We start from the raw sequence: 108,860 nt of genomic DNA on the forward strand, positions 1-108,860 counted from the left end.
TGTTTAGGACTAACCGTGTTACTTTAAAGTGGACGTCGCCCACAACCGGTGTACTAAAACAAAGACTTAGACTTTGTTAAGTTAACTTATACATTTAAACATGCAATTAACATCCATTAAATGTAAAACATAACAACATTATGAAAAAAAAATCTGTTTTATTCCTTGAAAAATAAAATAAGAGTTTTACAGTATTCAATCACTCGAAACGTGATTTCTAGTATACAAACTCTAAGAGTCTCCCACTTATACTCAAAGCACTTTCGAGCATACAAAAAAATGTGCTAACTTCTAATTCTTCCACTTATACTTAAAGCGGATTAAGGTCTTGTATTAGTCGAACTCCTATTCCTTCAACATGGCTCTCAAGCGGCTTGACCGCTAATGCCTTCGTGAAAGGATCTGCCAGGTTGTTTTCTGACTCAATCTTGACCACTTGTATGTCTCTTCTCTGCACTATATCTCTAATGATATGATACTTCCTCTCTATGTGTTTGCTCGCTTTATGAGCCCGTGGTTCCCTCGAATCTGCCACAACACCAGAATTGTCACAATAAATGGTAATGCTCTTGGGCATATCCGTAACCACACCTAAGTCCAGAAGGAAGTTCTTAAGCCATACAACCTCCTTTGCAGCCTCTGAAGCGGCCACATATTCGGCTTCCATGGTAGAGTCCGCAATGCATTTATACTTTACACTCTTCCAAATTACATCTCCATCTCCTAAGGTAAACACATATCCGGAAGTAGATTTTCTCGAATCTACATCAGCTTGAAAGTCATAATTCGTATGTCCTAAAGGACAGAGCTCGGCTGCATCGTAAACTAGAATATAGTCCTTAGTCCGATTAAGGTACTTGAGTATATTCTTTACGGCAGTCCAATATCCTTGGCCCGAATTTGATTGATATCTTGCTACCATGCCAACAACAAAGCAAATATCAGGTCTAGTACAAAGCATAGCATACATGAGACTATCAACAGCCGAGGCATACGGTATCCTTCTCATCTCTGATATCTCAGATGCTGTCTTTGGACACATCTCTTGAGATAAATGGATGCCATGTCTAAAAGGTAAGAAACCTTTCTTGGCATCTTGCATGCTAAAGCGTCTAAGTACTGTATCGATGTAAGATTCTTGGGATAAGCATAACGTTCTCTTTGCTCGGTCACGAAGGACCTTGATACCGAGAATATGTCCCGCATCATCCATATCTTTCATCTCGAACTGGCTTGACAACCAAGTTCGTACTGATGACAACATCTTTTTATTGTTTCCAATTAGAAGAATGTCATCTACATATAAAACTAAGAACACAACATTTCCTTTTTCAACCTTCGAATCCAAACTTTTAAACAGTTTGATCAAAACACTGGTTCCATGATCTAGATGCTTGCTTGAGGCCATAAATGGCCTTCTTAAGCTTCCAAACCATGTGTTCCTTGCCCTTTACTACATAGCCTTCAGGTTGTTTCATGTAGATGGTCCCCTCAAGACTCCTGTTTAAAAACGAAGTCTTAACGTCCATCTGTCATACTTCCCAATCCATGTAAGCTGCTATAGACAAAAGGATACGGATCGATTTGAGCATGGCTACTGGGGAAAAGGTCTCATCGTAATCAATGCCTTCCCGTTGGGTATAACCATTAGCCAATAGTCTTGCCTTGAAAACTTTAACTCGTCCATCGGGTCCATGTTTACGTTTGTATATCCACTTGCTCCCAATGGCAGTACACAGCCTTCGGGTAGGATAGACAAATCATAGACGTGCTTGTCTACCATTGATTATAATTCCAAATCCATTGCTTTCACCCATTCGCAATTATTGACATCTGTCTGCGCCTCTGCAAGATTCCAAGGATCAAGTACATTGCTGTCCGAGGAGTGATCCATGCACTCTCCCAAACCAATGTATCTTTCGGGCTCATGTGAGACCCTCCCACCGCGACGCGGTACTACAACATTCGGAGTAGTAGTTGAAATCTCTAGAATTGTTGGTACACTAGGTACTTGTTCTTGGTTAATGGAACTTGTGACCGAAGTTAGCTCATCAAGAGCTATCTCACTGCTGGACTTATGATTCATTATAAAGTCTTCCTCTAAGAATGTGGCATGAGTGCTCACAATGACTTTCTTATCTCGGAGACTATAGAATTCATAAGCTTTCGATCCTCTAGGGTAACCTATAAACAAACATACCTCCGTCCTAGATTCCAGCTTAGTTGGATCATTTTCCAATACATGAGCTGGACACCCCCCCACTCTGAGATGTTCCAGATTGGGCTTACGCCCAGTCCACAACTCATATGGGGTAGTAGGAACTGATTTAGAAGGTAAATTGTCTAATATATGGCTTGCAGATAGCAAGACATATCCCCAAAATGAAATTGGTAACCGTGCATAACTCATCATCGATCGGACCATGTTTAACAAGGTCATATTCCTTCTTTCAGCTACGTCATTCTGCTGGGTGTGCCCAGCGCAGTCAGTTGGGATTGAATTCCCGACGCTAATAAGTAGTCCAAAAACTCGACACTTAGGTATTCGCCTCCGTGATCAGATCGCAGGCATTTGATACTCTTGCCATGATACGTCTCTACATAAGCCTTAAACTCCTTGAACTTATCAAAAGTTTCAGACTTGTAGCGCATCAAATAGACGTATCCAATTTTCGAGAAGTCATCAATGAAGGTGATGAAGTATCAAAAACCACCCCTTGCCTCGGTTGACATTGGTCCACACACATCAGTATGAATGAGCTCAAGTACTTCCTTGGCCCTATTGCCCTTTGACCTAAAAGGTCTCTTAGTCATCTTGTCTTCTAAACAGGATTCACATTTTGAAAACAGCTGTTTCTCAAGACCTTTAATAAGATCTTGAAAGTGGGTGGCAAAGTAGAAATCTGGGGACTGCCCAGCCGCCGGCGGACCGCTGCCACCACCGCAGCGGGCCGCCACTGAAGCACCAAATGGAGTCTGCTCAGCCGCCGGCGGACCGCCGCACACCCCGCGGCGGGCCGCCACTGAGAAGGCAGAACCACCCACTCAGCAGGGACTCGTGCGGCACAATGTGATTGTGCTACCTTTCCAACCAAAGAAGAAATTTAAGCTCGAAGAGCAGTTCAAACATTTTTGGAACATGTTTTGTAAAGTTCATACTAACATTCCTCTAGTTGAATCGTTGCAGGAGATTCCTAAATATGCGAAGCTACTAAGGGAGGCAATGATGAGAAAGAAAAAGCCGACAAAAGCCGACCTTAAGCTACCGCATCATTGCAGTGAGATCATCCAAAAGGAAAAGGCAGTGAAGCAGAGAGATCCGGGCCAATTCATTATCAGATGCCGGATTGGAGAGGGAAAGGTTGACAAGGCCCTATGCGATCTAGGATCTTCCATCAATCTCATGCCACTGAAGTATTACGAAAAGCCAACATTGGGCCGCTCAAAACTTCAGACGTGACACTAAGGTTGACCAATAACTCGTCCATCAAAACTGTAGGTATGATTGAGGATGTCTTAGTTAAAGTCGAAGATTTTATTTTTTCCCCGTCGACTTTGTTGTGCTTGACATGAAAGTAGACAAGAACGTCCCTATAATCTTAGGGAGAGATTTTCTTGCCACTTGCAAAGCTTTGATTGATGTAGGTCATGGCGAGATCACAATTAGCGATAACTATAGCCACTCCACCTATAAGATCGAGAGCGAGATGCTCAAGTTTTAGGAGGCAAAGCGGGTGAAGATGAAGCGGCAGTGCAAGACAATTATGGTCACGGATTTGACAAAACCTCAAGACCCATTTGAAGTGGAAAATCCTTTGACCTCCACTATCTACATTGTCAATGAGGTAAGACGTTCTCCCAAAAAGAACGATACTAACTCCTCTACCTCTATTCTGTAGAAGAAGAAGCAAAAGAAGAAGAAAGCACCCAAGGAGGACCCCGAAATATATGTTATCAAAACCAATAAGGGGAAATACAAGTGGTGGAAGAAGCTAGGAACCAAGTTGCTCCCTATGTCAATTTTCAACACTCGGTTCACTGATCCGCCCAATTAGTGGGCCACCTTAAGTCGAGCTAACGACTAAAAACAAAAGCGCTTGTTGGGAGGCAACCCAACTTCTTTAGTTTTGTTCTTTTCGTTATTTTCATTTTTCTATTTTAAAAAAAAATAAATTTGACTAGTGGCGGTTGCCACACTTAACACGGCGGTCGCCACACGTTTGATCACATGTGCAGGTTAGGTTGGGCCTAGGCCAGGCTTAGGGCGGGCCAAGGAAACCGCTGGACGGGCCGCAACGGCCCGCCAGGATGCGCAGTTTATGAAGGCCCATGCGGCGGCCCACCACGCAGCATGCGGCGACCGCCGCGTGCAGTCCAGGAACGAGAAGGCCTTATTTAAGGTATGTTTTCCATTCCTTTTCCCATTCCTTCTCAAATTCCTTCCTTGCACACAACCCTCACCATTATAAATCACCAAAATCACACACCCACACTCCCATTCTCTCAATTCTCTCAAAGTTTAGAGTTCTTCTTCTACAATTCTCATCAACGCAAGGTATGAGTCCTAACTCAATTTCTGAGCATTGTTTCAATTCTTTCATGGATTTTGGTTTATTTTGGATGAATTGTTCGGTAGAAACTCTTATTATGTGATGGGGGATGATTGTGTGTGCTTATTTTCAAATTTCCATGGTCAATTTGTGTTTTGGTGGTGACTTGAAGCTTGGTGAATAGTGAATCCCTCTTGTTTGCACTAGTTAATATGTTGTAATCATGTTCACAGCATTGTGAGGTTATTATTACTTCCATGAATTGCAATACTTGAGAATTTTATAGAGATTGTTGATATGTATTGATTTATAGTTGATACGTCTCAGTATAGGAGATGAATTCACGTTGGGGGATGGATTTTTATTTCCTAGTTTGGATGATTATGCTCTACATGTTTCTATGCTACCATCTAGGATGCCATGAACCACTAACTTGCAACTATATGTTGATTCGTTGTTATTGCTTATAAGAGTGCAAGTTTGGGGGAACCTTTGATTACCCATTGTTTGGTATACTTTTTAAGTATTGTTTTCTTCTTTTGTAGGAAATGGGATCAAAGGGAAAGCCCGAAAATGCAAAGAACTATGGCATTAGCCTTGCCTCGGATGAGCAAAAGGCTATGTGGAAGAAGTTGTCGGTGCGAGAGACGGCGCCCTCGAGGTACCCCCACGATTTCCCTCTCCAAACTTTGGGGATCGCGGAGAACTTTTGGGCGTTGTGTGACGTGGGTGATGGGAACGGCCTTCGATACATGTTCAAGAGGAAGTGGCCGTCTTTCAGGAAGTACACTCTTGAGTTCCTAAGCTCGTTGAAGGTCACCAAGGACTGCCGGCTAAACATCCCGCTTAGCATCGATTTCCGCCTAGGCAACCGATGACACTCGCTCACCATGGAGGACCTTTGTGGAGTGTTCCATTGCTTCGACCCCAACCCCGAGGCCGACAATGACTACGACTTTGATGAGGTTTGGGGTTCGATGATGAATGAGCACGAGCACGCCACGGGCTATGACAAGTCTTTTTCGATTCGCAACCCGGTTTTGAGATACCCCCACCGCGCGATGACCCAACTATTGTTTGCTAGGGTCGATGGGGGAAGTGTCTCCCAAACAGAGTTGAATGTGATGTGGTGTCTTCTCAATAAGAAGGGATTCGACTATGGAACCCTCTTCTCTATCTATGTGGACCGGATCACGAAGAAGGATGGAGGCGTTATTTGTTGTGGGGGCTTGATCATGGCGATTGCCGAGCACTTCTCCGTTCCAATCCCGCAGTTGACCAAGGTCGATGTTTGGGCAAATCAAGTCAATTGAAATCTCAACACCCCGGCGCACCGAAGAGCCATTGAGGCCAACCCCATCAATGGGGAGTTTAGGAAGAGAAATATTCCTACTCGTATCCCCATCTTTGAGGCCGAGGACGACTCCGCTTATGATGCCATTGACCACTACAATGAGGAAGGGGAGCACTCGCATGCCCAAGAGAGTGAAGTGCCGCAGCCACCGCCACCCCAACATCGCCAAGAGGAAGAAGAAGAAGAAGAAGAAGAAGAAGAAGAAGAAGAAGAAGTGGAGGGCCATCGCCGCCGGACTAGAGCAAACCACCGACGCGGAAGGACAAATCCCAATGATGAGTTCCAAGCAAACACCTCCGCCCAACTAGGAGATATCTACTCCTACATGCAAAACGTGTCCAACACTTGGGATACCCGTTGGGCGGAACAACAAAGGGAGAACGCCTACAACCGCCAAGGATGGAAGGCTCAAGGCGATTGGTGCACGACGGAGCAACAATTTTGGGAGCAGCAACGATTGGGAGACGTGCATCGCCGTCAACAAATTGAAGAGCTCCAACGCATGGCCGCCAAGGCTCGACAAGAGCGCCAAACAATGAGTGGCGACATCGTCTATCTTATTGGTGCATTCAACGACCTCAACGCCCGTTTCCCTCCTCTTCCTCAAGATTGAAGAAGTCAAGCTCAATGACTTTAAATGAGCATTTTTACCATATTTTGGGATGTTTTAAGACAATTTCTTTTTATGTTTTTGACAATTTTTGCTTTAATTTTAAGTATTTTTAGTTTTAGTTTAATTTTTGTGCGTTGAAAATTTTTCGCAGGCTCTGACCTCTTCGTGGCGATCGCCGCATGCGCTGCGGCGGTCCGCCACCTGCCCGCTGGAACAATCTGTTGCTGCGCGGCGGACCGCCACCTGGGCACAATTTACAGCGCGATTTTTCAAAATTTTTGAATTTTTGCAACCGTCAAGCCTCGACGTGAAATTTTTCAAGGTACGTTTTTTTTCAGTAGTTTACTCACGTCCCTACCGACTCTACAAACTTATCTTACACTTTTTTGTAAATAAGTTTGGGGGGATGAAGTGGTGGACCGTGAGCTTAGGCTTTTGTTTTAGGGTTTTCTTTTTGCTTTAAGTTTTTGTTTTTTTTTTTCAAAACCCCGTAGGAGAATTTTAGTTGTCTAAAAATGTTTTCTTGAATCCATGTCGTGAACTTAACATGAAGAACTTAGAAACACGCATGCTTAGGGACACACTTTAGATCGAGTTGCCGATGATATTACATTCCATCTATGTTTAAGTGTGGCTTAACGTTTTGATTTGATGGTTTGGTGAAAAGGTGCATAATTAGTGAATTGCTTGTTCACCTTGATTCATGCTTTTACCTTGTGAGGATTTGAGTCTATATTTCATTCTTGTGTGATTTATCTGTATGCATGTATATGTTTCTAGAACTTGCTCCTAGTCTTGGCTAAGTTTACATAGTGTTTAAGTTGATTTAGGAGGATGATAGACCATCTTTTCTAGCCTACTTTTATCCAAATTTTCGACCCTCTCAAATTTTCAAAATTTTTTCCTTTGGAGCCAATTTTGAGCCTTTAAGCCTATTTTTTTGGAAGCCAACATACAATTCCTTGGGTTAGTTAGTTTTTGCTATCTTCTTTTGTAAAGGAATTGGAGACATAAAGAGAAAGTAGAAAAAGTACTCCCTCCGTCCCGCTGAAGATGACACATTTTCCTTTTTAGTTTGTCCCAATTAAGATGACACATTTCCTTTTTTGGTAATTTCCTCTCTCTAATTAATACACTCAACCACTTTTTCTCACTCCTATTAAAATATCCATTTTTCTTTATCTCTCTACTTTAATACTTACACCCACCTTCTCTCTCTCCAATTAAACACTTTAATCAATAACTCCTAAAATCCCGTGCCGGCTAAGCAATGTGTCATCTTAACCGGGACGGAGGGAGTAGTATGCTTAATGTAAAGAAAAGTACAAGTTGTGAAATTGAGAAAAATTACAAATATGTGCTTGATCTTAGAAAAGAAAAGAAAGGACGTGTAAGAAACAAAAAGAAAAAGAAAAAGAAAAAAAAATTGTGAAAGGCTGTGAAAAGAAAAGAAAATCAAAGGATTGGAAAGTGAGTTGGAGGAGAAAAATAAATAAAGTGTTAAAAGTGTCTTGGGTTTAGAAAAGTGGAGTTATCTTTACTCTACTTGGGATATTTTTGTTTTTAGTCACTTTTTAGCCAAATATTCCTCACCTACCAAAGAGCCTACATTACAACCAAAGATAAAGACCTTTCGGACTTTTGATGCTTAATCACATCTAGTAGAGGAGGGAGTAGACTTTGAGCAAGCCTATGGTAAACTTTATATGATGCATGATTTGAGTGATTATATACACATTACCCCTATACACTTTGAGAGTGGGAGAACACTTCCCATATGATGCATGTGAGTGCTTGATTTTAAGGTGTTCCACAAGTTAGTAATGAAAGTGCACTAATAAGCGTTGCTTGATTTGATTGCGTTAATACATGCTTAATCTACTCTTTCATCTTTTGAGACAATTATGACGTCTAGTCCTTGTGCATTCCGTGCGTCTATCCTTGTGTCTTTATTGTTTTGTTCGAGAACAAAAAAAAATGTAAGTTTGGGGGAGTTGATACGCTCGGATTTTGCACTATTTTAAGGCCATTATTTGGTCCGTTTTTTTATGTCAAAGTCACTCTACACGTCCATTATTTGCACATTTTGTCTATTTTGGTATTTTGACGTGTTTTGTGAGAAATGTGCATAATTGAGCCGAAAAAGGGAGCCAAAATGCAAAGTCTGGAAATCTGGAGTCAGACGGCGACCGGCGACCGCCGCGGAGTTATACGGCGACCGTCGGCGCCCGGCGGGCAGTGCAGTGCAGCGGTCCGCCTCGGAAAAATACACTTGGAAGAGAAGTCTCGCCCGACGATCGCCGGAAGTCATGCGGCGGTCTGCCGCCGGAGAAACAGACTCTCTGGACTCCAACGCGGCGACCGCCGGCCAAGGTACGGTGGCCCGCCAGAGAAAGGCGGCGAATCCGAGATGCCCTAGATTTGCTCCAAGATTTACCATATTTTGAAGATCTTTTCCTTTTACAACAAGGAATGGTTTTCCCCTATAAATAAGACCTCAAGCTTCATAAAAAAGAGAGAGCTTATACTTGCAAAATAATTCATAGAGATCAAAAGCTAGAGTACTATACTTGTGCAAGGAGTTGGAGAAGGATTTCAAGAACATCAAGAACGACAAGGATTCAACCTATGGGTTTTATTTGCTTTAGTTTTATGTTCCAATTGTTTTCCCTTCAATCTATGTGTTTAGCTTATTTCATTATATGTAACTAAACTCATAGGATTCTAGGGATGTGTTAGTAACGACTTTGGTTATACAATTTCTTTTTCTATTTAATATCCGTTTTATTTTTACTTTGTTTCTTCCCTAAGTAGTTTTGATGCTGCATGATTGAGTGACACAATCTTGTATGATTTAATATAGCTTGCTTCATAACTGTGAGAGAGTTCTAGTGAGTTAAATCCACTTAGTAGACACTACAGTGAGCTTCCCTTAAAACGGCACTGTTAATTGAGAGTGAGGACTTTTCAAGGGTCTTAAGAGCTTTATGGAGTTACATGTTAGGATTGACAACCCTAATCTTGTAATCAACGTTTGCATCGCATGAGCATAAGCTAGGCGACTCGTCCTATCAAAGTAATAACTGTGCAAGGGTATTGTAGTATGGAATTTGTATAACCATAACTGTGAACGCACATCCCTGGGATTCTCTTATCTCTATCGTTTATCTCCGTGTTTTATTTGCATTTAGTTGTTAATTGCTTTTTATTGTTTTCTGTTTTCAAAAAGTTTTCCAAAACCTTCTGTTCTTCCAGATAGTAATTGAGTCTTAGTAGGAGATAGACACTTTGTGTTTGCCTTCCCCGTGTTCGATATCTCGGTACTGAGCTTTAGTTATACTATATATACTCTGTACACTTGCAGATTTAGTTAGTGCTAATAAAAAGTGCATCAATGTCCATGGCAGACTTTTGCTGATTTGTGCATCTTGAATTTTATGTACCACATCATTATTGGCCTACATGTTATTCTGCATATGTTTTTATGATGTTGAGAGCTGACTAGGTCATGTACCATGTCATCTAGATTCCTCTGAGACCTATAATTGGGATGATTAAAACTTGACCATTGGTTATGATTTGGTCCACTCCCCTGGTTTTGGCGATAGTTCTCTTGACCTCCCTGATTGTTGCTGAACTGATTTCCTGACCCTTGATTTCCTTGGTAGTTATGCTGGAAATTCTGATTGTTCCCAGTGGCATTCCTCTGATGTGGTGGCACATAATAATTCCCTTGGTTACTCTGGTTTTTATTGCCCCAATTGGACTGATCTCCTTGATTACGGTAGCCCCAATTGTTTGGCCCTTCTTGGTTCTTCCCTGACCAGTTAGAATTGTGTTGCGGCCCTTCTTGATTCCGGTTAGGCCAAGTCTGCTGGGTTTCGGTTGGACCTGGGTATTGCAGTTGAAGCTATTGGTTCCCGTCAGCCCATATGAAACAGGGGTTATATCTCTATGGGGACTCTTTAATCTTCCACTGGTTCCAGCTTGTATTATGGTTCTTCTGATTCTAATTCCCCACAGCGTTCACCTGGGCTTGGAATTCTCCATCGGGTGGTGGACCATAATAGAGTTGGAGTTGATTGTCCTCTTGACCTGGCGACTTCTCTTTTTCCTGTGAGACAGGGGAATTCTTCTTTTCAATTGCGCTTAAAAGTGCCTTCTCCAATCGATCTATCATGTCCCCAACTCCTTCTCCTTTTTGCTCTTTCATTACATTCGCTGAGCTTCTCCTCATGATCGTACGTGGGTTATCATACGCTTTCGTTGCATCGATCAACCTTCCCAGGATCTCTCATGCTTCACTTGCCTTGTTCTTAGTGAAATTCCCCCCGCTCGAGGAATTCATCAAATCCTTAGACTCAAGATTAGCTCCCTCGTAGAATAGGAAAAACATCTCAGCCTCCATCATTCTATGATTAGGACAAGCATCGAGTAATCCCTTAAACCGAGACCAATACTAGCTCAGGGACTCATCGTAGTCTTGCTTACATTCCTGAATCTCCTTCTTAAAGGCATTGGTTTTGTTTGACGGGAAGAAGTAGTCCAGAAATTCCAACTTAAAATCCTTCCAGGTATGAATTGAGTCCGGTGGCAGCCTCAACAACCATGTATTTGCCTCTCCTTTCAAAGCGAACGGGACTGCGCGCAGGCGATAGTCCTCCTCCGTTGCATCATTCGGCCTCTTATGGATTCTGCACGGCTTGCTGAACTCATTTAGGAACTCATATGGACACTCATTCCTCCGTCCTGAAAAGGTGGGTAGAACGCCTAGCACGTTCGTTTTGATGTCGATGGACCTTTGACGCTGATTCGAGATGTCACACCTCAACCCTTATGACGTATGCACTTACTATAAATAAATTCAGAAATTTTAAATAAATAATCCACACGCCAAGTAAATGAAATGCGCATTTTATATAATTTCAAAAACCAATATTTAACAAGTACATGTTTCAAAACATTCTAAACCGTAGTGGTACCCTCTTACCACTCTATATACTACACATTTATTTATATGCAAAAATGATGAGGAGGAGAAAAGGTTGCCAAAATGCGTCAGCCACTGACCCTGATAACATGTGGGGTTCGTATGACTCACGTCAACCCAAAACGTTCACTGATACATATAAACCTTACCCTTAATTCCACATCCCAGATATCAATATATTCTTTAACCAATATGTATAACAATAACCAACAAATATTAGAAACAATTTCATGTAATATGCCACTTTGTCCTTTTCATTATTCTGTGACAGATCAAGCCTGGTATCTGCCCGGGATTTCCATTGTATACGACCCGAAGGTCCCTTTTCATTGTTTGACCTTTCCACGAAGGCCCCTCTTTGCTTTTTGACCTTTCCACGAAGGCCCCTCTTTGCATATTGACCTTTCCACGAAAGCCCCTCTTTGATTTGACCTTTCCACAAAGGTCCCTCTTTGCATATATTCTTTGACCCGTAGGTCCATTATCATTGAATATGACCCGTAAGTCTATTTTCATTACCATTGATATCAGACACATGGCAAGATTGTCACATATCCTCTTTAATTCCATGATTCAAATAATTTTAATGACATATAAAAATATATCAACTACACCACTTAAATATCCATTGCACCCATCATATATCCATATCATATTCCACTAAATAATTCCAACACAATATATATAATATATCCATACTAATTTCACACCGTATAATTCAATTACTCATTTAAATTCAACATATGGTAATCAACCACATAACACATATAAAATTAAAAATATGATTTATACCTACGTTAAGATAAGTAATTTAACTAAAGTCCCAAATCAGCTTTGGGATCTATGACTCTTATTTCTTCTTCTAATTTTTGCTCTCGTCTTCCTCTGCTAACTACTATCATTCTATTTTCCTCCCCCCAAGCTACTATCATCTCTTATTTTTATATATATGTGTGTCGACTTAAATTTGCTGACTCCCTTATCTACTTTTTAAAAGAAAAACACGTAAAAATGAAATACTATAAACGTGTCATTCCATAAAATTATTGTACTTCATATATAAAAGAATAATACTCATTTGATTAGCAACTGAAACACTTCTCACTTTTAACATATTACATGAAATATATTATACATATATATGCCTTACGTAAATTATTTTATGCACATATAGATATACTCCACTTGAGGTGTGATCAAATACAAACTCCCTATTTATAATACAAACTACAAACTTTAATCATACACCATCATTGTAACTAATCTACGGTTGTTAGGAGGTTACAAAGTCAATGTCACCGGGTAGTACAATTTATGTCAGCGGGGGTGTATATGGAAATCCTTTTTTTTTTCAGTTACATACATCCTCATTTCACTCCAATCTGGTATAATCATTTCCAGAATTGTTTGTAACCGATTTTAGGCGTGATTAGTCAATAATGAGGCCCTAATTTATCTCCACTCTCCAGTTGACGTAAATATCATTTTTTGGAAAGAGTTTACATTACTCATTCAGCCATAAAAAATAACACATCTTAATTATTCAACATTGCGATATCAAGTTCAATCTCCTGTTGAAATTCATATCCCAAATCTTATCCGGCGTTCTTCTCCGGCGTAAGGTCAACGTACACATTTGTGTTGAAATGGAAATGGATTACGAAGCTCAAGGTTTTTTTCTTACTAATTAGAATAATAGGTGTAACATAATGTTGAAACCAATGACGATTATGTTCGATGTTTTTATGTGTGTTGATGGATGAGGTTGAGTAGTAGGTTATATTTCGAAATGGTTGATGTCACTGTGATAAGTTTGCTGCTGTCGTTTTTTTGGTGAAAAAATTGTTGAATATCTAGTGTAGAAGTTGATGTGCTTGACCGGAGAAGACATAGTAGGTAGAGTTGAAAACATGAACATTAGGTTATATTTCAAAATGGTTGATGAATCTGTGTTCGAAATGTAGATTTTGTTCAATAATATCTAATTTATTATGCTTGTTCTGAAGCTCTGTACTGCCAGCAATGTGTTTTATCTGATATAGTTTGCGATGATATTCTGCCAATTCGGCAGCTGAAATTCCGTCATGACATTCTTCGATGACATTCCGTCTTTTGGAGTAGGTAGAGTTGAAGACATGAGCATAAGGTTATATTTCGAAATGGTAGATGAATCTGTTTTCGAAATGTAGAATTTGTTCAATAATATCTTGTTTTTTATGCTTGTTCTGATGCTCTGTAATTAATCTGCCAGAAATGTTGTTTATGATGATATTCTCATTTCGGCCGCTGACATTCCGTGATGACATTTTTCGATGACATTATGTGTTTCAGTATAGGTAGAGTAGAAGACATGAGCATTAGGTTATATTTCGAAATGTTATCTGTAATTAATCTGCCAGCAATGTTGTTTATGATGATATTCTCATTTCGGCCGTTGACATTCCGTGATGACATTCTTCGATGACATTCTGTGTTTCAGTATAGGTAGAGTAGAAGACATGAGCATTAGGTTATATTTCAAAATGTTTGATGAATCTGTTTTATAAATGTAGATTTTGTTCAGTATTATCTAATTTTTTATGCTTGTTTTGATGCTCTGTACATAATCTGCCAGCAATGTGCTTTATCTGTTATAGTTTGCGATGATATTCTGAACATTCGGCAGCTGACATTTGGTGATGACATGCTTCGATGACGATTCTCTGTTGTGTGTACAGCTGCAGTTATTCCAGATTGCAGACCCGAGCTGAAACCGTACGTTGGTCAGGTGTTTGAAACATTAGACGAAGGAATTTCCTTTTATGAAGCATATGCCAACGACTGCCGTTTTGATACTCGAAGATTTGGACACAAATACGCAAATGGTATCAAAACCTGGCAGACCATCGTGTGCAGCAGGCAAGGTGAAAAGTGGGATGTCGACGAAGAGGGTAGTTCTACCAAACGTAGACGCCGTTCTAGCAGATGTCATTGTAATGCCAAACTTACATTGAAGTATATAACCGATTCCGGCAGTGCCCGATATGCTGTAAGCAACTTTGTAGACCAACACAATCATGATATGGTCGATACAAAGCATGTCCGATACATGAAATCCAACCGTAACCTTGGGGATATCCATTATAAATTCCTGCAGGACTGCACAAAGGCCAACATTGGACCTACAAAGACTTTCAATTTATTGAAGGAGTTCTTGGGTGGTTATGATGCTGTGGGTTGTACCGTTACTGATCTACGGAAGCGCGACATATTGCAAGAGATGAACGGCGCTGATGTCCAAATGATTTTAAATCAAATGGAGGAGAAGAAGAACACTAGTGACGGTTTTCATTACAAATTCCAGCAAAGTAGTGATGGAAAGTTACTTAGTCTTTTTTGGTGTGACGCTGTGTCGCGAAAGAACTACAAGATGTTCGGTGACATTGTATCCTTTGATACTACGTACTCAACAAACAGGTAATCTCACGTGTAGATAGTGTCTGACATTTTTTATATTTTTTTATTATGCTCACAATTCAGGTGTTGTGTTGAGCTCTTGTTGACATTTTCCGCGCGCTCATTGCTTGCTATGCTCGTTGAATAGGTATTGCATGGTGTTTGGGCCATTCACTGGAAAAGACAACCACGGATGCCCTGTTACGTTTGGTGCCGGTTTCTTGTCAAATGAGGGAGCTGACTCATTCTCTTGGTTGCTCAGTGAGTTTGTAGAATGTATGGGTTTCGCGCCTAAGTTGATAATAACTGACCAGGATTGGGGGATGAAACTTGCCATAGAACGTGTGCTAACTAGTACTAGGCATCGTTGGTGCATGTGGCACATTATGATGAAGCTTCCTGAAAAGGTTCCCAAAAGTGTACTTGCCAACGAAGAGTTGAACAAGGATTTAGACTCTTGTATATGGTCTGAATTGTTGGAGCCAGAGGAATTTGAAGAAACTTGGCTGACCATTATGGACCAATATGGTTTACAAAACGAATCTTGGTTCACAACTATGTTCACACAACGAGAGTATTGGATTCCAGCATATTTTAGGGATTTCCCAATGGGGTCGTTGTTAAAGACAACATCATTCTCTGAGTCCGAGAACAGTTTTTTCAAAAGGTACACAAAACCACACTTTAATCTTGCTGACTTTGTGATGCACTACAACAGCGCGTTGGATGCTCAACGTAACATATCAGAAAGACTCGATTTCTCTGATGCTACAAAAGTCCTCATCATGTCAACGGAACTCTTATTTGAGAAACACGCAGCGGCTATGTATACAGATCGCATCTTTCAGCAAGTTCAAGATGAGATCGTCGAGGCGCATCGACGTTGCAGAATGACTCACTTTGAGATGGAGGACAATACTGAGATATACACAATAACGGACAGCCATCGAAACAAAGGTGTTGTCCGTCACGAAGTTGGCACTGAATCGTACCATTGTGATTGCAAGTTGTTTGTGCGGCGTGGAATATTATGTTGCCACATTTTTTGGTTGTTCAAGAACCATGACGTGAAGGAATTACCAGAACCATATATTGGTACAAGGTGGTTGAAGACGCCTTTGTTGAAATCAGTCCACTTTTACTGACATTGCCCGTATGTAGTTTCACAAATGGATCATAAACGGGTTGTAGCAACCAAGCTACATTCGTTATACTTCCGTTTATTCCAACGAGCACAGAGCAATGAAGATGACATTGTTGCGTTATTCGACGGAATGGAAGAACTAAGTGAAAAACTCTTCGGGGATACTGTACCTTTAGTGTCTTCGATGAATAAAGCACAGAGGATTGAGAATCTGTATGGGTCAGCTCGACCGAGTGTTGTTAGCGTGCACCCTCCCAATGTAGTCAGTACAAAGGGTTCCGGCAGCCGTTCTGGAAGAAGAATCAAATCAGCATTAGAGAAGGCTATCATACTACAGAACAAACCTAAGAGGCGATGTGCAAAGTGTGGAGAAGTGGGTCATCACGATGCAAGGACTTGTGGTAGGGAGAAAGGAAAGTCCAAGATGTAGGATTTTTACTTTTAGTTTCCATACTGTTTTAAAGAACAGCTGAAAGTGAAAGATTTATTTGATGCTGTGTCGATTTTTTCAAAAATTTTGTAAGCAACCAATGTCAATATATTATTTAATTATGTTGTTTATATGAATTTTACTGAACAAGGATTTTTCTCTATAACTAATGTAAGCAATGTCAACAACATTAGCAAATGTCAACAAGGTTAAGCAATGTCAACAACAGCAGCAAATGTCAACAAGGTTACTCAATGTCAACAAGGTTAAGCAATGTCAACAACAGCAGCAAATGTCAACAAGGTTACTCAATGTCAACAAGGTTAAGCAATGTCAACAACAGCAGCAAAAACACGACACCAACAGCAAATTTCAGCAAACTTAGACCAGGTTAATCAATGCCACCAAGAGCAGCAAATGTCAACAACGTTACTGACTGTCAACAAGGTTACTCGATATGTAGATTATTCATTGATACCAAACAACAGGTCTCAAATGTCAACAGGGTTTAATTATGTTGTTTCACCGAAGTTTTTCCATCAAGGTTTTTTTTTTCCATAACACACAATCACCAAAGAATGGACATGCATATCAACACTGTGATAATTGAACAAATCAACACCATGTCATAATGAAACATGTTCAAAATGAAGTCCATTCAATGAATCACAATGGAGAGAATACCAATACCAAGTTTCATAACTTGAAACAAATTCCTAATGTTGATAATTCATTTAACAAAACGACAGGTAATCAAGCTAAAAGTTCCCAATATCAATATCCAAAAACTACCATTAACGGCAAACAAACAGATCACATCAACTCATTTCAACTTGCTTCTCTTCCGAGCAGGCTGATTGTGTTGCTCGTTGCTGGGAGCCTTGTTCAAAATGCTATTCACTTGTCGCACATAATCTGTTCTGAAGTTAGGAGTCACGTTGATGTAATTACTCATGAGGGACATGAACCTTTCTTTGGCAATGTTGAACGGTGCAAGGAGCATGTTCTTGCAATACCTACCTCTCAAAATCTGCAGAATCCTCACACTAGCTCCTTGAAGACCAATAGCCATTAAATTGTCAGGGTTACCCTTGTAGGTCTCCATGTGTCTCATCAGGAATACTGCCGAGTCATTAGTGGTCTGGGTTGTCTTCCAGGGCAAGTCTAGCAAGCGCGTTCTTTGCTCATTGATTATTACTTCAGACATTGCGTGCAGTCCCTTCGACTTGAGATAAATACCCAGAAAATTCCTCTGCAAAATAAGGTCAGGGGTAATGTAAGGTCTTTTATGTCAGCCTTGATCCATTGGAAAGTTGGGATGTCAGTGTAAAATGTCAGCATCATTCTCACACAAAATGTCAAAATGTCAATGTAAACAACATGTTCAAACACATCCAACATTCAATATAGTGTCAATAGTGTACTTACAAGTAGACCCAAGTCTCTCCCATATTTGGTCAGATCTGGAATACCGTTCTCAGACACAACAATGTCTAGCACGTCCGCAAGCCCAGTCTTAAAAGAAAAGCACACCAAATAGTACTGCCTATTTGCAAAGACTGGGAAAAAAATCTGCACATATAATACACTTGCTTCAATATTCATTTTCGAGGATGTCACTTTTAGTTAAACAAGAGAACAATTACCAAATCATATTCTGTGAAGTCAAAGTTTCCATCGCTGGTGAATTGACCATCCATCTCCTCACAGAATGAATCTGCAGCTTCAGAATCTACCCAACTAGTTCTCCTTTCAACCACGTTGAATGTCTGCAATAGTTACACAATGTCAGTAGACATAAACTAAATCAAATTATATCATATTAATAGTACGCTTACCGTGGGAGATGTTGTGGCAAACAATCTCCTGGGATTCTGTACTGATTTTTGCTCTTCCATGCGATTCAGATACCCAGCCCAAGCATCAACAACTATAACATCAACAGCTTCATGTGGCTTCAACGTGCTGAATTTTTTTTTATTAAGTTCCACCATATCATCATTGTAGACAACATAATCCCTAGATTTCAACCATAAGTTATATTCAAGTCACCAACTTTTGTTAAAATAACCCAATAATAATACAATTTTTTGCTTACGTCCACATGTAGGGAGTTCCAATTAGGAATTGATAACAATCCCTCTCTTCTCTAGTCCATAAAGGGCTGATGCGCGTTGACATCGATCCCCCTCTTCTACCTTTAGGCAATCTGAGTTTCTTTGCTGGAGCAGGTTGTATGTCCGCAAACGTGCTCTCTTCATGATGAATCTCTACATATCCACGTACAGGTAATTTACCCTTGTCAACGCCCCCCGTAACAATTTGTGTCTCGAAAGCAGCATCACCTAGCTCATATATTGCTTCCACGGCAGAACAAAGGGCTACATCTGCTTCGTCGTGCTGCATTAAAAAAAGAATACAATGTCAACAACTTATGCCAAATGTCAACAACCCTACCCAGAATCAACATCTGGTTGCAAATGTCAACAATAAAACCCAAAATCAACTTATACCAAATGTCACCAACTAATACCTCCGACTCAACATCACGCGCTATCGCCATAGCCACGTCGAGTGCATTCTCCTCATTCACAACTGTCCCTACTTTCGCAGCAGACATTGGCTCTCTCTCAATGTCAATACCAGTGACAAAATCCAGACCGTCTCCTCCCAATTCAGCAGCAGACTCTCTTTCCCCTTCTTGGGACACAACTTCATCCCCACTTAAAAATAGGTCGGCTGGCTCCCTAAGCTCGTACTCTGAAACATCATCCTTCACGAAAAGTAAGATAGGATGATTGAGTAAGCAATCAATTTAAACCAAAAAAAAAGTGCGCCATCAAACCTCTTCAGCATTGGCTGGATTGTCCTCCTGTCGACGTTCTGAATCACGGTGACAAGCGTCACCATCCTACAATATACAAAAAAAGTCACACTTCCATTAAGTATATTAACATATTTTTAACCTGGGAAGTGTTATTCCAACAACAAAAGTTGTACAATATATACTTAACCTGGCTGGAATCAAAGCCAAGGCTGAAGCTTGGGTATTCGTCCTTATTTTCGAGTATATCCATTTCATCAGCCGCGTCCAATAAAGATTTCAAGGCTGACCAGTCTTCCGCTGAACTACATTGGGCAGATTGCGTCTGCGTCATTGACTCAACAGGGTCTACGTCTTTGTCGTCCAGCCTAAATGCTCTCCTAAGGGTGTCACATGTTATTCTAAAGCTGTCCATTTTCCTTATTTCTGTAGGCGCTTGGTTCAATTCCTTTGCCAGCAGCTTGAAACCATCACCAATGTGTTTGACTGCCCCCCAAACACCCCTCATATACACAGATTCTTCCGAACCATCTCTATCTTCAACATCATCTTCAGTAACCGTTGGATGCTCCATTCCTGTTGACATTTTTGCACTACCAAGTTCATTCTCATCATATTGTGATGCCACTCGTCCAAGTCCGAAATCATCTTCTTTCATTTCCTCTTCCTCTCTCTCTTTTAACAGTTCAGCCGTCCAGCTCTTTATCCTAGGAATGACACGTTGCACACTTCTCCTACGGTGCACAACTCGATCAACGTAGAAGGCCTGCAGTAAATAAAAATATATATATATATAAAAAAATGTCAACAACAAACCCCATATAAATAAAAAAACAGTGTTCTAAGCTCAAGGTAAAGACACGAAAAAAACAGATTCATATTCACACACAAGACCATGTCAATTAAACATCAAATAGTAGACAAAATTACTGCGATAATAGAAGGACATACCACTAGAAAGACTATTGGCCCGCTGAAAACTTTCGACCTGTTATTCTTCCACAGCTCGCGTGTCCTCAACATATTGTTGAGCAAGTACCCGCACCAATCATGCTTCTTTACCTTCTGCAAATCACCGAGAATGTCAACAATCCGAGGTCTGACATAGCCACAAGGTGAGGTCTCAATGAGTGCAGTTTCCATCAGCAGTAAGAATATCTTCTTAAACAGTGCACCCCCCCCCCCCCCCCGGTTTCTTGTAGCAACTTAGTTTCTAGCACCTTCGTCTGTATCGCATTAATATCAACCTCCTCTTCGAGTGGAATAGTTTCCAGGTATTTGATGCCGGTGTTTATGTCACATCGATCAATTTTAAGCCCCCCATTTGGGAAACCAAAAACAAGCTCAACGTCTTTCGTGTCAACCACTAACTGAACATCATTAGGCAGCATAAGACTGCAACGTAGGTGGTCAAAATGCTCCAATAGCCAATATGCTAAGGTTCCTGGAACAGATGCCACGTCAAAATCGAGAAGTCCACCGAATCCGAGCTGCCTTACAGCAGTTTTCTGCCTTTCGTTCATTGACTTCAGGATGCGCAAGAAAAAACGAGTTGTTCTCTTGATTCTTAATTGAGGTCTCTTTGCTTGTGCAAGGACGCCAACCACAGATTTCCGCTTCCCACTTGCCTCGCCATCGTCTGCAGCTTTCCCTTTTGCTAGACGACTCACTGATAAAGTAGCAACCATAAATACGTTTGGTCAATGACCAACAAACAAAAAAAATGTCAACAACAAATTCAACCGCTCACAACCAGGATGTCACTACCAACATATACAATGTCACTGCATCCAACCATTTCAACAACATCTTATTTCCTCGCAAATCACATAGTATTTAAATGTCAACACCATCTTATTTCCTAACAAACTGAGCAGCATCTAAACACCCATAGGCAAAATATCACTTGCAATCCAAACAGGTTCTTAATTCCACACTCATCCAAAAAATTCAATATCTTTGTGAATGTCAACATTAATATCAACCAAGTCTTATTACTACCTCAAAAACAAACTAAGCAATATCAATGTCACCATAACAAACCAAGCAAACGTTATTCAACAGCACACCATCCATTACCATATTACTATAGATCAGGATTTCTTACCAGCTGCTCTAGATCGTTTCCCTCCCTCACCATTTGCTATTGCTTTGCCCTTGGATTGACGTATTGCTGATACAGGTAAAACACCAAAAGTTGCAATAGATCAATAAGCAATGTCAATAAAACGAACAAAACAAGCATTTCCAGAACTTACAAAACAATGTCAGTAAGTAATGTCAATAAGCACTGTCAACAATCAATGTCGATACGTAATGTCAAAAAGAAATGTCAACAACCAATTTCGATAAGTAATGATACTAAGCAATGTCAATAATACGAATAAAACAAAGATTTTCAGAATGGTGTGGATATCTCAAACAAACAGTGTGGATTTCTCAATAAGCAATGTCACTAAGCCATGTCATAAGCCATGTCGATACGCCATGTCAATAAGCCATGTCAGTAAGTAATGTCAGTAAGCACTGTCAACAATCAATGTCGATACGTAATGTCAAAAATAAATGTCAACAACCAATTTCGATAAGTAATGTCACTAAGCAATGTCAATAATACGAACAAAACAAAGATTTCCAGAACGGTGTGGATATCTCAAACAAACGGTGTGGATTTCTCAATAAGCAATGTCACTAAGCCATGTCAATAAGCCATGTCAATAATCAATTTCAATAATACGAACAAAACAAAAATTTCCAGAACGGTGTGGATTTCTCAATAAGCAATGTCACTAGGCCAAGTCAGTAAGCAATGTCCATAAAACGAATTATGCACTCTCAGTAGGAATGTATCATTAACACTTAAATTGAAACCAATACCAAAGGTGTCGCTACCAACTAAATAAGGTCGTGTGCTATACTAATTCACAAACATAAGGGAAAAAAAAAACAATTCATAACAGGGTTCCTTGCTTGGTAATGTCAGTAGAAGCTCATACACAATTCATAATGTCAGCAGCAAAAGAAATCAACCTTTACTACCCAAAATGTCAGCAATTCATAGTGTCAGCAACATAAAATAAACCATTAATATCAAAATGTCAGCAACAAAATCTCACCTTCAATTGACGGCGCCGAAACTTGCCCTCGTTGTCGGTGAGAACTCATGATGCAGCCGCAGATGATAAGCTTCACGGCGACGAGGAGAGACAAAAAGTTGAATTGGGAGGAAAAGAAGAGAGAGGGAGACGTGATAAATGAATAGACGAACTTATCGGGATTCCTAAATCTAAACGGATTTAGTGATTTCAGCTTATATTTTTTATCTCTAAATTAACCTTTGTTGACCAATTTTACATAACACGTTGACATTTATATGGACCATATATTAAAATCGTTGATTAATTATATTTAGTGGATGAGATTAAAGTTTGTATAGTTTGTATGATAGGGGGTTTGTATATTATCATGACCCTACTCCACTTATACTTTTATATAATCCCAACTAGATATATTTATACAAATATAGGCAGGCAAACGTTTTTCTTATGTACCTATATATTCACTTATGTACTTAGTTTATACTTAATTATTATCTAACTAACTATATTAACTAAGCACAACTATTAAATAATACTCATTTATAATATCTACAACATATATTTACGTAACATATATAAATATCACATATATAATATTTATTATACAACTAATAATATGCAAAGATAAATAAAAATATATCAATATGCAAAATGATGCATGTTTCAGGTTAGGGATGTCACACGAGACAATAGCATGGGCTGGCTTGCCATCTAGATGTGCGGTGAGCGAACCGATCTCGGGATCAGGGTCCACTAGGTTTGCCATGTCAACCACTGCTTCCTCCTCTGTTTCTAAATGTTCTGTTTCTGATGGTGACTTCAGGTCTTCTTTGCCTGACGAATTCCACTCTTCGTCACTTTCTGAGCCAAACGAAAATGGATCTCCGGTCGTTAACCCCGATCTAGTGGTGACTATAGATGTTGACTCCTTGACCTGCCACCTGAATTGAGCGTTCCTTGACCCAGATGAGTCACTCCAGTTTCCAAACCGTGAGCCTCTGCTCAAAAACTGAAAAGAAAAACAAATAAAAGGAAATTAAAACTATATACGCCAAATCTCTAAACACGCAAACAAAATACGCCATCCATCCCCGGCAACGGCGCCATTTGAAAGAAGCTGTGGAAAGTTAATGTGTGTATGCAATATAGTCAGAACTAGTATAAGGAAGTAGGGATCGAATCCCACAGAGATGGAGGTGTAAGTAAACATGCAAGAGAATTTGGAAACTGTTTTTGGCTGCTGTCACGCATTTTTGGGGTTGAGATTTAACTACAAGACTAGGGAGATGAAATGCTCTATTCTAACAGCTAGACCTAGGCAAAAATAACAGAAACATGCATGAAAAAAAACAAGATGTACTCAAGATCACTCTCCAGCGAAAACAGTTATCATCAAACCTAATGAAAAACTTTTCCTAAAATGCCTAAACAGAGGAAAGAAAGATCGTGGGGACCATTTCCCAAATTAGCAAAGTACGGATGAAAAGCTGCAAAATAACTAACTAAAGGCTCAATCAACAAATAACTTCATCTTCTCTCCCGATCCTTGATAACGAAATGCAGAGGAAAACAGAGCAAGCTATGAAACGAAATAGATCAAGCTAAATTAAACCATTAGACAACAATTAACTACTGAAATTAAGCAGATCTACTATCACTAGATGAGGTAAATAAGATAACAGAAACTAAACATCAAAAGCATGCATGAAATGAACAGATCTAACCACTGGACGCTTCATCCGCTCCGGATCCAAGCCATCCACAACAAACCACTGTAATTCCCATCTCCGATCACACAAATTCAACTAGATTCAAACGATCAACCACGATCACCACACAATTCAACTCAAAACTCCGATCAAACGCTAAACGCATCCAAAGTAAACAGAAAAACAACAATAACATGAAACGAAACCATAGCAGTGAATTCCATAGCAAACAAACGCAGATTCAACAGATGTCTAACAAAATACGACTCAGCTTCGAACAGCGAAGACTCGGGAAATTCTGAAACGTAAACTTAAAATAGAAAAGAGATTGTATCTTCACCTCTCGTAGAAACGGTGTTACACAACTTCCGATGAAATTGCGAACCCCCAAACTAGATCCCCTAAGTGTGAAGAGTGTGTGTGAAAGATGAGCTAAGAGCTAAAAATGATGGATGATTCTTATGTGTGTCGCGTGCTCTTATTTATAGGTGTGGAGTTGAGCTTCTAGATCCTTCTTTGAATTCTCCATTCTGCCCCTCGTCTAGAACTCTCCTCCGTCTAGTGATTCTTCTCTCCTTTTGTTCACTTTCTCTGCCAGCCTTCTTCTCCTGACAATATTTCTTCTTCTTCCTGGATCTGGCATTTTCCTCTACACATCTGGCTTAAAATTTGTGTTATACCCGGAAAATTACAGAATTTAACCCCATAACCAATGCATGAAATTAGCATTATCACCTCCTCAGGCTTTGCTCTGTTTTCTTTTACTTCCTTAATCATCTTGGCCAACAGAGCTACTTGTTTGATCATGCTGTCCATGTAGGACTGTTGTTCCTCATAGGTGTACTGCATCTCCATAATCATCTCAACTCCTGATTTCGTGCAACTCCGCACGTTCTGTTGGAATGCAGTCACCTCCTCAGTCTCCCCTGCTGCAGAGTTTGCATGGTAGTTTTCATCAGATGTTGGTTCACAACTCTGCTATGGGTGAGGTTGGCATTGACGTTGATCTGGACAAGTTTGGTCTGGGTAGAATTTTGTGTATGAAGGATGATGGTTGGAGTTGTCAGGTTGGTATGTAGGTGGTAGGATTCATAACTTTGATTTCCAGAGTACGATGTATAGCTTGGATATTCCATTGGCCAGGTGGGGGTTTGGATGGAGATTGGGTAGGATTCTGTATAGGCTTGGAAACTCTGGTACTCCTCTGCCTCGTTCCATTCTCCACCGTATGAATGTTCTTGTTGATACACCCACGCTTGGCCTTCAGGGCTCCAGCTTCCATTTGTATTCCAGAACTCTCATGTACTCTGGTGGTGATTCACCTGTTCAGACTGAAAGTGGATTTGAATAGGGATGGCTAAGCATTGTCTAGACTGGATCAATGATTGGAGGACTTCTTCCAACTTGTCAATTCGGCTCTCCAATAGATTGTCCCTGTTGTCTGTGGGATTTCACTTCCTCCTGCAATGAGGACTCTTATGTATTCTCGTACTCCCACTTGGCAGTTAACAGCTTCTCTAGGACAATCTTGGCCTTGCTTAGCCTCAGCTTATAAAAGCTTCCTCCACTTGATGAGTTCACCAAGTCCTTGCTCCTTGTATCTATTCCATCATAAAATTTGGAGTATATCTCCACTTCCTTCAGGTTGTGATTTGGACACGCCTCCAGAAGGCTTTGATATATGTCCCAATATTTTTCCAAGCTCTCACCATACTTTTGGGTAGCCTCCCTGATTTTCCTTCGTCGTGCAGTTGTGATTGATGCTGGGATATAGTGGTTTAGGAACTCCAATTTGAATTCCGCCCAGGTGTTGATGTTGTTGGGCTCCAAACCTCTAAACCATGCATCTGCTTCATTCTTCAGAGAGAGGGGAATGACTCTTAGCTTGAGATCCTCCTCACTTAACCCCTCTGGCCTCTTCTGCACTCTGCACACATTGTCAAACTCACGAAGGAATTTAATCGGGTTCTCGGCATCAGTCTCCAAAAATTTAGGTAAGATGGTAAGCACTTCTGGGTCCATGTACACAGTTCTCTGCCACTCTGTCATAGATATGGCAGATAATGGTTCAGCCACCGATTGAGCATAGATCGAACCTATCTCCGGATCTCTCTTCTTTTCACCCTCCATAGTGATTTCTTCTTGTGTCTCCTCTTGGTCTAGGGTAGCTATTACTTCCAGTGAGTTCACCAAGGTGGTGTCCTCACTCTCTTCACAGAAGGCCCCTGAGTTAGTCAGTGGTGAAGTGGGAAGTGATTCATCTTGATCATTTTTTGGCTCCACTCCTTCTTCTACTTCTTGTCTTGTTGACTCGGTGCCTTCAAGCTGGGGGTAGACAAAAAACAACAAAAAGTTTATTTATAAAATTTAAACTAATATTTCTAACTAAAACCTGAGATGCCCTGCCCATCTAAGTCTCCTTTGTCATTGGTAGTCCTTGGGCTAGCACCTGAATAAAATTTGATCAGTCCTCATAGACAAGGTTGCTGATTTTCCTCTGCTGCCTGAGCTATCTCGAAAACTGCAAAGAAAATAGAAAACAAGGAAAACATGCAAATATTTACACACAAGGTATCTCACAACAAGTTAATCCTTGCGCCATCACCTCCGGTAACAGCGCCATTTTGACATTCGCCCTTTCCGCGCGCTCTCCTTCTCTTCTCTTTAAAGCTGTGTGTGTCGTCACGAACTGTTCAAGTTAGGTCTTTGACCTGATCAGGTCAGCTTGTTTCTGCCTGTTTCACCTGCAATAATGTGGGTGAGTGGATCCGGTAAAAGCTCAGGCTGATCAAGCTGAGTGACTTCGACTCGAGTGAGGAGAAATGAGAAACTGAATGGGATGCGACATCAAAAACCTTAACCCACTAATACTATTAACTACTCCCTCCGTCCCAATTAATATGAAACATTTGGTTTCCGGCACAGGATTTTATACAGTGTTGTTTTGTGAGTTTATGAAGAGAGAGTAAAGTAAGAGAGAGGAGAAAGTAGAGAAAGTGATGTTTCCATAAATGGAAACGTTTCATTTTTAGTGGGACAACCCAAAAACGAAAACGTTGCATTTCTAATGGGACAGAGGGAGTACTATAGGGAAGTAAAGATCGATCCCACAAAGATGAGGCATTGTGAATTGTTTGTGTGATACGGCTTGGGGCATGGCTGCTACCACGCTTTACTTTGAGGGTGGGTTAAGTTTAACTACGGGTTGGAAAATAATAAACTAACTAAGCTGAACAACTAAACTACCTAACTGATCAACTCAAAAAACATTACTATAAAAAGAGAAACAGAATAAGCGGGGTTGTCAGGCCCCTTCAAAAAGGTACGAAAAACAAAACAACTTTAACAGAATCATCTTTCTCAACAGATCAGCGTAAAGAAACAGAGCGGAAATAGATCTGAAAAGCTGAAGAAGACAAAACAAACGAAAACACATAAAACTTAAAATTACTCCTACGATCTAAGCTACGACGACGCACGAATAAGAACTACGACTACTACATGCAGAAACGAAAAGAAAACACGTAGATCTAAACAGAAAACAAAGACTCAAGCGGAAAACATCAAATCTAAGCTAAGACTTACATAAAACACGGAAGATAAAACAGATCTAAAGCATCAAAACATAAAACAAGCACGGAGCTAAGAAAACGAAAACGGAAACTTGAATTAAACTAGAACAGAACAGGAAATAGAGTCGATGGCATGAAAATGAACAGAAACTACACTAGGACAGCAGGAAATTGTTTCATCACCCCTTCTCGGAGTGGAATTACAGAACAGAAACTGAAATGTGCGAGAAACAGCAAGGGAAACAGCTAACTACAAGTTATCTAGACGGAACCAAGTGTGTGTAGGAGATTTAAAAGCAATTAATTGAGAAGAACTTTGATTTCAGCTCTAGAAGAGAGCTAGAAACCGTACCTAATCTAAAGAGAACCCCCCCTAAACTACTAAGCAAGAAATGAAAATGGGGGACCTCCCTTTTCTTAGTGTGCAAGGCTCCTTTATACAGGGAGGCGTAGGGCTCTGATCCCTAGGGTACCATCCCCCTAATATGAAGTTTCTGCCCTTCGCACTTTAGAGTGGAGTTCATAGTCTTCTCTCCAGCGCAGAGGTTGGCTGGCTTAGTTTGATACATGACTTGATCAGCTCAAATGCCGCATCTTTTCTCCTCTTTTCCCAACTTTTGCTTTCGCCCTCTGGAATGATGTAATCTTCAATTTCCGGCGAAATCTACACGCACCTGGGTCAAAAAGGGTTGTTAGTTTGCTGATTTCAGTGAGGTTTTGCTATAAAACACATGCATGAAACGGGCCTCATCATACCTCTACTATTTTCATTGTCGACAAGGTACCGAAGTCTCCTAAAAAGGACGAGCCTAATCTTTCTAATCCTATTTTGCAAAAAAGGCCAAGAGAAAAAGAAAGAAGAAGATTCCACCTCAAGATGACCCCGAAATTTATGTGATCAAAACCGCCATGGGGAAGTACAGGTGGTGGAAGAAGTTGGGGACCAAGTTAATTCCATTAGCAGTGTTTAGCACGAAAGTCATTGATCCGCCCACTTAGTGGGTCACTTCAAATCGAGCCAACGACTTAAAACAAAGGCGCTTGTTGGGAGGCTGATGTACTTTTTATTAGCACTAAAAATACCTGCAAGTATACAGGGTAGATCTAGTATAGCTAAAGGTCAGTACCGGGATATCGAACACGGGGATATAATTGCAACTGGCTATCATGTACTAAGCGTCAAATACTATTTAGAGAAACAAAAGTTTTGGGTTTTAAACTAAACAAAATTAAATAAAGTAAAACAATAAGGGCAAAGAAGATAGAATTAGGAAAATAGAGGAATTTCAAGGATAATGATTTCACTAACTCTTTAGTTATTCTAATTAGTTCTACGTTCATCCGACTCAAGTTTTACCACAATCTCTCCCTATCATGCATCAATACTCATGTCACAATCATTGTATGAATATATAAGATAAACCAATCAAAGCTATCTCTGATCAAAGATTGACAATAATCAAAGTAACGGCCAATTAGTCGACCAAAAGTTCAAGAAAAATCAAGTGGAAACGAGTTCTGAACATTAAACATAAAAAGAACTACATAAAAGTCAATTACTATCAAACCCTAAAATTCTATTGTTTAGCAATCCATAGACAGATGAACTAAAACAATAATTAAAGTACGAGACTTGAAATAAACAAACAAAACCCAAGGATGAATCTTGAAGTCTCCATGCTCCTCTTGCCTTGCTTCAATCTCCAAGAATGATGGAAGAATTAGGTTATGGAGTAGAGAATGAGGATGGAGGGGGAGCCATGAAGGCTCCCCTTTTGTGGGCTATGGAAGGGTTAAATTCTATGAATTAGGTTATGGGGTATATATAGGCTTGAGAATGATTTAAATTTGGTAATAAGTTTCCTCCAAGCATTAGGAAAGATGTAAATTTCGTTCCCCATAGTAGAAGGAAAAGATTTGGTTTCACAAGTTAATATCTTCTTTCCTTCTTCAAATTTCCGCCTTGTTTGCAGCTGGCAGCTTTGCGCGACTTTGGTAGAACGGTCATAATTCTCTGCACACAACTTCGATTGAGGTGATTCTTGTACCATCTTGAAGCTCTTTTCAAGACGAAGAGAATGGTGTGTAGAAAGCCCTAATCTGACATCAGGATCACCAGAAAATTGAGTTTGAAGACAGCTTTCGCGCGCCACATTTTTGTGGCGGGCCGCCGCACCTTGGCCGGCGGTCGCCGCGCGTAGTCCAGAAGCTTCTGACTCCTTGTGGCGGTCACCACGCACTTCTTGGCGGTCTCCGGGCGTGTCTTTGTCTTCGCTAATCGCCGGCGGTCGCCGGAAGTATTGCGGTGGTCGCCGGAGAAGCTTCAGATTTCCTACTTCGCGTTTTTACTCCCTTTTTAGGCTCAAATATGCACATTTCTCACAAACCATGTCAAAATACCAAAATAGATAAAATATACAAATAATGGACATGTAATACAACTTTGACATTAAAAACGGACCAAATAATGGTCTTAAAACAGTGCAAAATCCGAGCGTATCAGAGGCAACCCAATTTGTTTTTGTACTTTAATTTTCATCGGTTTTGTTTTTCTGTTTTTACCTTTAATTTTCGTGCATTTTGTGCACAAAAAAAATTTAATAAGTGGCGACCGCCGGACAATCCTCGACGGTCGCTACCGGTTGTTCAATGTGCAGGAACAGGCCGGGCCCTAGGGCGGCCTGGAGAAATCGCTGCGCGGACCGCAGCGGCCCGCCAGGAATGTCGCCGCACGTCTCGTGCGGTCGCCACGGAAGAGGCAAACGCGAATTCTTGCCTATTTAAGGTATATTCCTTTCTCATTCCTTCTCCAATTTATTCCTTGCACACGACCCCCACCATTATATATCACCTAATTCACACACCTACACTCTTATTCTCTCATTCATCAATTCACTCCAAAACAAGGTGTGAATCCTACATTTTTTGCTTGAATTTTTCTATGGATTTTGTTCTTTCCTTTATGAATTATTCGGTTGAAAAGCATGTTCTAGTATGGGGGATGAGTTTGTGATGATTGTTCTTGTTCTTCATGGTTAGATTTTGCCTAGGATGGTGAATTGTTGATTTTCTTTTGGTGAACTCCTTCTTGTTCTTGAATGTTTATACATTGCAATCATGTTCATAGCATTGTGAGGTTATTATTGCTTCCATGAATTGCAATACTTGAGAATTTATAGAGACTATTGATTTGTTTTGATTTTGTCGTTGATACGACTCTGCATGGGGGATGAATTCACGTTGGGGGATGGATTAATTGTGTTCTAGATTGTTGATTTTGCTTTACATGATTGCATGCTACAATTTAGGATGCCTTTATGCTACAAACTTGCACATCTTTGTTGGTTATTGAAGTATGCTTGGTTGAGTGCTAGTTTGGGGGAACCCTTGTTTGTCTATTGTTTAGTGCTCTTTTTAGAGTTTGTTTTCTTTTGTAGGATAATGACAAAAAGAGGAAAGCCCGAGAATTCCAAGAATTATGGAATTATCCTTGCGGCGGATGATCAAAAGACTATGCAGAAGAATGTGTCAACGAGGGACACGGCTCCCTCGAGATACCCCATCGATCTTCCCCTACAAACTTTGGAGATTTTGGATGAATTTTGGCGGCTATGCAACATGGGCGAGGGGAATGGCCTCATCCACATGTTTTAAGGAAGGTGGCCATCGTATCGGAGACTCACTCTAGAGTTTCTAAGCTCGCTCAAGGTGAACAAGGACCGCACTCCTGCATCCCTAAGAGCATCGATTTCCGCTTGAGCAACTGCAACCACTCACTCACGATGGAAGAACATTGTGTGGTGTTCCATTGCTTCAACCCCAACCCCGATGAAGAGGTTGAGTATGAGTACTCCGCGGTTTGGGGCGCGATGACCACGGAAAAGGAGCACGAGCCGGGCTACGCCAAGTCCTCATCCATCCGCAACCCCGTCTTGAGGTACATCCACCGGGCCATGACCCAACTTATGTTTGCTAGGATTGATGGTGGGAGTGTTTCCCAAACCGAGCTCAACGTCATGTGGTGTCTTTTCACCAAAAGAGGGTTCAATTATGGAATTTTCTTCACTCTCTACGTTGATCGGATCACTAAGACGGACGGGGGAGTTATTTGTTGTAGAGGATTGACAACCCTAATGTTAGTAATCTACGTTTGCATCGTATGAGCATAATCTAGGTGACTTGTTCTATCAAAGTATTAACTGTGTTAGGGTATTATAGTTGGAACTTGTATAACCATAACTGTGAACGCACATCTCTGGAATTCCCTTATCTCTATACTTTTATCTCGTGATTTATTTGCATCTAGCTGTTTATTGCTTTCAATTATTTTATGTTTTCAAAAATTCTCAAAATCTTTCGGTTTTCCAAATAGTAATTGACTTTTAGTAGAGGGTACTCAGTCTGTGATTGTTTTTCCCGTGATCAATATCTGGTACTGGCCTTTAGCTATACCATTTCTACTCTGTATACTTGCAGGTATTTATAATGCTAATAAAAATTGCATCAGCTTACTGCACTGTTAAGGACACAAGTCAAATTCCAAATATTTGGCAATTTTGATAAAAACACATATACTCTGATTTAGATGCTTGCCTAAGACTACGAAGGTCTTTATAAGCTTCCAATCATGCGTTTCTTACCCTTAATTACATATCCATTAGGATGTTCTAGTAGATGATTTCCTAAAGACTTCTATTTATCGAAGGCTGTCTTGACAATCATAATACATACATTCTAATTTATTTAAGTTCTAATAGACAATAGGATCGAATAAATCCTGGTGCAACGATAGCGAAAACATAATTCTCTTTGGGCATAACCCATTGTCATTGTCTAGCCATTTGAGATCCACATCTACACTTGCAAAGATACTTGCTCCCATTGACTGACACGGCCTGTAGGTAGTATTGCAAGTCTTGTAAAACATGTTGTCTATCTTAGATCGTAATATGGAATCTATCACCTTTTCAAAGATGATTATCCAAATTAACCAATGTTACATTGTAGTTAAAGGGATTATGTTCAAGTTAATCTAAGACTGAGTCTTACGACACCCTTAGACCCATGAAGGTGTTGTGTTCGACAGGAACGCTCCCACTGTGACATGGTAATTACATCTTAGGTACTGAAGTTGATTTTATTGTGAGTTTCTAATGGTATGACTTCTTGGTAATTTAGAAAATCCAATATCTCTCTCTTTATCTTGAGAGTTATCACGTTGTTGGGCTTGTAGTTACTCGCTTGATCTTCACACAAAAATTCTATCTTTGAATATTACAGAACTTATAACCTTACGTCATTTGGGATGACCTTAAAACATGCCTCAGTACTCAACTCCAATTTCTTGAACAACTTTCCATCACGTGTTGGAACAACATTACACCTTGAGATGTGCTAGACTAGAGACACTCTATTCCACAACATTAGAAGAATGCTTGGATTCGTCAATGGAGATAGACTCCCACTACTGATCATAACCCTTTGCTTGTCTCCTTATGGTGTAAACCATTGAGACTTGCTAGTATTTCTATGTTGCATTTCTATAAGTATTCTAAATCTCATGAAAAATCAAATGATTCTAACTCATAGTGCATCAAACAGATTTTAACAAAATGTTAAAATCTTGATAGTCTTGATCAGTTCGAATAATTGCTAAGTATTTTGTTGGCCTTAAGACTAAGAGCCATAAATACTTCATTATTCATTGTTTAAGAAGTTGATGTGTTGTTTTAATACTCAATCTTGTTGCACTAATATCGTTTTAATACTATGATGCCTAAAACATCAACCATAAAACAATAGTTGGGCATTAATAGTCCCACTGCAACAAAAGTCTAACTGGATCAAGATCTCTTACTTAGAAGTTGCATTGTCATGTAAGTCATTGTCCTTCTCTAAAAGAGGTCAATCCAGCTTATAAAGCATCTTCACTTCGCTTTTAAACAAACATTGATGACAATTCAAGCTCCCCGATTTCCATACCTAGTCTTTCGTTCAAATGAACTAGGACTTAGGAAAAATGCAGCCTTTATGAATTCATCATCTATCATGTTCCTATCCTCTAACAGTAATACAACGACTATCATTCTGAAAATTTTCTACTTTTCAGTTAAATCTTCTTGTAGTCATTTCTTATTACTTTAGGCGATGATTGGTGTCAGAAACTATTTGAGTGATTAAAAGATCCTCAATGATGAGTGATCAAAAGATCCTCAAAATATTATGTCACTCTAGGATATTCCAATCGAATCATCAGCAAACTCCGCCATCTCTCTTGCTCTATTCTTATTAGACCCATGTCTCTCATCCTCCGAAAAAAAGATATTAAAATCTCCCCCTACTAGCCAAGGTAAACCCTCCATACAGACTGCAAGTTCACGGAGTTTATCCCATAAGGGTTGTCTGCTTGCTCTGGTACATTTCCCATATACCACCGAAAGATAATAAGGGGAGCTCAATTCACCTGTATAAAAGCGTGCGTGCAGCACTTGCTCTTAAACGTCCCACTCATCTACCTCAATACCATGCTCCGTGAAGAACCAGATTTGACCATTTTCATTTATACCTTTATATATCAGCCCAAACTTTCTACTAAAGAACTCTGGCTTCGCCTTCGTCATTGGCTCTATAATCGCCAAAACAGAAATTTTATGTGTTCTTATCAATTGTTTGATGGTGCTCTGAGTGCTTGCATTAGCCACACCCATAGCATTCCAAATCATGATGTTGTAAGTCATGTCAACATAATTGCAAAACACCCCCCTCCCCCCCCCCCCCCACAAGGACTCAAACCTCCCCTTCTTAATCTTTTCATCCTCTATCATCTCTGGAAAGACTTCCTCACAGGCTACCCTTTTCTCCATAAGGCTCCTCGTATCCATTCTCTCTTCATCATCCTGCTCCTCATCCGGATCCCATTCTTTCTCATCCTCATATTGTTCGCATCAAAATCCTCGTTTGGGAGCACCTTAAAGAATTTGGGATTAGATTCAAACAGCATACCCACCTTAACATTAATTTCATCCCGAAATTTGCCAGCTCTAATAGAACAACTCCGGGTATTTCTCTTTCATCACATCCTCAAGATCCCACGTGGCTTCCTCATAACCTTGAGGTCGCCATAATACTTTCACAGAATCGGTGGACTTCCTCTCTCGCGCGTATTGCACTCCAGCTCATTCACAACCTGAGCCATGCCCCGTTACCTCTACAGCTCTACTTCCTGTTCGCGCTCCTCGCGTGGGCTCGTATCAGCTTTACGTACTTTCTTGTTTTACGTGGGTAATTGTTTATTTAATCCCAACATAATATTGTTTGATTAGTAATGTAGTGGAAAGAGAGAATTCCCGCCACCTCGAAATCAATATAAATTACGTGAGATTTGCATATCAGTGTTTGTATAACTGTCTCGTCTTCTTCTTTCAACAAGAATACTAGCGAATAAAACTCTCCCTTCCCCTTCCCCTTCCATCATAATCGAGATTATCTATACCTTTTTCTAGGTTTTCATCATTAGCCTTTCAGTTGCAGCTGTTACATCAGAACCTTCACAACAAGATTCAGTACACTGTTTCTAGCTATCATTTTCCTATTCAGTGTGCCGTTTCTTGATCATTTTGAAATTCAGCGGTGTTCTTGCGTTCGTCTTCAGATTCACCACACGCTTTCTTGTGTTCATTGTGCCAAAGAGACTCTTACGCCATGGCGGATGAAAATAATCAAAATGGGTATTGATTTTTTTAGGGTTTCTGAATTGAAAGAATGTTTTGCATCTCAGTTCCAGTTACTTTTTGTCTCTGTCTTTTACTTTATCCTTTTTTAAGATGCGACCACTTTAAATTAGATTTTAATTGATTTTGGGGATTGTGGCGGATCAAACAATCAAAACTGGTATTATTTTTTGAGGGTTTCTGAATTGAAAGAATGTTGCGCGTCAATATTTCCAGTTACTTTTTGCCTCATCTTTTACTTTCATCCTTTTTTACGATGCAACCCACTTTAAATAGATTTTAATTGATTTTGGGGAATGTTCTACTTTATTTATTTTTAGATTCTATATGTTTGTTCTAATTTTAGTAGAAATGAGGACGCATTTTGAGTTCCATTTTATTTTATATTAGGGATGTAGAGCTTAATGGAGAGTTGGATCATGATGATAACGACGTTGGACAAAATGTGTTGATGGCGCAAGAAAATGTGTTAAATGGTCAGTTTCAGGAACAAGAACTAGTGCACAATAATTTGAATGGTGAGCTGCAGCAAGATCACGAGCTTGAGCAGATAGTCTTGAATGGCCAATTGGAGCATAATCAAGAGCTTGAGGGTCAGTTGGCGGAGGTAGTAGAGCATAATCAAGAGCTTGAGGGTCAGTTGAGCAGAATGTGGAACAGAACAATATAATGATTGGTGATATTCAAATTAATGAATATGGATCTAACATCGCCTTCATGGAAAACATTCTTCAGGATCAATACCTGGATTATGATCAAATTTTAGGAAATCAGGTTTATTATTTTATTTATTGTTTATTTTCTGTGAATATTTTAATAAAATATACTTGTTATTTTTATTCAGGGAGAGGGACTGAATAATGATGATTTGGATGCAAATTTAGGAAACCAGGTTTATTATTTTATTTATTGTTTATTTTCTGTGAATATTTTAATAAAATATACGTACTTGTTATTTTTATTCAGGGAGAGGGACTGAATGATGATTTGGATGCTGGTGGTGCACAAAATGCTGATAACTAGGAGTTTCTAGCTAGTAATTATTAGAGAGTGCTTTATCATTGAAGTGACAGCATTGTTTTCAAGAGTTAAATGGTTAGGTTTTAATTTGAGACCTTATAAATTGTTTTGATAGTCGAAAATCAGGGATCATCTAAAACTTCTCGTAATTGATCACCTAATACACAAATAAAAAAAGAAAATAGCCATGGGGGTACTATTTATAAACATAAATAAAAGAATAAAATTCCATCTTTCGTACTACATCACTACACTATTATAAAATAGATAAAGAAAATATCAAAATCTGTATATATAAAGAAGAAACTACTATTAATGGGCTAGATTATGATAATGAATGGTTGTTACATGACTCAACTTTGTAAAATTATCAAATTCCTAAGTTATAGTATTTTTATTTTCAGTGCATGATTTATTTATTAAGCAACATTGATAGTTGTTTAAGACTACTAGTATTAGGTTTACAACAAGGGCTTTCAAAATAGTAGGAGTATTAGGTTTACAACGGCCCGACGGAGGAGCTGACCGCCTGGAGCGGTGGCGGACAGCGTCGATTGGTCTCACGGGCAGTGGCGGCAGTTAGTGAACGGAGAAAGTAGACGGTGAGAGAGAGATGAGGTTGTGCTCTGATTTGGAATCTGTAGTTTCTGTTGTGAGACTGTAATTTGGGAGATGAAAGTCGAAGATTGAAGTTGTGCTAATTGTGAGAGCTTTAGAGAGAGGACGGAGAGAGAGATAGTGATACGGTGCTAGGAGTATATTTTAAATAAAGTAGTTGACGGCAAAGAGTATAGGTGTGGTGTTGAGGGATTATATACGTGCAGTGAGTGGGAGTATATTTGTTCCTGAATCTTTTTATTTTGTCTTTAGGGCACTTTAGTTCTAGTTGAGCCAACTTGTTTAATTTTGTCTTTAGGGCACTTTAGTTCTTTTAGTTTTTGGGCCTATTTTAGTTTGATAATAGTGTGTTGGGCTTATTTAATTTTAGTTGGGCTTAATTAATTAATGTTGTGAAGTTTTCTTGGCAACGTTTTAGATCCGAAAAATACGAGGACTTTATATAGTATGTGTTTTCTCTATGAAAGAACGAAGGATAATTTGAGCATACGCACGTAGGATGCATGCATTGTTGTTAAATTAATTTATTATGTCCAGTCTAATTTTTGCATATCATGTTATTTTGAAAATGGTGAAACTTTTGCACGTCGTTTGAGGTTGGAACAGAAAGTTGATTGAGGAGTTAAGCGTTTGAGGTGGACTTTTGTTTTTAAATAAGGGTTGTGTCCTATACTTTTTATGTGAAAGGAGGTGGAAAATGTTTGTCTTGTCATGTTTTGTGTTTTGATGAACCTATCTGAAGTGGCTTGTGTCATGTATATATAATCGAATTCGGGTCTCAATAGGGCCGCAAACCTGCCCGGACTAGTGTACACCTCGTAGATCGTGTGTTATCTATTTAGAGTTGGCCGGTTCGTGGTCACGGTTCTTGTCGTGTATGTTCAGATATGGTATGATGATGGTCAATGTGGATGGAAAATGATTTCGCAACCAAATTTTATGCTAAATGATTTTTAGTGTACTTGGGTTCTTTTAAATTAAAACCCCCAAGATCACTCGTTATGGTTTGACAAACTGAATTTTAGCACGTGTCCATTGCATCAAGTACTTTGTCCTGTCTATTTTTTTTTAATGTGCAGATTGAGCAGCGATGGACGTGGAGGATGTTGAGTAGAGTCGTTGGAAAATTATGTCTTGTTTAGTTGTTGGATTTGTTGGGTCTTCATACTCGGCATTTTTCTGACGCCTCCACTAAAATTCTAAATTTCCTTTGGATTGTTTTATCGTTGCGTCTTATTATTCAAAGTTAGTTTTGTTGAGATAGTATTCGACATTTGTTTTGAGTTTCTAAGTTAATCTTTTAATTTGGTCGTGTATATTTGGTTGTTCCCCTTTTCTTCCCCGCTTCTTTAATCCTCCCTTAATCAGGATCAGTTTGTTTTTTGTCCTTAAAAAATGTGGACCACATGGGTGTTGCCCCCTGATGATGGTGCGATTGGGCGTCGGGAATCGAACAAGTGTTTTGCAATCGGGGAGGCGTCGTGAATAAAACTATAACCAGTGAATTAACATTTTTGGTGGTATGAAGACCCAAATATTTTTTGTAAATAATTTGTCCCATTAAAATTGTAAAGAGTCCCTTTATTTCAATGTCAATAAAATGCGTGCTCATAGTTTGAGTTTTTTCTTCATTAACTTATTTTCATAAAGTACTTATATTAGTATTAGAGTGTGAATAAATGGTGAGTAGTATAATGCCATTTGCTATAATTTTTTGCCTATCCTCTATTTTTAATATTGTTTGCAAGGAAAAATTTTAAACTTATAAACTATTCTTTTATTATAATCATATGAAATTATATTTATTTATTAATTGTGTAATTCATTATTTAATTCTCTATGATCAAGATTGAGATGTTTTGAGTATTACTATAAGTTGTTAATTAATTATTTTATATTTATGGTGTTTCAGTATTAAATCAGATAGGTTAGTTATTGTATTATAGTTGTTCTACATATAGTATATTTAAAATAAATTAAATATATCTTCATATACACGTTACTATTGTTTGACTTAGTATTAAATGAAGGTGTATGGTTGAATAAAGGTCCCACATTGAGGAGATTGAAGGTGTATTTAATGTATAGTTTTGGGAAGATTCCAAGTGTAACAAACTTTGTCGGACAGACGAAAATGGTAAAATGGAACAAACTTTGGGGAGACACAGGGAGTACTTCATTAACAGATGGCTAACTTTTTTTTTGGATGACACGATATTCCGCATGAACCTGACATGAACCCGTTAGTTGGGACCTGATAAGAACCCGATGAAACGGGTCGGATTGGGTTTGACCTTATTAGGTTGGATCGATAACGGATTGACCCGATAACTACCCAACCCACACAATTTGACAACCCAAAGAAAACATGTATTTTTTAATCGTGTGCTTGTCATGCTGCCACATGTAAAAACACGGAGGGGTAAAATAGGAAATTTCTAATTTTACGTTACCAAATTGCAGTGTTGTTCATTGAATATTGCAGTCTTACCACAACAATATTGCAGTTTACCATGACTGCAATATCTAATACAGTAGACTGCAATACCTAATACAGTAGACTGCAAACCCGTGTTTTTTCATGAAACTTAATCCTAGGCGTCCATAAATGAGATCTAACGGACTATATTGGTGGTATGGTGTTATCCTATCTATGGTGGCACCATAGTTCACGGGTGGTTAGTTCCTCTCTCATGCATGTTTTAATCTCTCAATTGTATGCCTGAAAATGTTTTGTTTGTACTCCACAGTATGGAGGTTTGGTACGGTTGCGGTTCTGATCGACGTATACAAGCATTACATTGATAAAAAAGTCGAGGCCGGTCACTCCAGCCACATCCATTTCGAGTGCAAGGAATGGATGAGTATGTGTGACACATTCCAAGCCCAACTGAGATACCATTTCTGGTTCGACGAGGATCAGCCTATTGAAGTTTCAGAAATGCGCAGCAAGATTATGGATATGAAAAACGCGCCATCTCCTGAACTGGTATGTTCGCTTCTATCCTTTAAAGGACTGTTTTGAATACATAAAAATTGATATTGTTGAATATTGATGCAGGAGGCTATTAAAAATCATAATGTTGAGCTGTGGGAGAAGTGGTGCAAGTGTTGCTCTCTTACGGAAAACACTGGTAAGAGCGGCTCCGGCTCGATCCAATCACAGAGCTCCCATAAAACCAGTAATCACCAAAAACTGGAAGTGACAAAGGTGTGTAATGATGCATTTGCAATCCTGAATGATATGGATATCAAACCTATCAGTCTACATGCGTGCTGCGACAATGACCAACATTCCGATTTGATGACCGTCATGCTTCAAATCCAGATGTTGAAATTTGCTATCTACTACTCCTTTTATGATTTTGATTGCTGTTGAAACTTGGTAGCTTTCTCGTTTTGTGGAAAAGCATTTAGCATTGTGCAGCCAACATTAGTAATATATTATCCGCTTTGGATCAATCCGTCATGTTTTGTTTTTAGAACACAAACCAAGAGGCTTCAGACTAATAAAGTTACCATAGCACGCATATAATGCTCAAGTTGGTTTGCAAAATTAAAAGAACAAATTAGTACGAAAAGAAAATCCAACGCTTTGATTGAACGAGAGCGATAGAGAAACATGGGTTCGATGAGTTATCGCAAAAATGGGATTGCGCATGTAGGAGCAGCTCAATCTGTGTTTTGATTTGTCCTAACTCTACTATCAATAATCAAACTATTTAACTTCTAAAACTAATTACAGAAATATAACATCTGTATTTTACCCAACAAACGACATACCACAGTAACATCAAAGCCACTAGTTAAAATACATTTTGTCAAGGAAACAAAAAAAAAAAAAAAAGTAATGCAGCAGCATATACTTCAAAACTACAAAGATGTGAAGAGCAACAAGCAGCAGCTCAGACATGACCCATTGAGAAACCGTAGAATACCTCAGTTACCAACATTTTGTGATGTCTCTAACCTCATGGGTTGGGATGTCTCTGTATAATGCTTACAAGTTTTTGCACGATCTCAGACATCGGTGGCCGAAACTCGGGCTCAGGCTGTCCCACAAAAATAACATCATCTGAAATAAGCCAATCTATGATATAATGTCGACTGAACTTATGCAGCCGGAAATAAGAGAGAAAGTAGCACCTGAATACATAGCGATATTATATCTGCAACCCGTGATAGGGACTTGGACGGATAAGCGCCCTTCAGGGAGGGGTCGACCATTCTGGATAACGCGTCTATATCATAAAGCTGGGTGAATGCCCATCTAACCAGATATTGCTCTCCCCGGGGACGTGACCTGAGTAGTTAGTACGTGCTTGGTGTCAGTTCAACACATTTTTTCACTGTAAATATCATATTTCACACATCCTTTTGATGTTTAAATGACCTGTCATATGCTTTTCGCCCTGTTAAAAGCCGCAACATCACAACTCCGAAGCTGTATACATCACTCTGGTAAGAATAGCTTCCAAAGTCAAGCTCTGGAGCGCCATATCCAGAATTTTGCAGCTAAGAAAGGACTAATGTCAGTTGGAGTTGAAGAAGTTGCAAAATAAAAGTATCAGATTATTAACATGAGATTACCTGAACAACGGAATTGGCCGGCATAAGAGAAACCAAACCACAGTCAGAAACTTTTACCGAGAGATCGTCACTGAGCAGCAGGTTGCAGGACTTGAAGTTGCGGTGCATGATGGGTGGCTGGTGTGTCTCGTGCAAATATCTTCAAAGTGACATGAAATAGTCAATCTCCTAGCAATTATACTCTTGAAATGACTGGAAGTTTAGTGAAGAATTTAAGATTGAAACAAATGTAGAAAATAAAAGAACATAAATGGGTGAGTTTTTGCAATTACTGTTGCAGATTCTGTGTAGCACCAAACAACGGATTGGAAAGAACCACATAATAAAATGACAATGAAATTTCTCTGTGGACATACTCTAGGGCTTTGGCAGCTTGAAGCGCTAGAATCATGCGAGTGTTCCATGAGAGCTTTTTGTTGATCTCATCATCCAAATTTAGTGCTTCATCGAGGGTCCCGTTGCCACAGTAGTTGTAGACAAGAAGGCGCTCTCCATGCTCAAGGCAATAACCTACAAGTTCGACAATATTTGCATGCCGAAGTTTAGAGATACTTGACACCAGTTCAAGAAACTCTTGGTCGCTTAGATGCGCTGATGCAGCCTTATCCAGCTTCTTCACTGCTAGAACCTAGTGATGAAGAGAAGATTCTCAGCGAGACAGGCCATATGGATGGACGAAAGATAAAACAGTTGAAATAATGTTCAGCTGTTTTTATCTTTCGTCTATTCAGAACAGCTGAAATAGGGATGCAAATGTGGCGAGCTCACCTATTGCTTCACATATAGCATGACTTAACAATCAAGACAGATAAAATACTAAAACATAACTATGCAGCATACATTTTCATATAAACAGAAACAAAAGATGAAGTAATATCACTACAACATCCATTGCACAAACAAATGATGGGCTATGACACCTCAAATCCCATCAGATATAATTTTACAAATTAGAGAGGAAAACCAGTCATAAAATTCGGTTAGAGTACATGCTTTCATATACTGACAATCAGGCGAAGCCTAGACAAATAATATCCCACTAAACCAAGATGAACTAGTAGATGCTAACCTTTCCTTTTGGAAGCTGCATACTATAGACGGTCCCAAGCATGCCGTTCCCAATAAGATTTTCTTCTGAGAAACTATTTGTGTACTGTTGAAGCATTCCGATAGTGAAGGGCTTCGCAGATTCTACAGTTTTACCAGCACTTCCTGCTGGAGTCAATGAAGTAAAAGTAGGATCCGCAGAAATCCTATCAGCAGGAAGAAGTGGAAAAGGAAGAGGGCTTGGCCGTGGATGAGTGTCACTCAATCTTGTCATATCTATACTATGATCCGTCCCGTGCTTTAGTAATGGATTCCTCGTCTGACCTGCTTCAGCTGGCTGCTTATCCGTTTTTTTCAGACCTGCTTGGTAGCCTCAAAAGAGTTATACGCTCTATTTATTTAATTATTTATTATGTGAAAGAAATTACAGTAGAGAATGTAATAAGTTCAGCACCTTGGGGTATTTTATGAAATTGTGAAGTCTCGTCTTGCTTGTGTGTTTCTGACAGGTTACCATGGCCTATTTCATTGCTCTTGAAACTTTTCTCCATTGATCTCCTTCCTCTACGACAACAGGAGATAGAAAGAAACAACCCAAAAACAAGAACCAAAATCAAAACCAACCCACCAACAGCAATCCATGTGATTTTGTTTGAGGTAGTCTTCTTCTCCTCTCCACCAGATTGTGGTAATGGAGTAACAATCTGGCCATGAGCATTGGACCCAGGACTAGGTGCAACCTGAGGTGAAGGTGCCTTAGTGGGGGATACGGGAGGCAAGGCAGGGGGAGAAGGAAGGATAGTAGTGTTAAAAGGGTTTCCAGCTCTCCTGCCACAAAGAAAGAAGTTGATGAGCCACTAAGTAAAAGAAGACCCCATCTCGCAAAGTAGATGATAGATAAAATTTAAAATAATAAAAAGACCATAGATGAAAATAAAACTAACTCTTTGTTCACCTGAAACTAGGAATACTTAGGAGTTTGTTAGGAATAGGCCCCGAGAAGAGGTTGTTCTCTACGTTCCTATAGGAAAAACAGAGAAAATGGTAGGTACATATTTAACAAATTGATGAAATGAAGTATAGAGCTCTCAAATTCAACTGAAATCACGTACAAATCTGTCAGAGGAAGATCTTGAAGAACATCTAGCACTCCTATAAGTTGATTATTCTGCAAATGCCTGCGTGCAACTTTTAGGAGTGAGCACATGGTTAATTAATAGTAGATTGTGATTCTACATTGATTAACCAATCAAGTAGCTAGAAAAGGAAAAGGAGTTTTCTACAAATCTACTCAACTTAAAACTTATAGCTGTGGAATAAATGAAAGCATTTACCTAGAAAAGATAGTTACTTACAATGACGTGAGAGCTAACAAACTCCGCATTGAAGGTGGAAGCACACCAGTCAAGCTGTTCCAGGATAAATCCCTGCATTGTTGAGCTAAAATAATCAAAACAAATCCACTCCAACTAGGTTTCATGATAGCTACAATAACTATATGCAAAAAAAACACACATGTTAATCAAACCCGTAATTGGTTCAAAGGCATCTGGTATTGAGCCTGTCAGTTGATTGTTGTTCAGAGACCTGAATAGAATTTTAACAGCTCAAAGTTACAGTTTTTCTGATGGAGCAAAGAAATAAATGAATGAAAAGATGGTAGTAATAGAATATAGTAGCTTACAAAGTTTTCAATTGGCCTAATGAAGATAGAGAGTTTGGAATGTCCCCAGTAAACTGGTTATCTGAAAGAAAACTGAAGTTTGTGGTCTCCAGGAAGGAGAGGAGCATTATCAGACTGAGATAATATCTATAGAGCTTTCAATTAAACTATTCACGATCGATATAAGTATATCGATAATCTCATTTATAGAAGCAGATTTGGTTCAGAAACATACAAATTCTGAAGAGTGATAGGCAAACTGATTGGTATACTGCCGCCAATGTGGTTGTTGCTCAAATCTCTGCAATTCAAAATAACCAAAATCTTTAATACATAAGCACAAATTCTGAAGACCGATTGGCTGTCAAGAGAAGGGATTACAGCTGCAAATGAAATGAAGACAACCATCAAGATTGCACTTACATGTCGATAATTGAGGCGAACATTCCCAAATCATCAGGCAATTCGCCTCCCAAATTTGCGCCACTGAGCTTTCTATCAGCCAGAGAACAAAAACTCAGGCTTATGGAAATCGTTCATTCACCATACACAAAAATAGAAGGGTGAACGCTGAAAGCTTACAGTGCAGTTATATTAGCATTCACACACTCCACCCCTTGCCAACTCGGAGGCCCACAGGGATCGCCTCCCGGAATCCATCCAGGAAGTAAAGGGAGGCCCAGAGAAGCATGTAATTGAGTTATTGCAAACACTGACAAGAAAGATTCTCAGATAGACTTATTAAGGCAACAATCATCCTAAAGATGAAAAATTCAAAAACAAAAGACAGTAAACTCTCCAAATCGACTAGCTCAGGCTCAGCAGTCATAAACTTAACCAGATTGTTACACTTCAAAACATTGTGGTTTTCAATGAAAGATGGTATACATAGCTAGGTATTCAAATTCACAGGAGAGAACACAAAACCACCAAGAACAGGAATGAAAAGCACTATAAAAGGATAAAAAACAAGAAATCGGTAAAATCGAGCTTACCATCACGAGGATCCGTTAATCCATGGTGGAAGGGAAATGCAGATAGAAGTATGACAAGGCAAAGATTCAAAAATGAATAAGCCATCACCGGTTATGGCCAATTCAAAATCAAAGATTCTCCCTTTCAGGCTGTGCAGTAAAACTGGAGCCAACCAAGCAATAAAGAAGTGCAAGAATTTAGAGCACAAAGCTTATTACTAGTATATTCAAGTTCGCACACAATGAATCTTGAAAATAAAATAGGATATAAAATCAAGAAACACAGAGGGTTCAGTAAAGCGAGTTTGGTCAAGCACGAAACCCCGAGTTTTAGTGGGAGAGGCAATTCAAAAGGCTTCAAGATTACACCTTTAATCGGAAATCCGACAAATAAAAAATTCCCTCTTTCTTTTAAAGTGAAACAAAGCAGCTAATAACAAAACTGCGGGTGGATAGGGAAAGAAAAATGAACGAATGGAAATCCCAAGAGTCGGTTTAATAAGTTTGCTTCTTCTTCTTGCTCTGTCTCAGTTCGGAGAATTTTAAAAAGGCATTTTATATTTTCAGGTGCTCACCTTTACTCTCATGAATATCTAGCTGTGATAGATTGTACACAAAATATGCAAAGGTATTTTAATTATGGAGCTTTGGTGAGTGGCTTGCCCAAATTTTTTAAATTAATTTGAAATTGCTTGTATCAGTGTACCGTTGAAGCAAATTCGTATTGTGCTTACTCATATAACGCCTCCGCCACATTGGATTCAAAATTCATGTAGCAAACGTGTATAAAATTTAAAATTTTCAAAGGGGGACATCGATTTTTTAAAAGCTTATGGCAAGGACTCCAAAATCTGCCACAACCCACAATCTATTTGTCTCTGATATGTCAGCATTTTTAATTTCAGTCACAGCACTTGCAATAAGACAGGCCCATTTTTAGCAACAATCACAGCTTATTTCACCATTTTTCATATTTTGTTCTTCTGGTTTTAGATATATAAAACAAATATAGGAGTACTATTAACATACCAACATGATTAAAAAAACACGGCAATGATTATATTTAAATTTGATTAGGATTCCTACATTATACTTCTGTTACGTACCTGATAAAAGGATTGAGGTATTTTGAGATAGAATGATATATTAAAATTTAAAAAACAAAAAATATAAAAAAAAAAGTTACTTTTAGCTGTGGCTAAAACGACTTGCAATAAGGCCGCAATGTAAGGGGTCTGTCCCGGCTGTTTTTTGCGGTGACCGGAAATTTTGAAGGCTGCAATAAGGCACCAAAATCAGCCGCATGCCCTTATTTCACTAAAAAGGTTTTACTTTGATTAGTTTAAATTAATTTATTATATATCACTCGAAATAAATATACGTTAATCAACATTCGCAAAGAAATTACTTGCTCAGAATTATAATTATAAATATGAGTGTCCATGGACCTATTGCAAGCTTAAACTGTCCCTAAATATGGAATTGCGCATAGGCAACCAATTTTATTTTCAATTAGCAAGATCTTCAAAAAATATTTTAGAACTGTTGTGTGGTAACGAAAAACATCTGTCTTTAACTAACATCTATCAGAACCTTAAACAAATTTTATAGTTGAATTATTGTAGGAAAAGTTGAGATGTCATGTCACAGTCCACAATTTTGTAAAGCAGTAGTTCGGTTGAGACAACCGTAAATCAGGCTTACTAATTCTGCTCCTTTTCATGGGAACCTTTATATTGCACCTCCATTATTGGCTGCCCAATGCTTTTCCTGCTACTTTTATGTTTTAGTTTCATTTCATTTTATATTATTCTTCTCTAGCTAGTGGCACAATTGGAAATGTTAATAAGTAGCATACTCCATAAGATATGTATTTGCGTAACGTATTCATAATGGCATTCAATCTAAAAATGACAAATTGATAATAATTGAAGCAAGCTTTTATTTAAAATTATCATAGAATCAGGAAATTAGAAGCAAACAAGGACAATCCAATCATTATCCACTATGAAATAGAGATTTAATTGCATATATAAATTGAAAGAAAATACTCCATGGAATATTAACCTCAAAGTTAAGAGGGTCCTCAAGGAAGAATTTGAGATCCACAGCTAGCTTGCAAACCTGAATGGTCAAGCAACTTTCTTATAGATTTGATTTGTCTTGTGCCGAGCACATAGAGAGGGTACAAGTCCATCATGGTGCCGAGTGGGGCAACGACCAAGACCAAGTACATCCACAGTGAAGGCTTGGCTTGGTAGACCTGAATTGAACAACGAGAGCATGTGTCATTCTGTCTTTGAGGAGCACAATTTGAACTGTGTTGGTCTTGATTGCTCCTTCTAGCGCCATGATGGTCTTGCACTCTATTTGTCTTCGACACAAGCATCCTTTCAAATGATCCTCACAATAATTACCTCAAACGTTCGAACCAACATAACGAATTCTTTGTGCTTGACTTTACGATCCACAATCCAAAAAAATTTGTGGCAAGACACAACTACAGCCAATCTGAAAGCGTGTGGGGCATGGTGAACAACATGGGACTTCTATTGTTCACATGGATTGTGTGTAAAGTTGGCTATTAGGGTTATGAGTTATCTATGTACGAACAACGATTTAAATATAGTCTGCTATAAATTATGCATTCGCTAGCAGATCGAAGAGGAGACTTAACGAGGACATCTTGTTTATTCTTATAAAAGTCAATTATCTATATTTTATGTGAATTGTTGTTTGATTAATTTTATTATTAAATTAAATTACATAAAGTTATTAAATCAGACTCAAAAATTAAACAAATATATTGCATCCGGTCCTCCAACCTAAATCTTTCGGAGTATCAAAATACACCAAATCGTAAATAGAAAACTCAAAACTTATATTCACAATCACAAATGTAGGTAATTTAATGGAAAATTAACTTATGTAGGTAATGATTGCATTTTTTTTCCACGGAGCGGGCCCATGAGTACTTGCTTGAAACATTAATCTATATTCTTTAATCACGTTAGATTGGATCATAGGGGAGGATTAATAAATTTATAAAATGAGACTGCACCGACAAACCTTTACTTGCTCTTTGAGGAATATTGGTTTGTGCTTACTAAATTGCGAGTGGGTGCGACAATATAACAATAGCACAATAGAAAAGAAAGTTTAGGTTTTACCATTTGATTTTTTAGCAGATACATAACCAGAATAATTCAAACTATTATTTGCGTCGGTTGATTGGGATTTTAAACTTGGACTATAAAATGAATAATAGAGATAAACGCATACTTATTGGCCCAACTGTGTTGAGTGAGCCCAAAAGGAATTAGTCAATATAAGAAATGGGCTCACAGTAAACAACATATTGGGCCTATCCAACACGGAGTTTAATTTGGACCATTTCTCGACATATGCGTGTCATCCTTGAGCAGGGGCCATGCTAATCTTCTCTGTATCGTTCCAATATTATCGGATGTCCCCGAAGGCAGGGGCGAATGTACATGTTAACAAAGTGGGGCAATTGCCCCACCTCTTATTTTCATCCCATGTATTTATATGCATATTGTAAATTTAATTCTTTTAATTGTCTACTAAATGTCCATCCTCCAAATTTGAAAATTCCTTTGTAAGTAAATTTGTCTCATTTTCTTCAAATTCCTAGCTCTGCCCCTGCCCGATGGGACATCCAACACGGAGTTTAGATTACTAAGCGTGTCAAACTGTGTTAAACAATTCAAATACAAATTTCTTCGCGGTAGATGCAGATGAAATTTAGCTCGTGCCTAAGTGTACATTGGAAATTGTCAGCTGATAAGATAAAGAGGTTAGCTAGAATACTAAAATCTAATTGAATACAGTAAACTATTTAATTTACTATAGTATGATATCATCTTATTGCATATAGTTGGCATTCGATTGTATCATACGATTAAGTCATTGATTAATGTCAGCAATAAAATTTTAATTAGTTTTAAAATCAGAATAATTAAATAATTTGAAATTTATATGACATTATCAAAAATAATGTGCCAAACATAATTTGCAATAGACATAATTGTATTCGAGATTTTGGTTATAGAAAGGGAGATATGTTAAAGTTCTTTCTCATTTAAATTTGTACATTTCACTATGGTGGAGACAACTTAAGAAATTACATACTTCCACTTTTCAATTGAAAATGAAACGTTTTTTCTTATGAATTGTTCTATTAAAAATTAAATATTTTTTAAAATAAAAACAATAATATATATTTCTAGTACTTTTTCGTCGCGTTTCATGAACTCACAGAAGAACATTAAATAAAATCTCGTGATAAAATCAAAATGTTTCATAAATATACAATGGAAGTACAAAACAAAGTATTTTATGATTGCGTGCATAGCTGGAATAACTTGGAATTCATGGACATTAAGAGTGACGTGAGCGGGGTGAGGGCTACCAAAATCTAGATTGGTCGAGTAAATCTTTAGGTTGAGGCAGTGCAATCAAAGTAGCGTGAAGTGTTGACTGTCAAGTAACCAAAATAACAACATTGCTTCACAAATGAATTATTACTGTCATATATACAGAAGTGGGCCATGTTTTTTCGTCTCTTTATTTTAAAAGCGTTGCATATAAAGATGATAATTAATCACTTTATCGCTAGATCACTTTCCAAACAGATTTTTAATATGCTTAATATTGTGGTAGGCCTTATACATAAATTAATAAACCAATCAAATAATTTTCATCAGGCAAGATTTAATTTCGACCTATTTTGTTATGAGTATTTCATTATTATTTTATCCTATGAGATTTCTATGAGGTTATCATAAGTTTCGCAACTCCTAACTAGAATTCTGAAAATGAACTGATGGAGGTAACATAATGAAGAATTAAAAATGAATAGAAAAATTACTTGTAAAAACACTACCAGTACTTTACTAACATTTCCATCGATCGTTAGAAACTTAGAATCCATATACTACTATAAAACAACTTAGTAAAGGTGAAATGATATGAGTTTTGTAATTTTGTCCAATGAGATTTTAGTTGTTAAATTAAATAATTTGGAAATGACATACATTTAGATGTCGATTCAAAATAACAAAGGTTGACTATTTTTTAAGATAAAAAACTACATGCATTTATTTATAATTGTGAATACGTTCAGATATAACCCAAAAAAAAGTACAAATGTGATATCGATTTTTATATGAGACGGAATGAAAATATATTAAAATTTAGATCATTTGAAATACGTAATTATTTTGAAATAACTAAAAATTTAAAAACTATAGTATAATAATCATCATAGTTTAGTGTAATTTGATCATTTTGAAATTAACTAAATAATATGTTATTATAATCACCACATTAATTTACAAATAAATGTTAGCAGTACATTTTGATTAAATTCTAATTATGAATATCTTATAAACTTATCAATCTATTTTAATTGTGTATTTGCAAAATACTACTCATTTTAAGTTACTAAATTATGGACTAAAAAAATTTCGTTTCCTAACTAGCAGTAGCAGTAGTAATAAGGAGTACGTTAAGTAAAAAAAATAATGAGTTAAGAGTTCTGATCTTAAGGAGTACTCCCTCGTATCATAATAGATGTCATATTTTTTTTTATATTTTGTTTATTAAAAATGTCACATTTAATTTTTTTTAGAAGAATTCTCTGCCATAATAGATGTCATATTTTCCTTTATATTTTGTTTATTAAAAATGTCACATTTAATTTTTTTTAGAAGAATTCTCTGCCAATCACATTAATATAAATATACTATTTTCTCTTTCAATTTAATACACAAAACAACATCTCCTAAAGTCTTGTGTTATTATTCAAGTGTGTCATCTATTATGGACGGAGAGATTATTGATATTTATAATAATAATAGTAATAATATATAATAATACTAATAATAATAATGATTAGTTAGACTTTTGATCACATTTTGGATATAGATATAGCAAGACTGAAAGGACACTAGATTTGCGTATAATTTAATATTGAAAATTGATAAGTGACAGATTTAATGACGAAGGGCTACCAGGATCGCATGTGTTTGACAAGAAAACAACAATTAAAAACGACAAAGGCGAATATGATTTTGTTGGTGCATGTGATCATCAAACAAAATATTACTGCTAACTTTAACTTCGTTGGTTCATGCTCGCGAAATGAAAGAGTCACTCCATCCCTTGTCATACTAATATCATTTTACTATGTTTTAGATTTTATCTGATAAAAAAGTCTCATTATGTTTTACAAAAGTGGAATTAATATTCACATGATCACTTCCCACTCATTTAAATTTTTTGGCAAAAGCAAGTTAATGAGTAACGAAGGAAAAATCAAACTGAAAATTGTGTTATATTTCACGATTATTGAAATCTAAATGCACATGTTAAATGGATATAGATTTATTACGAGAATAGTTACGGAGTACTATATTGTACTCCCTTCCTCCCACAAAATAGGTCATACTTGTGGGACGGCACGAAAATTTAGGATGTTTAATTTTGTGCGTTAGGTGGAAAGGGAAAATATAGTACTCCCTCCGTCCCCCATTAAAAGTCACTTTTTTTCATTTCGGTCCGTCCCCAATTAAGAGTCACACTTCATTTTTATCATAAATGGCAGTAGGTCTCACATTCCACTAACTCACTTCACTCACGTTTTATTATAAAATCAATATAAAAAAGTGGATCCCACATTCCACTAACTTTTTCAACCAATTTTTTTTTACATTTCTTAAAACCCGTGCCCGGTCAAACTGTGACTGCTAATAGGGGACGGAGGGAGTAATATTTTCATTATTGTAAGATGGAACTTTTTCTAGAGAGATATTGGCATGTAATATCACAAAACTTTCAAAAAGTTAGGTTTTTCCCACGAACTTTAAAATTGGCAAATAATATCATGAACTTTACCCCCAGTTTATTTTTTCCCACGAATGAAAAAATTCATGTTATTTTAATAGATTCAAGAACAATTTTGTAGGGTGTGCTCCAAGAAAAACTATTTTCAAAGATTGAAAAACTTGAAGCTCTTAAAATTGTTGTCGAGAAATTACGAAAACAAATTCGTATCATAATATTATTTGTGGGAATTTTTTCATTGGTGGGAAAAAACAAACCAAGGGTAAAGTTCGTGATATTATTTGTCAATTTTAAAGTTCGTGGGAAAAACCCAACTTTTTGAAAGTTTCGTGATATTACATGCCAATATCCCTTTTCTAAAAATGAAAATATGACATCTTTAATGGGATAAACTAAAAAAGAAAGTGAGACATCTTTTATGGGACAGAGGGAGTAGCAAATTTTATGTTATAGCATTTCATGTCATCCACAATCCCGTCTTGGGTCAGGTCTCAAGTCCATGTCATGTCATCATTCCCCTTATTTTTCGTGCACAACCTTGTAGACTCCATCCAAACCACGAATATTAAGTTGTACTATAAGCAAATCACAACTACTCTACTAACTATTTTGGTTGTAAAACTAAAAATATTGAACAATTAAAACATGAAAAGGTAATTTTTATTTGAAAAATAAAAATCACAAACCTTATATATTAAAAATTACAAGTCATAAAAATTCAAAATTTACAATTCCCAAATAATTAAAGAAAAAAAAACTACTTATACATGTAGGAAAAAATAACTGTTTTAGAAAAATTAGTAAGGATCCGGCTTGTGCGCCCACAACGCCCGTGGGACGGGCCACTAGTGGGCGCTGCCCCAAGCCCCTCTACGTACGGTCACGAGGCGTGGCTTAGGCCCCTTGCACGCCACCTTCAAGGCGCCAGGCCTCGGGCCCCATTATAAGTATTATACCTAAAACGATATTATGAAAAGCCATAAAATAAATTTATGTCAATGTTAACTTTGACTTATGCAAGCAAATGAGTTTCATGAAATTTGGTATACATAATTTGCATAAATATGAAATTAAATGGCATGTTGGCGGGACCATTTGTGTAAAGAGATGAGATGTAATGATTATTTAGTCCTTTTGCCTCTGGAAATCAACGAATCCTATGGATGCAGCGACAAAATACGTGATGCAAAATTAATTGAGACAGCAATGTCCATTTTCTGCCTTAATTTCACAATTATTAATCTAATTCCCAATCACTAATCCCTCTATCCATCCATCCTCCAAACCCAATAAATTCACAATATTCACTCACTCAACCACTTCTTCATTCACCATTCAATTCTCCCTCCTCTCCGCCGCGCCTCCATGTGAAACCCGCCCACATTCCTCCCAAACACCCAAATACATCAATGGGCTGCTGCATCAGCACAAATAAACCCCCTCCACCTCATAAAACCGGCCACATTCCCTCCTCCGCTACCATTCACGGCAGCGTTAGCAAATCGCCGCCCCCGAGCCACCCAATCGCCGAAGAGGAAACAGTCAAAGAAGTCCTCTCCGAAACCCCCAAACCCCCAATTCCGATTCCGATTCCGAATTTCCAGGGCAAGCGTGACAGCCCGTTCATCAAATCCGCGCCTCTCCTCAAAAACAATGACCGCCACACCGCCGATGATCTGTCCGAGGCATCCGAGATCTGCAGCTCCCTCAGCGAGAGCGTCAGCGCCTCCACCTCCCTCACGGACAGGAGAGCCGAATTGCGCGAGCTGCGGCAGCGGTCTCCGGCGAGGTCAAGGAACCGGCCATTCTCCGGCGAGCTGCACAGAGAGAAAACGGTAGGGAGATCCGAGCCCTCGCCGGGTCGGGCCCGACCCGTACCCGCATCCGGATACGGGAGGAGGAGAGAGAGTGGGGAGAGCTCCGGGAGAAGGTCGAGGTCGCCGGTGACGCGCGCGGATCCGGGTCTCGGGCGGGCGCAATCAGCGAGGAGAACGGGTAAGTCGCCGGGTCGGGTCGCGCCCGGGTCCGCGGAGAAGATCCGGAAGTTGGATGGAGGGAAGGAATGGGCACCGACGAATGGGAGCAACGAGTCGCTGGATAACCCGCTTGTGTCCTTGGAGTGTTTCATCTTTCTCTAGTGTAAGGGTGTAATTTTGGAGCTACGGTAGGGGTACTTTTGGAATTATGTAGCCAAAATATGTGATGGTGCTGTAAATAAAAAAGTCAAAGGTAACTTGCTAATTTTAATGAATTAATCCGTGAGTTGTTGCGGAAATGGCTTCGTCGCTTTATTGAATGAACTGTCTTTCCTTTTTTCGGATCCGAAAATAATTCTGTAATTGTGTCGTTATTAATGAGATATACACATATAGATTCACCTTTGATTTTGTTTTTCATATCATTTCCTGCAATAAAATCTTTCTTTTTCGGGTTGGCCTTGTCGAGATTTCCTATCCTAGATGAAATGATGCAAGTCAGCCAGCTTGATCAGAATTTCGTCACATTTCATTAAGACCACACAATTTACATTACTAAAATGCTCAAGAGGATTGAATTTTAGTTTAGTACAAATGTAGTCATTGTTCGAGTTTAAATTTTCTAAAGAGTTAATAGTATGACCATTGTCTATATTAACAGGGTACACTATAAAAAAAATTGTGATTTGTATTTATAACTTATATATATTGGTACATAAAAAAAAGAAAATTGTGTTTAATTTGTGATTTATGACTTATCTATATTAGTAATTGAGTACATTAAATAAGAAAATTGTGTTTAGTGTGTGTATTGAAATAAATAAAGTTTTTGTTTGTAATTTTTTTGTGTTATTGAGATGATGCTGCATTTTTCGCGATTAGTTAAAGCATGTTGTCTTAGTCATATAAATTAGTTGGTGGATGAGCCGTTATTATAGCATTGAAACCAAGATTCATTTGAAGGATTTGATGGGGAATCACGGCTATGTTGGATTGTTGCTATTGTTTTTTCTCAACCTTTTCTCCGACATATTAGATTTGTTGGAATCCGATGATGGAATTGAGTAGGAAGATAAATTTTGGAGGTTTCAAAATTCAAAGTTTGTTGTGGGTGAATTTTGTAATCTCGTCTTGTTTGGAAACTGTTGCACACAAAATAGTATGATTGCACATTTTGTCCACATCGCCAAATCCTTTTATCTTATGAAGACCCATTCCTCTATTATATATCCACCCTCGTTTGTATTTGGGCTTATACATATAATTCTTTGAGCAGTGTTATATGATCAATCCAAAAGCATTCATATTAAAATTATGGTTTTAGGAGTGAGTTGGAATTTTCATAAAAATATTAGTCCAGCATATTAATCCATTTATATAACTACATATTTGCATATATCGATATGGAGTTATAATCAATGCCAAACCCTTCTTAAAGACCGAACTAGAGATTAAATCTGGGCCATTAGATCTAGTTTTTTTATGAGATATGCTGTTTTAAATTTTTTTCGCTCTTCATTACAAGCCAATTTTACTTCATTGTATAGATTTATTACTTCATTCCGTACGTAATATATTGAAACTACAACATATTTTTACTTGCTTCAAGTAGGTTTTGAAATGATTGAACATATGCTTCATTCTAATTTATTGACATGAGTTTTTACTTTATTCACATTAAAAAAGGCAATTTATTCAAGTGAGTTTATTACTTCATTCAGAAACATTATTACTTCATTGAATAAGGTTTTTACTTCATTCCAGTAGGACTTCAAATGCTTCTACACATACTTCATTCAAATAATTTATTATATTATTCCATGTGTTTATTACACCAAATCAGCGCCATAGCGGTCGTGATAGATATTGCAGAGAGAGAACGGCACGCGACGGCGAAACTGCATTTACGTACTAGAATGAAGTAATAATCATATTGTAATGAAGTAAAAACCTACTGGAATGAAGTAATATATTCTGGAATGAAGTTAAATCTTCGTAACGTGTTAGTATGACTTATTTACCTTCGGATGAATTAAAATAGACTGGTGATGAAGGAGAAAATAATTTATAAATTTGTGAATCTCATCCATAAAAAACTAGATCTAAAAGCCCTAATTTGGTATGGTTCGGTGGTTCAGTCTTTAAGAGTGGGTTTGTGGATAATGAGACTCAATATGATTAAAAATGATACTCCTTCTATCCCATAAAATTGTGTGCACTTTCTATTTTCGTTCGTCACATAAAAATAGAAATGTAGTTATTAAAATTATGCATAATGTTAATAATAGTAAAGGTAACAATATACTAGTAGTAATTATTAGTATGTTTTTAATTACTCCTTTCGTCCCACAATAATTGTCACCCACATTATCCATCTCGATCCGTTCCACATAATTTTTCTTATCATTACATCAATTAGTTAAATTGAGTAATTATTCCAATTACTTACTTTAATTTAATTAATCAATTCAAAATTTACAATTTAAACAATTTTATATTTCCAACACATGATAAATAATCTATCAAGAATTACATTATCTGGAATCATAATCCCCAACATTATTTTCATGATAAACAAACAGTACCCTATGTTTATTACTGGATATTGTAATTGTAATTGTACTACTATATTAAGTGGAGTAGGTGTTAAAGCAATTTATAACAATAAAACTATTCAGACTTTCGTGTATGATAGTATTTTTTAAAGAAAATTTAGGTAAAATCTTTATTTTATATGTTTTGTGAGCTCCAAATTCTGAGTGCTTTAAGGTTAAGTCAGCATTGACGCGTATGATATTTAAAATCTAGGGTTTTATAAATTTTTTATTGTTATATGTTTTATAGATTATTCTTTTTAATCCATAGTTTTTAGATTCTATTTAATCAATGTGAGCACCTAGGTGATTTTAGGTTAAATAACGTTTTTTTATTTTTTTTATTTAGAAGGTATTCAGACTTTGCGTATGATATTTTTTTAAGAAGATTTAGGTAAAATCTTTATTTTATTTTGTATTTTTAATTTAGATCAATAAATTTTAGATTCTAAATTTATAAATTTTAGATTCCGAAATCAAGATGTGCGCTTATTTTACGAATGGAAGCTCTGGCGGAAGACTTTGCAGCAGCTTGGATTCCAGGTATATTTCTTTATTATAGTATGTTTCTAAATATATTTTAATAAAATATATAGTAATTATTATTTGTTACTGTCATAGGAAGTGAATGTTTGCAAAGGGGAAAGCGGAAGGCAAATCGGAGGGGAAAACGGAGGCGGAGCGGAAAATAGTGACGATGAAGCAAACGTAGAAAATGGTGCCCATGATGCAAATAATGGAGGGGATTCCTATGTTGGAGGAGTAATTTAGTTTGTAAGAAATATTTGAGAGGGGAATTGAGGGAATATATGGAAAATGATTTATGAGAGGTTGATGACAAGAGAAATTAAGAAGCTCTTTTATGTCTCAAACTTTCTCATAAAATACAAAATATTACAACTTACCCATATTTATAGGCATCCACTTCATATTCTAGGATATCCACTTAATACTTTTATATACTAGATAACATAATATCTAGATATTTGTATAATATCTAGATATTTCCATTACAAAATCAAGTTTGTTTAATAATATTTAAACTATAACTAGAGCGTATATTAGAATAGGCGTAACCATATTAGATCTTGTAAATTATTGGATATGACATTGTAGTTTCACTAATTATTTTGGTAATAGAAGGCAAAGATAAAAAGCTGTTTTCACTCGTATATATTTTCTTCTACAGTTAATAAACATTGCCTTAGTACTATATTATTTCAAATACAAAGTTATTTTTTTAAAATTTATAAAAATTGAAGTAAATTGACATAGTACATATTTTCTTCAATTCAATAAACATTACTCTCTCCGTTTTTTAAAAATAGCAACTATTTTCATTTTAGATCGTTCCTTAAAAATAGCAACTTTTGGGCACGAAAATTAAGAAATTATGTTGAAAAATAGGAAAGATGAAGAAAGAGTAAAATAAGAGTGATTAGATGTTTTGTTATTTTGTCAAAAAGAGAAATGACTCAACTTAGTCGGTACATTCCAGGTGGGAATACGACCCTACTTAGTTGGGACGAAACGAGTATTATTTTTGGTTACAAAACCATACAATTTAAATTTATATTTAAAATAAGACTCTTTTTATACACGTAACATTACAAATTGTTTAATTAAACCCATGTCGTCGTCCACACTCAGTTGGGTTTTTGGTGAATTGAAAGGAAACAACAACGTTTGTTAATGCTTTCTCAAATAATTAAGGAGTTCAAAATGTATATAGGAGTATATGAATATATGTTTGCATGTTTGTGTTAAAATGACAACACCTTTTAAAGTGACACCGTGACATCATATATATAGCAATATTATAAACGCTACACAACAATATTATATACGCTACACAACAATCTATAGATTGATGTATAGTGTAACAACCCAAGTTTTTATAAGACTCCTTAAGCTATAAATCTTAGGTTGCAAATATTTATTTTTTAACTCTTAGAAAACGACCTAAAGAAAATTTTTCTTTTTTACAATTTTTTTTTTTTATATAGAGGTCTTTTGTTGGATTCAAAGTGTATAACCCAAATATGACAAGTAGTTAACAAAAGTAACATAGACAAAAAGAGATCTATATATTAAGCCCATATAATTAATAAAGCAAATTATGAAAGAAAACTAGAAAAATGCTTTTATAATAAAGGAGATGCTGATAGTGAGAGTTATACAACAACATTAAGAGCATCCGCAATGGTCGGCTAGCCGATTCGTCGCGCTGGCCGATCGGCTAGCCGCCATTGTGGCGGCCCGATCGGCCAGCGATCGGCCAGCGCCGATTTTTGTTTTTTTTTTTTTTTTTTTTTGTTTTTTGAAAACCTATATAAACGCGATTTTCGTTTCATTTTCATTTGCACCACTTGTTTTAACGAGTTTTCTCTCTCTCTAACTTTCTGTACAAGAGCATCATCGAGCGATGGCTCACAACAACGAGTCCAGTCCAGCGACGAGTGGATCTCCCACGGTTGGGATCTGGATGGGGGCAGATGGGCTCGGGGTTTAACATCCCTTGGAATCAGATGATGGGGATGATGGCCGGTGCGCCGGGGGGGCGCAGGTGTTGGGGATAATCGCAGCGGAAAATGCAAAACAAATAAATCCACATAAGAATCTATTTAGGTGATTATGTGGGTCGATTCAATTTCATGCTTGAACATGTAGAGACATATAATTGCGCAATTAATCACATAATTTAATTTAAAATTATGTTGTTGAATACTTACAACAATGATTCTCCAAAGAATCGAAGTGGCTTGCTACTTCTCCACGTGTAGATCTTGAAGCTTGATTGTGAATGCAAGACCAAAGATCTTCTAACCTATGACCCTTAACTCTATAGATCTAAATTCCTTGTGGGAGGAATCTCTTAGAAATTATAAGAATCTTGAAGGAGAAGACAAGAAAGCCAAGTGTGGAGGCTAGGGTTTGTGATAACATGTTTTTGTGTCTCCTCCTTACATTCTTATTTATAGAGTTTATGATGGGCTAGGTTAGGGATCTATGGGGCTTGGATTGGGCCTCCCCAATTGGACCTTCTTTACTAATTAAATTATAACCCATAATTTAATATAAGGCCAATGGAATATTTCTTGTGCCACTATAGAAGAAATATTGACCGCCCATCCAATCCGTGATTACAAGCAATCCGGGTTAACCTCTTTAATATATTATTTCCCGTGTCTAAGACTTTCTATATCCATTAATTAATTTGTAGTCTGCTATAGACTTTAAATTAATTAATATCTTTATTTCCAAGAGTTTGTCTAGTACGAGATGTATATTAAAATATACTTTTCCTTTTCTATTTATTCTTGGATTAAATCCAAACCGGCCGGGTTTCCGAATAATAGAACTTCTCTCGAACACCTCTTGGGGATATAGTCAAACCGCGCAGGCACACGATTCAATGTAATAATAAAACTGACACCATTCTAGTTATTAATTACTACTACCCAAGATATCAGGAATATTGGGTTACGGAAAACCCGCACCTATTGATAAGTCAAAGCAGCGTATGATTAAATAACGTGTGTCCTATATTATTACTAAGCACCATTGCGGATGCTCTTAGAGCATCTCCAATGCTACATAGGCCAGCAATAGGCCAGCAATAGGCTAGCTATTCTCTCCCCTGCCACGTCAGCAGCACTAAAAAATCTACCTACCACATCAGATTTAGGCCAGCCATAGGCTAGCCATAGGCCAGCCGCAATAATAATAATTCAAAATATACTACATTTACGGAAATAAAATTACAATTAAATTACGGAATTAAATTTACGACACATGTACGGGAAAATTAATCCATTCCATTAAAAAAAGTACAAAGATTTAAAAAAAAGTACATGATTTTTTTTTAAAAAAAAGGGCTTCCACACACGAGCCCCGCCACTCTCTACTCCTCATCGCCGTTGTCGTTGCCGCCGTCCTCGCCGTCCCCGCCGCCGCTGCCGCTGCCGCCACCCGTGGTATCTGAGCCCACGTCGGAACCCTCTAGCCGTCCCTCGCGACATCCAAATCAACCCGCATGCTCTCGAGCATCGAGTGAAGAAACATCTTATCCATGGGGTCAGTGGCGGTCCTCCAATCTTGGAAGACCTTGTACATCTGAGCCCGCGTTTGGTTACGCGAATGGAGAGTGTACTCGAGTGGGGCGGCGGGTGGGAGGGCGGAGGACTGGACCTCGCGGGGCGATAGGGGGGATCCGCCCCTCGCAGCCCGTTGCGCCCGCTTCTGTCCAACCGGGCGGGGGCGACCAGCAAATGAAGGAGGGGATGGAAACTCCTCAGCATCCGGGGGGAGATCGTGGGATCCGCCGCTGCTGCCGCTGTAGTCGCCGGTATAGTTCAGTCTATGCTTCTTCGGCCACCCAGCGTCGCACCCCGCCCGGAACTTCTCGGAGTCCTTCAGCAACAAAAAGCACTCCCAGAAGTGGAACTCCTTGTACGTCCCCACCAAGGGGAACTGACTCTCGGCTATCCTCCGGGCGTCCTCCTCATTCTGCCCACTAGTGAACTGACGGAGGGCGTTGGCGTACAACGCCGAAAAACGGCCGACCGCGGCCCTGATGCGCTCCCACCCCTTTCGGACCTCCTCCCCGCTGAAGTCCTTCCCGTGCGGGCAATGCCTCCTGTAGGCAGCTCTAATCTTCGCCCACATGTTGACGACCCGCTGGTTGTTCGCAACCAGCGGATCGTCGCACACCTCAAACCACCCCTTGGCCACCCCAGCGTACTCATCCTCGGTCCACTTCCTCCGGCCGGGGGTGTCGTCAACAACGGGCTGCGACGACTCGCCGACCGTGCTGCATCCCCCCTGCATCCCTCCCTGCCACATCATCCCCATCATCTGCTGCTGCATCTGGGGCATACCTCCCCACCCGCCGCTCCCCTGCCCCCTGCCTGGCATCCCCCCCTGGTTCCCCCCCTGCAATCCCCCCGGCGCACCGGCCATCATCCCCATCAACTGCCCCCAAGGGACGTTAAACCCTGGGCCCATCTGCCCGCCCATCTGCCCACCCCATCCAGATCCCACAGGTACCGTGGGAGTCTGAGATCCACTCGTCACTGGACTGGACTCGTTGTTGTGATCCATCGCTCGATGATGCTCTTGTACAGAAAGTTAGAGAGAGATAGAACTCGTTAAAACAAGTAGTGCAAATGAAAATGAAACGAAAATCGCGTTTATATAGGTTTTAAAAAAAAAAAATTAAATTCGGGCGCTGGCCAGTCGCTAGCCAATCGGGCCGCCACAATGGCGGCCAGCGCCGAAGGATCGGCTAGCCCACGCCGATCGGCTCGCCGATTTTCGGCTAGCCGCCTCCAATGGTTCGGTTAGCCGTTCGGCCAGCGATGCGAATCGGCTAGCCGGTCGCGAGCCGACCATTGGAGATGCTCCGATAATTGAATTTTGGAGACAAAATTCTTAAAGAGGAAAGAATTGTGACATCCCTGATACTATTTGGTATAATTATATTTTCATTACATATTATGTATTTACAGCATTAAAAGAATAAGATAGAAGGTTACATTTTTGAATTATTAGCATAATTATTATATTATTATTATATAATTATAATGTATATAAAATTATAGAGTATACGTGTAATGCATATAATTGGGTACTATGATACATATTATTCGTCAAAATAATTGAGTGCTTAGTGTATCAAAGATATAACATAAGTTTTGCACGTGTAAAGAAATAAACCAATGCATGTCTTTTACATTCTAGAAATTAAATTGAAATAATAAAGTGATATATATGGCAGCCGACTTTACTTGAATTTTTATATAGATACATATATAGCTTTGTGTTCGTAACGGAGGGGGTTTGGAGAAAAGAAAAAAAAAAGAGAAGAAATAAAATATGCAAAAATTAGAAATATAATGGGAAATTAGATTAGATAATAAGAAAAGAGAAATATTGTTTCACTCAGTTCGGACATGAATATCCTAAAATAAAATTGAGATGGTGGATCAGGATACAGAATCAAGAGTTTGGTTAAATTACTTATAGATACCCGGAAAGCTATCTCCACGAGCAAGTTATGGTCGGAGTAATGAAATTCAAGTTTAAACGCACAATGTGAACTTTTCTATCCTACATACTAATGTGGATAAAATGTCAAATATTTTGAGATGGTATTTAGTTGTGCAAATGATGTTGTCTTGCCATAAATGATTTATTTTATGTGTATGAAGCCTACCTGTTTTGTTGAAATTTAAGAATCGAATTCGGGTCCGAGTGAGGATGGTGTTCCTACACGGATTTGTGTACGCAGGTGACCGTGGAAGGTGGCCACCTTCTACGGCACAAAGATGATGTAGTGGAGGCCGTTGGGAGGTGGCCACCTCCCCGGCTGGAGAAAGATGTAGGTGACCGTGGGAGAGCACCATCTCCACGGCACTTGGTGTTCAGATATGACAAAAGTACAGAAAGAACTTAGACTGATCAGTCGAACTTTAGCTCACAAAGAATTTAGTAAGCTCGGGCCTTTTAAGAGAAAACCCTCGAGTGTTACTGTGATGACATGCCAATATTTTCATTCTATATATGTATATTTCGGTAACGTGTTCACTGAGTATTTTTATACTCAACCCTGCATATATTTCTAAATGTGCAGGTTGAGCAGTGACGGTGGAGAATGCTGAGCAGAGTTGATGATTTCCTTTTTATTTTAAGTAGAGACTCTCGGAGATGCATGTCTCCATACATGTGATCGTGTTCTTTCCGCTGTGTAGTAAAGTTGTACACAACGTTGACTTTTTTTTTATACTCTGATAAATGTCTATTGATGAAAAAGGTTTTGATTCAAAATCCTGGTAACCAAGAGTAATTTTGAATTTGAAGTGAAAATTTAGTTATTATTTATCCTCTTCTATTCCCCTCTTGTCTCCCACCCCTAGTCACGGGTTCCCGGCTTTGCTATCCTTAGCGAAAGTGCGGTCGTGACATATAGTGTGTCGGATATTGCTGGCCGAGAAAAATTGTTGTATAAGGTGTAGCATATTGCTGACCGTGTTTTTTCGGAATTTTTTTGGCCACATGGCAGCTTATTATTCGTACATGTGTACAAATGATTGACTAGAAATGACGATATGATGTTATTTTAAGAGGTAGTGGCACCCTAACACTCCTCTATTTTTGCATATATGGATTATGAAATATGATTAACAATGATAATTCCTTATCGAATCTCAAACTTAGAGCTTATATAGCAAATTTGTTCTTGTCTTTGAACTATTACAATTAAGAACTGACTTTTAGTACTCCCTTACAAAAGATGTCCCACTCTCCATTTTAGTTTGTCCAACAAAAGATGTCGCATTTCACTTTTTAGAAAAAATTCTCTCTTATATTAATAAAAATTATATTTTCTCTATCCATTTAACACACAAAATACCACCTCCTAAAATCTCGTGCTATGTCACAAGTGTGACATCTTTTGTGGAACGGAGGAAGTAATTCTCTAAAAAAAATTGATTCGTTAATAATTTTAGCTATTACATATAAATAAGGCGTGTCACATCTATTGATGGAAACTTAAGGGATCTTACTTGCAACTCTATCCAAAGTTCGATTTTTGGTTAGCAATTATGACTATAAAAATGGAGGGTAAAGGATGGGGCAGGCTGCATCAATCCTATCCCTTTGTTCCACATTGAGCCCAGAGCCCCAGACAGGGGCATGTTTGCTGTCTTGTGTTTGGATTGAATTATAAGGCCATGAATATGATCCTCATTCAACTTCAACAAAAGAATATATTGAAATCAAAATTGAAGACTGGTATGAGAATGGGCATAGTATAATACATAGAGAGAGGCCATGGAAATCATGTGTTTCCATCTTTTCAACTGCAGGAAATGAGATGAGAGTAGAGACATTTACAAAAGCTATGATCCCATTTCACAAAAAGCAATGGTAGTAGAATGTGCATCCATGGTGACTCCCAATCATTATAGTTGATGAGGCGGCCACTGCACTCGCTCCGGTGGGCAAGGCACCGGAGCAGGATGTGCGATGAAGGTCGGGACCTTGTTGCCCGGCATCACCACCGATACTTCTCTTGCATTTACACTTACCTGCAACCAATTTATTCTGTCAAGTTCTAAATGTTGAATAGAAATGTCACACTTGTTAAGTACTTTTAAACCTTCTAGATTCTAAACATATGCTCAGAGCCTCAAATTAGTACTTCTCCACAAATTAGTAATGCATTCTCTTGTGGTGACAGTAGATAAACACAAGGACGAGAACATTATCTAGACAAGGAATCTGATTAGGACAAATGAATTAAAAAACATAGGCAAGTAACATAATTGAAGGTGGGGTTGCATAATTGAAAATAGGAAGAGAGAAAAAACAAAGGGAAATAGAAGGTTGGGAGGGTGTCCCCAAAACAGGGATTCGGCACGCGGGGAATCATAAATATAGGTATGTGATGGTCCAAATATTAAATTAAGTGGGTCTGTATCCAAGAATGAACAATTTCATTTATTTACAAGATTATAGAAGAAGAATATAGAATTGAGAATAGCAACACTTGCCATCAATGCAACTAGGGACCATTTCCAAAATAATGAAATATCCTCTCTATTCATTTCTCCCTGCACCATCACATGCACTTTTTTTCTTCTTTTTTTCACATTAGCAACTTCATCTAATCAAAATTGGAGCCTGGAGGTAAATGGACTCACTTTGGGAGATGAGGGGAAGCGGAGCTTGGAATTGAAGGCGACGATGTGGGTCTGGGCCTCGAGGTCGGAGTGGCGGCGGCGGGAATCGGGGGGAGAGGTGGTTCTGAGGAACTTCTCGAAGATGGCCATGACGAGGAACATGGAGATGAGGATGGCGGTGGCCACGAACCCAAACGACACCGCATTCACGGAGTTGTCGAAGTGGGTCCAGTGATCGTCTTTCTGGATGTAGAGGGGGGCGGCGCCAGGGGTCGGCGCCCAACCGCCCCAGCCCTCTTCTACCACGCCCATTTGATGATTTGGAAATGAGGGGAAGGGTTTTATTGGGGGTTTTGTGGTGCCATCAAAGCACCACTCTTTTAATTGAAACCACCACCCACCACTAGATTCTCTCTAGAGAGAGAAAGTGAAAACCTCGCCGGAGGTAGGGTGCTTTGGGATTGAGAGATGAGAGAGAAAGAGAGAGTGAGGATGTAGAGAAATAAAGAAGAAATGGAGTAAAATCTCGAATTGGAGGTGTGCTCTATTTCTGTTGAGACTCGAGAGCAACGTCATCAAGTATATATAGTTGACTCACAGTTGCCCAACATAATTTTTTTATAAACTTACCACTACTAATAATTACTGCACAAAATAGCTATCAACATAAGATTAGTAGATTACCACTCTTAATCAGCAATCACACGTACTCAACTTTTTTCTGAGAATATTTACACACTTTTCAATATCTAAAAGATATAATTACAATTTAAATAATAAACTTTCATGGCCATATTTTTATAATCATCGGATACTTTGTTCTTTTTTTACTTTGATTTCAAATCCTAGCCATTAAAAAAAAACAGTTAAAGTCATTTTTTAAATCCAATTAAGAACGATAATTTGTGTTTTTAAATATACCACCAACACTTTAAAAATCGTCTTTATTATTGGTGTATCAACTAAAATTAGAAGACGCAAATGAAAGTGCCATGAAAAAGCAAAAAATTTAAGTTTATTTGTTATAGTATTAATTAAGGAATACTTTCTTTTACATATTAAATTATTTTTAAATTATTGTTATTTTTTAAAATTTCTAAACTCAAGTAATTGCGTCTTAATTTTTGTGTTAATTTTTGTGTCTTTAAAAATAAGTTTTTTTTATAGTGATTCACTATATTTATCTCAGAGTTATCAATAGGGGGAAAATGATATGCTACATACCTTATGTGAGCTCCTTATATGAGCACCACTCTCGTTTGACACACATTTAGGGTTGTTCGTTTCGATTTATCTATTTAGTTTTACTCTAATACATTAAAAAATGTTATTACAATTTTTAATTTCACAAAACTCATAAAAATCAAAGCTCGATTTGCTCGATAATTTCAAATAAATGAATAAAATAATAAATCAAGCTTTGATTTTTATGAATTTTGTGAAATTAAAAATTGCAATAACATTTTTTAATGTATTAGAATTAAGCTAAATAGATAAATCGAAACGAACGATGCTAAACGTGTGTCAAACGAGAGTGGTGCTCATATAAGGAGCCCACATAAGACATGTAGCATATCATTTCTCATCAATAGGGTAGGTAAATATCGAGTTTTAACTATATAATGTTATTTGTTGACTTTCAACAATATTAGTAGCAATTAATGAATGAATATCGAGTTCCTAGTTAATCTCCTAATCTTTCTCTCTCTGTGTGCCTGTGTTATAGTAACTTTTAGTAATTGTTACTACTACTTCTACTACTCCTATCTAATTTCTCAAAATGTTATTTTACTTTGGGTTAAATAACATTTTGTGTGAGTTTAACTAATTAATACATGTAATCCGAATCCAATCATAGTGAATCTAAGATGATGATTATTCGATCTTAGTTCTGTCCTACGCATAGGAAGCATCAGCCGTTGGCCCAATTTCGAAGGTGGACATCTTGCAAAAAATAACAATCGTACTCCAATCCTAGAAAATATCATTCATTTAATAATTTAATCACTATGTTAAGATAACTAACTAGTCCACGATACACAATACCGTGTGTCTAGACATATATAAATAGGGGAGCACTAGGGTGGACCCTTATTTAGAGTGTTAACGTACATCCAATCACGTGTTGTCATGTGGCACGAAAAATGCAATATTGTATATACGAAAATGAAATATACATTTATGAAGTTGTTCATGCATTTCCGCAGATTGCATTTTTGTTATAGGCATATTGCATTTTATATTGTTAAGTTTTGCATTTTAACATAAATTGTCTATAATGCAAAATAAACTATATATAAATGCAATATGTCTACATACAAAATGCGAATTATACAGTCAATATCTAAAATGCAAAACTCAACGATAAAAAATGCAATCTACCTATAACTAAAATGCAATCTGCCAAAATTTATCTAACACTCCTACAAATGCATATTGCATTTTTGTGTTTACAATATTGCAACTTTTGTGTCATGTGGCAGCACGTGATTGGATGTACGTTAACACTTTAAAATTAGTTAGCATATTAGCACTCCCCTATATAAATATATTGAAACAAAGACCTTCTTAAAACAAGAATAGATCCATTACCAAGAATAAATTTAGGTAAAATTATATATTGGTGCACGTAAAATATTATGCACATGTCCAAACAACTTTTAATGATATAATTGTCACAATTACATAAGCATAGTTGAAAATTGATTGCACAAATGTCGTTGTGAATTTGTGATTGAAGATGGCTGCACAATTTATCAAGAAAATATTGCATGATTTCAAAATCTTTAGTAATGGATAGGTCAATGAATAGTGTTATTAATAGCAATTAGGACAACGTCACTCCTGATTTCCTAGCAATTCCGATTCTTTCGACATTGATTAGTTCAACAAACATGCGTTTTTATCTTTAATAGTATCTATCATTCATTCTCTAATTCTTATTCTCTTGTTACTCTTTCCATCTCTATCCATCTTTTAATTAGTCTCCTATCACCATTGGTGCAATTTGCTTTCAGCTATGTCTACATTGAAAAATAATGGTATAAGCTCCTAAGGCTCCCAACATCAGATGTTGCCACTGAATGCAAGTAATTTATAAGTGCGTAAACATGTATATACATGATCACATTTTTAATAAGATTTTTATTTTAACCTAGCTATACAAATAGTGTCGTTAATTTAGTCTTAGGGTTTAAGACTTGTTTGCCCTTTTGGGTGTCACCATCATTGCCGAAATGCTTAGCAAACACTACGACCACATTAATTAATGGTGTGTATATTAATTTAACTTTATATAGCCTAATCTAAGACATGGAGGGCCAAGTATACTAATTCATATACTACTTACACATGACTCATGTTCCTTTTCCTTTTAGCAACCATGGAATTATCATCACATTTGCCACACGAGTTTTCATCAACTTTGGAGTATCTTGTCACATGCAAATTATGGGGCACAATTAATTCGAAGAAACCATTACTTTGTCCATTTCGATGTAAACATTTATCACTAATAAAAATTTGTTTATTTTTATGTAGTAAGTACTCCCATATGCAAATCCAATTTCCCACGGTAATGTGTTTATTACTCCCTCCGTTCCATAGTAATATAGTCATTTGGTACGTTTCATAGTAATATAGACTTTTTTTTTTTAGTAAAAGTCAACACAGTTCCCCACATTTACTTTACTCTCTCTTATTATTTTCTCTCTCCATACCTTTTTTATTTTCCACTGTATTCTCACTTTACTTAATATTAGAAATGAGCCACTCACCCCTTAAAAGGCCTCATAAGGGGGAGTGTTATCCACACTTATATAGATTAAATTGGATCATCACCAAGTCGATGTGGAACAGAATTTAGAGAGTTTTAACACGCCCCCTCACGTGTAGGCCGGAAAGGACATCGGTCTTTCATCACGTGGGTAGGCAATGCTAGAGATAAGAGAACCATCATGGATGTGGGCCAAAAAGGACATCAGTCTTCCACTCGTGAGGTAGATAAGAGATAAAGAGAAAACCATCATCGACTTGGGCCCGCTCTGATACCATATTAGAAATGGGCCACTCACCCCTTAAAATGCCTCATAAGGGGGAGGGTTATCCACACTTATATAGATTAGATTAGATCATCATCAAGTCGATGTGAGACAAAATTTAGAGAGTTTTAACACTTAACTCACCTAACACAATTTTTCTTAATCTTGGTGGCAAAAAGTTTCGCTTCCATTACTATGCAACGGAGGGAGTATTTCGCTTATTTTTATTTATCGTAGTAGTACTATCAGTTATCACAGTGACTAATCTATGGATGCATAATTAATCGTTGGCCACACACCAAAGAAATGAGCAACAAAAACAAAATATTCATGAGTCATCGGGTACGTCGCCTGTATCAAGGGTCCAGATCTGTTGAAGCATGAGGAAGCAATTATGAGCCGTGGATGGAAAGATCAAAGTATGCGCGTGCAGGTGGAGCAGCACGGCACGTGAGTATGGGCGTGTGTAATTTCAACCAGTCATGTTCATGTATAAAGTAAGGGGTCCCACCTTTAGTTGACTGAAACAAATGATTCTCTGAAGGCTTTCTCTTCTTTTTATGCACCTCTAATGGGCCTATCCGTACCTTTAATTTGTTTTCTTTTGGACTCATATCTTGGGCTCACACACTACATTTTAGTGGACTCCACTTTCATAATCTCTTTTTCCATTTCATTTTCTCCCTAAAATAATCTAATTTTAACTAAAATTTGATATTCCTTCAAAATTCTAAAGAAGATAATGAAAGAGAAATAAATATTTCTTCGATAGGACAAATGGAGTATTTATTATGAAGTTTAAACATGTTCAGAATAGTCATAAACTTAAACATCATAGTAAATTTCCCATGAAATAAATCTTTCCCAATTCTTTAGAAATTAATATAAGTTATAAATTCATTATTTTTCCAACCAAAATTTAACTTATATCGAAATACTCCCAAATTAGGCTAATATTTTTAGGGACCAATAACCTTAGTTGGAATTTATTCTTGATCATTTGTCAAATAAAATTTCTTATTTTAAATGGTATTCATTTCATATTTAATTTTATTATTACAGCAAATATGTGTAATAAAATATTTTGTGTTTTACTGTAAGAGGATCCAAGTGATCATATTCATTCATTTTATTTGAGTACTTGTCAAGTGTGGAGCAAATAATTTAAATAGGAGATCTAGTCAAGTTAATTAGTCCCTAAAATCACAGACTTTATCCGATTTTGGGATTTTCTCATAAACTTAAAATTTGTTTGGAAAAATCACGAATTTGTCCCTTGTAGTGAATTTTCCATGAGTTGAGAAAAACTAATTAATTTCATATGATATTCACCATAAGCCTAGTTCATTATTTTTTTTTGACCAAGTTTAATGTTCGTGAGTATTATTATAACCAGTGGCGAAGCCACATGAGGGCCAGGGGGGCCCTTGGTCCCCCCACCAATTTTGATGTTTACTATATTATAAATACATATATTCATAAGTTAATTTCGTACACTTAGCTCAGGTGGTTGTCAACTCTGCCCTTTTTTTGTTTATTATTGTTTTAGCTTCAAAGGTACAATTTATCCTTAGTCTTTGTTCCACAAAATTCTAAGAGATCCATAAATGTATCTTATGAATTTTATTAGTGAATTCAATTTTAAAGTTATTTCGCACATATTATCCATCTTTGTCGCAATCTCAACTTAAGTCGCATCAGTTCTTGGCGAAGACGAAACAAAAATATCTCACAACCTTGGAGAGTTGGTTGGGCTCCCCAACATTAAAATTCTGGCTTCGCCGCTGATTATAACATTTGTTGCTATTTTCAAGCGCATATTCAGTTTATATGAATCCTTATATAACTTCATCGAGGACCCCTCAGAATTAATATTTTTAGGTTTCCTGTTTTTGCAGTTCAAGTGGCTAATAGGGGTATCAGAAGATTAAATTAAGAGATTCTAAGCTCAATTTCATCTACATACAAGTATTTTTCCATCATGTATATATATCTGCTGGTGGTAATTTGCAAATATGTAGCAATCCTACATGTGTAGGATATGCATAAGTAATTGTTATTTTTCATTGTATGTAATGATATAATACTCCGACTGTATGCATATATCTGACATCTTCTGGAATTAATCTAGTTCTCTAATGAATTGCATTAGTTAACAATTTGATTAAGTTTGGATGTTAGGTCTTACTTGTTACTCTATATACTAATATGGCTACTAAGTCAGTTGCTTGTAAAATTAATTAAGAAGAAAAAAATTGAGGCTTTGACTTAATTTAATTAAATCAAATGAGATTCGTAATATTACTATTAAAAGAGAAAAGCAACCAAAAGTGAATAGAGCTAGGCACCTATAAGTAGGCTCTTATTAGCAAACAAGGAAGCAACATCATTAACTTGGTTATGACGATGCCAATCAAGCTTAACCAACATAATCATATTAGCTTGTTCCTAGTATATCCTGTCTCCTCTCTCTCTAACTTTAGCCTTCTATGATTCTAAACTATTGATCATAAACATAGATTAACATTATACACACGCCGAATAAAATCGAAACTTTACATCACAAAAAAAGTCGAATTATAAATATTAATTGCATATTTCTCTAAGCTAAATTAGGAGCAACACAACAATGGGCACAAAGTTGTTGTTCCCCTTCCTCGCCAAGAGATGGTGCGAAGCTCGTCCAACCATCTTCTTTCGCTGCCGTGTCAAACCTATGAACCGTCAAAATTGTACGAGACGACGTCGTATCCCTATAACCCGCCAAGAAGTACAAATATGTATTGATTGGCGCCATTGTGACATACAACCGTTGCATCGACTGCCGGTCACTTTCCGGAACATTCGTCATAAAGTTATTTAACTGCGAACCTTCGAGAGCATTCCACAAATTAATATTTCCGTCGTATAACTCAACATGTCCTTTCCATGTATTCAAACAATCGCCTGAGCTAAACAATCTGTCCTCCACAGCCACTATTTGATTGGGTGGCACATCTAACTTCCACATCCCCGGCACGAGGTCCCATTGCCCTTTGCCATCGTACACCTCAGCCGAACACCGGTCCACATAGCCTAGCTGGCAGTCACCGTCACACCCCTGGACAAACCCGCCCACTATGTAGACTTTGCCTTGCCACGCCACCCCAACACTTTTGTACCTAAGGGACAGACATAAAAAAAATATTGATAGGAGTTATATTTCTATAATTTATTTGATAATATATTTTTTCAATATTGCGATCTATAACATAGGAGTTATAATAAAGATTTACGTTAAATTTGAATATTCTATTATTTTTTTAAATAAAAAATGGACTTAGTTCCATCTACCTACCTTAATCTCCTCATATTAGGTAATTGTGTCCATTTGTCGTCCGTTGGATCGTACATCTCGACAGATGATGTGCACTTGGCACTTGCCAGCTCATACTGCCCTCCGGCAATATATATCTTGTTGTTAAGCACTGTGCATGCGAAGTTGTACCTCGGATGAGAAAGGGGTGCGCAAACGGACCATTGGTCCATGCCAATATTGTAGCGCATCAAGGTCGCACGTGCTTCGACTTCTATGGTGGAGTTTTTATCGTCCTTGAGACAAATTCGGCCTCCGATCATGTAAATGGAGTCATTGATAGATGCTATGGCAAAATCTTTGAGCATATGATTATGTGCTAATTGAGGAATCGAGGTAACATAATTGAAAGTGTTGTTGGAAGGGTCAAATCGACCTATCCAATTCGAAAAATTTGGATTGTGGTTTGTATGATTAGAGCAAAAGGCTAGGTAAATATGGTGTTTGCTAGATTTTGAACTCATTGCAATCGACTGAATTATTTACTAGTGGGTAAGCTTTCTATCCAAGGTAATCTTACGTATTTATAAATCATAAGCTCGCAAATTAATTTAGAATAAATTAGATTATTAAATCACGCGGCAGCTCTCGTCTGGCGGAGAACACAAAATGAATTGTATTAGGTTGTATCGATACATAATTCGGGCAATGACTGCTCAATAATTTACCTAGTTTTTGTAAATTTAGTACTCAATTATGTCTTTATTTATTGTTTTTACCGGCATTCTTGCATTAAATCTTCTCTTTTGTGTCGTATGTTTAAGTTTAATTATTACTAGCTACTATATACAAGTTTGAATGAAATATTTAAGTTTAATTATTACTAGCTACTATATAAATATTTATAAATAAATCCATTCAACTTGATCTGCGTATTGTGTTTCTACAATACTTAACCTTTTATTTAACCAACTTATTTTGTTTGTGTAGTTTATTTCAAGGTAAATAACTAATATATACTACTGTTTATGGAGGGAAATTTTGCGTCAATAAATCCAAAAATGTGTTGCTAATTAATGGCCCTTATAGATGTATTACCAACAGAGGGCACGTCTCCTGATAAAATATCATGGCAAAAACTTTGACCAACATATTCCATAAAAAATATGGACGAACTATTAACAACAACCTTCGATGATGAGTTGTCGTTCAAAAATCATCGGCAACTTGCATTCACCAATGGCTCACTAACAAGCGACTATTGACATTGTTTACCAACAGCTCTGGCCGTCGGGAACTCCTACCCCACCCTTGAGTTGTCGATTGTTTATTTCTGTCACTAATTCATCGATATTTGCAGATTTCATTTTTTTCTTTACCTAGTTATGAGTTACGATGCCTTGTGACAAATCATAAAAGAGTCAAAAACAATAAAAATCAACAAAACATCCATAATAATAGTACATCTGTATTCATATAGTATCAAAATATAAATCAAAGTAATGCAAATCAAACATACCTATTAATATTTAGCCTATGAAATCATAGGTTATAAGTGTGATGCACGTGCCTTAGGCATGGAGTATTAATTGAAAGGTTCATGGCAAAATATCATTATATTATATGTAAAATAGAAATAAAAAACAATAAAGAGAGATGTGTACCACAATAGAAATTAAATAATAATCCGACAAAATGTTGATTATGCAAAACTACTTTTATAAAGAGCCTAAAAAGAAGAGTGATAAGGAAAGATGTGATGGACACATTAAAGATTGGGTTATTGAATGTTGGATTTGGTTTCATTGTTTTGAACGACCGAACATTGTTCGGCGCTGCACAACACAATGTAGGATTTTATGTCATTTTCAATGAGATTAGTTATGGTTGTCCAACACAATTTTATTTTTATATACTATGTGACTAAAATTGTGTGAAAATCACAACCTAGTATATGTGATAATTAAGATAAACATGGTGCTATGCTTGTGTGTCATTGCATCGATTTGGACCACCAAATAAAACTTTATTACTGTAGTGAAACAACAATTCTATACTTACTTTAGTGCGGTACGTTTAAAAATCTATTCCAATAATACAAGACATTCGCTTAACATCTTTGCTCTCAACTATATTGCTTATGGAGTACTCTGTAATACTTATTTCTATTTCTCATATTTATGAAAGATCATTTTTAGTTTAAATCTGCAAGCAAATTTAATTATTTTAGTACAAGTTGTCATCTCAATTTAAGTTCAAAATAGTTTTATGAAAAAACGTTTGAAGATTTAAGGAAAAATATTCACTTAAATCTGATAGTTTTAACGGGCTATTAGAATGGGCCGATATATGATACCTTTGCAATAAAGGGCTATATTTATTTATTGAATCAGGGAAATCTGCATTTTGGGCTTAACTAACTCAATGGCCCATTGCTATAGAAATTGGATTTGTTTTGTTTTCCTTTTCTAACCAAAACAATTTAACAGGTTATAATTATTAGGGGGCGTCTGTCTGTTATAGTATAATCCATTGTTATTAAGGTGGATTAGAAGACCTTTGGTATTCTATAATTGAAATGGGATATAGGATTAATGGAGAAATTTTAGTTTTTAATATAAAAAAAATGCTCAATCATGAAAACTAGAGACCGGGTTCATGTTTTCATTTCAGTAAGAAAAAAGATATAGTATGAGATTTTTTCATTTAGTCTAGTTCAATTATATTTAAACCAGGAAAGTTGTAATGTCAAATGAGAATTAAAAAATTGTCATTTGAATGAAAGACGAGTGATCTGCTAAAGACAAATATGTGGGCATGGGATGGGTAGAGACAAGTGAAAGCATCAATGAGAATAATAACACTTTATAATATTTTAATACTCCTTATTTGTGGACATCACTTTTGCTGCTCATGAAAAAAGGGTTTCTTGATTTGATGTATCATATGTATATATATATATTTTTGTCCATGCATGGGTGTGTGACAACAGTATACAATATGATTTATGTAAATCACCGATGGACCATGGGATAAAATTTATGTAAATCGTTATTTCATGTTTGTTTTCTTTTTTTTTTGAAGAATTGGAATAGCAGTCCCGTTTTCACTTTTCAGATAGCAACTTGATATGCATTCTATTCACAAAAAAATGCAATTATGTGGATTTCTTTTTTTCGTTACCTACTGTTTTATTCGGTCCCAATTTTAATGAATGTCGATGTAGGGGCTATGTGCATATTGTTGATATCATTCAATGCATAGAATGCAGAATGATAGTACTATTAAATTAGTACTCCCTAATATCACACGAATGTATTTCGTTGATATAAACATGTATAGTAGTAGTAGTGGTAATATCACACAATCTATGCAACCAAAACATTTAATTAATCAGTATAAAATCACAAAGTATTTGAAAAGAATATGGTTAGATGAGGTGGGGGACAATGAAGCCTTGGGATCGTTCGCATTTAATGCTAAAGGTTGAAGCTTTGAATATTGGTAGACACAGACAAATGCCTTTCACTGGCCTTAACAAATTTGGCAGTGATTAGCCCTCACTAGGCTCTTTTCCCACTGCTCTCTCTCTCCAAAACACACACACTAGAGTGTGTGGGCGATGGAATTTGAGTGCCCCGAGGCCACAAAAGCGTACTAGTAGTGGTAGCATTCACAACTTGTTCACAAGACCAAAAGGATTTGCATTTTGCTTTTACTTGTTACATAAAGTGCAAGAATCATTCTTGTTCTTTTCTCTCATTTTCTTGACCTCCTTTTCACATTCTTTGTCTTGTTTGGTTTTCACATTTACAGTGTTGGGAGTTTCTGATTTCAGCAAATTTGATACTCGTATTAAAAATTGAATCTTTATTTGGAGATGGGATTGGGAAGAATTGGGTGGATGCAGAGCAATGGGAGGAAGGAGTGCAGAAGATTAGTGTGGAGGATGAAAGCAGCAATACAGAAGGCAATGAGGAAATGGAGAAGACAGCAGTTGAGATTTCAGTATGATCCTCATAGTTATGCTCTTAACTTTGATGATGGAAGTCACCAAGATGTTTATACAGATTTCCCCCTTGAAAAATTTAGAGATTCCTCAGAAATTACTGTTTTGATTTATGTTGTGTGGGTGGAATGAGGTGAGTGCAATTTTGCAATTTGTTTTGCTGTATAACTACTGTGAATTTAGTATCTCATCTTTTTTGTAATGCATGCTATGTTGGAGATTACTTAGATATATAGGAAAGTAAAATATACTCATTTGATTTCACAGACGCAAGTAGCTAGTTTGAGAGAGAATAGTTATTGCACAAGTAGAAACATGAGCACTACTAAATCTAGCATAATTACAAGTGATGTTGCAGTGGTGTCAAAGAGAAGGATCCTCGAGTGTTGCAGTAGAAATGTCATTAAGTCGAGGATAAGAAGCCTTTTCATCCAGCTGATTTTGAGCCCCCATCAACATTTTCATTAAGCTCGGAAGTTTTGGATCTGTAACACAATTTAACCAAAGATTAAGTACAATTCTACACTTTACATAGTCACCCAAAAGCAAGAACCATATTAGTTTTGCACAAAGAAAAAGTTGTGACCTTTTTCATGGCATTGGCTAGTGAGGATAGCTGCATTAACCTCACTAGCAGTCTTGAGGCGCTGTGATATATCTAGCAACTCGCCAATGGGGCAATTGCTAACGTCTTCGAATGCAAGCAGCGCAACGGTCCTCTCCAACTCTTGTAAAAAACATTGCTGAAACGAAAGATGTCCGTATGATCAAAATTCCGTTAACAATATATAACTGTGCTGAATGAACATTCTAGTGATACACCGCAAGCGTGCTTGAGGAAAACAGACAAAAATATTACATTTTCTTCCCCTCTTGGAGCAAGTTGTTCTTGAGCAAACTGCAAAGCTTCTTCAATCTTGGCATCGCGGATGAGTTGTATCAACCTTTGTTGTTGGAGATGGAAAAAGAGTTGGGGGTTTGTGTCCAATGTCTGCAATTAAAGCCCAAGAACTCAGATTGAATAGCTTTGATAAGAAACCAATAAATCCAAGCTAGTAAATCTAGTCGATGCAGATAAAGAAAGATGCACATATCAGGGCAGACTAGGAATTTGAGATACATACAAGCTGATTCACTAATTCATTCACAATCCATATTGCTGCTAAGTTGCTGAAAAGTGAAAAGGTAGAGCAGAAGAAGATCACAGCTACCAGCATCCAATAGGATTTTTCATGCTATGAATTACTCCAGTAATATATGTGATATAGTCATAGATGATCCGCCCAGTTAATTTTAATATTCGGCTCAAGGGGAAGCGTCCACAATGTGCTCTCGGCAAAGAACATTGCCCATTAATATAAACAGATCAAGAAAATTATCATGCAACTGGAAAAGAGACGTTATTGGTGTCATCTCATCAGCAGCAGCTCAAAGTAGCACAATATAGTATTTGCCAAGAGATTTATCCTCGAGCATCGTATATGAACCTAATAAGTAAGAGTTAAAATCTAGCTTTTGCTCTTATTGGCAAACAAATACTACTACTACTACCATATTGATGAACAGCTAGAGCAAGAACAAAATTAAAAAATGTTATCAAGTTTAAAGGGTGAAATGCTGATACCACTGCCCAATTCCTTGTTAGTGTGAATGGGGAAGGCAGCAACAAAGTTATATACAGGAAGGTCAAAGCAAGTACACCCTAGCATAGTCTCATACTCCTTATAAATGCAAGGGTGTTTGATTTCATGAGATTTAATACTATGCATCTCACTCACTATCTCATTCTAGCATTTTGAGGGAAGCCATTTTATTCAAATCATTACAAGTTAATATACCAAGCTAAACTAAGCAATAGAAGGAAGTCATATGCACAATGAAGTAGTTGTGTATCGATGACTCTATGAGAGCTTCATAAAGTATCAGTCAGCAGAGAAATGGCATTACTAGCTTATGTATGTATTTTCCTATTCAGCATTTCAGAATCATATTGGCATTACCATACCACCAGAAGAAGTCAATAATCACATTGTTTCAATTCCTTGTATAAATCATCTCACCTCAGGGTTCAAATCATTAACTTTTGCAATCGCGTCCTCCACATTACCACTCTGTACTGCCATACGATCTGTGATAGTTGCAAGCTCTATATCTGCTATTCTCCAACAAGGAATTCCAGGTAGTAACAAAATCTGATAATTCTACTTTTCCACAGTTAATGAGTATTGCTGCTACATTATTGAATAGAGGATGATAGACATCTAAACAATTCGAACAATGAAATGGATGCGTCTCTAGTTGGAATCTTTCCGCAACCTCAACATAACCCTGTGTAACCAGAAAATTCATCACCAATTTGTTCATATCCTTGATCCTGGTGGTAACACTATTGAGCTTCTTTTCCCATTCTTCCCTAGTTATAACCTTTTTCAACAATGCCTGTAAGTTAAAAAAAACTAAGCATTGCCACCAATAAAGAAATGTAGAAATTACAATTCCCAATCAGTACAGAGACAGTAAACACCACTTAATTAGGCCAACTAAAGAATGATATCCTCGATCATTGTCGTGAATAATTCGCAGTATAGACCAATTGTCCACCAAAAATCGAAGCTTTGACACATCCATGATATCCCAGTAAGAAATAAAAATTAAAAAACGGATTTAAATAAATGTAACATAAACTAACAAAAACACATCCGAAAACACCAATACAAATTATGATGTTGTGAATAAATACTGTGATTTTACCATTGCCGCGTTGATAATGATGACAAGAGAACAATTGCATCAATGTCCACAGCAACGTAGAAAATAAACCCAAGGCTACCAACTTCTTCGATTACTCTCTAGTGTACATAAATTAGGATCATCATTTTAGACTACTTATTTTAATTCTCATATTACTAGGTGAACGTGGTGACTTAATTAAATAAAAGTGTTACTAAATTTCAATTATATTACTATTAGATTTTTTCTAACTAGATTAAATTGATAACTCTAACTTACTAAATTTTTATATTAAAAATGTTAAGACGTGATATTAGTATGTAAATACAAATTTTAGTTGATATACTTATGTTTTTTTGATATTTAAATATAAATATCAACGCGAAAAGAAATAAGTATGTTAATATACTAAAATAGTGGTGTTAATATTTTAAACATACAGAAATGACAAGTTAGCAGATTAACAATGAAAAATTATGAACTTTGTAAATCGTGTCAATTGCTTTAAACCTGATCCGATCTTCTATTTTCAGTTAAAGGCCAAATTTTAAACTAACTTGTGACGCCAATTGTATTTTAGGTGATATACTTATGTCTTTTTGATATTTAAATATAACTGTCAACACGAAAAGAAATAAGTATGTTAATATACTAAAATAATCGTGTTAATATTTTAAACATACAGAAATGACAAGTTAGCAGATTAAGTATTAAAAATTATGAACTTTGTAAATCGTGTCAATTGCTTTAAACCTGATCCGATTTTCTATTTTTAGTTAAAGGCCAAATTTAAACTAACTTGGGACACCAATAAAGCTAGGTAGAATGCCAGAGTATAGTAATTTAAGAGGAATTAAAACATCATCATTTAAAATAAATTTTCAAATAAATTGTTTCTGACCAAATCTTCATATCTTTTCTCTCAAATGAATTTTCACAAATCTTCTCGGTGACGCAATATATAGGTTGAAAGAGTTCACTATTGCTATGATTGGGCATTTGGGCTTGAATATTTCAAGGCCATTCAATTCAAGAAAACATATGTTGCGAATGATTTGCCATCAAAATAATATAGTACTATCTGATTATTTTATTAAAAATATGTGAAAAATCACAAGTAGCTTACATGCAATAATCGAAATATTAAAACCAAAGGAAAATGACCACTACAAAACGAAGATTAAAATAACAATGAAAAAAGTAAAAATGTTCCTAAATAGTGCAAAAATATCTTGGAGGTAGGTGATTATCCATGATATACAAATTCATCAGCTATCCAAAAAATTGGAACTCAATTGTCCAATGATTATTTTCTAGCTCTCCTTTTTAAGTTATCTACCATTTTAATTACTCCTACTTTAATATATTGATTACTTTTATGCTTGTTTGACATATTATCTTCCAAATAGATAAACCTATATCAACTTATTATACTTATCACTTAAAAGTATAAATATTCAATAATGTATTATTCCTCAAACATGACAAAGATCATGCATCCTATTTTGAAAAATTTGCTAGAAAGACGTGTGATATGTTTAACATTCTCATAACAAAGTAACATCCTCAACATGCTCATAACAATAGTAACACCACAATATTTCTTCAATCTTGTAGCAATCGTTATAAATAAATACATATATAGATTAATTTTAAAAAAAACTACAAACTCTTCTTTGCACGCATAATTGGTTACATGAATATTTGGGTGGTGAGATTATATTTTTGTTATAAAACTTTTAAATTATTGAATAAAAATAAAATATTATATACATTTTTATTAGATGGTGAAGTTTTGAAGAATATGAACTCAAAGTGAAGGCTCATCTTAAAGCTCCAAAGATATATTATGGACGCGCAAAAAATATTACTCAAATGTTTACATTTTAGATTGATATATGGCGAATGATTGTTATGTTGGGACTACCGCAGAGGAAGACACAGAAATCAAACAGGTCCTTGATCGGATCTATTTGGGTGATTATGCATTCGACTCCAATTTCATGCAATAAACATAGATCTATAGATATAACATCAAATAAACACATAATCATGCAATTTGATGTAGATTCGATTGTTACCTCATTTTGATCCATCATAGGATCGAAGTTGCTAGCTGCACCACCCGGAGATCCTTGGTTTATCGACCGTGAATCTTCCAACCTATTCCCTAGTCCTTGGCTATTCATCCGTGTGGGCGGATCTTGAACAACCAAAATAGTCTTGATGAGATCTAGGAGGAACACTACACCAATCTATCTATCTCGATTCAATTCTATGGATTAGAATGAACAAGACAAGATCAAACCAAAAACCCTAGCTCCCTATTACTTGGAGGCTCGAAAATCGAGCCAAAATGAGGGAGAGAGAAGCCACGTTAGTGGCGGCTAGGGTTAGGGTTGAGAGGTGTGACTTGTGGTGTACTAGGGTTTCCACATCTCATCACTATTTATAATGGACTTGTTGGGCTAGGATGGGGATCCATGGAATGACTTAAGTGTTGGGCTCACCCATTAGATAAATTACTAATTAAATCAAATGACCCATGATTTAATATATTATCAATAGAATATTATTTTATTCCACTAAAGAATAATATTGCACTCCCACTTAAATCACCAAATTACAAATAACTTGGGTCCATTTTATTTTATAATATTTCCCGCGTTTAAGATTATCTTGATCCGTCAATTTAATTCTTTTGTCTGCTATGTGACTATAATTAAATTAATTCTCCAAAGAGTTTTTCTAGTTTGAAACTTTATTTATTATTCGTGGAATAAATTCCAACTGCGCAGTTTTTTGAATAATAAATTCCTTTTTCAAACACCTCTTGGGGATCGCCCCTTAGGGATTTAATCATACCACACTGGGCACGCGAATTCTATGAAATAATATTCCAATACTTTCATGTTATTCAACTACTACCACCCAAGATATCATGAACTTGAGTTACGTACAAATTCTCACATATTGATAAGTCAAAGTGGCGTTTGATTGAATAAACAATATTGATATTAATATCATAGACTAGAAAATACTAAACTTTCTAAAATATATTCTTTCAGTAGATAGCAATAAAGAATACATTTCAGATTAGATCCTTTCAGTGCTTTACCACACCGGTGTTACTAATCTCTTCTTAGGTAAGAGAGAATTATCACAAACACCGCAACCGTACCAATAGGTAGCCAAAGCCTATCTAGGTTGTGAATACGTTTTTCTTCTTACTAGATCTGGCCAAGTCCCCTACTGGAAAACTCATGAGGAGATTCATCGAATTTCCCTACTTGACCTTCTTAGTAAAAAGCCTTAGACTTGTTTATCATATTTTAATAATAAACCATTATATTATATTATTTATTCTCATAATTAGGTAAACAAGTGGACGTGGCGTTTCTCGTATACATGCACAAGCTGACTGTACAAAGGCATGTACGCTCGAAACATCTTTTAGTATACAAACCCCAACATGTTATATACTACTCCGGGTCCTATTTTAGTGCTTATAGCACCCTAATTCAAAATCAAGACTAAATCTCCATCCTTGGATTTTAAAATGAGTGGATGAGATTAAAGCTCACAAAATCTCAATAAATAGTAGACAAAATATCAACAAAAGGGTAATATCGTCATTATGTTATCATATGATAATTTTCGTTAGTGTTTTTTTATATCAACATTGTGCATTACAAATATCAACAATATGACATTAGAATATCAATACATTTTTATTGAGATTGAACATGCATAATATTGAGATTTTGCCTACAATATATTGAGATTTTTTGTTGCATTTGTTGAAAATAGCTGCTTATCAACATGTACGAAAATTGAAATATAATTTATCAAATTTCATCACCCGAACATCGTCAGAACATATGCAATTGAGATCTCGTTGGAATCCTTATTAAATTATCTTTAATTTGATATATATTTTTTGCGAAAAATAATTTAAATTGAGAGAGTTACGTAAATTTAAAGATTTGAGATGATTTTGAGGAGAGAGAAAGTAGTTAGTTATAATTACTACATAAAGGATTTGACATTAATACCCTTTTAATTTAATTAATAATTATTTAAATTTAAAATATATTTCACTTGACATTATATTAACCACAAGATATTCTAATCTAATGGTTGAAAATTGGTCTCAATTTAAAATTGGTAATTAGTTAGCAATTGATTACATCCCTAAACTACTCCTATATCATTAATATTATGTTACGTAAAATTGTTTTTTTTAATAAAATATTTTACACTTTATGTACATAATTACATATTATATATATACTAATTTTATGTACATAATTACATATTATATGTACATAATTTTATGTATATAATACTACTAATGATTAATAAAATAAAATATACATGTATTAATTTTCATTATTAGCTTTTTAGAGATGGGATTTAATTTTTTAATCTATAAAATTACAATTCACTAACCTGTAACTAATCCAAAATCTGATAAAAGTTATACAGTAAGATTCACGTTCCTAGTTGTAGTAAATTTTGGCTATGGTTTAGTTATCTACCACATAGGATTTTATGCAATCAAGGCTAATTTAGGAGGGTTCATTATTACTCCTATTTAATTAATGACAAGAGGATGAAATAAACAAGGCAGAGATTCCATATTGATTTGGAGAGATTTAAAAACAATTGATTTGTTCATAGTAAAATTGGTAGTAGTAATAAATAAAGATTCATTCAATAATCAATGAATGATTTTAAAAAGCATGCATCTCCTATTCCTAATCCTATGAAGAAAGAGTCAAGGCGGCGTAAGTTAAAATTCATAGTAACAAAATATTGAGGAGCAGATTAGTCAGAAGTGTAAATAAACCAATAAAGTCGTTAACCTACGCCCCCTTTCACCTCTTAAGAAATCAAATTCTTCCTCTCTTTTTAATCGTAAAGTCTTTCAAAAATCTGAAATTCTGCTGAAATCTTCCCAGTAAATTCGCTGAATTTTCTGTTTAGCAATCGATTCGCATCTTCTATTGATTGCCGCTGTGTAAATACGTTGACGCTGGTGCATGCCCGTGCACCCCATAATAGGAGTTGGGAATTTAATTCTTTTTGGTGGGAAAATTAGGGTTTGATTGTTTTAGTCGACAAGGGTGGAAATTGAGATGTTGGAGGCGAACGCTGAGGAGGGATCATCGGGGATTGTGGATGTGATGTTTAGCGCGGACGATGAAAGCGACGATGTTTACATCGATTTTGATTCTTTCTGGGAACTCATGGGCGCGCCCGCTTCGCCTTCGCAGGTTATTTTTGTGGTCATGGATCAGTTTCTACTTACATAATTGGAATTTGCTATATGTGAAGTGTATTTATTGAATGCAATGAATGGATTGGGAGTATAAGTTGGTGATCACTAGCTTTTTCCTTTCTTGAATAGATTAATGCTTCTAAACACTTGCCACTTGGAGGAGTGTGTGATATGGCCGCGCATGATTCTAGCATTACTCTGTAATTGACTTTATTTTATTCGGATTTATCTGATTTGACTTATATTGTGTATTTCGTCAGTGTGTTATGAGTAATTGTGTTTGATGATGTATGTCTAATATTTCTCTACATGCATATCATGTATTAATCTGATTGTGCGGCAGAATTTTATGTTACAACCAACTGAAAATGGGTTTAACTTCCACCGGTTCTTATGCTCTTGTGAAAATCCTTTTATTTTATTTTTCTGAATTTAAGTTTACCATGTTATTTTGGAAGAAGTCGTTTCTATCAGTTTGAGTTCTGTCATCTTAATGGACGATTCTCCTTGTTATATTTTTGTAAAATTGGAGGAAATTTTCTAATGTAAGATGGGGAATTGCTTGGCTTGGTCATGCAATATGTGCAGCATGCTGTTATGCCTTATGCCTCATACAAAGATGAAAGCATAGTTCTTTGGTGAATTAAGTTCCACCTCTTGCAATTGCCATCAAGTCTCCATCTCGTTAACAATTTGTGAAGTGCTTTTGTGACATTGTTTCACTCCAATTCCTCCCATGTTCCATCTCTGTTCTCTTTCTTGTATCTTCTCGATGCTCTCTGTTAGATTACTTGTCTGCTTCGACAATCTGGATTAAATTATAATTTTCGTTGCACTGTTGGAAAATTACTTCACTGTTATAAAGTTTTAGGTGAGTGCGTAAGTTGTGATTCCAGTTGTTGTTAATTTGCAGGGTAATATATTGGAAGACCTATCTTTTATTGATGTCCCACAAGGTTGGTAAGCAGCTGCCTTTATAGATTTGTAAATTTGTTTTGCCATCCATTGATCGATTTTTCTGGGTACATTTAAGGGTAGATGGGCAAATTATTTTAGTGAGATTAAACATTTGGTTTCAAAGTGAAATGATACTAATATTTACTGCATCTTGCTATAAATGCTTCATTTTCCAAGTCCAAATTTATTTCTGATAGGAGTTCAGAATTCAAACGATATATTTTTGTCAAAAGCTGAGATACCAGGATCTAGTGTACTATCACCCTCACACAACTCTGAAGCCTCAGATTCTAGGACTGGAAGTTCAGATGGCATCTCAGGATCTGCAGGAGCTTCTTCTGCTATTGTGGGTGCTGGAATGCGAGAACCTTCTCTGCAGTTCAGTAAAGCTGAGAGCTGCTCTATAACTGCCACTGACGGAATATCGGTCCAAGAAAATGGCCGTTCTGATAGTTTTATAGTTGGTTGTCCCCGGACGCCATCATCATGCAACCAAAATGATGGTGGCAGACCTCCATCTGGGACGTCCAATTCTTGTGACCCATTGGGTTCGTATGGCACCCACCATGTTACTCATGATGGAGAGTCTTATGCTGATATTCACATGAACCATGATAAGGATCTGATTGGATACTCTGGGCTAGATTTTCACTATGAAAGTAAGTCTTGATTTTAATGCTTCATTCTAGTGTTTTTGTTCTATTTGTGCATAAATTATTAAATTTCATTCATCAAGAATATATTTACATATTTTCCAATAAAAGTTACTCCCCCGTCCCAGAAAATAGTGCACACTTTGTCATTTTGGGATGTCCTGCAACATAGTGTACACTTTTCAACTTTCATTTTCTTGACACCTTTGCTTTTTACTTGACTCTAATTTTGCGTACTTATTTACAAAACAATAATTATGGCCCACCATTATCTACATTAACTAACACAAATACAACAAAGTGGGGCCATTTTTCCTCTCACAAAACACTGCCTAACTTCTATTAAAACCCGTGCCACATCAAGGTGTGCACTATTTTATGGGATGGGAATACTAGGTTTTGATATTGTTTGTATATATGACCAGAAACCTATGAAAAAACTAATCATCCGTCTTTTGCTGCAGACAGGGAGGATGTCTCAGCTATTGATGGAGATAGGATTTCTCTGGAACTTTCCCATACGGAGTCCAGTTCTTGTGAAATTAATACAGTCGACATTCCAGATTTTACTCCTGAAAATGGTGGCATGCACCTTTTCGGCTCAGATGGTCAATCCTATGATTCTCGTAGTTCTGGATTTCAATCCTTAGCTTGTGATGGAGGTAGGATGGTCAATGCTAAGGATGAAGGAGAAAATTTTAGCGATGTCTCCATAAATGCAATACCATACATGTATGTGGCTGCTTCTCAGTTTGGGGACCGTACAGCTGAATGTGGGAGTAGTAGAAGTGTTTCCTTAATTGGCCAAGTTGGATTTAGCTATTCCAGAGATATGAATGCATTGCAGGCAGAGACAAAAGATCTTTCTCCTGATTCTTTGTCATGCATCTTTAGCCAGACAGGAGGTGATACCACCAATGAAATTGTTTCTAGAGCATCTGAAGTTGTTGACATGGCCTGTAGGAAATATCATGGGGATTTGAGTAAGCAGCCCGCTGTAAAAAGTATACAATGGTCTCCATCTGGTTCCTTCTCTTCGGTTTCATGTGAGAACTATATTTCATGCAGAGAGGATGAAGGCGAGGACATGCTTTTGGAGAGTGATTTCCTTCCTCAGGGTATGTTTGGTCAGACTAACAACCAAAAAATAGGTATTGTTGCTCGGGATGGTAATTCTGATCTTCTGGTGTCATGTCAACCTGGCTTATGGCCATTAGCGCCAGTTAAGGCAGAAATGAATTGTCAGAAGATGGAAATTGAGGTATCAGAGTTCAACAATCTTTATCTTCCCAACATCAATTACCAAAGGGTTCAAAGTAACACATTAGAGCCCATCAATCTTGATGATGACTCTGATCTTTGTATTCTTGAGGATATGAGTACACCAGCAGTAGCCTCAAAGCCTGTTACAATAAATGAAAAGTTCTTGGCTGCTTCACAATATTCAACATCGATAGGCCCTGTTGACCAGATGACAATGGGGCATTCAAGGCTTAGGCCAAATGATGAACGGGTTATTTTCCAAGTTGCTGTGCAGGTGATTCCATAATTCAGACCTTATATGTTGGTTGCATGTTCTAAAATTTATTGTTATCATATTTGATGTGCCGTTTTAGCTTTTCTGCAGCTATAGTAAATTGTTATTCATGCCTTCCCTATGAAAGTTCGTAGTTAGTTTTTTTGGATGATTGACCATGGTGAAGTTTCGCATATGTTGCAGGATCTTTCTCAGCCAAAATCAGAAGCTATTCCACCTGATGGTTTGGCTGTGGCTCTACTGAAACACCAGGTATGAAGTTCCCTACTTGGTTATTGGCTCTTCCAGGGGTATACACACATCTGATTGGTTTATGATCTGGAGGATTGAGGAGTAGTGACTTGGGTGAAGACTGTTTTTTTTGTGTGTATGTGTGGGGGTGGTGGGGGTGGTGGGGGGGGGGGGGTGGAGGGGGTGTGATTTGTGGGAGATGATGTTGCCTAGAGTTTTTAAGACTATTTTCACTTTGTATCGTCCTCCTTATTCCTTCCTACGATTGAGTTCTCCTTATCCATGAAATGCCCCTTGGCTAGAATTCACTGCTTTACCCATATAAAAATTTGTGCTTATTGGTGTTTGAATTAAAAAGGCTTTTTGGTTTATTATCTTTTTTAAACAATATAGAAATTAAGCTTCAACAGAGACTGTCCAAATGTGTATTCGACGATAGTTTTCTCAATCCCTACTGACTCTAGTTGAGCTAATGGGCAGCGCATTGCTTTATTCTGGATGGTTAACAAAGAGACGAAAGGTGCATGTTGTTCTGGTGGGATTCTTGCGGATGATCAGGTTGCTTTATGGTCTTTTCTTTCTAAAGGGTATATAATCAATCACCGGCATTAACTTTTTATTATATCTGTTCTGCTAGGGACTTGGCAAGACAGTGTCAACTATTGCATTGATATTAAAAGAGAGGTCACCTTCTTTCAAAGCACCGGTAGCTAATACTATGAAACAATGTCAAATGGAGATGTGTGATCTGGACAAGGAAAATGGAGCTTCTGATACTTACAATGGGTGCGAGACTAACATGCAAACAAAGGGTAGACCGCCTGCTGGCACCCTTATTGTATGTCCAACAAGTGTTCTCCGGCAATGGTCTGAAGAGTTGTTCAATAAAGTGACTAGGGAAGCTAATCTTTCTGTTCTAGTTTACCATGGAAGCGGCCGCATTAAGGATCCTCTTGAGCTTGCTAAATATGATGTGGTGATTACAACATATGCTATTGTTAGCATGGAGGTGCCAAAGCAGCCTGTTGTTGATGAGAATGATGATCAATTTGGCACCCCTTTTAATGGATTCTCATCTAGTAAAAAAAGGAAGTTACCTGAAACTACTTCTTCTAATAAGTCAGGTAAGAGTAAGAAGAGTAAGAAACAAATTGATAATGAATTACTTGAAACTATATCTGGCCCTCTTGCCAAGGTTGGATGGTATAGGGTTGTACTGGATGAGGCTCAAACCATCAAAAACCACAGAACTCAAGTAGCTAGGGCTTGCTGGGGACTTCGTGCTAAGCGTAGGTGGTGCTTATCCGGCACACCAATTCAGAATGCAATAGATGATCTTTATAGCTACTTTAGATTTCTCAGGCATGAACCTTATGCTACTTTTAAGAATTTCTGTGAGCATCTGAAGTCACCAATCCATAGGAATCCTACGGTTGGGTACAAAAAACTGCAAGCAGTGCTGAAGACTATCATGTTGCGCCGAACAAAAGGTAAGAATATCTCCATCTTCTAACCGCTCTTGCGTCTAGCTTCTAGTCTATATTTCCCTTGCCCTCAATATCTATGACCAGTTTATTTGCTTTTCACTTTCTCCCCCCTTCTGTTCCTACACTTCTAACTTGCTTTATGTATCTAACAAGTTATCCATTGTCCAAAATTGCATTTGGAGCTATGGACCCTTCCCTGAAATGAGGTTTTGGTGAATTTGATTCTTATGATTTGTTGTTTCATGCGCATGATTGTGGAATTGCTTATTTTTGGACTCTCACAAGTTGCGTGTGCTTTAAACTTACAAAATTGATTTCACCTTATTTTCTTGTGCACTTGATAGTCTATTATACCACCTAGTCACCTACTGCGATGAAGCTGAGCAAGCTTAGCACGTGTGAGTTTATATTTAGAAAAAACACTTTTCCCCATTGTTGTGTAGTTTAATTCTAAACCATAGGATTAGAAATGCAGTGCCCCAGCTAGGTTTTCTGGCTTCTACAAATGTGGATATTTCACATAAATGAAGAAGCATCTTTCTGGAGCGTAATACTATTTTTGTGGTAACTTTGACTCAGGTACTTGTATCGATGGGGAACCAATTATTGATCTTCCACCGAAAACTATAGAATTGAAAAGGGTTGATTTCTCCACGAAGGAGCGCGATTTCTATCTCAGACTTGAGGCTGATTCAAAGGCCCAATTTGCAGTATGTTAACAATACTATCATATGCAATTTTGTCTATAAGTATCTTTGTTAATTTTGTAACTCCTTGACCTCTGTTTCTGCTATTGGCAGGAATATGCAAAAGCAGGGACAGTCAAACAGAACTATGTGAACATATTATTAATGCTTCTGCGGCTTCGACAGGCTTGTGACCACCCTCTTCTTGTTAAGGGGTTCGGTTCTAGTACACAAACGACTTCCTCCATTAACATGGCTATGAATTTTCCCCTGGAGAAAAACATCTTCCTTCTGAATCGTTTGGAAGGCTCTTTGGCAATTTGTGGGATATGCAGTGTGAGTATATAAAATTATTTCTTCTGCTGTCATCAGTTTTTATTTTTAATTTTTTAATTTTTTAAATTGTTGAGTTGTAATGTAGAGGACCCATGACTCGTATGAATCTTATACTGTGAATACATTACAGGATCCACCTGAAGATGCTGTAGTAACTGTATGCGGGCATGTCTTTTGCAACCAGTGCATTTGTGAGCATATGATTGGTGATGATACCCAGTGTCCCTACAAGAGTTGCAAAACTCGCGTTACTTCCTCACACATATTTTCTATCACCACACTACGGAATGCTATATCAGATAACACAAAACAAGAAAATAACCACACCTTCAACTGCTCTGATTCTGAGCTTGCTAAAGTTTCTGGATCTTGTTCATCAAGCTATCCAGAAGGTTCTTCTAAAATTAAAGCTACTATGGAGCTCTTGGCGGGTTTGTCTAAGCCACATGTTCCTGCCTCCACATTGAGTTTCTTAGAGCCGAATGAAGGATGTTCAGATTTGTTGCATGATTGTGACTCAGTGGGAGAGAATGGAACTCCAGACATAAAACATGTTCCTCATAGTTCTGTTAAAGTTGCAGGGGAGAAGGCAATTGTGTTCTCCCAGTGGACAAGGATGTTGGATTTGCTTGAAGATTATTTGAAAAGTTCATCCATTCAATACCGCAGACTTGACGGAACAATGCCTATTTCTGCCAGAGACAAGGCAGTGAAAGAATTTAAAAGTCGTCCAGAGGTTTGTTACTCTTTTGGCATGCTGTGGATTAGTTTAGTCTTTTGCAAGTTTCAAGGTGATGTTTACTCGAACTTTGTGCTAGGTTACTGTCATGATCATGTCTCTGAAAGCCGCTAGTCTTGGACTGAACATGGTGGCTGCTTGCCACGTCATCCTCCTTGACCTCTGGTGGAATCCGACGACTGAAGACCAAGCTATAGATAGAGCACATCGTATCGGGCAGACACGGCCTGTTTCAGTTTATCGGCTGACCGTGAAGGATACAGTAGAAGATCGCATTTTGGCCTTGCAGGTACCTCCTCTCACTTGGAATAATATCATCCCCTTTATGTAATTGTTTGGGTTATGTTGTGACTCTGCTTTTATTCAGGAAAAGAAGAGAGAGATGGTTGCATCTGCCTTCGGTGAGGACGAGACGGGTGGTCGACAAACTCGGCTCACTGTGGAAGATTTGAAGTATCTATTTCAGGGTTGATTAAGACATTTCTAACTGAGTATTCTTTGACATGCTAACATTTTACAGCATTTTGAAAAGCTTGATTGATAGCTAGCATTTACTAGAAAAGATAATTAGCCTTAGAAGAGAGTGCATAGATTTTTGACAACAGATTGTTAATATGTTTACAGAGAAGCAAATCACTTGCTATCTTCTTGTGTATAGCTTTTATAGAGTCCCGTCACATAAACATATCTTTCTAGTCTATGGAGTATATTTTTCCTACTTGTTGGTATTCACTGTTCAGTTACTAGTAAATGTATTCAAACCAAGGAGGGCTGAAAATACCCCTACATCTTCACCAGAACCTAAATACTGAGACCTATTCTTGCAATGAGCTTCATAATAATCTCAGTTATTGTTCCAGAACCACAAATAAATTTGGTAGTGTCTAACTTCACTCCACTTGCAAAGTGGATTATAACAACTGTAAAACTTAAATACTCAATGTCAAACCATGGCTGCTAGCGAGGAATTTCATGCGCATGCTCCAAGGGAGAAAGGTAAATTGAGAAGGTATATTTTTCATTTACTTTCTCAAAAAGGTGATTATACCTTCCCAAAAAGTAATATACTCCAAGAAAAGAAGATAAATTAAAAAGACAAATAAAAATAACTACTACTAACATTTTACCCTTTATACCAAGAAGATGTAAAGATAAAATATACCCTTTCCATTGGAGCATGAAATTTTTTGATAAAAAAGTAAATATGATAGTTATTTATCCCTTTACCCTTCCCTTGGAGATGCTCTAGCTACTGATTACTCATTACAAAAACTACAAAATGCTTCAAAATATTCAAATACCGCTCATTAAATCTATGGCCTAGACAAGTGGAGTTATGGTTACAGAGCGGAATGAATGACCTTTATTCAAACTATCGGGTAATGCCCAGTACTTGAAAAAAAAATCACAACCTTATCCAAACCCGTAAAGTGGGACCCGTCACCCATTTTCCCACCCCTAAAACCGAGTACTTATAATTTTTCATCAAGAGAAGTGAAGGTATGTATAAAAATAATGTGCTTCCTTTAATTGTTATATATAAATATGTATACACTAAGAGTAACACCAAGGTCCCATGGTCTAGTGGTTAGGACATTGGACTCTGAATCCAGTAACCCGAGTTCAAGTCTCGGTGGGAACTTTTTTTTATTCTTTTTGAAATATGATGCTACTACTCATTTTTATTCTTTTTGAAATATGATGCTAGTACTATTCAATTTTTTTTTTCATTCATGTCATATATATCGTCTCCTTTTGAAATATAATGCTAGTACTATTCATTTTTTTTTTCATTCATGTCATATATGTCTTTAATTTATTCTTTTTGAAATATGATGTTACTACTCATTTTTTTATTCTTTTTGAATATGGTACATTCATTTTTGTTTCATTCATGTCATATATATTGTCTCTTTTTGAAATATAAGGCTAGTACTATTCATTTTTTTTTTCATTCATGTCATATATATTGTCTTTAATTTATTCTTTTTGAAATATGATTGCTACTACTCATTTTTATTCTTTTTGAAATATGATGCTAGTACTAATCATTTTGCTACTACTCATTTTTTATTCTTTTTGAAATATGATGCTAGTACTATTCATTTTTTTTTCATTCATGTCATATATATTGTCTTTAATTTATTCTTTTTGAAATATGACGCTATTACTCATTTTTATTCTTTTTGAAATATGATGCTAGCTAGTACTATTCATTTTTTTATCATTCATGTCATATATATTGTCTTTAATTTTATTTTGAGCTTTTCTTCTTCATCTGCATTCTTCTGTTACTTATTTCTATTCTATGGTTTTCTAAGGAGATGAGTTAGAAACTTTCAATCCCCTGTTCTGTTTAGATGGTGCCATCTACAAGACTCATGAAAATATAGTTCAATATGCATAGGCTTTGGAGGTGGTTTGCACTTTGTATTCTGTGAAAAATGTACTAACAGATAGAAGCCTAGCACAACTCTGTGCATAGCAACTGAAAAACATGAGAAATGAGAATGGAGGAAAGAAGAGTAACATAAATTTTGAAGACATAAGAGTAGAAGTAGAATGAAGATTGTTGGAATATAATGAATGAAATGTAAATATGAGATGATTTCAGTTTCAATCACATCTCTCCTCCAACCACCTAATAACATCAGCACGAACAATCGCAACATTCTCATCAGTTTCCCCAAAAACAAGAGAGTGCATCATCCCCTCATAAATCTTGATGCTCTTGTCCTCACTCCTCGCCAATTCATACAGCTCCCTGCTCACCTCCGGATCCGTCACCACGTCAGCATCTCCGTGCATCACCACAAACGGAATCTCCACATCCCTCAATCTCCCACTCACGTACTCCGTAACCCTAATCAGCTCCACCACCGTCCCCAATCTCGGCTTCCCTCTATACCTCATCGGATTCATCGCCGCGATCACCTTCTTCTCCCCCACCTTCACCGATTTCTCAAGCAAATCCGCCGTCGGCACCACCGCCAGCGTCGGCGCGAACCTCGCCACCGCCGTCAGGATCTCCGGAATCGGCCACCTGGGCTTCACCTTCTCCGAGATCTTGCACATGGGCGCCATCAAGATCGCGCCTTTGAAAAACTCCGGCCGCTTGAAATGCATCAGCAAGCAGATGGCCCCGCCCATGGACTCTCCGTACAAGAATTTTGGGGGTTTCTCCAAAATTGGATCTTGGGCTATGGCGAAATCGAAGAAGGAGAGGGCGTCATCGACGACGACGTCGACGTTAGGGACGTAGGCTTTGAGGCCTTGGGAGCGGCCGTGGCCGTGGAGGTCGAGGGCGAAGCAGGCGAATCCGTTCTGGGCGAGGAAGATTGGGGTGGCCTGAAAGGTCCAGCTGATGTCATTGCCATAGCCGTGGACCATACAGATGACGCCGCGTGGAGCCCCGGCCCCGGATTTGATTGGCTGCCATGATTTGGTGAATAGGGTTAGCCCACTGCCTGCTTTGTAGTAGAAGTTGCTTGATTTGATTCCCTGTGCTTTGTAATACTCTTCTTCTGGAGTTTCTCCCCAGTAATGAGGTACAGCCTTTTCTTCCTCCATCTCTCTCTATTGGATTCTTTTTTTCAATCAAAGTTGCTTCCTAGAAAGTTCTGACCAGAATAATGTGGTGGCAAACACCCCTTACTTTTCTTTTTTCGTTGTTGCCGATGTGGGGGATTTTGACATTGTGGGGGTTGTTATCATAAATATTTTACAATTTGTTTATTTATTTCTCCATGACTTATGGTCAACTGCATAAAGCTTATTTGCTGTTTGGGGGTTTACATAAACAGTGAAAATTAAAGGTAATGCACACTTAGTCAAAAATAAGGGGCCAGGCTAATTAAAGGTGCTTTTGATTATTTCATTATGAATTCTGTTATTTACTCTGTTTTACTTTCATTATTCTTGGATTAGTCTTCGGTTTAATTGGTTTGAAAAGCTGTAACAATTGAAGGGGATATTTTCATTTTTCACACGTTTTTATTGTTTCTCCTCTACTTTTGTTGAAAACTTGTACTATTATGGACTTTTTTCCTTCAAAATCCAGAAAATCTTATGCTGTGGAGGAACATAAGTTGATGTATTGAGAATCAGGCTACTCAATAAACATGATTGGTTAGTCGTGAATAAGCCATGTGACGTCCTCAAATATATTATTCCTAGATGCATATGCTGATAAATTTATCATTTTCTACCACTAACCAAGGCGACATATTCATCCATGATAAGAATAAAGGATAAAGCAATATAGCAAGAACACCTTCCCACTTTTTGAATGGAGCACTTTTGACTGAGATTACAAACTTTTACACATCGGAAACTGGATAGAATTATATACTTGCTCGATTAGTAGTAGCTGCAATGAAGTTTCAAAAAAGTAAACATTCTTTTATAGAAGTGGATTAGGCATATCTCAAAGCACTTTAGGCCTTTAGAAAAGAAGGGTTTGTTAATTCTCTCGTATGATCTTAGTCTGCCATGGTCTAGGTAGTGTTGCTATCGATTGTTGTCCTAATCAAAGCACCAGCAGGATCAAATTTAATCCCGAATCAGTGTTGATGAAGTAATAACTTACATAGCCTAGATTCTGCCTCTAGAAAAATTGATTCTTGAAATTTTTCTTGAATATTTTGCTTGGTTGGGATAATATAGTTCCAGTTGTTTGTGCCGTCCAAAGCTATATGCAGTGTGTAGGAAATTGACTTGGAGATGAGACTAAACGACTTTCACGTTTCGAAGACAGGCAAGCAGGCCTAACAGCAGCAAAGACCCATCCATTAACTTATACCTTACAGGCATAAAGTGAAAAAGCTCATGAATTGCAGATACATTACTATCGGCCACCAACGGCGTGGGGTTGCCCCATCTTTTCAAGTCACATTTTCATCACATTTCAACTTTTTAATTCTTAAAGTTTGTTTCGGTGTTTTGGAGCCTAGCTAACATATTCGGCTATAGCTACTCTGCTATATCATCTGTGGTATATAAAAAAGATGAATGGCCAACGAAACTTCTTTCCCAACCAGTGCCATGGTTGACTTGAGAAAAAAAGGGCCTTAGTTGGATGTAGTGCCACCTTTATAGTATTTCTCTCTCTCTCTCTCTCTCTACCTGATTTAGAATGTGCCTTAGAAATTTAATGAGATGTAGAACTTGGAGGGGTTTTATTGTAATAAATTACAAATAAGAAAAGATGACAGTAAATTATTCAGTTTGTTTGTTTCTTGAACAGATCACAAGATAGCTCTTTCAGCAAAGAACTTTACATGATATTCCACTTGACGGCTGCATAGGTTTTGTAATTAAGATAAAATTCTCAAGGTTTGTCTCAAAAAGAGCCATTTCTTCCCTTTTCGGCTCAAATAAAGACTATATGACAGCACACTTGATGATGAAGGGGCAATGCTAAATCCATTAGATTTTGTCTCCCATTCTGGCATCCACGATTCTCAATACTCAACACATGGTCATCCATGATATGTGTCTGCACGATACAGATAGTGGCTTCATGCTGCTTGTTGGGAAAATTAATTTAATTAGTTTAGTATGCTTATTGATGTGTACACCACAAGCTTGATTTAAAACCTATAGAAATATAAAATGTCATGCATATAATAACATCTTGCACTACTTGTGACTGTAGTTTATTGAATAGATAGTCTGTTAAGTAAGGATATAGTACATTTCTCGAATTAGATTGTGGAATTCATCTGTGGTTCTGAGCTCACACCTAAGAATATGCTCCACTAAATTAGTTTCTTTATGCTCCAAGACTATAATACCTACCATATTCGGAACCAACGTGAGAACTCATTTTGCTACACACTTTTGGAACAGTGTAGTCAAGAGTTGCCTATGACAATGCTGAACTCACATTTTAGTGTATCCGCACTTACTTAACTGAAGCCAAGTTCTTAGTGCTCTCTATATTTTAAGAAACTTATGCAGATTACCTTTTCTGGGCATTTCTTTGATATGAATTATAGAGGTAACCTGCTAATGATGCACATCTATGTCAGGCCACTACTATATTTCAGATTTATGCTAATTTGACATATAGAGAGGATGGTCTTAGGAGGATTTATTATTATAATTATATAGTTTCCTGTATAAATTGCACTTGGCAATTTTGTTGAATTTATTTATTCATTACAGATGTTCTCCTTCTCATTTTTCAACTAAATCAAGTTGAAATCCAACTCATGGTCCACATCCAAGTTGGCTGTTGCAATCATACAAATTCCATCACCTTGATTATCAGAAGATAAAGCCACACACCATAAGGTTCGCCACAATCTTCTTTTCTTTCTTTCTTTTGATGATGAGATTCCAAAACAATAGGTCAACTTTTATCTACACACTGCTCACACATACCACTAATTGAGAATATATACTGAAATATCATTTCACTTGCCACTTTGATGAAAAAAAGAAAAATGATTACGTGGTCAATATATGGAAAAAACAGCGCATGCTGCAAAAATCCGTCCCCGTTCAAATCTGATCCTCCTATTCTCTTTGTAATAGTAGCTTGATGTCACTGAAATTTGTACCTTGATTTGAATGATCATGATGTCATCATCACGCAAAAAGAATGGTTATGTGACTTTCTTTGACTGCGTGCTTCAATGATAGAGAGAGCCCATCTAATATTATCAAACTGTCAATGATTTTGCTTTGATTTGTTCATGTGATGTAGCATCAATTAAATCTCATACTATTTCAGATTCATGCATGTTTAGTCGTAGCTCCTATGCTTACAGGCTTTGTCATCTTATCTAGTTCGAACTTATTAGAAACATCAATCAGTGAAATATTTTATGATTTAGAAATTAAGGGACTTGGGAGCTTGGGAAAGAACTTCAGCCATCATGTCAGTGATGCCTTCTACTAATGGTTATGAAATACTAATACTGTTTGGCTGTTTTTTCATCTAGACATTAACCACACACCCACACCTTTTACACATGTAGGCAGTCAAATTAATAAACAAAAGAATGCATGATTTTCAGTTAAAGCAAGTTCTGAGAAGTTGAATACGACTGTTGAAGAACAAGATTGCACTCTAGAAGAATATTGACTAATACAATTTGGAAATGTTTAGTTTAATCTTGATATATATCCACGTGAAGTTGATCCAACAACCCAAATGTAAATGGAGGCTCCACTCTAATTGGTGCTAGTTTAGCTATGTAATAACCTGCCTAAATTCATGTGAGAGGCCATAAAGTAATTGCTGACGAATTAAAAATGCTGTGTGCCACATAGAATATCTCACTAAAGACAATGTGACCACTCTCATTGTTTGTTAAACACATGTAATCCTCTATGTATAAATAAACATGCCAGTTTGGCATATTTTATCTCATAACCATCTCTGGATTGGTAGTTGATATCTCAATGGATATCGCTCTAAAAGTGCTCTTTGTCCTCTCTCTGAGTTTGGTTTCTATGAAACCTTTAGCCGAAGCCAGATATTGGCACTGGTCTAGTGAAATAAAATTCAATTCTTCATCAGCCACTGAGGATCTTGTAACAAATCTTCCAGGCCAACCTAGTGTAAATTTTAAACATTATGCTGGCTATGTCACAGTGAATGAAAACAATGGAAGAGCACTCTTCTACTGGTTTTACGAAGCCACAACTCACGCTGATGAAAAACCTCTAGTGCTGTGGCTAAACGGAGGTAAGAGGGCTAAAATTGCCTCATAATGTTTTAGAATTCAACAAGCATGCATCACACATATGTATGTTATAATCTTATATAAAATCTTGAGGGTGCCAAGGTCTTCTAGAAGTGTCGTAGTTGTTTTATTTGCTTGTAGCATGGGATGCATCCATTTGATGCAGAAGCATGAACGCTAGGCACATTTTCATCTGTCCTTGTCAACCTAATATCAATCTTTTAACCATATTTTTTTATTTAAATCTATCTAAACAAAAGATATAAGCAGTTTCCGTTCTATGCCGTTTCTTAAGGCAGAGGAATCATCGTACATAAGTTTTGCTTCCCTTTAAATTGTATGGTTCAAGGTTGTGGTTGTATGTTCCTTGTTATTTCACTTTTACCTTTTTCTACTACCGTATTTGCTGCTGATATCAGGTTCTATATATCTTCTAGGTCCCGGTTGTTCTTCCGTGGGATATGGAGCAACACAAGAAATTGGGCCTTTCTTTGTGGACAGCGATGGGCGTGGCTTGAAATTAAATCCTTTCTCATGGACCAAAGGTTTGATTTTTCGTTTTCTATGTTTCCATTATATAGCAAGAAGAAATATTCTCATCAGATCTAAGGCAAAACAAACTGGATATTTAGCATGTTAATATTACCTACCAAAATATAGGGATTGAAAAGTTATTTATGTATCCTGTTTGATGGTACAGAAGCCAACTTATTGTTCCTGGAATCTCCAATTGGTGTGGGCTTTTCATACACAAACACTAGTGGTGATTATGATAGGCTGGGTGATGACTTTACAGGTAAACCTTACTGTTATATTTTACTGTAAATCTGGTCCCCATTTGGCTGACTGTATAACAAATTTTATTGGACTACTTTTTCCAGCAAATGATGCATATGCTTTCCTCCACAACTGGTTCCTCAAGTTCCCGTCATATCAACATCGAATATTTTATATAGCTGGAGAGAGCTATGCAGGTATACTTATGCTCGATTTCCAGCACCCATCTCTGTAAAAATCTGGTCTGATCTCATGTGTGTGTTTGATCAGGGAAGTATGTTCCTGAGCTGGCTGAAGTTATTCATGATAAGAATACAGATCCCTCTTCCTTATTCATTAATCTCAGAGGCATACTGGTATTTAACCTTTGGAATTTCTATTATTAGTAAAAAATAAGAAAAAGTTACACTGAACTACCTTTTTCCTTGTTAGCTGGGTAATCCGGAGACACACGATGCTGAGGACTGGAGAGGCATGGTGGACTACGCCTGGAGCCATGCTGTGGTCTCGGATGAGACCTACAAGACCATTATCAAGTCCTGCGATTTTTACAGTGATGACACGTTGAACAACAGCGACTGCTATGCTGGCTGGGACGAACTGCTTACCCAGTATGATGAGATAGATATGTACAGCCTTTATACATCAGTGTGCATAGCAAATTCATCTGGTTTATCAAGTCAGCTCAAAGCCAGGAGGTCTTCCAAGATGGTAAGTATTTATTTTCTCTTGATTCAACTATGAAAAATAGATGGCCGGAAAAAAATGATCTTACGTGTGTAGATGCCGAGGATGATGGGTGGTTACGACCCGTGCTTGGATGACTATGCCAAGTTTTACTACAATCAACCCCAGGTTCAGAAGGCCCTCCATGTCTCTGATGGAATCAGTCTCAAGAAATGGAGCTTATGCAAGTAAGCTTCAATTTTTTTTTTTATTATTTGAGGTGCACTCCTAGTGATGACGTGCGGACAGATCACATTTCTACAGCTTGGTTGTCACTTTTCTAGTTAGAGGATAGAATAATAAATATCACTTTTTCACATGATAATTGTGAGTTTGAGGATGTCTTCATGCCAGGTAGGGTTGGTTTCTGGACACTGACGTGATGTTCGATTGTGCAGTATGACGGTGTTTCATAACTGGTATGACACGAAGAAATCTGTTATTCCGATATACAAGAAGCTCATAGCTGCTGGCCTCCGGATATGGGTGTACAGGTATAGATATATAGACAGATGCTTCTTGTTAACATCTGATTTTGTTGGAATGGTTAACGTTAGTGAGAATTTGGTTTTGGCGTCAGTGGTGATACCGATGGCAGAGTTCCTGTTCTGTCGACGAGATACAGTTTGAGCTCGTTAGAACTTCCGATTAAGAGGGCGTGGCGACCTTGGTACCACGAGAAACAGGTACGAGGTGTTTGTTATTTCCAACAATTAAACCTTTAGGACGATGACTGTTCGTGATCTGGATTCGATTCGATTTGATTTGTAGGTTAGTGGATGGGTGCAAGAGTACTATGGACTCACATTCGCCACATTTAGAGGAGCAGGACATGCTGTGCCCATATTCAAGCCCAGTGAATCCCTTGCTTTCTTTGCCTCCTTTCTTGCAGGAGAATCTCCACCTTCTCAGAGATGGAATTGAGCATTTTTCTACTTAATGTATCCAGTCATATATTATAATTCTCCATATATTAAACTACATGATGCAAAGATTGGTCAAGTCTTGGCACTTTTGCTACTACAAAAATTTACATTACTCAAATTATTATATACTAGCTACTAGTACTGTAGTACTACTCTTTCTTATCAAATTCTCGAGTGACTCTTTTCTAGTTAGTGGACAGTTATAAAAAAACATAACTTAGATTAGTGGAGGTTGCTGTAGTGACATAGTTATTGGCTTATCATGCTTTTCTTTTGAAGGGTCCATTCATCATGATTTATTAGACCAGAATAATTGTCTATACGCGGCAAAACTTGAATGGTGAATCAAACATCAATTATATATCTGTTGAATAGATTAATCATGATTGAAGTTTTAATTAGGCCATAAAGCTACTAATGAAATATTACTGTATACAGATAATATAAAAACATACAACCATAAGATAATGAGCGTGAACTATAAAACCTAGCCCACTCTTGGAGACTTTTGACATAAAAGTGAAATACAGTGGCTAAACAATATTAGAACTACACATACATTTGATATTAGTCCCCAAATACCAAACTTATTCATGATAACATATAAATGAAGTGTAGTAGATCATTAAAGTGGCAAGCCGAAGCCGGTGAGACGCATATTACATCTTACGGGAAGGTGCGGTAGTTTTGGTGAGGGTGCAAGTTTGATATAATCGGTGGTGTGTAGTGGTGGCTTTGAGTGGGTGTGATCGCGAGTGGAAACCTTAGACTTGTCGTTGTTTTTGAGCGAGGGAACAACATTAGGATCGGAAACGTTGGACTTGTCGTTGTGTTTGAGGGATGGAACGGCATTAGGGTTGAAGGGTTTTCGATGAGTAATGGGAAGGTAAATGGATTTGTTTATATCTTGCATAAGTGCAGTCTCACTGTCAAAGAGATTGGCTGAGTTGAAGAACATCTCAAACACCTTCATGCAATATAAATGTGTTTGCTTGCAAGATTTACTCATCATTTCTTCATCAAATCTGTCTGAGAACACAAGTTGCAACAATTCTTTCTTTTTCAGCTCAAGCATCTCTTTCACATGCGCTACTGATTCTTCGATGCCACTGTCTGGATTTTGCTGCCAGTGGAGCATCACCAAGTTCATTTTTCCATCAACCACTTCTTTCTGCATATGTTCATTAAAATTATTCAATGTAGGAAATAAAGAGATCATCTCATTAGTTAGTAAAATATGTGAATAATTACTTGATAACTCTGCATGTCGTTTGATAAACGTGCGACAGCCATGAGCAATTTGGTGATGTTTTGGTATTGAAGAGGGTTTGCATTTGGGTTGAAGAAATTAGCGGTGGCTGGAAGAGCTATTGTGTGTACTGCAATCGACAGCATCCCGGTTTCTAGGTATTCATCCATGGCCGGTGTATACCCTGTCACACTCCATCTTCTCTCGACCATCCACGACATGAAGCATTCACGCCACTACCACATAAGATGTTGTTATGTACTGAACACATCCCTAACAATATATACTCAAAAGTGAACTAAAATTCTTGTGTTACACCAAACTTACAAGTTGTTGCAACTTGGGAATAGCCATGCTTCTTTGTTGGGGCTGGCAAGTTTCTACCATCTCTTTCACAAACTCATCTACTGCCTCGAATATTGTCTTGCTATGGCCCTCTAATCCTTCGCCCTCCCATCTACAAATGAAGGGATTCATAAGCACTTTACTAAGTACTTATTCTTCTGCAATCCATGAGCACAAAGTGCTTCTACACTTATTTAAGTGTAAGCACTAAGTGCTTATTCTCCTACCCGCCCATGAGTAGTACGCAGAGCACTTGTGGCTCGAATACGGTTATAGAGGTTAGTTAACTAGAGGAAAGAGTGACATTACCTTTGAACTGCATCAGTCAAAATTTCCAAGTCAGGTAAAGAACCTTCCATGTCATAAAAGTCATCAGCAACTGTGACAATTATGGTGGCCTTTGAAAGAAGCAATCTCATGACTGAATAGTGAGGAAAGTGAGAGCAAGAAGCAATTGCAAAATAGGTATAAACTGTCTTCTCCCTTCCAAATCCCATCTCACTAAGCCTCCGTTTCTTCGACCATCTAAACATATATATATGCAGGCATATGTTCCTCATTAATAATTGTGAAATCGAAATGAATCTCATTGATATATATATATATATAGGAATGAACGAGACTAACCCTTTAAGATCCTCTAGTTCACGCATATATATTGACTGCATAAATTCAAAATTTTCAACAGCTAGTTGCATCAGCTTGTTATTCTCAAGGCAGGACAACCTGTTTATAACCAAAGTAGGCAGCATTATTATGACTTATAATATTAGTATGTAACAATTAATGAAAATAGATACCTGTAGAAAGAGGCCTTCCCAATCCATAAAGGGCTGCTTTTGTTTTCTTCAATCCACTTTCTATGATAAAGACGATCAAGACGAGCAGTCCATGGAACATCCACCTCATACTTGATCTACTCGAATAGATAATCGAAGGCGATGAGATGGTGCAAGAAAATTATAGTATAATGAATTAGCTGCATCTTTATATATATAAACATGTAATGTACCATATTTTGAAGTCCTTTTGAAATCAACAAGTTATAATCTCTATGCCTGGTCTTAGAATTTTGGAGCAATTTAGTAGCAAATTTTCTTGCTTTATCTAATTGGTGCTCTCCAGGATATGCTAAATCTGTTGCTCTGTAAACACTGTACATTGCAGTGATGAAGTGTTGGCTGTTTTGTTCCATATACTCCATTGTTTCCGGTTGATGCAAAAACCAGCAGAAGCTTTCTGTTTACAGAAGTGGTATTAATAAGAAATAAATAAAAATATATATACCGATTGAAACTCAAGTGCTGATTCATTAAGGTAAAGTACCTGGATCAACGTCGTGTCCGTGCATCCGGAGAAGCCGGAAAGCCATTGCGTCTTTAAATAACTTCAATGGGAAACTGCTGTTCGAGTCTGATTTGGTATTCTGCTGACTTCTAAACAAACACAATTAATACGATGATTTAGTCAATATATCAGTTATGATGTTCGATTCGTTAGACAATATGGTAGTTAGAAACGGGATTAGTACCTATAAATTTGAGCAAGCAGCAGCTTAATATCTTGATGAAAAAGGGGAGCTAGGCCAAGTCCTTGCACGTGGTCCACCAACGACAGTTTTATCAACTCACCATCCACAGGATATTTTGCAGGTACTGCAATGTCATTACTTTTCTTTTTAATTACTGAAAATATTCTTATGGACATATTACTTAGCCATAAGTGGTTAGATTAAATAAAGTACCTCCATTGGGAAATTTGTGAATGAGTGATTGCAGATATTTGAGACAGTCCATATTCTGGGTGGACATAAAGGCTTGAGCAGTGGCAGCCGGCGACTGAAACAGCGAGCCATCACTGCTCAAGTACCGCTTCACCATTTCTTCGTGATCAAAATGGTAAGTAGATGGGAATGTCTCCAAGTATGAAAGGAGTGGCGTAAAGCAACGCTGTGCCTCGTCTCCAACTAGCTCTTCCCTGCAATTCCACCCATTTTTTAAGTTTTAGTCTAGACTTAGCTTCGGCCTTATTAGCTAATTACCACCTCATTTAATTCAATTCTAGCATGCATTTCATGTTGAGTACAAGTAAGCTATAATTAAAATTAGGCATGCATTTCATGTTGAGAACGTTAATAATTACAATTAGGCATTTCGTACGTACGTTTCAAGAATATGTTGGCGCATGACGAAAATGTGAGCTATGACTGTGACTAATCCATGAGGGAAAACAAGAGGAAGCGCGTGCGCCTCCGCCAGCTCAATCATTGCCGGAAAAGCCAGCACAAACCACCGCGGCAAGTTCTGATAGTTTATTTTGAGAAGTATCTCCGCCTTCGACTCAATAAACATCAACCCTGCATGAATACTTATAAAAGTGTCACAAACTAAGTTACTTAATTCAATCTAGCCTAAAGTTTTTGGACCATTAATTTTTTTAAGTAACCATTAAATATGAACCAAAATATATTGTTTAGACAAACATACGGGACCAATTTTGAACTTTAGTCTTTTATATAGATAAATGAGATAAAAAATACCTGATTCAATATTTGGATGGGCAGGGTCCCACATTTTGAGAGCAATCAAGCAAGCAAGGGTAGAGGGGAGAGCATCAATGGTGGGAATTCCTTCTTCATTGGTTTCTCCCCAAAACCCACCTTCATTCTGGTTTTGGATTATCCAATTCAGAGAGTTGGAAAACATGGGAATTTTGTGATTATTTAGGTTGGGAATCATGGCAAGCCAAGCAGTGTCATAGGCTGAGGGGGAGACAAATGCATCACTATGGCTAAGGAGGTTATAAAAAATTTCATTTTTCACTTGGCTAACAAGGGACTCGATTGATAGCAGCGACGACTCCATTATAAGATATATTTGCCTCTCACTTAACCTTAATTATTTCTACTTAATTTGGACCGCACTGCATCATGACATGTATTCCACGGATAGATCTATTTATACTAGAATAGTGATGGGGACATAGTTTGAATAACCTGGACACAACAAATTAATATTGAACTAATAGTGGAGAACGTTTGACACGTTTCCAAATATATAGTACGAAGACGGTAGCTGTTTATATTTCGTGGCCTCTATATTGTAGGATTGCCCTAAACAATTAGGTTACACTACCAAGAAACATGGAATACGCTTCTCTTCCCGTTGGGACGGGAGTTAAGGGATGCTATTGCAGCCATCCCGTCCCACTGGCCGTCCCTTGATGGAGAGCACATTCCTTTCTGAAGGGACTACCCGGCGGGGAGAGTGGAACTCCTTGGTCGTGCGGGGATGCTAACTCGACCCCCGAGTGACGTCGTTTTAGTTGTTTAAAATTTGATTTTTTTAAAATATTTTTTAAATCGGAAAGAATTGAAATTAATAAAACTGTTCCACTTTCTCAAATATATTATTATTTTTTTATCTCCAACTTATCCTAAAATCATCAATAAACACTTTATTCATCATATAATTGTAATTAAATGATATACTCCCTCCGTCTCACGTTAGAAGTCCCGGTTGAGTTTGACACAGGTTTTAAGAAATTTAAAGGAAATTTGGTGAAAAAAAATAGTGGAATGTGGGTCCTACTTTTTTATATTAGTTTTATAATAAAATGTGTGTGGAAAAATGTTAGTGGAATGTGAGGCCTAATACTATTTATGGAATATTCCAATTGAGACTCCTAAAGTGGGACACTCAAAAATGGTAAACCAGGACTCCTAAAATGGGACGGAGGGAGTAATATTTAATGTAATATTTAATTTTTAGGATTTAAATTATGTAAGTTATAGGAATTTATATAACGTAACTTTTGAGTTATTTAATGAAGTTTCATTAATAAAAGGTTGTATTTTTTAATTGAAAAATGAAATAATGGGACTCATGAATAGTTAAAGATTGTTACCGGTGTTATCCCTTAGTTAAAGATGTAATAAAAAGTGGTTAAAAGTGGTGGGAGACGCGTGAATAATTAAGGGCCAGCTCGCCGAGATCACAACACAGTTGTGGATACTCTTAGCTCGTTGGAAAGGTCTCGAAGACGTACTGATTAATTACGGAATCGATCTTAATTTAGTCCATGACAAGACGCAACTGATCATGGAATTGGAAATAGTTCTTCACTCATGGCATATATTGTTTATATATTTAATTGATAGATAAAATATGTGTTGACACGATTGATTCATAGGCTTTCAAAGGTTTTATAATTCTCGAGTCCAGTTTGGACATTGTTAAAATAGAAAAATGAAAATATAATTAGTTAGCTTTTAATTTGTTAGTTTAGCATTTTCCGGCCTAGCTATATACTAGACATTTTATTGTAAGTTGTAGACTTGTAGTCATCAATAAAGGAAATAAAAACCATTTAGAGTATTGAACTGTTATGGCAAGAAAAATTCGATTGTAAATCGTTGAATTAATTTTTGATTTTTTTAATAAACTATCCATATTCATTTCCTGTGCACCGTTTTCCTTTTACTTGCAAATTCTCGCATAACAACAATCAAATAATCTTATTGGATTACCTCATTGCTTATGTTTGCAGTGGTCAAATGTAGGATGAGTTTGTGTTTATTATTGTGAACATCATTTACCAATTAATTAATAAACTGTGTATCAAGTCAAAATTTTGTTTACAGCTCTGGTCCCCATCTGTGTACATATGTCTGCTCTGTGGTCCTTTCTAGTACTATATAGCTCATCACAGAAGATGTCATTTTCAACGGGCGGTGCATATAAGGGATTCCGGCCGCCCATTCCATCAGCCGAAAAGCAGCATCCGACCCCAATAGCCAAAGTCGAGGGAAGAAGACGAGCCCAAGAACAATAAGACGTCCGGCCAAGTACAAGGATTATATCTTTGTAATATTTTATTTGTATTTTGTTTCCTATTTTCATGCATACGTTTATAGTTTTCGAAACCCTAGCACCTACACTTGGATTTGGCCTTGGTCGTGTTCTACTTTCGTGATTGGCTCGAGTGCTCTAACCGATAGGAATTAGATCCTATCAATCACACAAAAGATGAATGGATTGCTTAAATTAGGTGCATGTGAAGGGCGCAGTTTTGGGCCCTATGGTTTCGTTTGAAGATTTGACAAGTTAATAACTGTTGTTCACTAGCTCTTAGTGCTATTTATTTTTGTTGTACTTCACGATATCTCGTGAACTACTGTACTGATATGGCCACCTTTATAACTGAGGAAAAATTGAAAATGAAATGCAATGTACTGACTACTGAATGTATTTTCAATACCAGAATGTGACTTAGTACTTTAGAATTTAGATTGATAAAACTTCTTCAATTAGTGACATAATACTCCCCCGCCCCCGTCCATGAAATGTTGTCCAAATAAACCCACATTCCACCAACTTATCTCATTCACTTTTCTTCACATTCTTAAAATCCATGTCAAGTTAATTGTGGACAACATTTTGCGGACGGAGGAAGTAGTACTTTAGATTGATAAAACGTCTTCATCAGAGTATATTGAAGTTTGATAAGAGAAATGATAAACTTTTTTTGATCTTTCTAGGAAAGACTGAGATTGCACAAATAGCTTAACATAGTACTACTAGTATTATGAAGAAGAGATAAGACACAGACAAAAATGTGTGAAGGAAAGAAGACTCAAATTATAGTGAAATTTCATTTTTAAATTCATTAG

The 108,860-nt window shown here is 37.3% G+C and overlaps 12 protein-coding genes, 2 non-coding genes and 1 pseudogene across 23 annotated transcripts; 6 read left to right on the forward strand and 9 right to left on the reverse strand.

Moving 5' to 3' along the window:
- The first annotated feature begins 13,153 nt into the window (after positions 1–13,153).
- Positions 13,154–15,750, forward strand: LOC125189774 (protein FAR1-RELATED SEQUENCE 5-like). The gene is made up of 4 exons (XM_089066366.1): positions 13,154–13,178; positions 14,225–14,963; positions 15,091–15,609; positions 15,720–15,750. Exons 1-4 carry the CDS (start codon positions 13,154–13,156, stop codon positions 15,748–15,750), a joined length of 1,314 nt encoding a protein of 437 aa, XP_088922492.1.
- A 16-nt stretch (positions 15,751–15,766) lies between these two features.
- On the forward strand, positions 15,767–16,516 carry LOC148930138 (protein FAR1-RELATED SEQUENCE 12-like; annotated as a pseudogene).
- An 811-nt stretch (positions 16,517–17,327) lies between these two features.
- Positions 17,328–20,050, reverse strand: LOC148930139 (uncharacterized). The gene is made up of 8 exons (XM_089066248.1): positions 19,531–20,050; positions 19,362–19,427; positions 19,050–19,289; positions 18,615–18,916; positions 18,355–18,535; positions 18,163–18,285; positions 17,945–18,088; positions 17,328–17,768 (listed from the first exon to the last, which is right to left on the reverse strand). The coding sequence occupies exons 1-8, from the start codon at positions 19,996–19,998 to the stop codon at positions 17,340–17,342; spliced, it is 1,953 nt and encodes a 650-aa protein (XP_088922374.1). The 5' UTR covers positions 19,999–20,050; the 3' UTR covers positions 17,328–17,339.
- Positions 20,051–20,375: 325 nt separating this feature from the next.
- Positions 20,376–22,505, reverse strand: LOC148930140 (uncharacterized). The gene is made up of 2 exons (XM_089067079.1): positions 22,457–22,505; positions 20,376–21,009 (listed from the first exon to the last, which is right to left on the reverse strand). Exons 1-2 carry the CDS (start codon positions 22,503–22,505, stop codon positions 20,483–20,485), a joined length of 576 nt encoding a protein of 191 aa, XP_088923205.1. The 3' UTR covers positions 20,376–20,482.
- An 18,151-nt stretch (positions 22,506–40,656) lies between these two features.
- On the reverse strand, positions 40,657–45,967 carry LOC125215791 (protein STRUBBELIG-RECEPTOR FAMILY 3-like). 2 transcript variants are annotated; one of them, XM_048117341.2, is made up of 16 exons: positions 45,383–45,967; positions 44,970–45,099; positions 44,811–44,882; positions 44,623–44,688; positions 44,409–44,480; positions 44,240–44,311; positions 44,080–44,151; positions 43,837–43,902; positions 43,680–43,745; positions 43,179–43,552; positions 42,747–43,084; positions 42,034–42,305; positions 41,678–41,816; positions 41,481–41,602; positions 41,234–41,390; positions 40,657–41,162 (listed from the first exon to the last, which is right to left on the reverse strand). In XM_048117341.2, exons 1-16 carry the CDS (start codon positions 45,465–45,467, stop codon positions 41,088–41,090), a joined length of 2,178 nt encoding a protein of 725 aa, XP_047973298.2. In that variant the 5' UTR covers positions 45,468–45,967; the 3' UTR covers positions 40,657–41,087. The 2 variants fall into 2 exon arrangements, with proteins under 2 accessions (XP_047973298.2, XP_047973297.2); XM_048117340.2 differs by having other exon boundaries at positions 40,657–41,139; positions 45,383–45,966.
- Positions 45,968–48,740: 2,773 nt separating this feature from the next.
- On the reverse strand, positions 48,741–48,847 carry LOC125217305 (U6 spliceosomal RNA). Its single transcript, XR_007175718.1, has one exon. It is a non-coding gene; the product is annotated as a U6 spliceosomal RNA (small nuclear RNA).
- A 4,665-nt stretch (positions 48,848–53,512) lies between these two features.
- LOC125212691 (uncharacterized) lies at positions 53,513–54,615 on the forward strand. The gene has a single exon (XM_048112921.2). The coding sequence runs from the start codon at positions 53,638–53,640 to the stop codon at positions 54,364–54,366; it is 729 nt and encodes a 242-aa protein (XP_047968878.1). The 5' UTR covers positions 53,513–53,637; the 3' UTR covers positions 54,367–54,615.
- A 9,958-nt stretch (positions 54,616–64,573) lies between these two features.
- LOC125212371 (uncharacterized) lies at positions 64,574–66,028 on the reverse strand. The gene is made up of 2 exons (XM_048112519.2): positions 65,507–66,028; positions 64,574–64,891 (listed from the first exon to the last, which is right to left on the reverse strand). The coding sequence occupies exons 1-2, from the start codon at positions 65,795–65,797 to the stop codon at positions 64,766–64,768; spliced, it is 417 nt and encodes a 138-aa protein (XP_047968476.1). The 5' UTR covers positions 65,798–66,028; the 3' UTR covers positions 64,574–64,765.
- Positions 66,029–72,127: 6,099 nt separating this feature from the next.
- LOC125209171 (F-box/kelch-repeat protein At1g16250-like) lies at positions 72,128–73,188 on the reverse strand. The gene is made up of 2 exons (XM_048108781.2): positions 72,863–73,188; positions 72,128–72,686 (listed from the first exon to the last, which is right to left on the reverse strand). The coding sequence occupies exons 1-2, from the start codon at positions 73,186–73,188 to the stop codon at positions 72,128–72,130; spliced, it is 885 nt and encodes a 294-aa protein (XP_047964738.2).
- Positions 73,189–77,130: 3,942 nt separating this feature from the next.
- On the reverse strand, positions 77,131–79,193 carry LOC125209172 (protein GID8 homolog). 2 transcript variants are annotated; one of them, XM_089069307.1, is made up of 5 exons: positions 79,106–79,193; positions 78,890–78,981; positions 77,689–77,820; positions 77,416–77,572; positions 77,131–77,314 (listed from the first exon to the last, which is right to left on the reverse strand). In XM_089069307.1, exons 1-5 carry the CDS (start codon positions 79,191–79,193, stop codon positions 77,193–77,195), a joined length of 591 nt encoding a protein of 196 aa, XP_088925433.1. In that variant the 3' UTR covers positions 77,131–77,192. The 2 variants fall into 2 exon arrangements, with proteins under 2 accessions (XP_088925433.1, XP_088925434.1); XM_089069308.1 differs by having other exon boundaries at positions 78,890–78,984.
- A 5,203-nt stretch (positions 79,194–84,396) lies between these two features.
- On the forward strand, positions 84,397–92,187 carry LOC125213200 (helicase-like transcription factor CHR28). Of its 8 annotated transcripts, none has more exons than XM_048113598.2 (12): positions 84,397–84,838; positions 85,757–85,799; positions 85,998–86,459; positions 86,918–87,990; positions 88,174–88,242; positions 88,702–88,779; positions 88,859–89,711; positions 90,288–90,418; positions 90,509–90,730; positions 90,861–91,466; positions 91,549–91,758; positions 91,837–92,187. In XM_048113598.2, the coding sequence occupies exons 1-12, from the start codon at positions 84,701–84,703 to the stop codon at positions 91,939–91,941; spliced, it is 3,990 nt and encodes a 1,329-aa protein (XP_047969555.1). In that variant the 5' UTR covers positions 84,397–84,700; the 3' UTR covers positions 91,942–92,187. The 8 variants fall into 8 exon arrangements, with proteins under 8 accessions (XP_047969555.1, XP_047969556.1, XP_047969558.1 ...); XM_048113599.2 differs by having other exon boundaries at positions 86,034–86,459; XM_048113601.2 differs by having other exon boundaries at positions 86,082–86,459.
- An 852-nt stretch (positions 92,188–93,039) lies between these two features.
- TRNAQ-CUG (transfer RNA glutamine (anticodon CUG)) lies at positions 93,040–93,111 on the forward strand. The gene has a single exon. It is a non-coding gene; the product is annotated as a tRNA-Gln (tRNA).
- An 863-nt stretch (positions 93,112–93,974) lies between these two features.
- LOC125213478 (alpha/beta-Hydrolases superfamily protein) lies at positions 93,975–95,174 on the reverse strand. The gene has a single exon (XM_048114049.2). It carries the CDS (start codon positions 95,037–95,039, stop codon positions 94,086–94,088), a length of 954 nt encoding a protein of 317 aa, XP_047970006.1. The 5' UTR covers positions 95,040–95,174; the 3' UTR covers positions 93,975–94,085.
- Positions 95,175–98,487: 3,313 nt separating this feature from the next.
- SCPL31 (serine carboxypeptidase-like 31) lies at positions 98,488–101,958 on the forward strand. The gene is made up of 10 exons (XM_048114046.2): positions 98,488–99,168; positions 99,604–99,711; positions 99,867–99,962; positions 100,048–100,140; positions 100,214–100,299; positions 100,376–100,654; positions 100,727–100,857; positions 101,068–101,163; positions 101,250–101,355; positions 101,441–101,958. Exons 1-10 carry the CDS (start codon positions 98,883–98,885, stop codon positions 101,591–101,593), a joined length of 1,434 nt encoding a protein of 477 aa, XP_047970003.1. The 5' UTR covers positions 98,488–98,882; the 3' UTR covers positions 101,594–101,958.
- Positions 101,959–102,007: 49 nt separating this feature from the next.
- Positions 102,008–106,121, reverse strand: LOC125209176 ((E,E)-geranyllinalool synthase-like). Its single transcript, XM_048108788.2, has 12 exons — positions 105,729–106,121; positions 105,353–105,545; positions 104,934–105,166; positions 104,721–104,844; positions 104,516–104,625; positions 104,202–104,428; positions 103,990–104,105; positions 103,817–103,915; positions 103,499–103,714; positions 103,172–103,301; positions 102,847–103,080; positions 102,008–102,766 (listed from the first exon to the last, which is right to left on the reverse strand). The coding sequence occupies exons 1-12, from the start codon at positions 106,051–106,053 to the stop codon at positions 102,221–102,223; spliced, it is 2,553 nt and encodes an 850-aa protein (XP_047964745.2). The 5' UTR covers positions 106,054–106,121; the 3' UTR covers positions 102,008–102,220.
- Positions 106,122–108,860: the final 2,739 nt, after the last annotated feature.

Source organism: Salvia hispanica, chromosome 3 (assembly GCF_029641045.1).
Source record: "Salvia hispanica isolate PSC_SH4W2 chromosome 3, Shi_PSC_v1, whole genome shotgun sequence".
Taxonomy (NCBI): domain Eukaryota; kingdom Viridiplantae; phylum Streptophyta; class Magnoliopsida; order Lamiales; family Lamiaceae; genus Salvia; species Salvia hispanica.

Bases quoted from the DNA above. Each gene is read 5' to 3' on its own strand.
- LOC125213200 (XM_048113598.2), top strand. From the start codon at position 84,701: ATGTTGGAGGCGAACGCTGAGGAGGGATCATCGGGGATTGTGGATGTG. The intron at 85,800-85,997 runs GTTGGTAAGCAG...TATTTCTGATAG, and splicing joins TTTTATTGATGTCCCACAAG to GAGTTCAGAATTCAAACGAT. The intron at 91,759-91,836 runs GTACCTCCTCTC...GCTTTTATTCAG, and splicing joins ATCGCATTTTGGCCTTGCAG to GAAAAGAAGAGAGAGATGGT.
- LOC125209171 (XM_048108781.2), bottom strand. From the start codon at position 73,188: ATGCTCAAAGATTTTGCCATAGCATCTATCAATGACTCCATTTACATG. The intron at 72,687-72,862 runs GTAGGTAGATGG...TCTGTCCCTTAG, and splicing joins CCTAATATGAGGAGATTAAG to GTACAAAAGTGTTGGGGTGG.
- LOC148930139 (XM_089066248.1), bottom strand. From the start codon at position 19,998: ATGAAAGAAGATGATTTCGGACTTGGACGAGTGGCATCACAATATGAT. The intron at 18,917-19,049 runs GTATTAGTTGGT...TTTTTAATGCAG, and splicing joins CGCGTGATGTTGAGTCGGAG to CACGACGAAGCAGATGTAGC. The intron at 18,536-18,614 runs GTAAGCAAAAAA...GTTGAAATCTAG, and splicing joins GGAACTCCCTACATGTGGAC to GGATTATGTTGTCTACAATG.
- LOC125213478 (XM_048114049.2), bottom strand. From the start codon at position 95,039: ATGGAGGAAGAAAAGGCTGTACCTCATTACTGGGGAGAAACTCCAGAA.
- LOC125209172 (XM_089069308.1), bottom strand. From the start codon at position 79,193: ATGAACAAATTGGTGATGAATTTTCTGGTTACACAGGGTTATGTTGAG. The intron at 78,985-79,105 runs GTTCGAATTGTT...GTTGGAGAATAG, and splicing joins AGAGACGCATCCATTTCATT to CAGATATAGAGCTTGCAACT. The intron at 77,315-77,415 runs GTCACAACTTTT...ATTGTGTTACAG, and splicing joins TAGCCAATGCCATGAAAAAG to ATCCAAAACTTCCGAGCTTA.
- SCPL31 (XM_048114046.2), top strand. From the start codon at position 98,883: ATGGATATCGCTCTAAAAGTGCTCTTTGTCCTCTCTCTGAGTTTGGTT. The intron at 100,141-100,213 runs GTATACTTATGC...GTGTTTGATCAG, and splicing joins AGCTGGAGAGAGCTATGCAG to GGAAGTATGTTCCTGAGCTG. The intron at 100,858-101,067 runs GTAAGCTTCAAT...TCGATTGTGCAG, and splicing joins AAGAAATGGAGCTTATGCAA to TATGACGGTGTTTCATAACT.
- LOC125212371 (XM_048112519.2), bottom strand. From the start codon at position 65,797: ATGGGCGTGGTAGAAGAGGGCTGGGGCGGTTGGGCGCCGACCCCTGGC. The intron at 64,892-65,506 runs GTGAGTCCATTT...AATTGGTTGCAG, and splicing joins GCTTCCCCTCATCTCCCAAA to GTAAGTGTAAATGCAAGAGA.
- LOC125209176 (XM_048108788.2), bottom strand. From the start codon at position 106,053: ATGGAGTCGTCGCTGCTATCAATCGAGTCCCTTGTTAGCCAAGTGAAA. The intron at 104,429-104,515 runs GTACTTTACCTT...TTCTGTAAACAG, and splicing joins CGGACACGACGTTGATCCAG to AAAGCTTCTGCTGGTTTTTG. The intron at 102,767-102,846 runs GTAATTATTCAC...GAACATATGCAG, and splicing joins ACGACATGCAGAGTTATCAA to AAAGAAGTGGTTGATGGAAA.
- LOC125212691 (XM_048112921.2), top strand. From the start codon at position 53,638: ATGGGCTGCTGCATCAGCACAAATAAACCCCCTCCACCTCATAAAACC.
- LOC125215791 (XM_048117340.2), bottom strand. From the start codon at position 45,467: ATGGCTTATTCATTTTTGAATCTTTGCCTTGTCATACTTCTATCTGCA. The intron at 44,883-44,969 runs GTAAGCTTTCAG...TCTGGCTGATAG, and splicing joins AATGCTAATATAACTGCACT to AAAGCTCAGTGGCGCAAATT. The intron at 44,689-44,810 runs GTAAGTGCAATC...TTTGAATTGCAG, and splicing joins TTCGCCTCAATTATCGACAT to AGATTTGAGCAACAACCACA.
- LOC148930140 (XM_089067079.1), bottom strand. From the start codon at position 22,505: ATGAGTTCTCACCGACAACGAGGGCAAGTTTCGGCGCCGTCAATTGAA. The intron at 21,010-22,456 runs GTGAGATTTTGT...CTACTTTATCAG, and splicing joins TTCGGCGCCGTCAATTGAAG to TGAGTCGTCTAGCAAAAGGG.
- LOC125189774 (XM_089066366.1), top strand. From the start codon at position 13,154: ATGGAAATGGATTACGAAGCTCAAG. The intron at 13,179-14,224 runs GTTTTTTTCTTA...TTGTGTGTACAG, and splicing joins AATGGATTACGAAGCTCAAG to CTGCAGTTATTCCAGATTGC. The intron at 15,610-15,719 runs GTACACAAAACC...ATGCTACAAAAG, and splicing joins GAGAACAGTTTTTTCAAAAG to TCCTCATCATGTCAACGGAA.